General features: G+C 41.7%; 3 protein-coding genes and 1 long non-coding RNA gene across 9 annotated transcripts; 2 read left to right on the top strand and 2 right to left on the bottom strand.

The window, feature by feature from the left end:
- Positions 1–19,327: 19,327 nt before the first annotated feature.
- LOC309344075 lies at positions 19,328–19,691 on the bottom strand. Its single transcript, XR_014157606.1, has 2 exons — positions 19,622–19,691; positions 19,328–19,534 (listed from the first exon to the last, which is right to left on the bottom strand). It is a non-coding gene; the product is annotated as an uncharacterized lncRNA (long non-coding RNA).
- Positions 19,692–23,256: 3,565 nt separating this feature from the next.
- DIPK1A (divergent protein kinase domain 1A) lies at positions 23,257–46,909 on the top strand. Of its 3 annotated transcripts, none has more exons than XM_081866055.1 (5): positions 23,257–23,733; positions 39,067–39,201; positions 39,926–40,033; positions 42,108–42,284; positions 43,542–46,909. In XM_081866055.1, the coding sequence occupies exons 2-5, from the start codon at positions 39,082–39,084 to the stop codon at positions 44,352–44,354; spliced, it is 1,218 nt and encodes a 405-aa protein (XP_081722181.1). In that variant the 5' UTR covers positions 23,257–23,733; positions 39,067–39,081; the 3' UTR covers positions 44,355–46,909. The 3 variants fall into 3 exon arrangements, with proteins under 3 accessions (XP_081722181.1, XP_081722180.1, XP_081722179.1); XM_081866054.1 differs by having other exon boundaries at positions 23,257–23,740; XM_081866053.1 differs by lacking the exon at positions 23,257–23,733 and adding an exon at positions 26,363–26,565.
- Positions 46,910–49,270: 2,361 nt separating this feature from the next.
- Positions 49,271–58,340, bottom strand: RPL5 (ribosomal protein L5). The gene is made up of 8 exons (XM_081866145.1): positions 58,182–58,340; positions 56,668–56,737; positions 56,452–56,567; positions 54,177–54,311; positions 52,864–53,066; positions 52,101–52,278; positions 51,066–51,154; positions 49,271–49,429 (listed from the first exon to the last, which is right to left on the bottom strand). Exons 1-8 carry the CDS (start codon positions 58,182–58,184, stop codon positions 49,330–49,332), a joined length of 894 nt encoding a protein of 297 aa, XP_081722271.1. The 5' UTR covers positions 58,185–58,340; the 3' UTR covers positions 49,271–49,329.
- Positions 58,341–66,061: 7,721 nt separating this feature from the next.
- On the top strand, positions 66,062–134,640 carry EVI5 (ecotropic viral integration site 5). Of its 4 annotated transcripts, XM_081865847.1 has the most exons (20): positions 66,063–66,342; positions 79,473–79,690; positions 84,754–84,943; positions 85,270–85,494; positions 90,761–90,835; positions 92,037–92,162; positions 92,727–92,870; positions 93,323–93,412; positions 93,505–93,602; positions 95,729–95,789; positions 97,540–97,593; positions 101,206–101,238; positions 101,772–101,918; positions 105,219–105,353; positions 106,948–107,088; positions 107,817–107,975; positions 109,573–109,719; positions 110,853–110,948; positions 116,331–116,426; positions 133,374–134,640. In XM_081865847.1, the coding sequence occupies exons 2-20, from the start codon at positions 79,542–79,544 to the stop codon at positions 133,674–133,676; spliced, it is 2,469 nt and encodes an 822-aa protein (XP_081721973.1). In that variant the 5' UTR covers positions 66,063–66,342; positions 79,473–79,541; the 3' UTR covers positions 133,677–134,640. The 4 variants fall into 4 exon arrangements, with proteins under 4 accessions (XP_081721975.1, XP_081721973.1, XP_081721976.1 ...); XM_081865849.1 differs by lacking the exon at positions 101,772–101,918 and having other exon boundaries at positions 66,062–66,342; XM_081865848.1 differs by lacking the exons at positions 66,063–66,342; positions 79,473–79,690 and adding an exon at positions 82,267–82,295.
- Positions 134,641–135,069: the final 429 nt, after the last annotated feature.

Here is a 135,069-nt window from a genome sequence, read left to right as displayed (position 1 = left end):
TACAAATCTGGGCACAGAATCTGGCTACCAGCCAGGTCATCTTATGATCTTTGCCCAAGAGGAGAGAATTAAGTTTAGACTTGGGTCACAGTGGGTTCTTCACCCAAGGCAGGGATGGAAACCTCTAGATATTGCCACACTACAACACCAGACATTCCTGAATGCTGGCAGTGCTGACTGGGGCTGCTGGAAGCTGGAGCCCAGCAACAGCCAGAACGCCACAGGTGTGACCTGATAAAATTGTTCATTTAAAAGAAAAAAGAAAATGCTAGAAAAGGACAGAACAACACAAGAATACTCTTCTAGTCCCACTCCTGGCCTGCTAGTAAGAGCATGGCAGCACCCTTTGATAAGGCAGATGGAGTCCCTTCCATTCTCTCCTCACCCCACCCACAAGCTGTAGGATTGCAGCCTAAATAACTTTAAACTGCTCCTCGCATTTAACCTTTCCCTCTCTTACAATCCCTTATGTTTCCCTGGGCACACCACAACATCTTAGCATCCTGGTTCGGTGCTGTGACACCTGATATATGGCATGATCCGTCCCCTCCCCTTAGGACTTACTCCTTGGCTTCCCCTCTGAGCCCCTGGCTGGGTGCAGACGGTGACGTTCCCAGCAGCTCACAATGGCCTCATTCAAAAGATCACACGTTAGTTGTCTGATGCAAGGACCACATTTTGTGCCAAGTACAGGGAGTTAAGATAAGGTCTGTACGTGCTGCCCTGTGAAACGCCCTCCCATCAGATGTCAAGGAAATAATCAATTATCTGACTTTTAGAAGACATCTGAAGGCAGCCCTGTTTAGGGAATTTTTAAATGTTTGATGTTTTATCATGTTTTGAATATTCTGTTGGGAGCTGCCCAGAGTGGCTGGGGAAACCAAGCCAGATGCGGGGTATAAATAAACTACTACTACTACTACGACGACGACGACGACGACGACGACTACTATTATTATATCTTTTACAACATTCCCCACAGATAATGAAACCTTTGTTTTGGTTGACAGGTGGTTGGAGCATTTGCTGTGTAAGGTAAAGGTAAAGGGACCCCTGACCATTAGGTCCAGTCGCGGATGACTCGGGGGTTGCGGCACTCATTTTGCTTTACTAGCCGAGGGAGCCAGCGTATAACTTCCAGGTCATGTGGCCGGCATGACTAAGCCGCTTCTGGTGAACCAGAGAAGTGCACGGAAACGCCAGAAGGTACTTACACTTTGACATGCTTTCGAACTGCTAGGTTGGCAGGAGCAGGAACCAAGCAACTGGAGCTCACCCCGTTGCAGGGATTCAAACCGCCGACCTTCTGATCAGCAAGCCCTAGGCTCTGTGATTTAACCCACAGCGCCACCCGTGTCCCGCTGGATAAATCTGAGGAGGAACCTGTTCAGACATTGCGAAGGAGTGTCAATATTGCAGAAATTGTGTCCTTTGTATTTATCATTGCAACTGCAACGGATCAAGAATCCCACCCAAAGGAGTCCTTCATATTGACAACCAAGGACCCAACCACCAGTAACAGACCCTCCAAGTGTCCCTATTTTCCAGGGACAGTCCCGGATTTACAGAAGCCATCCCAGTTTCTGATTTGATCCTGGAATGTCCCACTTTTCCTTAGGACTTTTAAAATGTTGGAGGGTATGGAGTTATGCAACCCCTGAGCCAAAGAAATAAGTAACTATACCACCTTTAGAAGACAGGCCTGTACAGGGAAGTTTTGTAATGTTTAGCATTTTATTGTGTTTTTATATTTGTTGGAAGCCACTCAGAGTGGCTGGGGCAACCCAGTCAGATGGGCAGGGTATAAAGAAAATGGTTGCCGTTGTTGAATAGGATGTCCCTATGTTCACTGGAAATATGTTGGAGGGTCTGCTGTAATGGACACTCACTGCAATCATGGTATATTCCTTACTATAAGCGATGAGCTGTATGTTCTATGGAAGCCCCACCCTATAAATACAGCTCAGGAGATGCATCTTAAGGCTAGCAATGGTTGTGGAACTTCTTAAACATGAGGGCCACATTCCTATCGTGTCAACCTTCAGGTAGCAGGGGCACATGTCAGTAGTGGATGAGACCAGAGGCAATAGTAGGAGGGGTAATTAATGTAGCGGCGGAGGCAGGGGTCTGCCAAGGAGGCAGCAGATTCAGCCTCCAAGGTGCATGTTACAGCCATCACTGACCCTGTAGCAACAGCAGCAGCAGGCAATGCATTCCTTGGAGGCCAGATCTGCTGCCCCTATGGATCCTGCTGCCTGAGGCAGTCACCTCACCTTGCCTCATGGGTGGGCCAGCCCTGGTGTGGCTGTTGATTTTAAAATCACCACTTCTCCTGGGTCCATGCTGACATAAGTTCCACCTTTAGGAATAGGGATCCGTCTGCTTTTGTTTTTAAATATAGGAGGAGGGTGTGGGGAGAGGCTCATGTAGCCTGCCCTAAGCCACTGTAATAGAGGAGGCTATAATGCAGAAATAAAATACAACTGGAGAACATAGAGGCAGCTTATTAATTACTGATGAACCCAAGAAAGGCATTATAAATCATTGCCCGGATGCTGCATAAAACGCATCCTGTAAATAATCCCATTCAAATAAACTTGGTTTGTTTCTCTCAGGACTACCATTTTGCATGACATATGCTTTCAAAGGTTGTCCCTTAGCCAAAGCAATTATTTAGTAAAATGCTGAAAGCCACAGAGATGCTAGCAAATTGAAAGCCTGTGGATTCATTTCGAAAGCTTTTATGGCCCATTAATGCACAATTCTCTTCAGTATTGATCCTTCCCCTTCCCAGTAGCTATTCAGAGTGTATGGCTTGTTATTTTAAAAAATCAGGGTGATATTCAACTAAGCTCTACTCATGGTAGACCTCATACCTGCCAACATTCCTCTGATGAAAAGAAGGATCTCCTATTTCATCATCATCATCATCATCATCATCATTATTATTGAATTTATATACCACCCTATACCCACAGGTCTCAGGGCAGTTCACAGAATAAAATCAAAATATCAAACCACAAAATACATATTCAAAATAAAAACAACAACAACCCAATAACCCCCCCTCAAAAAAAATTTTTTTTTAAGGGCTTGATGTTATATGGCAGGGCTGGGGGACCTATAGACCAGAGCGCCCATTGTCTCTGACCACTGGTCATGCTGGCTGGTGCTGATGGGAGTTTTAATCTGGTCTACAGATTCCCAAACCCTAGCCTATGGAACGTTGTGCTTTTTGGTGGGTATTTTTCATTTATTCATCCATCCATCACATGTGAGTACTTAGCACTTTTGCCATAACAACACTTATCCCCTGTATACAAATAAAGAGACATCAGAACATCCAATGTAATTAAAATTGTTTATCAACTTAAGCTCACATTTTCTAAAAATCCTGCATAAACATTTAAATAATTCACTTTGTTTTCTGGCTTCTTTGAATGCTTTCTGCATCGAAACAAAGTTAATCACAGTGATTTTCTTTTAAGACATAAAGCAGTATTTAAAATTCAGATGCAACATAAGAATCCAGGAAACTAAAAACATGTTTTTTTAAAAAAAAACAAACAGGAATAAACTTCATGTGAAATTACAGGGATATTTATGAGCTTGTCTCTGTCAGAACAAATTACAATATCTCATTTAGATGCACTCTCTGCTCACAGAAGAGATGCAAATTTAAATGTATTAAGGCTGATTATCTTCATAGCATAACTGCAGCTGCAGCACCAAAAAGTAAAGCCTGCTCTCAATCATCACTCTTCATAGATGCATAAACAGAACACACTAAAATGTTAAGTTTCTAAATATAGGAAGCATGGGAAATGGAATGACACTTCACAGACAAGCTATACATTTCTAAACTCCTCCTGAATCACAATGGCTTCTCCTTAGTCAAAAAGGTAGGCTCCTTTAATGAAATATATTACATTTATTTGCCAAGGCTTCACACCTTGAATTAGAAAACAGCATACTTTAAATTTAACACGCTGAAATATGGCAGCAATTTCTGAATTCAATACATTCTGAAACTAAATAGAGCTTTCCATGCAAATGTAAACAAATGGTCCCTTAAGCTAGTAGTGGGTCTGTATTTAGACTGGTGTCAGATGGGGCCTTGCCCCCTTACAGAACCATTCTGGGGCTTGTCCACACTAGAATTTACTCTGTGGACAAGTAAACTATTTGCAGCTGATTGCATTCCCATTTAATTTACATAGTCCACATAACACTCTATCCACAAACACCAAGATCAATGCTTTCCTCCCTATAAATTTGGGTTTTCCCAATATGGGGGTAGATTTGATAAACTGGGGAGGAATCATATTCCAAACCACTCCACTTCGGGTTGCAGATTATCTGTTTCATCGTTTTGGGGGGAGAGTGGATCAGTTTTCACTTTCTGCTCCCCCCACCCTTTCCATTCCCACTACCTTTCCAGCTGTGCTCATAACTAGTTCCAGTGTGCTCATGAATAGAGGATTTCCGCCCCCCTTCTGATCCTTCAGAGTTGCACAAAACTGGAAAAACCACACAAGCAAAGCACATTAATAATTTCTCTTCTGGATATATCGGGCAACAATCTGAAACATGTATGCTGAGAATTTAGAATTCCTTTTCATTCTTCCCCAGCATGCTAGCAAGGGCGAGTTGGGAGCTTATATTCATTGGATCGCTCAGATTTGCACAAAACTAGAAAACTGCACAAGGAAGTTTACAATTCCCTGTCTGTGTGCTTTTGCACATTTCTTGGGCAGGGATTTAAAGAAGAAGAAGAAGAAGAAGAAGAAGAAGAAGAAGAAGAAGAAGAAGAAGAAGAAGAAGGAGGAGGAGGAGGAGGAGGAGGGGGGGGGGCCCTGGAGTTCAACTCCAGTTTTTCTGACCTCTCAGCATTTCTCTCTAGTGTATATTATGAGCCCAGGGGAAAAAAATCTGTAATTACTTAAGTAGATTTGCTCTCTTAGGAACATAATAAATCTGCATTTTGGTGTACATTATAAAATACAATGATAACCTATTTAGCACACAGCTTTCTTCTACAGCTATGGAGAGAGAGCGAACGCAGTACTTTAAGAAGAATTGATACAACAAATCCCTCTGGCTGGAATATTCTGTTTCCAGTGACAGAATTCTCTCTTATGCTTGCAGAAAATATTTTAAAGAGAATGTTGGCAATCTACTTCTCTCTATCACTGGATTTAATAACTCTAAGGCTGCCCTAGAGAGCAAAGAAGGAGCAAAAAAGCCTGTTAGTTACTAAGCAGATAGGTACTGTAACACCAAAAGTGTGATCTGAATAAACCAGCCTTCTTGCTGATAAAGTGTAACCTTTTGGATAAAATGCTGTTCTGCGTTCGTGTTGTCAAATGCCCAGCTTCCAAATGCGACTCTAAGTAGGGTGTCAGAAGCAGGCCATCACTAAATCACACAGTGCTGGTTGGAGTTAACTTTTTATTAGCAAAAACACGACTGGCCCGGGCTTGGTGGAGTGCCAGGCCTAATGAGCGCAGCAAATCATCTCCAGGAAGTCTTGCCCTATGAAGCAATTGCTGAGGCTGAAGGTCCCTGCCCCACCACAGCTGCCTAAGTCCCCTCATCTCCAGGGTTTTTTCCAAGCAACCAGAGTCTATTCCTGCCTGTCCATCTTTGCTCCTTCTGCCTCCTGCCTCTTTTGGGTCTGGGAGATGGGAGGGGATGAGAGCTTGTCCCTGCAGGAGGACGAGGGACCCGTGACTCTTCACAAACTTGACTCAACTCAGCCTCTCAACCTCCCTCCTCTCACCCTCCTGCCTCAGCAATATTCCGTTTCATGGGACTCAGCTGCATTCTCCACTGAAAAAAAAATGGCCGCGTTTAATAGAGAACACTAATTTGGCTCTTCTCCCATCTTGTGGACAGGCCAGATTGCCATTTGTTTCCACTTAGGTCATTGTCATGCCACAAACATCCTGTTTTGGACTTTACAAAGAATTCCTCTAATTCGGTGGAGCCAGCAGTTTCTTTTATTTGTTCTGCTGGTGATCTTTCAAACCGAACACTGTCTGCCAGGAGTAGGCAATGAAGTGTCTTCCAGATGTTTTGGACTTCATCACCCTCTACCATTAGCCATGCTGGCCGCAGCTGATGGGAGTTGCAGCCCCAAACATCTGGAAGACATCACATTAGCTTGCCTTGCTGTAAGCTATTCTTTAGGGGAGAGCAGCCTATGAATAAATAAATCTGCACGGCTTTTACAGAGGATTGCTTCTGCATATTGGCATGAGAGGAGGGATGTAGTTGCCTGTGATGCGCAGAAACCGAAGAACAGCCATCCTTTGTCTTCCCAAGCTTTTTTGTCTGCTGTGTTTCTTACAGCAAGAAGTATTCAATAGACCCTTAATAAGTATTAAATGACACTTTTATGCCATCTAATTCCTTAGTAATTTTTACATTAATACTGACTATCATAGGTAACGAAGCGGCTCTGTGCCTCATAAATTTATAATCACTCTATTAATATTTTACATTTATTTCCTCTTCAGTGCCAAATTAGCCCAGAGGTACTTTAAATTATGTGTCTGGGAATTAAGTAACTGGTGAATAAAACGAGCCAACCTCTCAGGAAGAGGGCAACATTTAGACTGTGGCAGCAGTGCATAGCCCACTTTTTAGGCAGCCTCAATCAGCTGAATATATTGTGCAAAATAACGCAGGTGTTTCATATGTACACACCGTAACCTCGTTAGGAATGAGGGGCTGAGTGCCTGTGCATTAAGCCTAGGACCAGTGCTATTTTTCTAGAAAAAGAGGTGCCAGAACTCATCATGAACGCCTCCCTTGTTCTCTTATAATAGCAGTGGCACCCACCTGAGGAGTGCCAGAACTGAGTTCTGGCAAATTCCGGCTGGGAAAATGAAATAAACTCAGAGTCGAGAGTGGATTTCATGCTCTTTATTCAGCTCATAGTGGTGAGGAGGGAAGGAAGTTCCCCCAGAATCTGCCTTATATACATTATTTACACAATGGGCCCCACATGATTGGCTAAATCCGGGATTCTCCTGTAGGCCAATCAGGTTGTGGATTCCCTTCCACCTGGAGCTGGATTGGATGGCTCCTGTGGACCAATCAGACTGCTGCATTCTGAATCCTATTGTTCTAGGACCAATCAGACTGCTGCCTTTTGGATCCTGTTCAACTCAGTACATAACAGAAAAGAAATCCCTGCCTTGGACATTATGGGTTGCTGGTTGGGTCTTAGCAGGGCAGGGATGGGGAACCTGTGGCCTTCCAGATGTTTCTGAACTACAGTTAGCAACAGATTTATCACTAAGGTTCCCACCTTCATTCTGGCAAAATACAGGGCAGGGTGGTGATGGGGGCTAATATTTTCCCCCCATCTGGTGCTGCAATGACTTCAAAGCAATCCATTACAATCTGTTGCGACCTAACAAGATGGCCCCTCTGGAATTTGTCACACACACACATACACAAACACATGAATTTGTAAATATGTCTGTACTTGGCTACCCAGAGCTTAAATACATGGCCTTCATGCTCCCTTTCAAACACATGCATTTGGAAAAGATCCCCAACTTGGCTGAGAGAGAGAAGACACGAAATAAAGGACAAAACTGTATCATTACAGGACATAGCATTTTACACTGAAATACAGGACAATCCTGTATTATACAAGACAGGTGGCAACCCTATGACTGAACAGATATCTATGCGATCGTGGAACTGACCAGAAGTAGACTGCTTCCTGCATTCCTAAACTGGTGTATGACATGACAGTTTTCCTCACAGAACACATGGCAAGCTGTGCATTGTTGTTTTTAGTGGGGGTGTCACACCAGGACTGAGGCTCCGAGAGAAAGGATTTAAAAACCTGCCACATACACCACAATCCCAGTTCTGATCAGCTCCTCCATTTCCTCTCAGCTGCTTATTTTTGTTAGGGCTCAAATTAGCTAGCACACCATACATTTAAAGCAGAAGCTTTCCAAAAATGGAGACCGGTTTTATTTAAGGGAAGTTGCTTTCCCCTGCTCACTAGGCATCCTCCTCTGAGATGCCAGGAAGTTCAGCACATTTAGCAATACTACCTGGTTTGTTTTTATGTGAATCTGTGAATTGCAGCACATTTCTTCCCTTAGGCAAGTTTGTGGAAGGAGTGGCAACAGCTTTGAGCAGCTCACAGGCGAAACAGGAGCAATTAAACAAAAGGAATGTTTATTCAGGCAAACATAAAAAGCGTCAACCCTCGGAATAAGCAAGAATCAGGATGCAAGATCCCACCATCTCTCCCACGCAAAACCATTAAATTAATTCATCAGTGGAATGTCCCACTGAAAATCATGTGAGCTGGCCCAGGATTCATTTAAAACAAAACATTAGAGCCACGGTATTTATCAGTGTTATAATGCACAAAGCGGACCTGTCTACTAGCCTGGCAGAATTCGCTACAAGAATGTTGTGTCCATTTAAATAGTCAGTGAACAGTGACCATGTATGAGACAGAAGTCTCTCATAAACAAAAGAATTCCTGTGCCGGTAATAGTGTGCCATAACAACTCCATGTGGGGGTGAAACTAGACTGTGTTAAGTACTCAGAAACAAAGGGTATCTGCCAAAGGCCTTAACTTTTCCCTAGGAAGATTTTCATTGAAGACTTTCTTGTTCAAGGATTTCAGTGTCCTATGTCATTACGAGAATTCAGGCTTAGACTTGAATGAGCCTATTGGCAGCCCAATTCCCTTCATGGAGGGAACAAACCACCCAGGAAGTATTCCATTGAAATAGTTCCCCATGGATTGGTTTCAGTAGGTTGTTGATTGGTTATTTAATTTCTATACCTTTTAATATATTTAAAAATATCTCCAAGCAGTGTACAAAAAACTGAAGCGGTGACAGACAACCGAAACAAAATATTACAAAAATACACAGCCACATATAAAATTATCACCTTAATACTAAGTAATTGCTTGGTCCCTGCTCCAGCCAACCTAGCAGTTTGAAAGCATATCAAAGTGCAAGTAGATAAATAGGTACCCCTCCGGCGGGAAGGTAAATGGCGTTTCTGTGTGCTGCTCTTATTCGCCAGAAGCGGCTTAGTCATGCTGGCCACATGACCCGGAAGCTGTATGCCAGCTCCCTCGGCCAATAAAGCGAGATGAGCGCCGCAACCCCAGAGTCGGTCACAATTGGACCTAATGGTCAGGGGTACTTTACCTTTAAAGGGGATTTACCAGGAACAAGCCAGACTGGATTGCTTAACTCAAATGGTTCTAATGAATCCATCAACTACCTTCCTGCAATGTACAAGGGAATGTGCTCTGCTACTAGCTCACTAGTGTGAGTGAGGAAGGATAATATTTAATCAATATAGCCTCTCCTACTATCCACAACATTCCCACAGATACTTCCTCAGCCTGCCCACAACTGTGACCCATTCAGCTGCACTCTCCACATCCATGTCCATGTCCTATGAAACTGTCGTGTGACGGGCCAATGGCCGTAATAAAGATCAATCCAATCCAATCCATGTCCAGCTACAGCAGGTTTGTTGGGGTCCAAAGGATGGGAAGGGGGGGCCCTCCACTCACAGCTCTTTCTTCACCTTCTTTCCTCTCCTCTTCCTCCAGCTTCTTTAAGTCCATTGGGGTTTTATGGCAAATCTTTTTTTTTTTTTTAGTTATGCATTATGCTTTACCGGCTCTCGGTTCTATTGAAATTAGTCACATTTTTATGCTGTCGAAATGGCTCGTGTTTTAATCGTATTATATAACCTGTCCTGCTATTGTATGGCAAAGGATGGACTAAAAAAACACCCTTAATTATTATTATTTAAAAAATACAATTCATCTGACCTGGGAAACGATGGCTAACAGCTTCAGAGTAAGCCAGGTTGCTAAGCCAGCTTCAAACTAGGCTGCAATTTCTTTCACCATCTAATTCCTACACCTTCCAGCTAAATGTGTAAAACAGGCCTCAAAGAGGGAGCTGATTCACAAGAAAGGGATCTGTTCCTTTTCTACACAGGTGACCAGGGAGCCAACTAGGCTCCCATCATGGATATGCCCTAAGCTGACTAAGAGCAGCTGGGATGGGGAGCTTTATCCAAATCCCCCTCCTCTAGTTACTCCCAAAACAACAGATAATAAATCTGATCATGGATCACCAACTTCTTATCTAATTTGGCACTTAGACTGGGAAAGACAAAGGTCAAAACATCATTAGCTATGAACTTTACATGATAGCCTTGGTCAAACTGACTACTGGGCAAACCAACTAAACAGAACTATTCCGCCTGGCTTTCAATTTGAACTTAGCCTGATCTTTTATTCCTCTTCCTTCCCTCCCCCTCCCCTTTTTATGAAGATTACCCACTCTGGGATCCCACAGCTAATTCTCTCCTGGTCTCCTCGCTGGCCCAAATAAGACTAACTTAGCCAGCTAGCCCTGGTGATCATCTAATGTTTATTGGATGGATTTCCCCCCTAAATTGATTTTTGATTTTATTGTTATTCACATTTTATACCATATTTTATGCTGTTGTGTTTTTTTGGAGTATCAATTAAGTGTTTTAAATTTGTTGTTAGCCGCCCTGAGCCAGGTTTTCTGAACCAGGAAGGGCGGGGTATAAATAAAAATTTATTATATTATTTATTATTATTCTAAGCCTAAACTACCTAAACTGGAATCCTGTGTCCAATTCTAGGCAGCACAATTTAAAAAGGATGTTGACATGCTGGAGCTTGTACAGAGGAGAGCAACCAAGATGATTCAAGGGTCTGGAAACCAAGCCTTATGAAGAACTGTTGAAGGAGCTTGGTATGTTTATCCTGGGAAAGAGGAGACTGAGAGGAGATATGATAGCCATCTTCAAAGATCTCAAGGGCTGTCACATGGAAGAGGAAACAAGCTTGTTTTCTAATGCTCTGGAGGTTAGGACCAATGGCTTCAAGTTACAAAAAAAAAGGAGATTCTGACTTAACATCAGGAAGCACTTTCGACAGTGGAATGGATTCACCTGGAAGGTGATGGACTCTCCTTCCTTGGAGGTTTTTAAGCAGAGGTTGGATGGCCATCTGTCATGGATGCTTTAGCTGAGAGTCCTGCATTGCAGAGGGTTGGACTAGAGGACCCTCGGGATCCCTTCCAACTCTACCATTCTATGATTCTGCTTCATGGAGTCACTGTGAAGATATAGTGTGATAACCCCAGGATTGCCGCCCCACTTCAAACACAGTAAAGGGAGAATAAAATGTGAATGTCATAAGTAAATGCCAGCAAGGAAGTACACTTGAGAGGATGTTCGTTTCATAGATTAAAGAGGTGTGCGGTATCAGATTACTTTTCCCTTTTCTTTTTTTTACTGTGAGCTATTAATGAACCACCTTTTAACCTTCTTTTGATAACCTACTTATCCAGCTCTTCTAGTGCCTCATAATATAGTGCATTTTACAGCTAATCAATATTTTCCATTGCTCTTCTTTGAAACCTTTGCAATTTTTCACCAATATCTTTCCAGGAACATGTTCAGAAGACATGGGGCAAGAATAATCACTTCCCAGTATCTTAAAAGGGCTTAGGGTAGCTATATCTTGCTAGACAACTACCCATACTTGTATCTATGCCAAATAACAATTTGTGCATCCCTTGAACTGGAATCTAGTCACTGCATGCCGCAATAAATCTGTTAGCCTTGAAGGAGCCTACAGTGGTACTTCGGGTTAAGAACTTAATTCGTTCTGGAGACTTCCGGAGGCGGCGCGAAGGGTAATGGCTGCCCTTTCCTAACCGGGAAGGGAGCTCCGCGCGAGAAAGGGTCGTCCGCTACGGCGAAAGCGGAGACCCACAACGGAAACCCGCAGGCGGCAGAAGCCTGCGGTCCTGGGACCCGGCGGGCGCCAGCAGCGGCCCCCAAAACGTTGAAGGAACCCCGTAAGGGGCTCCGGATCGTGGAGGAGGCTGCGGCGCTGAGGGTCGTTCCGCAATCGGCGGAGTGAAGCCGCATAGCTGTTGCCAGTGAGCGCTGACCTTTCTTCCTGAAATTTTTGCTTTGAAAACAACAACCCGTGAGTAAATAATTGACTGTATGCAATTTGGAACTTTAAAACATTAAATTTGGCTGAAAGCGGAGTGACGAAAAACAGGAAGTCCGTCTTCCGCTCCCGTTGAACTTGAACGCAAAGAGCTGGAGGAGTGGAGGCAAAGAGAGACCTTTTAAACTATTTGATCTGAGCACCCATTGAACTTTATCTCAAGTGGAATAACAATTTTATGTACTGGACTTTATGAATTTTAGCTGCATGGGGATATCTTTCCTCTCTTGGAGCTACATTTTAACTAAAAACCCCAGGTGCTGGAGCTGCCTGAGAAACTGAGCTGTCAGTTTGCAGTTTGCAGTTTGGATACTTTGAATCTGAACTTTGAAATAATCTGAGAGAGTCTGAACTTGCTACTTTGAGGCATTTGGATTACCAGTTTGCACCATCAGAAACACTGTTGCTGTATTAAACCCTAACTCTGCTGAAAAATTTTTTATTGAAGGTTCTTGGACTTTAGAAATTTGACTTTATTTTAACTGAAATTGATCTCTTCCTTGAAACATTTTAAACTCCCCCTAGAGGATTTGGGACTTATAGCAGTGACTCGTATTTTACTTTCCTTTTCCCGGCCCTCTGTTGACTGTTATCATCTGGGCCGCTGCTTTCTCATGGGAACAACTCAGCTTGACCTTGACTTTTAGATAACTTGGAATGAGTGGTGCAAGAAGGAGAGGAAGAACTAAACAAACAACTTTGACAACTTTAAAGATTGGCTACTTCTCGAAGACACTGACGTACTGGACCTGGAAGGTTTTAACAATGCTTTTGGTTGGCATGCATACTTATGGTATGACAAAGTTAAGATCAATAAGGCCTTTAAGAACCATATTGTCAGGAAAGCAGTGTTTAATGTCTGGACAAAATATAAAGACTTATTGGAAAATAAAACTCCAAGGTGGCTTTCACCTCTGGAGGCCAAGGCCCGAAAAAGACCCAATATGGAGGCCAAATGGCCAAAATATTGGGAAATATTAGAAAAAGATGGAGACAATTGGAAATTGCAGAGTTTGGAGAAAATGAAGGATAAGGTGCGAGACTGGTTACATTATGCTCAGATTAAAGAAGTTTTTAAAAATGACAAAAAGTTAGGGTTCCAGGTGGAGAAATCGAAGTTAGAAACAGAATTGTTAGAACCAAAGACCAAGGTACTATCTAGAATGTATAACTTGCTGCTAAAATGGAATACACAAGACGAAATGGTTAAATCGGCTATGATAAAATGGGCACAGGACATTGGGCATAACATTATGTTTGAGGACTGGGAAAGGTTGTGGACCACTGGGCTGAACTTCACCGCATGTAATGCTCTGAAGGAAAATGTAATGAAAATGATATATAGATGGTACATGACCCCAGTTAAACTTGCCAAAATATACCATTCGTCTGATAATAAATGTTGGAAATGCAGAGAAAATGAAGGAACATTCTTTCACCTCTGGTGGACATGCCCTAAGGTGAAGGCCTTCTGGGAAATGATATATAATGAGCTGAAAAAGGTATTTAAGTATACCTTCACAAAGAAACCAGAGGCCTTCCTTCTGGGTATTGTCGGCCAGAAGGTGTTAAAGAAGGATCGAACATTTTTTATGTATGCAACAACGGCAGCAAGGATTCTTATTGCAAAAAACTGGAAAACTCAAGATCTACCCACACTGGAAGAGTGGCAGATGCAGCTGATGGACTATATGCAACTGGCCGAGATGACCGGCAGAATCCGTGATCTGGGAGAAGAGAAGATGGAGGAAGACTGGGAGAAATTTAAGATGTATCTACAAAAACACTGTAATTTGGTTGAATGTTAAGAAGGATGCTAGATTATAAAAAATTGGCCACCACTAAACTAGATTTAAATCTGATGATAAGTGAGACTAAAGAAAATATAAAAATTTTTTGGAAGAAGTGCTAGATTATATTTGAATGAGTGGACATGAGATTGTAAACAAGTTGATAATTTGTTTGGAAAAAATTTTTAACGATGTAAATGGGAGCGGGAGACGTGAGGGAGTCCAAAGAAGTGTTGAAATTGTTGTAAAAGAAGTAAGATTGTTTATTATGTGTGTATTTATATTTAAAAACCTTAATAAATATTTATAAAAAAAAAAGAACTTAATTCGTTCTGGAGGTCCGTTCTTAACCTGAAACTGTTCTTAACCTGAAGCACCACTTTAGCTGATGGGGCCTCCTGCTGCTGCTGCCGTGCTGCTGCTGCGTGATTTCTGTTCTCATCCTGAAGCAAAGTTCTTAACCCGAGGTACTATTTCTGGATTAGTGGAGTCTGTAACCTGAAGCATCTGTAACCCGAGGTACCACTGCACAGCATTCTTCCTTGTTTACATTAGTTATCAGTCATTTACAATTTGATAACTTTTAGCATCCCATTCATCTATGCCAGGGGTGGCAAACCACCTTCATGGGGGGAACCCACAAAGGGATCTATGCATAGACACCTCTTCATCTTCCATTTAGGCAAGCAAGAGGCATTATCACACTTCCATGAGGAATAGGCTGGTGGCTTCCCTATCCCAGCCCCTCCAAGTGCCCCTATTTTCCAGGGACGTTCCTGATTTCGATAAGCCGTCCAGTTTCTGATTTGATCGCGGAATGTCCCACTTTTCCTTGGGATGTTCCTATTTTCATTGGAGAAATGTTGAAGGGTGTGGAGCTATCTGACCCCCCAAGCTGTCTGAAGGCAATCCTGTATCGGGAAGGGGTATTTTTTAATGTTTAATGTTGAAATATGTTATTATATATGTCGGAAGCTGCCTAGAGTGGCTGGGGCAACCAAGTAAGATGTGTGGGGTATAAATAGTTAAATTATCATTATAGAATGTGACGTCCCTATTTTCATTGGAGAAATATTGGAGGGTATTCTATCCCTTCCCCTTTGTGCTTATGCGCTGGCCTGGCGCCAATGCTAAAATTGGCTGCTCAGCACCACTACAGGGAAGTGGGGTTGCAATTCACTGATAAGTGCAGAACGGGGAGCATCTACGAGAGCTTGCCCAGGCCTTGCCCCCAAATCTGGATGGGAAATCCAAGGTGGACAAAATAACTGTAATAGAGAAACTTTGGGTAATAGATAAGGATATAACACAGTGGAGGACGTTTGAGCAAAAACACTGCAGAAGTGAGGATGGGAAGTCAATTTATGAAACAATGTAACCATTTGATATGAAGATTATTGTGAAAATGTTTGGGGGGAAATATATTACCCCCCCCAAAAAAAACCCAACACCCCAGAAATCCAGGTTGAGAGTCTGTGTAAGACTTGCCCAATCAAAACCACACACACCAACACAAACAGGAGTAGTTCCAATGACATATTAGTGGAGGCAACGGCAAATATGAACTCTTGGTTTGAGGAAATTCCTCGTTTTCCCGCTCTGTGTCAGGTAGCCAAGAATCCAACGCCACGGTAGGTTGCCAGGAATGGATAAGACAAGGAAGTTCTTACCAATTGCTTTTTATTCAATGTTCACAGAGAGAGGCTTAGAAATTCAGCTCTCGGAATAAGGATGTTGCTCCAAGTGAGTCTCCACCCCCTTCCTCTCTCCCATTATGCATCATCACTAGGGTGCTGAGCAGTGCCCTTTGCCTCTGAGCTCTCTGCTCTCCTACTTTCAATGCCTGCCAGGTTCTGGGAGGGGGGGGTCTGGAATGCTTTCTAAAGACACTGTGTCCGTCAGCTGTCCTTCCCCCCCCCCTCTGGTGCTTCTTCCTCCTCCTCTCCCATTATTTCCCAGCTTCCCCCCTCATCTACCTCTGAGCTGTCCCTCAAACCCCTGTCGTAATTCTGAACTGTCTTCTTCTTCTCTGGAAGGGTCAGGCTGGGGAGGTGGTCTCCACCATTCCTCCTCTGCTCAGTCCCTGGCACTCTGTTGCCACAGGACTTTGATTTACATTTATATCTCTGCTTTCAGAGATATACTGTTTTTACCTGTTCCAAATCAGCCACAGGTGTTTCCCCTCCCCCTACAAAGTGCCAGAGAAAAGCAGTTCTTGGGATATGTGCTTTGGGGTTAGTTTGTTTTTCTCCAAGTGCAAATGATTGAGTTAAGCATCTCCTCACCATACTCCCCTCAAAGCCACAGCTTCCTGAATCTGCATAGAACATCTAGTTATACTCACTGGTATTTTGAGCAATTCCTTTGTAGTTGTATTGTTGGTATATATACGTCTCCTTTAAAAAACAACAACAACAACAACAGAGGAACTGCTGCTGCATTGCATTGCCCTTAAGACGCACCAGACCACAAGACGCACCTAGTTTTTGGAGGAGGAAAACAAGAAAAAAAATATTCTGAATCTCAGAAGCCAGAACAGCGAAAGCAGCAATCCCTCTTGCTGTTCTGGCTTCTGGGATAGCTGCGCAGCCTGCATTCGCTCCATAAGACTCACACACATTTCCCCTTACTTTTTAGGAGGGAAATAGTGAGTCTTATAGAGCAAAAAATACGGTATGTTTCAACCCAGCTCAGCAGCCTTGGAGAAAATAAAATAAAACAAACAGAACTTGGGGGTGAGAAGATGCATGCTTCTGCGCAAACAGCTCATGCTTGCACTCAGAACACCCTTCTTGACCTTTGCTGCCTAACCTTGCCCTTTCCCATTTGCAGTGGTCGAAGGACACGTGCTGATCATCTTAATTGCGCTCCGGAATTCACTGTAGCTGACATAACAGGGTCCTGTGGCACATTAAAGACTAGCAAATCTATCACAGCGTGAGCTTCCATTGGCAAGAGCCAACTGCATCTGTGAATGTACTACCGATGCTCTGTCCCTGCTCCTGCCAACCTAGAAGTTCAAAAGCATACCAGCGCGAGTAGATAAACAGGCACCACTGCGGCAGGAAGGTAAACGGCATTTCCGTGTGCTCTGGCACTCGTCACGGTGTCCCGTTGCGCCAGAAGCGGTTTAGTCATGCTGGCCACATGACCTGGAAAGCTGTCTGCGGACAAACGCCAGCTCCCTTGGCCAGATAGCGAAAATGAGCCCCACACAGCATAGTCAAGTTTGACTAGACTTAACCATCCAGGGGTCCTTTACCTTTATCCCAAGGGCAAATTGGGCTACACTAAATGCACTGCTGCTATTGGAAAGAGCAGTCATGTGTCTGGCTCTCTGCTCTCCCTCCTAGTATTGGCTGACAAGGAAACATGGAGCATCATGACACAGGGAAGTTGGAAACAGTGATATGGCTACATTTGGTTCCTTCAAAAACTGTGGTTTCATAATCACTGCATCATGATGACAGACCTGATGGCGAGGCAGAGTATCAACTTGGGATTTCACTTTTTATGCCCAATTTAAGTTTTAGCAGGAACATACTCTTTTCTTTCATGTAATGAGAACCTTGCAATCAAAAGTTGTCTTGGTGCCTCCACTAGTTCTCAGACACATTTATTTCAAAATGTGCATAGTGCAATTCAGCAACTTGTGAAAAATGAACTCGGCTTCAGATCAGCACAATGAAGGCAAGCTTTGAGCTTTGCCAACAGATAAAACAAAGACAGATGGCCCGGCTGGCTGGCTGCCTGGCTGACGGATGGACGGACTGTGTTTCCAGCATGGTTTAAATTCTCCAAAGTAAGAACTCTGCCATACTCCCAGCAGTCTCAGACAACACTTCAAGAAGGGGAATCAAACATCGCATACACCTGCCTTTATGTAAAGGTCAGAGATGGAAGGAGTTCAACTACTTGCAAAATCAAGGTGTGGGCAAGGTGTGGGCAAGGAGGAAGCCAGCTCATGTTACCTCAAGCAACCACTGCACACCTCCATAAAAGGGTTTGCAAACACTAGACTTCGTTAAGACATTGTTTAGGCCCTGCCTGTTGTATAAACTTGCCTTATACACCACTCAGGGCAGCTGACAACGATTAAAACCAACAATAAATAAAATTCCAAAGGAATGCATTATAATAAAAAGCAGATACAAGACCAGCAGAAAATAAAATTGAAGCCTCAAGCAAACACTTATAAAATAAACACCTGCCTAAACAGGAATGTTTTTACTATAGGGTGAAATACCACAAGAGAGGCAAGGCAACTGAACCTTTCAAGGTACAGAATTCTACAAAATGGCTTTGATTAATTCTGGCCCTCACTTCTGGCTTGCCAATGACTGTCCATTGGATAAGGCAGCTGAACCATCTGTGGTCCTTCCCTCCAGCCTTGGGAGTGCAGCTGTATATGTGTGTTTGCTATCACCTGGTTTGACTTTAAGTTTACTTAATTTGCCAAACCTTTAGTAGGCATTATACATATAGGCCATCATAAAACTTCCATATATAAAAATTTAAAATATATACAAATAGACAGCCATGTAAAGTATATAATGATGAGGATTTTCACTGTAAGAGATGTTATTAGCTTTAAGCTTATGAGGACTCTGTGTCCTATCCTTTGTGTTGGTGAAAGAAAGAATAGAAGGAAGGAAGGAAGGCTGTATAATATGAAACACAGCATAGGAAAAAGACCACATGTTAGGTAAGTTAAAAAGTGGTTTACTTACAAACTCTTCATAAGTCAGTTTCCTGGGCTTCAGAAAAACTGTGTAGGTGGTAAAACGTGGCTTAGTTACAAAGAGCTAAGAGTTCCTAGAATGCAAGAGTGGCTTGTGAGAGCCATGTGGTTGATCCGGAGCAACTGGCTCAAACCTCTTTGCACACTGAGCTTCTCAGGTAGACTGAAGGAGAGGAAAGGCCTGATTACCACATCCTCCCAAGGTGACGGGAAGTGGATATAGCTAAGCCTGGCAGGACAGCTTACTCTATGGTATTAACCCCTTCATGCATTAATTTGACTTAAGCATGTTGGTTATATAAGGCTGTTGATCGCACACTTTGGATCTGAGTTCCGCTATTATGGAACTGTTATCATTCACTATCTTTGAATCACCTTTCTGACCTCAGAAACTATACCTCTTCCTTCCCCTTTCTGTCTCTTCACCCCCAGTTCCTTCACACATTTCATTATTGGCCCAATTTTGGTAATATGCCCCATAAATAGTGTTTAAAATAAATAATAAAATGAATCTGCATGCTTCCTTTCTCTTTTTCAGTACAGTAAAATCAGCATGGCACTCGGCATTGTTCGGCGATTCTAAGAAACCAAAAACTCAATGCAGTTTTGAAAGGTTCAGTTTGTCACCTGGATTCAAAATATCATCCAAGACAAAAAGTGTTTTACCCGCCCATTGGGTCATCCATTCTGTTTAACTGAGATTTAACTGCTGGGAGTATATGGCATTTTTATTCTCGCTTCTTTTTTGCATGTGCTTTTTAGAGAGATGGTCATGCATGTGGTTCTGAACCGCTGTAATCTATTGCAATGTTCATTGCAGGGTACAAAAGGAAATGACACAAACAAACATTTTGAACCGTTTTCTTTCTGCTGTGCTGCGCAACATCCCACTCTGTGCTCAGACTTCTGCGAATATGCTAGAAGAGGAACAAAAAAAGAAGCCCATCTGGACTTGCTGATATGGGAAAAGAACATCCTCAACGGCAACACTTTTTTGCTCTTACCAAAGCAGAATATTTTTACTACATTGCTAGTCGTTTTGCATAATTTACAGTGGCTTTGCTCCTGAGGAATTCTAGCGCTCAGTGTTCCTAATCAATGCAGGACACTGTACACTCAGCAGAATCTTTGGCATTCTGACTTCACAGTGCTACTCAAATTCTAGAATTTGTTTAAGAGAGCATTTTCCCACAAGGACAATAGCTATATACTGTAGAAGTCAGCTTTTATCCAAGTAACAACATATCTTAATGAAAATCAGTCACACCGGCTGTTTAATTTTTTTATTTTTTTAAATACTTTATGCAATGAAACACCACCACAATCCTGGCATTTTGATCCTATACACATTTACTCAGAATAAAGCCCCTCTATGTTCGATCATGGCCACTGGTCCCATCACCTCCTGGCAAATAGAAGGGGAAGAAATGGAGGCAGTGAGAGATTTTACTTTCTTGGGCTCCATGATCACTGCAGATGGTGACAGCAGCCATGAAATTAAAAGACGCCTGCTTCTTGGGAGAAAAGCAATGACAAACCTAGACAGCATCTTAAAAAGCAGAGACATCACCTTGCCAACAAAGGTCCGTACAGTTAAAGCTATGGTTTTCCCAGTAGTGATGTATGGAAGTGAGAGCTGGATCATAAAGAAGGCTGATCGCCGAAGAATTGATGCTTTTGAATTATGGTGCTGGAGGAGACTCTTGAGAGTCCCATGGACTGCAAGAAGATCAAACCTCTCCATTCTAAGGAAATCAGCCCTGAGTGCTCACTGGAAGGACAGATCCTGAAGCTGAGGCTCCAATACTTTGGCCACCTCATGAGAAGAGAAGACTCCCTGATGTTGGGAAAGACTGAGGGCACAAGGAAAAGGGGACAACAGAGGACGAGATGGTTGGTATAACCTGCTCTTGCAACCTTCCTCCAACCACCTTGCTTATGGGTTCTCTTGCCTCCTTCCTTCCTTCCTTCCTTCCTTCCTTCCTTCCTTCCTTCCTGTCTTCACTCATTTTCACAAACCTATTCTTATTTCTAGAGTTCGTGTGAGGTTTCTGCCCCAGCCAAACTGACAATTCTCCATTCACAGTGAACTTTCTGACTGTATAGTCCCTGTGTAGCTGAAATGTTGATGAATGTTCCATGCCATCACATCAGCTCAACCACTTGGCATGATAGACTGAAGCGGCAGTACTAAAAACCACTAATCAGTTCTGCAGGTGGAAGTGTTATTCCACTGGTGTAGCTTCATCTCTGCCAACAAAGCTGCACTTCTGCTGCTTCCTAAGGTTGCTCAGTGAATCTCCACTACGGAATTGCATCCTTAATCCCAGATAAGTGTGCATAGGACCGCTGCCTTAAATTTACCAGAGCGCACCATTCTCCTTTGACATAGAAGTAACATTTTACAAATGAGGTGTGAAACCACTGCTAATTCACTTGCGGTTACATAAAGCCTGTCATGAACTGCCTGCTCAATTGTATTTACTGGTGATGTAAGAGGCTTGTGCTGTGACACATATGAGGATAGAAGTGTAATTTTATTCACCCATCAGTAAACCTCTTGTTGTTTTTCTATGTCGTGCATTGTGACTAATCATACTAATGTCTATTATTAACGGAGAATTGCTGGAGTGAAAGCAAAGCCCACATCTGCTTTGAAAAGAATGCAGCTATTTAGGATTTGCATCAGAGTCACTTTGAAAGCATGGATGACAGATGCCCAGCAGTGTCGCCCAGTGAATTCAAATAAAGGCAAATCAGAGACCAACATAGAACCACAGAAGCCACTTAATAGTGGAGTATTAGGGTTTTACTAGTTTGTTTCATTGTATTTATTCTAAAAATATATATTCTGCGTTTCAGGACAAGTATCCCCAACAAACTGGCATACAAAGCCAGTCGTAAAGACTTTAAAAGCAACAATTTTAAATCAACAGTAAGATCATGCCCCTTTATAAGAAGCAGTAAAAACATCAGTAACATGCAGCTAAGGGATCCCCATGTTTTTTGGTGTACACTGTTAACTGAGAAGGTACCAGTTGATGCTGTGTGCCTTGCAACCTTTTTTTGGTAAAACCTGGGCTGGAACTGCTCCAGACTTTGGTGAAATGGAACACTGGTTGAATTATCTTAACACTACAGTGATGATTATAGAATCATCAAGTCAGATGGGACCCCCAAAGGTCATTGGTCCAACCCCCCACAATGCAAGAATATAAACTTGCTATCTGCTGGTGCTAGAGCCACTTGCTTCTGGATTTTTCCCCTTGGCATTTTGGTAAAAGAATTAGCAGTGATTTTGTGTATTCTGTGGCTGACCGGCAATGACTACTCCTACTCGGAGCAACCCCCATGGAAATAAATGACCTAAGTTTGTCATGTCCATTAATTTCAGTGGAGCTACTCTGAGTAGAACTAGCATTGGCAACAAACCAATGAGTTTATATTTCAGACTGAAGTTACTGCTGCAGAATCATTTTATTAAATAAGAACAGAGCATACTTGCTGGGAGGCAAAAATACTCATTGCATGGTCATAAGTTATTTCTATGGCTCATAGTTCTGAATCCCATCACCCCTGCTCAATTTAAACCCCTTAGGCTGTTATCATGCTTTGATTGGATAGAATATTACCTGACATTTTATTTCTAAGTCAATTGGCAGGAGTCTTGTATTGTGTTTTTTAAACTATTGAAACAAAACAGCCCACCAGAAGATCTGCAGACCTAATTTAAAACTCCTACTCTCTTCCACAGGCTCATTGCATGGTATTACCTGAAAGTATAATATGAAACACAATTATACATTAGGAAGTGAAAAGCAGAAAAAGAATACAGAAAGATAAGAGCATGAAGAAGAACAGATACATTCATTGTGTTTTTGAAAACTTGCTCTTCAGGGTCATGATGCATCAGAGGCAATGGAAGAATCGAGCTGTAGCAGCAGCAGGTATTGAAGATGTAAAAACAAGTGAAACACTGGACCTCAACTTCCCACAAAAGATGAGACAGATTCAGTCACTTTTGAAGGTAAAGATGGTGTGGAAAATGCAACTAAGTGATGAAAAATGCACTCCAGTCAAAACAGAAGACAGCATATATTTTAGAGAGGTTCCTTACATTAGTGACATCGCTTTGTAGCCTAATTCTCTTTCATCAGATATGAATGCAACTGATAAAAGATCATTCAACACCCTTAAAAGAGTCAAAAATTACTTACATTCTGCTATATCTCAAGAGCATCTAATGAGTTTAGCAATTTTAGCAATTGAAAGTTCTGCATAGCAAGATGTAAAATATGACAAGTTAATTGACAATTTTGTGCAAAGGAAGTGTAGAAGAAAACATGTATAAATTTTATATCTATAAATATTTTATGTAAATCATTGAATTTTCATCCATATTGTTCCTTTAAATAAAGTTCATTTTCAAGTGAATAGAAGTGTTTTCTTTTCTCTCTATATCCATATATCATTAATTAGAAACAAAAAATACCATTTAATAGCAACATGTTATTAACTCCATCATATTTTCAACTCCCTAAAAGGGCTGTGCACAGGACCCGATGGATCATAAACCCACCACTGCTGCTTAAGGCCTTTTTCCATTATAATTTAATATTAAATCTAAATACACATGAGCGTCCAGTCTTCAACACACACTGCTTGCTTGCTCTGCATGCCTAGAAATGATCAGACTCATGTACCTGGCTGTGGCCTGTTGGGAAAGTATGAGCAATAAGAACAGGAGAATAAGAGCATGGATCAGAACCAAAGGCCCATTCAGTCCAGCATGCAGCTCCACAGTGGTCAACCAGAGACCTGTGAGAAACCCACAAACCAAACATGAGGGCAATAACCCTCTCTTCCTCCTGTTTCCCAGCAACTGCTTCCCAGCATATTCCCTCTGATCCTCGATGCCATAAATGGCCATTGTGACTAGTAGTCCTCTGTAGCCTTATCCTCAAGGAATTTCTCTAATCCCCTTCTAAAACCATCCAAGCTGGCAGCCTTTGTGACATCTTGCGGTGGCAAATCCCATACTTTAACTATGTGCTGAGAAGAAGGGCTTCCTTTTAAGAAGGAAGTTAACAGAGAACTATGGAACTCTCTCCCTCCCGTAAGAGGCAAGCGGTGGCCACCGACTTGGATGGCTTTAAAAGGGGCTTGGGCGAATTTATGGAGGATACAGCTAACCATGGCTACTTACTGGCTGTGATGGCTTTGCTCTGCCTCCACAGAGATAGCATGCTTCTGTATACCAGTGGCTGGGGGGGGGGACAGCAGGAGGAAAGAGTGCTCTTAGGCTCAGGTCCTGCTCACAGGGGGTATCTGGTTGGTCATGGGGAGAATGACCAGCTGGGCTAGATGGACCATTGGCCTGACTCTTCTGATGTCCCTTATTATGATAAAAGTTCTCCCTATATGCATAGCTGTGTGTGTGTGTGCTTGCGCAGCTGGGGGGAAATGAAGAGAACTCTAAACATGCCCAGGGGCAACCTTCTCTAATAATTTATAATTTATAAATTTATAATTTATACCCCACCTATCTGGCTGGGTTTCCCCAGCCACTCTGGGTGGGTAGTGTGCCAGTGTGGTGTAGTGGTTAAGAGCGGTAGTCTTGTAATCTGGGGAACCGGGTTCGCGTCTCCGCTGCTCCACATGCAGCTGCTGGGTGACCTTGGGCCAGTCACACTTCTTTGAAGTCTCTCAGCCCCACTCACCTCACAGAGTGTTTGTTGTGGGGGAGGAAGGGAAAGGAGAATGTTAGCTGCTTTGAGACTCCTTAAAGGGAGTGAAAGGTGGGATATCAAATCCAAACTCTTCTTCCAAACTCTCCCAACATAATTAATAGAACATCAAACATTAAAAACTTCCCTAAACAGGGCTGCTTTCAGATGTCTTCTGAAAGTCAGATAGTTTATTTCCTTGACATCTGGTGGGAGGGCGTTCCACAGGGCGGGTGCTACTACTGAGAAGGCACTCTGCCTGGTTCCCTGTAGTTTCACTTCTCGCCGCCGTGAGGGAACTGCCAGACAGGGGCGCCGACTTATAAAAAATATTGGGGGGGTGGGGGCCCATACCGACTTATAAGAAATATTGGGGGGGCCCAAGACCTCCAAACCGCTGCTGCTGGGGGAACGAAAGGGGCAAGCCCCGGGCTGCCCCGACCTTAAGTGAACCTGTGAGGGCCCGCCCTTTGTGGCAGCCGATTGGCTGCCGCCGTGGGCGGTGAATATTAATGAGCTAGGGGGAATCCCCGCTTCTCTAGATCGGGAGTGGCTTTGTTTTAACTCATTACTGAATGTATTTTAAAAGGTAACTATCGTCAAACAAGGAAAATAAAAAATACCAACATAATTTTGTGATTTTACAAAGCATAATATAACTAATAATTTTCTTAAATTATTGGGGGGGGCGGAGCCCCCCAAACGATTTTTTGAGGGAGCTCGGGCCCCCTCAGGCCCCATGGAGTCGGCGCCTATGCTGCCAGAAGGCCCTCAGTGCTGGACCACAGTATCCGGGCTGAATGGTGGGGGTGGAGACGCTCCTTCAGGTATACTGGGCTGAAGCTGTTTAGGGCTTTAAAGGTCCGCACCAACACTTTGAATTGTGCTCGGAAACGTCCTGGGAGCCAATGTAGGTCTTTCAGGGCCAGTGTTATATGGTCTGGGTGGCCACTCCCGGTCACCAGTCTAGCTGCTGCATTCTGGATTAGTTGGTGTTTCAGGGTCACCTGCAAAGGTAGACCCACGTAGATCGTAGTCCAACCCAGGAAACACCGCTTCACCACCAGCAATGTTGTTGTTTAGTCGTGTCTGACTCTTTGTGACCCCATGGACCAGAGCACTCCAGGCACTCCTGTCTTCCACTTCTACTGCCTCCCGCAGTTTGGTCAAACTCATGCTGGTCGCTTTGAGAACACTGTCCAACCATCTCGTCCTCTGTCGTCCCCTTCTCCTTGTGCCCTCCATCTTTCCCAACATCAGGGTCTTTTCCAGGGAGTCTTCTCTTCTCATGAGGTGGCCAAAGTATTGGAGCCTCAGCTTCAGAATCTGTCCTTCCAGTGAGCACTCAGGGCTGATTTCCTTAAGAGTGGATAGGTTTGATCCTCTTGTAGTCCGTGGGACTCTCAAGAGTCTCCTCCAGCACCATAATTCAAAAGCATCAATTCCAGCTAGGTGGGGAATGGGCAAGGGTTCCTAAACTTAAGACACACATAGGGGTGCCAACTGGAACAAAATATTGGGGGGGGGGCAGGTAAGTCCCATCGCTCAAATGCACACTATTATTTGAATGGCAATGCTCATCAACTGCGGGGTGGAGGGGAAATCAAATATTTTATTGGCGCTCTGGGTGCTGAAAGGACCTGATCCCCCAGGACTTGGCTCCTATCACCCTCCCACCGACCCAGGGCCACTTCCGCACTGGAGGGCGATGCGGCTGCGGGCAGGGGAGTTTCGGGGCTGCGCGCCACGTCGCCGCCCTCCGCAACCGGAAGCCTCCCCGCCCCCGCTCCGACGCTGAGGGGGAGAGAAAAGAGGAGGCGCCACCGGGCGGGTGTCGGCGGCGGCCGAAGCGGCGCCTCCTAGTGTCGTCCCTCAGGTCCCTCGAAGGCTGAGGAGAAAAAGCCGCCCTCTTGCCTCGCGCCGCCCGCCTTCTGACAGTTGCCAAGCGGGGCGGGGTCAGGAGAGCCGTTGCCGCCTCCCCTCTCCCCCGCCCCCCGGACTCGGGCACGTTTCGCTGCCTGGTCGGCGGTGACAGAAGCAGGCCGGCGGCCCCCTCGGCCCCCTCAGCGCCGCCGGGCGGACGCAGGGGAGAGCGGGCGCCTCTCTCGCCGCCGCCCTCCTCCGGGGACTCCGCCGCGGCCCGCTGCGGGGATGTGCCATCCTTTACCATGGCGAGGAGGCTCTTCGCGGGGGCCTGGCTCAGGAAGCCCTATTACAGCCAGGTGAGTCCGGGGTGGGCCGGAGAGCGGGGTCAGGAGAAGGGGCTGCGGTGGGCGGAGGAGGAGGAGGGGGGGGAGGAAGGCGGCGCCGGAGGGGAGGGAGCGGGGCCGGCAGGTGCGCGAGGCGGGGGCGGCGCACCTGGGCGGGAGGAGAGGGAGGCGCGCGGGGCGCCGTTCCCACGGGAAGCAGGGGAACGCGTGTCAGATCTGTCGCCGCTCAACAGACCCACCACCCTTTCCTTTCCCACCCCGCTCCATTGGAGTTTGCCCCTTAACAAGCCTACCTAGGCGGGTGCCAACTTGAATAAAATAATGGATTTTTTGGATGGGGGTGGGGCAGTTAAGCCCTGTCCCGCATAATCGATCCCATGGCACGAGCGCACGCACACTGTTGGCATGGCAATGCCCCAAAACTTGGGGGGCGAGGGTGGGGCTGGCGCCCTCATAGATATATAGATATATTGGGGGGAGCGAAGACCCCCCCCGGAGTTGGCTCCTATGCCAGCCTACCAGGCGTTGTAATGGAGGTAGTAACATAGGAGCCAACTCCTAGGGGCCGGAGGACCCTTTGTGCACACCCCCCCCCAATAAAATATTTGAGCGGGCCACCAACCCAAAAGTTGATGGGCATTGCCATTCAAATAGGGTATGTGTGCCAAGTCTTGCGATTGTGTGAAGAAGGGATTTACTTCTCCCCCCGCCCCCAATATTTTATTAATGTTAGCGCCCCTGGTTGGCCATTTGTGGCTCTTGCTTGCCCAAGCTTTCTCCACTCTTCCACTTCTCCTCCCTCCCACTCACTCCTTCCCAGTCCCTGCTGTTTTTGGAGCGTTTTTTGCTTAATCTGCTGGTTCCGGGGCTCCTCAGTGGTTCTGGGGTCCTCCCTATGTAACTTGAATTTTTTGAGTTTGCGCAATGAATTGTGTACTGTTTTTCCAGATTTCAGATGTACCCGGCTGGTTTCTCACCTCCACAGTTCAACAGTTTGAATCTATATTATATATATAAATTCAACAACAATTTATATGCCACTTAATTTTAGGAAAGCCTCTATGCAGTTTACAGAAAGATATTGCACTGAAAGGCTGCAGCTTCATGTCAGCTGCAAGATAGGACACAATGTTAAAAGGCAGAAAATGTGCTTTAGAAAGTGTTAATCTTGTTAGAGAGGCTAATACAGAAACAGCCAGATGTACTAGTTTTACACATGTTCATCTGCCTTTGGTTATGTGATAGTTCTTTGAGAGCACAAGTGAGAAGAATACTGTTGCAGTCATGTCCTGCCTATGGACTTCCTGTATAAATTTTGTTGGTTATTGTGAGAACGGGATACTGGCCTGATCCAGCAGGACTCTTTGACAGTCATATGTATGTATGTGTGTTATGTATAAATCTGTATCAGAATAACTGTGGAGGAAATACTGTGCTTTTTATCACACATCCATGTACTTCGCTTATCTAACCTAGCCCCTAACCTCCCTGGGGGAGAGCATTTCACAGGCAGGGAACCACCACAGAGAAGGCCTGTTCTTGGGTTGCCAACCTCCAGCCTCTCATGGAGGAGGAACATGAAGAAGGGCCTCAGATGATAGTCACAAGGTCTGGGGTGGTTCATATGGGGAGAGGCGATCCCTGAGGTATTGTGGTCCTGAGTCATTTAAGGCTTTATAGGTCAAAACCAGCACTTTGAATTGGGCCTGGAAACTAATTGGCAGCTAGTGTATTCAGGCCAGGATTGGTGTTATATGCTCAAACCATTTTGGCCAAGTGAGCAACCTGGCCGGTGAAGTTTCTGAACCATCTTCAGAGGCAGCCCTTGTATAACATGCTGCAGTAATCTAACCTAGATGTTACCAGAGCAGAGACAACAGAAGTTAGGCTATCCCTGTCCAGATGGGGGCACAGCTAGGCTACCAGCTGAAACTGATGGAAGACGCTCTGTGTCACTGAGGGCACCTGAGCCTCAAGTCATAGCAATGGACCCCGAATTACCCCCAAGCTACATACTCACTGATTCAGAGGGAGTGTAACCTCATCAAGAACAAGCAAACTCCCATTCATCCAGTCTAGGGAACCACCCACAAACGGTGCCTCAGTCTTATCAGGATTGAACTTCATTTTGTTGGCTCTCTTCCAGTCCATTACCAAGGCAACACAACAGTCCACTGCCACACCAGCAGATGTAAAGGAGAAGTGTGTCATCAGCATATTGCTGACAACTTACTCCAAAACTTCAGATGACCCCACTCAGCAATTTCATGTAGTTGTTATAAAGGATAAAATTGAACCTTAAGGGACCCCACATTGAAGGCTCCATGAGGTTGAAGAGCACGCCCCAAGCATCACCCTCTAGATATGACCATCCAATTAGGACCTGAATCATTGCAAAGTGGTGCCACCCACCCCTAACTTGGACATCCACTCCAGAAGGATACCATAGTTGATGCTGTTGAAAGCTGCTGAGAGGTCAAGGAGAATTAACAAGGATACATAGGTCAGCATACAGGAAGATCGAAGCAGTTTCTGTGCCAAAACCAGGCCTAAACTCCAATTGAAATGTATCTAGAAAATCAGTTTTCTCCAAGAGGAAGAGCCCAAGAAAAAGAGATTGGCAACTGGCCAGTAATTACTTAGATTTTCCAAATCTAGAGAGGGTTTCTCAAGGAGTGGTTTTACTACTGCCTCCTTCAAGCAGGCAGGGACCACCCGCTCTCACAAGGAGGCATTAATCACCTCCCTGGCCCAGCCAGCTGTCCCATCCCTACCAATTTTTAACAGCCAAGAGGGGAAGGGTCCAGAGCGCAAGTGACCACCTTAACTGAGCCAAGCACTTTGTCCACATCCTCAAGCCTTGCTAACGGAATCTCATCCAATATAACAATACTAGACAGTGCTCTGGTTTTATCTGCTATAACACTGGAGTCAAGAGCCTGGTGGATGCAAGCGGTTTTATCCTCAAAATGCTTTGCAAACAGGTAACAGTGAGCTGTCACCAGTTCAGTCACCTCCTTTAGACCAGACTGTAAATGAGGATGCAATGGAGGCAGCAAAGTATCCTACAAAGAATAATAACTTCCTCCAAGGAAATTAAAGTTCTTAACCATATTCTCTTGAATGAAGAATACCAGTCATTCCCGGAAGTTGTGTGCTTGATTTAATTCATCCAATGTGCTGTTTATTATTATTTTTTAAAAATGTTTCCTACACGTTATGCACAATTCTCTACTTAGGCACTGCAGACAGTTACCCCAGTGTTTTAAGTGAAATGTTTGTTTTATCGGTATTTTTGTAACATGGTCAGTGTGGTGTCTGCTTCCACTTAGAATTTTTTTAAATTAGTATTTATATTGATTAAAACCTATATGTCACAAATGAAATACTGTTCCTTTGCCAACCTGTTGGTCCCTGGGTGTTTTGGACTATGATTCTCATCAACCCCAGGCATCATGGTGCTGGCTACATTGATAGGAGATATATTCTAAAATATCTAGAGGGCACCAGGTTCATGATGGTGTCTTGAAGGAAGCAACTGAAGGCTGCTATAGCTGGTATAAACTGAGAAGAGACTGGTTCATTCCTTTGGCTGGTGAAGTGAGGATAGGACTTCAGGTATCTTGTTGGTTCATGTGCAATTTTTAAAATATATTTTTTAAATGTATTTTAATTCTCTGTGTTGTAAAGCAGAGAATTATGTACATTTAGGGGCATGTCTTTTAAAAGAAGCACAAGAAGTTGGAAGAATTGCTTCCTGGAAAGACTGGTGCTTTTCATTGTCCAAGCTGGAAACTTGAACAACTTCATTGATTATAAAAGGATTGATATAATTCATTGATATAAAAGGATGTCACATAGAGGAGGGAGAAAGGTTGTTTTCTGCTGCTCCAGAGAAGCGGACACGGAGCAATGGTTCCAAACTACAAGAAAGAAGATTCCACCTAAACATTAGGAAGAACTTCCTGACAGTAAGAGCTGTTCGACAGTGGAATTTGCTGCCAAGGAGTGTGGTGGAGTCTCCTTCTTTGGAGGTCTTTAAGCAGAGGCTTGACAACCATATGTCAGGAGTGCTCTGATGGTGTTTCCTGCTTGGCAGGGGGTTGGACTCGATGGCCCTTGTGGTCTCTTCCAACTCTATGATTCTATGATTAGGAACGTATCCCAAGCAGTCAGAAGTTACTCATTTGAAGGCACTTCAGTGATACTTTATTGAACCGGGTGTTTTACTGGTGATCTGCATCTGTTAGTATTTTTTTGCTATTTTGCATTTTTGTACATGGTCGAAAACTTATATTAGTACAATAGAGTTACTTTGGATAAAATTGGGGCTCTTTCTTTGTTGTGCAGACGCTTAGGGAGGCAAAAGCAAGGAACAGCAGCATAGTTTTTGTCCTCAGTTTGCCTTGTGTTTTCAAATGACTATCTAGTAGCAACATGGAACACAGAAGGGGTTAATGATTTGGCGGACAATTAGGAAGCCTGTTAACTGTATTCTGTTTTATTTTTATTTAAAGAGTATACTCTGCCCTTCAGTAAAAAAAAAAAAATCAAGGTAGCTTACAAAGAAATCAAGATTATGATAACAAAGGCAACATCATTAAACATTTCAGCCAGTATTTAAACTAATTTTGGTTAGGGTACATTGGGAGAGAGCTGAGCAAACATTCTGCTAAACAGGGTGATGTGGCTGCTTGCAAGGTCAGACAAATGTAACTCTCTGTCTAAGGTCAAGATACTTCAATATTTTATCTTTGTGTATGTGTGTAAGTCTGTCCTAAAAATAAACACTATTAACAGGGATCTATATTTTCCTCTGGGCAAGAACTATATCTTGTTTCTGTATCAGATGCTTCTCACTCAGTGTGTGTTCATGTATATTTGCATATGGTGTAGGCAGCATAGAATATAATTTTATCACTGAGCACTTGCATTTTCCCATTTGTAAAGCAGAGGAAATTGCCTTGTTTCTTATTTTGGTGAAACATAACACCTGCAAAGTATAGGTATATTACAGTTGTGCCTTTGTCCTACATTTCTGCTTCATAGGTTGCTCTTCTTCGAACATAAATTGTAAGCCTTTCCCCAACACAATCCAGCACAATTGCATCTCCATCATGCCCCTTTCTTCTAGCTTGTCCTCAAATCTTTGTGTCCTTGGAACAGTTTCAAGCCCCATCGTTTTCCTCCTCCACAAGTAATTCTAGAAGCTATCTGATTCAGTGAAGCACATTGCAGCATCATTGTTCAGTTCCAGTACTTGAATATGCTTCCATATTCAAACACTTGTTAGAGATTTATAATTGACAAATGCATTTGGTGCCATATTTGTAAGCTGCTTTCTATAATACATACATTTCTGATGTATCCAGTTAGCATCTTAATCTTATTCTAACTTAGTACATATTCTAACTTAGTTCTGCAACTTTAGTGAACCCCCCTAAAAGGAACATAGTATAAAATAAAGTAAGGAGTCTTTGTTTTTTTTGTTTGTTTTTTTGAGAAAGGGAAAGCAATTTTTAAACTACACAGAGCTGCTCTTAGGAATGTTGTTTTCGAAAGACATCATGATACAGTTGCCTTGTGTTTGCTTTGTGTGGATGTTAAAAACATGGTTAATAGAAATAACGACTTTGACATCTTTTTATGACAACAAAATTATATGGAGAACACTAATGTTTTCTGATTTGTTTACCTGCGGTTGAAGATCTGACATCTTCACTTCTAGAACTTTGTTTATAGTAGATGAAGTTTGCTGCCATACCCTTGTATTGCCTTGACAAAGAGAGGAAGGAAGGGAGTTGTTGTGGGGTTTTTTAAAAAAAGACTTACATGCTTTAAGTGTTATAGGGGTCTCCACTCTCATGGGTTAGTAAGCCTTGTAGGAGGGCTGATGGCTCCCTCTTAAAAATGTTTAAGAGCTTAGGAGGTAGCCTCTAGAATGGGTACTTGCTGTACTGGCTTCTCTCTTGGCATTTAATTTCTGTCTTCTGCCTTCAATGTAATTAGGGGATGTGCTGGCACTGAGTTTAACTGTGGCTGCATGTGGTTAAGATTCCCATTTAATCTGGATTTTAAATCTCATGGGCTTCTGTAAAAACACTGAAGCTAGAAATCCACAGGAAGCCACATATTTCAATTACTTGATTTGGTTATTTGGCCAAACTATAATATTAATTACCGGAAATTTGATAGAACTGTTAGTTTAGAATTACTGTTCATGTTCTGTGCAAAACAAACATGATAAACAGGTGATAAAACACTTTTTTATTTTACCAGACCATGTTTTACTTAAAACTAGCCTTGTAATTACATCTTGTCTGGGGAAATAGAATTTCCCTAACCCCGTGAGTGGCAACTGAATAAGCATGTCCGTCTCCTGCCACCATCTGCTTCCTTGTGCTGCTCCTGGCAACCACAGCAGAATTTTTGTGTGTGTTCCTTAGGCATGCCGTGGGACTTGACTTGTTGGCTATCCCTTATTTCACAGAGAAAGCCAAGACTTGCTGTATTCAGAAATCTCTGCTGTGTTTTCCCTGGTTGTGGTAGTGAGAGGGGAAGGGGTGATTATGAAGCTCCCAGGCTGCACCTTTTTCTAGTTCCTGGTAGCAGAACAAATCTTGTATGCAACAGGGAAGGCAGAAGATGAAGGATCTGGGGAACTAAAGCAAGGAGATATGGAACAGCAGAAGGCTGCTTTAAACTTCTTTTGTAGCCCTTTAATATTAAAATACAATAGCTCAAAGCACTGCATCTTATTCATCATCATCTCTGACTAGGTCTGTTTCTAGTATCAATGTGCTCTGGAACCTTTCCAGACTCAACTTTTGCCAGAAATTGTGCTGTTTGAGATGCATCTCACATGGTGAATAACTAATTACCATGCAGTTCACACTGTTTAACAGAATATTGACTCTGTAAATGCCTTGCTAGGTGTCGTCATTTGCGTTTTTTCTTTCTGTGGTTTTTGGTTCATTTCCAAGAGGATTAGTGGGAATGAGAAAGGCAATAGGGGAAAGAAAATCATTTGCTAGCTCTGAAACAATTTTATTCTGATGTCACAGTCCCCCCCCCAAAAAAATGCTTGTTATTTTACTTTGACTTACCATGACTAGTTAAAGCTTTGTGGGGAACTGATGCAGAGTTGGCTTGTATATCTGTAAATAACCTCTTATCACTTAACAAAGCCATTTTCTTTAGTATTCGTAGATGTGTAAGTTTTTATATTGAACATCTAATTATTTTAAGGTCACATCAGTGGAAGTGCATTTTGCCAGCTCGTTTCCATGACACCTCCTGGATATTTTAATTTGTTTTGTTTTTCATAATTTTTATTAGCAAACATAAAAGTTTCACAGTACTCTTAGTTACATTTAATTACAATGTGCATTAGATCTTTGTGTCAAGAAAGATTATATGAAAGTGAAGGAAAGGAAAGGCATTTCAACATCCTAGAGAAAATAAGAATTTGACTTAAACAATTATAAAGCTATTACTTATTATTACTTATTATAGTATTTTTAAAGTTTGCCAGTATCACAAGACTTCATTTATTTATATTCTACTTCCCAGTGTGCTTTAACATAGTTTAACATAGTATAGTCTTTGAATCATTTGAAAAGAAAACTGTTATAATCACATTAATGTAGAAATGAAAGAAAAGAAGTCATCAACCATATCACAAAACATTTTTGCGGGACAGTTTGTCTGGTTATTTAGAGTCCAGAATGCAATGGCTAGAAAGTGACTTTGGGTGGCTAGCTGTACTAGTTTCCAGTTACTTGGAGCATCTGAAGATGCTTTTTCTGTACTCTTAAAATAATGACATTGTTTGAACTCTGGTCACCTGCAGAAATATAGGAAGCTACCTTATACCATGTCGGACGGTTGGTCCATGTAGCTCAACATTGCCTACACACTGACTGGCAACAGCTCTCCAAGACTTCAGGCAGGGTTCCCTCCCAGCCTTAGCTGGACATGCTAGGGATTAAACCTGGAACCTTCTGCATACGAAGGAGATGCTCTACCTCTGAGTTATTGTAATCTACCATATGCCCTCCCCACACAAGTGTTATCAGGATTGTCTGTGAAGAGCCTTGGCTATGGGTGTCCCATCTATCACAAGGTCAGAGCTTCTTTAGCAGCAGCTTCCTGCTTAAAGAAACCCCTGCCTGCCTTTCTATATTGAGGGCATTGGTAAAAATAGACCTTTATAAGAATTTGGGTTTATTCTAAATTATGTTGGGTTTCACTGGCTGTTGATGCTATCTGCTGCTAATTAGTTGAATTTATTTCAATGGATTTTATTGGCTGGTAACTTTGACATTGTAGCTTTTAAACTGTTAGTCTTTCAAAGCACACTGGGAAGTAGAATATAAATAAATGAAGTCTTGTGATACTGGCAAACGTGAAATTCTCTGTATTAGTAATACTATTGGCTATAACTTTAATTGTGCCATAAATGTGATTTTCAGTAGGCTTTTTACACACAGTAAATGCTATGCTGAGAGTTTTCTTTAGCAGTATCTGTTTTTCTAATGTTAAGAAATAAACATTCTGTCTAATTCTTGTTGATATGCACTTAATAGGCTTGCGTTTAGTCTACAGTTTTATTGCTCATTCTTGCATGCCATAGATAGCAGTTAAGTCTTTAATCTAACTTCCTTCATAACTTTCTTTTGTGGAGAAAGGGAATACAGTCTGGTGTTTGGAGATTACTGTTCTGGTTATTATGGGTTAATTTCCTTTCGCCATAAAGCCTCTTCTGATGCTGGACCAATTCATTTTCTGGAGGAAGTACCTTCCCTGGTGTGATATCTTTGTAGGTGAAGGCAATGAAAAGTAGATAAGAAATAGTTTAAATAAATAATAAACAAGAAGGATGCAAACAAGATATTTAGCTTCTTTCCAATGGACCTGGTATCTGTTTCATTGTAATCTGTCTAATTGTTGAATTCCATGTTTTGTCAATGAGTCCTCCTTTACACATAAAAATGGCTTGATCCATCATACTTTTTTCCAGTAGTGGCCAGTTGACTATCTCCTAGACCCCATAAAAATAACCAGGGCACACTGGTGATAGCTTTTCTATGATTGCTGATTGTTCAGCCTCATTGTCTGTGGAGGTTTGGGGCCTAAGACTTATATCCAATAAATCAATTTCAGTAACTCATATTTAGTTCAAAACCAAATCCAAGACAAACAAATATAAGCCAAAATTAGACTATACAATAAGAGAAAACAAGGTCCATCAGCTTCCTGAAAATTCTTCCTTTTTAAAATGTCTGTGCATATGAATTGATAATCTCAGAGTGTCCCTATTTTCCAGGGACACCCCTGATTTAGAGAAGCCATCCCGGTTTCTGATTTGATCCCAGAATGTTCCAGTTTTCCTTAGCATGTCTTTATTTTCATTGGAGAAATGTTGGAGGGTATGGAGTTATCCGACCTCTGAGCCATCTGAAGGCAATCCTGTATAGGGAAGGGTTTTTTTTTAATGTTATTGTTTTATTATGTTATTATATATGTTGGAAGCTGCCCAGAGTGGTTGGGGCAACCCAGTAAGATGTGTGGGGTATAAATAATAAAATTATCATTATGGAATTGTACGCCCCTATTTTCACTGAAGAAATGTTGGAGGGTATGTGAATGCCATCCATGTCATGGGTTGTGAGTAGACTTCCGCTCTCCTGTTTTGTAACTTCTCTCTTCTCATTTCCCTTCTTTCACAATGCTGCATATTGTTAAATTTCAGCCAGTTGTATAAATGTAAATCTAAGACTATGCTAGATCCTTACAACAGTACTTCTGGGTTAACGAAAAAGGGCGTTTTTAATCAGGATCTGCTGTCTAGTCAAGGGATGCAGCTTCACCTGTATAGTTGTCTCCAAGGAACAGCATCGGCATTACAAACAATTGCAGGCAAATCCATTTTTTTTAAAAGGCACCTTTGGAAGGAACAGAAGGAAACAGAGAATCAGCAGGCATGGATGCTCAACTCTTTCCCTTGCCTGTTGCACATCCACTCCTAATTCACCCTTACAACCACTCTTCCTCCCCGGCCCCCATCAGACTCCATACATGCTGTGGGTGAGGAGTTTATGTGGGATGATTTGAAGTGGTAGTGGGGTGGTTTGAGCAGAGAATTGTGGGGCAGCCCTCTCCATTTTGCTTCTTTTTGAAGTTGACATGGGGAGAGAGGGTAGTTCATTATATAATTTCACATGAAATGCCTGTTTCAGCCTTAGACTTAGAAGTCTGGGAATAAAAAGCAACTCTTTCTCACAATATTTTGATGGCGTGTGGAATGGAGTAGTTTCTTTCCTTTCTTCAAAATCTACTTAAAAACGTAAGTGGTACACCTTTAAAAGGAGCAAAAAAAGAGTGACAGCATAAGTAAGCAATGTATGGATGAATCCTACAGAGAGGGAGATACCACATTCATTCTGTGGACCCAAGTCTGCCAATGTTTTTAAAAAGGGGGAGTAGTGCAGCAAGTCTCACTTTCTTGCTGGGGCGGGGGGCGGGGAGAGAAATGCATTAAAAGCCTTATGGAAGGTGAGGAATGAACACTCCAACTGGTTTGCCAGGCAAAGTCAAATTTGACTCCTGTTAACTTCAAACAAACTTTTATATATGAATAATGGTGTTTTTTGTTTGTCTCTTCATATAAAGAAAACTGAAGTCTGTTTGTTCACAGGTTGGGTACAATACAGGCAGCCAAAGAATGCGTTTTCTTTTACTGACCCATCTCTGACCTGAAACTTGATTTAAAGGGATCATGTTTTAAGGATAAAAGGCAATTAGGTTTTCTTCCACATACCTCTGATCTACACCTTCCTGAATTGGGGCTTTTGATAGTTTTGTTACTTGAGCAATAATATTGCATACCTTTTGTTTGAAAAAGTAGGCATAGCATATGCACTATATAGTAAGTGGTGAGTGAATACCTCTGAGACATATCTGGTAGCTGGCTTCCCAGGCCAATAAAGTGGGAGAGTAAAGAAATATTGGTACTGAAGCACTTTGCAGAGGGGGTTAACCTGCCACCCTTTGCATTCTTTTCAAATGTGGTATTTAATCAAAAGTGGCTTGTTACATGAATACCAGAGCTAAACCTATGTATAGACATAGATATTGGATCATCTAAAACATTGGTAGTGCCAGCTGGCTAGTTCCTGTGTCAGGCTACTTCGAATACTGTTGTGATAGTATTATTATTATTATTATTATTATTATTATTATTATTATTATTACTACTACTACTACTACTACTACTACAGTTATAGCCCACTTTTCCACCAAGGAGCTAAAGTGGTACACATGGTTCTTCCCTTCTCCAGTGTTATCCACACAGCAACCCTGTGGCCCAAGGTCACTCAGTGTGCATCATGGCTCAGTGGGGATTTGAATCTTCATTCCCCCAAGTCCTAATCCTGGTCATGATAGTACGTAAAACTTCCATAGAAAGCGTGTGTGTGTGTGTGTGTGTGTGTGTGTGTGTAAAATCCTTAAATTCTTAAGTTCAGAAACTGCCATTTCTTGCTATTGCTGGTGCTGACAAGTGAGATATAAATGATAAGATACTTTCCCTACTCAGGTGAAAATAAAAGAACTACCTCTACAATTCTGTGTTATTGGTATATATCAATCTGAATAGATATTGGATTATTCTGGACCAGTTTTAACAAGTGGTGATTAATTATTACTTTCTAATTCTCCTTCCAGTTACTCCTACCTACTTCACATGGTGGCTATATGACAGGCATAGGCAAACTCGGCCCTCCAGATGTTTTGAGACTACAATTCCCATCATCCCTGACCACTGGTTCTGTTAGCTAGGGATGGGAGTTGTAGTCCCAAAACATCTGGAGGGCCGAGTTTGCCTATGCCTATTTAAGATGTATTTACAAAAACATTGTAATTTGGTTGAATGTTAAGAAGGATGCTAGATTATAAAAAATTGGCCACCACTAAATTAGATTTTGAATTTGATGATAAGTGAGATTAAAGAAAACATAAATTTTATGGAGAATTGCTAGATTATACTTAAATGAGTGGATATAAGATCGTAAACAAGTTGATAATTTGCTTGGAAAAACCTTTTAACGATGTAAATGGGAGCAGGAGACGCGAGGGAGTCCAAAGAAGTGATGAAACTACGTTGTGATAGAAGATTGTTTATTATTGGTGCATTTGTATTTAAAAACTCTAATAAATATTTATTAAAAAAAAGAGTTTGCCTATGCCTATTATATGAGGGCAAAACTTGAACTCCCAGTGGTTCACACAGAGGTTTCTGGAGAGAACTGAAAATAAATGTAATTGAGTTTGCTTTCAATGCTGTGAAATAAAATTCTCTACTTTATTTGGATTGAAGCTAATGCCAATTTGCATTTTATTTACTACCAAAGCTATTACTTAGCACAGTGAAATTAGGTTATGCAAGATGTCATAAAATATTACTGAAATCTTTCCCTCCCATCCCCTCTTGTTTGTCTCTCTACCCTAAAGGTTCGCTTCTCTTACATGCGGATGAAGTATCTCTTCTTCTCCTGGCTAGGGGTATTTATTGGCAGCTGGATTATTTATGTTCAGTATTCATCTTACACAGAACTTTGTAGAGGGCATGATTGCAAGAAAATAATAGTAAGTATGTTTTTAAAATATTTTAATTCTATATATAATTATTATAATATATATAAAATAAACCAATGTTATCTTTTGCTGTTGCGTATAGTAAATAGCACAGTTTTCAGCAATTTGTAGTTATGCACTACTGTGTATCAAAATGAGGTATAGGCTCAAACAATAATTTTTCTTCTGTGCACTCGATATTTCTTCAGATAATTAACCCAGTTTAATATAAGAACATAGGAAGAGCCCTGCTGAATTAGGCCAAAGATTCATCTGCTTCAGTGACCTCTTGTCACAGTGGCCACCAGATGCCCATGGGAAGCTTTTCAATTTGACAATAGTTTCCTTACTTCTGGCACCCTACAACTGGAATTCAGAATCATGTTGCCTCTAACAAGGGAGGCAGAACATAACCATCATAGCCAACAATAGCCTTGCTTCCCATGAATTTGCCTAATCTTCCTATCACTGCATCTTCTAGAAGAGCATTCAGTAACGGAGTGAAAATGTTCTTTCTTTTGTTTTGTTGGAAAAGAAGAAAATGGTTAAGGCAGTGGGAGCAGATGGTGAACAAAGGGAGACTAGACAATGAAAATAGAAATAAAATGTCTGGAATCTTGAGACCAAAGGAACCTTCAAAGTGAATCAGGGTGGTTGGGTCCCCGGGATACCCGATCATTGGAGGTAGAAAATGTATTGATACTCATATAGTGGTCTTCTCTGCCATTTTTTCCAGTGTGATAAGTACAAGACTGGAGTTATTGATGGATCAGCATGTAGTAGCCTATGTACAAGACAAACTCTGTATTTTGGAAAATGTTTGTCAACCAAGCCCAGCAATCAGGTATGTCTGCTTTATATTTTTGTCAAGTTCATAAAAACATTAAGCAGTGATAAATCTGGTAATTGGACAACTTTGGTATATTACTGTCAAAAGGACTTCTGAATCAAATACAGAAGAAATGCACTCAAAAATATTCATGTTATATATACTGCCTCATGATTTAAAAACGCTGGATACTGGCAGCATCATTTCTTCTAATACTGAACCTGGGTGGTAAATTTGGCAGGAAAATAATGTCACCTGAAAAATAGCAGTTTCTGCATATTTACACTACGTCAGTGTATTGAAGTTAATTCATTTGTAAATTTCAAAGAAAATTAAACTTTTTAAAACAACAACAACCACCCTGTGTGTGTTCAGTGACTTGCAGGATTTATGGGATGTCGAAGGTGTCATTTGAAGAGTAGGGAGACTGGCCATTTTGAGCACCTTATGGTATTCTGGCTAGAGGACTAGGATTTTGGGAAGTCCTCTTGTTAGCTTACACTAGTTCTATATTACACTAGAATGCTTCAGGAAAGACATATTTGCTTAGTATACTGAACTCCCCCAAGCCCCTCACTGTATAACAAGAGGGTACTCAGGTTTGGCAATAGTAGCCTTAACCCTTTAACATTTTATAGCACTAGAGAGAGTGGTGACTGGGAAGTTATGTCTCCTGACAAACAGGAAAAGGGCACACACTCACCTTCCAGAAACCCCTTAGTGTGACATGCTTAAGGGTGGCTGGACCACAGAACAAGAGCACCTGTTAGGATTTGGGTGCCACAGCATTTTGTTTGCCTTTGGTTACCGTCTAAAAGGAGTCTAGCTAGAATGGTTTGTAATGTCATGCAGTTCTATTGCAAAAAAAAAGAAAAAAAGAATCACCAGCCAGTGGAGAACATTATGACCCCAACCCAGCTACTTGTGATTATCATTTAAACAGTGGGTGGTATTCAGCTAAGATTTACTTGGATTAGACCCATTAAAATTAATGAACACGACTAAGTTAGGTCCATTAATTTCTGTAAGTCTACAGTTGAATACCACCCAATGAAATGAGTTCTGTTGCTTAGTCACAGTTAAACTTTAGCTAGGTCTAGATCTTTTTATGGAATAATCTATTTTTAATATACTTTAGTAATATGTTGTAAGGCTAATGCTTCAAACTAAGGTTTGGCATTTGGATTTGCTTTACATTCAATAAGTGTCTGAGTTTGTCATCACTCATAATTAATGGAAAGAAAATGAATATGGCAGAATTTTAAAACAGGGATTTAAATTCAATGCTGGATTAAAAGAATGCATATTTAAACTTCTGTAGATGGATTTATTTGATACAGACTACAAAACACCCCTCTTTTCATTATTTTCTATGTAGGAACTTCAGCCCTTAAAAAAAAAATCTCCCCATAAGAGTGGTAGAATATAGTGCTCACTTTAAAAAGTGAGCATATCACTAAATATGCTTGTTTAGTATATCACTAAATAACCATCTGGGTGTTATAGATAGTATTTGCATTCCAGTGCAGTACATTTTGAATACCTATCACGATCAGTGCAAAATGAAGTACATAGTTGAGAAACTGAGATCCTTATACATGACATGAGTTTACTGCTAGACTACTAAAAGCTTTGGATAGCTTTTAAATATCTTGTACAGTCCCATCCCTGATACACAGGCAGTTACCCTGAATCTGCCAAAGTATTATACTGAGCAGGACTGTTACTAAGTTAAAGAAATCTTAGACAATAGTTTATCTGAGTCTTATGTGACTATTCATAGGCATATTTCTATTGTTTTAAAATCACTAGTCCTGAAGAAGAAAATGAGTGTACTTTTTATGATTCATGCACCCATCTCAGTAGGCACTACCTTATCAATGGCAGTCTCTTCTGTGCCCAAAAAGAACAGGGACATTTCTAAGAAAGCACTTGCTGCCTGCACTACTTTTGTTAGTACTTGTATATAAACATTAAATCTTTCCAATTAACAGAGGCACCATGCTAATGAAAGTTGTTTCATCAATGAAAGTTGTTTTCATCAAAATTTAGTCAATTCCAGAATCTCAATCTCTCCTGTGTTGTGTAGATGTATTTAGGAGCCTGGGGCAATCTACAAGGTGTAATAAAATGCCAAATGGAAGAAATTGCTCACATTGATCTCAGAACTGAACTAGAACCGAGAAAGAAAACTATTCTGTTTGATAAACCAACTAGAGGAACTACAGTTCAGAAATTCAAGGAGATGGTCTATGGACTCTTTAAAGTGAGTATTTACTCTCACCACCTACCTCTAGTGGTGGCTAGTGAGCTCAAAGTACTGGTGATGTCCCTAATCCCCTACACACCACCCAATTTTTACATAGGCCAGGGATGGGGAACCTTTTTGGCCCAGCAGTCCAGTTCCTGGTGATGTAACGTGTTGACCTGTGGAGGTGGGCTGAGGGGTTTGCTTTGCCAGGACGTTCCCTGCATAGAATCCATTGGCAAAGTGCACCAAGCAAGGCTGAACCCTCTGCTTGCCAACTAATAAGTAGAAGGTTTGATTTGATTTGATTTGATTTATTATATTTCTATGCCTCTTTTCATCCAAATGAATCTCAAGGCTTAGAAACAATAAATAGCAATAACATGATAGAACGTAATGGAACATCACACAAATACAGCATAATCATATGGAATAAATAACAAATCATCAGTAACACAATTACAGTCTTTGGAACATTGTTAACAAAGCAACAAGCAACAAAATAAGCTGAACACACAACAAATCTATACAGCATATATAATCAATAGAACAACATTAGCAACATAAAAAATAGCAACCAAAAGACAAACTAAGCACTGTTAAGTTCATACACACATTTTCCATGCCCCCATGACGCATAAGTTTCAATCCAGCTGGCTGCTGAGGTCTGCTTTGCCATCATGTTTCCTATGAAGCAGTGCTCGGCAGAAGTGACACCCCCCTGCCTACCAGTTAATGTCACTAACTGGTGGACAGGTAAGTGGGGTTTGGGAGAAATAGCCTCACTGGCCAAGATTGGCTCATGGGCCTGAGGTTCACCACCCCTAATATAGGTATTGCTTCAGGACTAGACTGCATGATGGATTATTTGAAAACCTAGAGGCCACCACATATTATAAAGTAAGTGGTAAAACTTCCATTTGGTGGGTCGTTGTAAAGAGGTTTTGGAGTTCTCTTTTAAATGGATAACTGGACAAAATTCTGAAAATAAGAGCTGAGATTTTCAGATTCTTTTGCGACTGTAAAAATACCACCTCAGTTATTACAGAACAATACAATTATGCTAAAATGGCTGCACTACTTAGCACAGAGCACTGTGCAGCTCGGTAATAAACTTTGTTCCTAAATGCCTTTGAACCAGAATAGCCTCCCTAACGTTACTAGAAACAGGAACTGAGAATGAGAAATACGCACCAGCATTTATAGCATTATGTTGGTTGTTACTTTAAAAAAATATATACATAATTTTATCATAGATCTTTTGTTTCTTTTTAGGCAAAACTAGGAGAGCAGGGGAATCTTCCAGAGCTGGTTAATCTCATCTTGTCTGTTGCTGATGGGAACAAAGATGGTCGAGTTTCCTTGCCAGAAGCAAAGTCAGCATGGGCGCTTCTCCAGCTGAATGAATTTCTGCTCATGGTAATTCTCCAGGATAAAGAACATACTCCCAAACTGTTAGGTTTTTGTGGAGATCTATATGTGATGGAAAAAGTTGAATATACCTCTCTTTTTGGAATAAGCCTTCCGTGGATCATAGAACTTTTCATTCCCTCTGGATTCAGAAGAAGCATAGATCAGTGGTTTACTCCATCGTGGCCTAGAAAGGCAAAAATAGCCATAGGGCTTCTAGAATTTGTGGAAGACATTTTCCATGGACCTTATGGGAATTTTCTTATGTGCGACACGAGTGCCAAAAACCTGGGTTACAATGATAAATATGACTTAAAAATGGTGGACATGAGAAAAATAGTTCCAGAAATGAACCTGAAAGAACTAATTAAAGATCGTCACTGTGAGTCTGACCTGGATTGTGTGTACGGATCGGACTGCAGAACTGTATGTGACCAAAGTAAAATGAAATGTACCACAGAAATAATTCAGCCAAATTTGGCAAAGGTGTGCCAGCTGCTCAAAGATTACCTGCTTCGTGGGGCTCCTCTGGAAATACATGAAGAGTTAGAGAAACAGCTGTACTCATGCATTGCCCTGAAAGTTTCAGCAAACCAGATGGAGATGGAGCATTCCTTGATACTCAACAACCTGAAAACGCTACTGTGGAAGAAAATATCTCATACAAATGATTCTTAGTTTCTTTTTCTCGGAAGAACATTGTTGCTGCTGTAGGAGCTGACTACTTTTTCTCAAACACAGCTTCAGCGTTGAAAAAAATCTTTATTTAGCCTCCTCTCTCATCAATGCTCCTTCAAACACAGCCACCACAGTGATTTTTTTTCCAGTTGGAAAATGTATGTTCTCTAAATATCTGCCTGGCAGAGACTACTGAAGCCATATGGCTATAACACTCCCATTAGGGAAAGAATACAGGTTACACATTCTCCTCTTGCCCTTATTCACATTTAAGATAATTTTAGAAGAGCAGAATCAAGATACTTTTCTCTTTTTTTTAGCAAAACTTGCTTGTTGAGGAAAAAATTCACATGGTACAATTCTAGATGGCCTGTCCTACTTCTGAATACAAATCACGTTCAAGTACTTAGGCACTTCAGATACTCCCTGCATGTGAAAATGTGGCTTGTCAAAGAAAGGGTTGTAAAGTAACCTTCAACCTGAGATGCTACCTGTTTGCATCCTGAGAGGTTTTTGAAGCAGAGTACTGAAGAATCCCCCAAGCCCAAAGAAGGCTGCAGCCCTTAAACAGTGTTGTAAGTTACTCTTTTTCTTGCTGCTCCCTACCCCTTCTTCTCTTGTCACTCCCCCAAATTACAAAATGGGTTGTAGTGCTTTTAATTTTTCCTTTGAGGGCTTTTTGAAAAGTGAAAGTAACTTTACAAACATTGGCCACAAGACCCACCACTACTAGAAATTAACATGGTAGAATCCAAGCTACTGTTTATAAATGAAAATAATATTTTTGAGATTGTTTACTAATTTTAGCATGGCAGAATTTGCACATTAGTGATTTTTAAGAAAGAAACTCAGTGTGACAATTGAACATGTTTTAACTGGAGGTTTTTGAAACCGGAACTTTTTGTTACATTTATACATTTGTATACACATTTACCTCATGCGTACATTGAATGTTACTAAGTTGTTGAAACTTCCTAGTTAAAGTAGGTGTTTTCCCATGCTAGCAGTTGATTTTAAGCACCCACACATCTTGTAGTAGCAATATTTAATGACACTAAACTGATAAATTGCAATCATATGGGTCTTAATGTAAGCAGATGTGTAACAAAAGGTATTACACAGTCTGAAGGCAAAGAGTTGTGGGACACTAAAACTGAATTTTATACATGAGTTGGCAAACTCATAACTTTAGTGCAATTAATAACCCAGCTGTGGTTTGTCTGATGGTAAAATGTTAAAAATCAATCTGGCCAAAGGTAAGCATCCAACAGCCAAATTCTTTCACATGTTTATTCTGAAGTAATTCCATTACAGCTCAGCAACTCCCAAGTGTGTCGAAATATAAGCCAAGTCCTGTCAATTTCTATGGTTAAGCATTGATATTGAAGAAACAAATATGCTTAATATTGATCTCACCTAGCTGTGTTCCTGAACCAAGTAAGCCAAAATTCTTGAATGCAAACCCATTCATCCAAACATTGTATAAGTTAATTGCTCTGGCTTTGTGGGTCAAACTTACCATGTTACTTTGAAAATCTGGATATTTTGAAGTAGACTCTGGAACACATTATGCAGTATCGAAGCTTTTTCTAGAACTTGTGGCAAACTGGAAGGAAATTGCATTTAATGGTCCTGAGTTGTAACGTTGCTCACATCACAAAATAGCAAAGGGAAGCAAGACAATGGTAGGGTGTGTGTTTAGACCACCCTCCACAGTTCTGTTTTCAGAACTGTGTGGTACTTTTCAATTTCTATTTTACATGCTCTTCTAGGGCTAGGGGCACAGTCCCCAGTTCTGAACAAATATGGCAAATTTGAACACATAGCTCTTATTTTACTTTAATTTCTCGTTGTTGACATGTTGCATCAAACAATCATCCACTTCTACCTATTCAAATGACATCTGTCATTGTTTTGACAGAGCTCTTCAGCGTATTCAACTTGACACTAGTTCACTCTCTTCACCCTTCACTTGATTCATTGGTATTTCTGTTATAAGAGGGAGAAAATGATGAAGTCTCTTACGTTAATGTATCTCTTCATCTGGGTTTCTTGTATTTAACATGCTCTTTTGTCAACACAACTTAAAAGATTCCCCCCCCCCCACATAATGAACATGCACTTAACAAAGCAAACCCATCTTTGTTCCCTGTACAATGTGTAAAGTGTTAATAATTTGCTCTAGAATCTTGCGCATTTTTGCCTTGTGTAAATATTTTTACTAACAATGTTCTTGCACAATGTCCACTTTGTTTTTAAATTAACAGATGTTATTTAAGAGGCAGCATTTAATATTTGCAACCACTAAACAAATCTTTTATCTTACTAGGCATATCCATGCTGGATAAACCTGAATGTCAATATTGTTAAAGTCATTGCTCAGTGGGAAAAAATATTGAGCCAAATATTTCTAGATATTTGAAATTTTCGAATAATGGAACTTGTCAGCAATGCAGTTTGTACTGTATTTCATTTTGATTGCTGTTAAATCACCATCTCCAGAGGACTTCATTTTGAATATGAATTGTTTACAATAAACTGGAATTATTTCCCCATTCTGGCAGTGGCGTGGAACAATAACTTCTAATAGAGGGGAAAGACCTCAATTTTCTGGTGAAAGTGAAGTATTCATGTTCTTTATAAGATAATGGAAATGACAAAAGGTTAACTGGTTCTTGGGCATGAAAGCTAAGCACTCATGGATCCATGTGTTCTAGTTGGTCCCTCCAAATACAGGAAACCAAATGGGGAAGATAGAATGGACAAAACTGGTCCATTTGTACCATCAGGTTTCCATTTTATACCTGCTTAATAACATCTGCTTATTCCTTTTCACAAGGCCTGATACACTATATAATTGCATTACCCGATCTGGTAGTGAAATAATTAACAGATCAAAGTCTAAACTGCTTCACAGTAGACCTTGCCAGTTCATCAATGGGAAACCTGAACTGCCATGAAATCCATTGAGTCAATATGCTACTTTGCCTCACTTCTTCAAAGGATAAACTTAAATTCTTGACATGACTAGTTTGTACTGCCCCCTAGTGGCCCAACCATTACTGTATCTGGACAGGGGTACCTTTGACTGGGTAGCATCAGTATTGGATTATTGCAATGCACTTTACATGCGGCTGCCTATTGAGTTTTGAGGTGAACGGATTAAAGACGACCAATTGCAACTATACTGGCTGCCTATATGCTTCCAAGACGCATTTAAAGTGCTGGTTTTAACAGATGACGTTATGACTCAGGATCTCACTCTTTTCTGGAATGTCTCTCCAGCATTAACCTACCTGGACCCTTAGATCCTCAGGCCCTCCACAGGTCTCACCTCTGGGGGACGCTGGGTGTGGCAATAAGGAGAGGGACTTTAGTTGTGGCTCTCATCGATGAAATGATCTCCCCAGCAAGGTCTGCTTGGCCCCTTTGATGACATTTCAGTGCCAACTGGACTTACCTTTTATATTAGTACGTAGTCAGGCTGCTGCATGGAGTTATCCTCCCAACTGAGGCTCTGAGATAACAACTTGCTCCAGGAACAAAGAGATACCTAGGCAAAGTAGGGACTACACCCAAAGTCTCATGTAACATCATCTATTGTGTCACACTGCTCACCTTCAGCAGCAGGGATGAGGGGGATAAGGCAGGTCTTGCTACAAATATAGAGGGAATCTGATTCTGGGCAAGTTTCTCAAATTTGTCTGTGTTCTTCCCAAAATAAATTTGATAAATCTGCTAGATGGTTCGGCATTATGTCTGGTCCTGGCACAGCTAGCCCTTAAATCTTCTATCAGATTATCCTTCCTGCGTCTTAGCAAATGCTTCGACATTGGAATTTCTTCAAGGTCTAACAGCACGTCATTCTTTTGTGGAACGTGTGAGGAAGTAGGCAGGTTTTTCTAACACTTTTGCTTTTACAAGAATTTACAGCACAACTTTCCTTTTGTCAGGCCTGGATTGGATTCATACATACTTAGACCCACTGAGTGCTGCCATCTGACTCTTCCCACTCTCCACTCATATTTTAAAGAGGGCTGCTTGGTTTAGAGAAAGGTGCTGCCATCTCTCTCCATGGCTCGTACCTCAAATGTTATAACTGTGCCTGCTACCCTACAGAAGGGAAGGTGTTTGTTTTAAAAAGAGAGCCAACATTCTTCTCCAAAGTGCCTGTTCTGCCACTTTGACTGAATTAGACAAGCAACACGGAAGATGCTTCGTGCACACATACGGCAAGCATAATTGCATGCCAGTTCCATTCTCTAAAGCCCACCCCATTTTCCTCCTCCCCTACTGGCACCATGTCATTTAAGGCTTGGGAGTGATGCAAAAACAACTACTGTTCTAGAGCTGAACCCAGTTGAGGGATTGGGGTTGGTTTGCATTTCCAAGACATGAATGGATTAAGAAAGTGAACTTCGAATATCTAAAGAGGTCCTCAGCTGAGCACCAACAGACTCCATGATGGAGCAAGGACCGCTCTGAACTGCATCCCTCTCAAGGTTCGATTTTGAGAAAGCCCTAATTTAGGCTATGGAAGTTGGACAGAACAGGGTAGTGTCCTTTGAAGCTTTTGTCCTGATTGGCTCAGAAATCATTCTCCATAATTAATCTGTACTTGATAAGCAGGAGCCCAACACATGCAAAAGAAACAAAATCCAATCTTCTCACATAGTCTGAAGGCCACATGAGACCACCAATTTCCTGAAGCTAAGCACTTAGATGGGTTAACTGCTCAGAAACCACACTTATAGCACCTTGGACTCCCTGGCAGAAGAAAAGAGGGATATAAATGCAAAGGGGTGGAATCTGTATTTTAAATAAAAGAATAAAGCAGGTAAAAAGAAGAAGCCAGCAGGTGTTCAGTTATCAAACAGCAGCTATGATGTAGCATCAGTAAGTCAATGCTTACAACATTGGTTCAATAAGTTTATTCTCTTTTCTGACATCTCCATAGAAAATTATGGAAGGCCTCTTAGCTATCAGCCACACGCTCCTGGGCCCTTAGGAAGCTAGCCTTCTTTTGGGCCACACGATCTTTCTTCTGGGCAAGGGACAACTTGGGACGGTTCCACCTGCAAATAAGAGATTGTGTTAGTGTTGCTGGTGCATTAAGCATAAGGCATGAGCCTTATGAACAATCTTTTTTAAAAAGGGAAAAACTTGACATCAACCTACTATTTAAAGTGCCACTCTACAGGCTACCATTGATTTTGTTTACCTTTTTAATCCATCACTGTGCCACTCAGGGCTATCTTATTTACCATGTAACATAGTCAGGTATTGAGAGGCAGTGACGTTCTTCCCAGGAACGTCAGATCATTCTAAACATGCCTGTATGCTATAACTCCAACAGCAAGTATATGACATCAATAGAGTCCATCCTCAGAAGGCAGGATTATTATAACTCTGCATCATATGCTTACAGCAGAGGACCTACCATGTCACTGCCCCCCCCCAAAAAAAATTCTGGGGTTATCAGTTCTGCAGTGGCTTAATTTTCCAACTATATTTAAATCTACCTGATGTGAGTCTTAACATGGAAGGGAAGGGCAAAGTTTTCTTATGTGGCTGCATAAAATAATTCAAATCACTTAACTGTAGCCAAGGATATAGTGCAGAGATGGGGAGCCCTTGTTTGCTGTGCTGAGAACCAAAGATCACCTAACTGGGACTTTTGAAATTTAGCCAAATACTACATGCGGCCCTAAAGCCACAGGTTGTTCACATGTATGACTGCCTCCCTCAAATACCCTTCAAGACCCTCAGGGAAAGATGGCCCCATTCCATCACTCAAGTGTTCACTGCTAGATTTGCTAATTTATTCCAAATACAGACAGGTCCACCAGGAATACATCCAAGCTCTGTGAGATTTACACTCACCACTAACTAAACTAGGTAGGCAAATGAACATGGCTGGGACACGTGAAAGCTTTACAAATGCCTGTGGGAGACTCCTAGAAAAGTAGGATATGAGGTGATTTAAAAGTTAAGATGACATTCCCAGAGCAAAAGGTGTTCTATTAACTTGAAAACTAAGCAACCACTATCCTATGAGACAATAACTTTCAACGTAGAATGGAAAACTCTGTTTGTCATACCAAAGAACACTAATAACCAATGCAGCCAAAACACCTCTGGCCTATGAAGCAGGCCAGAATGATCATACGAACTAAGTGGAACTGCTGCTTTTCTCCTGCAACCAAATTAAGAGCAGCCCATGAAATACATGTTAAGTGATAACGAACTGAATGAATTGTTATCAGTTCTGTTCTATAACTGCTCATATTCAAACTGCCAGTACTGCAATTTGTAAGATCCTTTTTTTTGTTTTGATCTACATTAAGCAGAGATCTTAAGGTCCATAAGCAGCACCCAGCTTGCAAAGGCAGAACTTCCTGCCGGGACCAAGCTCATGAAGGAGGCTGCAACACAGGAAGAGCCTTAGCAGCTTGGATGCAACCCTCAAGCCTAACACGATCTAGCCCAAGCTGTTAAAGCACATAGGGCTTTAACACGAAGCTTCCAAACAAGCCAAAATGTTTCTGAAAATGCAAATTCCTGCCACAAAACTAAGAAATCTTCCCATCCTAGTATTTGCCAATTTTCAGTGTTAATGCATTTCAAAAAGTTTCAGTGGCACAGCACTTTCAGTAACAAACATTTCTTTATAGCATATCATCTTGCAGGCGGAGAAAATGACAATCTCACCTCTTCTTTTTGACTTCCCTCTTGGGTTTCTTTTCGTGGACTGGATTTTCACGTATTCCAGCGTGGGCTTTTTTATACAGTTCTTCCATCTGAAATAAGGATTTTAGAAATAAGTTTGACATTTTGTACATGTTGACCAAAATTTACTTGCCCCCCCCCCTGCAATGTATTATAGGAAGTAATGTTCTAAAAATAACTCATATACAATGTCGTCATAACTACACATCCCAGAACTATTCTAGATAAGGAAACAGAAGGAACACACAAATCAATATGGAGTTCATGCGTATGACGTTTCTTCCAACATTTAAGTACATATAAAAGAGACCCACAATTAGAGGAACTTGGGACAAATTCACATTTGGGAGAAGTGGGAGGTGGGAAACACCTGTGTATGAACATCCATCATATGCACAGCACTAGTTAGTTTTTACAATTTTCAGTACTCAAGCAGGCTGGGACTGTTTGAACTAGCCTTGCATATCAACAATTTTATCTGTGAATCACAGCAAGAGTGCTGGTGCTTGATGAGTGACAACCAGCAAGGCTGGATTTAAGACCATTTCCTCATATCCAATTAGCAGTGCAAGAAAGAAGGAATTCATGCACCTCTGACTGTTCATGTCCAACTGAATTCCCAGCGCTTTCTGCCCCCTGCTTCCCAATCCAAGGCTACTACTATCAAAATGCTCTCTCATCAAACAGGAACTCCAAAGGTCTGAGCAAGCTTTGAGCCTTTTAAACAGCAGAAAGGAAGACAATTTAGGAGTTAACCAGGGAATTTACAAGCAGTCAGGAAACTGGACACGTATTTGCGGTGGATTTACAAATGGAATGATAGGTCATTATTTAATAAGATGTTTTCAGGGATGTGCAAAGCTCATAACACAGAGATACCAGGCCTGAGATCTGAAGGATCCCAGATACTTGCTGGTATTTTCCCATAAAAGTGTCTGTTGCCAGCAATATCAGTTCGACACAAGACACACTCTTAGTACTTGCTTTTTCAATCACTGTGAACAGCAAGCTTCTTACCATATCAGGCGTCACGTTGTTCTTTATATACTGGGAGAACTGTTTCTTGTAAGCATCTTCGTCTTCCTCCATCAAGTAACGCATGTAATCGGCAACATTCTGGCCCATGATGTGCTTGCGGTGGACCTCTGCATTGAATTCTTTGCTCTCCGAGTCATAACCAGGGAAACGTTTGGTACTGTGAGACATGAATTGAGGAACCCTCGTTAACATTTGGGAGAAAGCATTTCTTAAGCAAAAATCAGTCAAGACCAGCCAGAAATTTCAGCCGCCATCAGTCCCGTCTTGAAACACTGAGCTCTCTCATACACATGCCAAGGACCAACTACAACATGTTCAAGTCAGTGGGACATCATCACATAGCAGCCAGATTGAAGACAAGAAGGAAAAAAGGTGAATTATTAAGGAGGACTGTAATAAAGGGTTTTTTTGGTGGGGCAGCAGAAACGACAACCTGTTTTACTCTTCTGGGTATTGCTTGTACAATCTACTGCTGCTGTCAAAGTGATGAATGGTGGTAATTATCCTATGAGCCATATCTCTGAGCGTCTGGTATGTGGAAGACTGTGGTAGAGAGGAGGCGGCAAGTGAAGTCCGCAATGGGAATATCATACCCAGGGCCAAGTGACAAGATGCAGCAAGTAGCATTAAGCACCACCAATGGTGAAAGTTAAATACACTGAATTTAAATTTCAAAACAAAGACATCTCCATTTCTAAAGGAGTGTCTGAACTATCAGTCCCGGGGGGTGGGGGTGGGTTACCTGTGTGGAATAGAAAGACCACCATCCACAGCTCCTTTCAGAGCACCGAAAACTTTGTTCCCAGTGGTAGTGCGAGCAAGGCCTGCGTCCAAATAGCACGTAAAGGCACCAGGTTGCCCATCCACGCTTTCTACATTATACTCATCACCCGTCACTTCAACTTGACCTTCGTAGATCTTATCAAGGCCAAATTTGTTCAGAAGCTGCAACAAACAAGGCAGAGAGGTCTAAGTTCTTCTTCATAGATCTACTGCACTGGAGACCAAAACAGGCTTTTGGCGAAACATGCCACATATCATGAGACAGAAAGACAGGCAGTTTGCAACCCACTCCAAGGGTCAGTTGTGACCAGAATGGTAAGCTATTACCGTATTTTTTGCTCTATAAGACTCACTTTTTCCCTCCTAAAAAGTAAGGGGAAATGTGTGTGCGTCTTATGGAGCGAATGCAGGCTGCTCAGCTATCCCAGAAGCCAGAACAGCAAGAGGGATTGCTGCTTTCGCTGCGCAGCGATTCCTCTTGCTATTCTGGCTTCTGAGATTCAGAATATTTTTGTTCTTGTTTTCCTCCTCCAAAAACTAGGTGTGTCTTATAGAGCGAAAAATACGGTAATTTTAAAGACATTAACTCATGCACCAACAATCTTTTAGGAGTCAATCGTGCGCACAAGTGATTCTACAGAAGCAACTTTTTGAGACCACAGTCAGCAAAATGTTTTCCAGCCCATTTTCAGCATGGGATTTGCCATTTGGATAACACCCTAATGTGAGAATTCTAAGTTACTAAATTTAAGTTGAGCTTGCCATACCTCTACCACATACAATGCAAGGAAATCTTTAAAGCCATGGCTGAAAGGTGGGAGAACATAACAAGAACTACAGAGGAAGGGAAATAGAACCCTGCATTAAAGAAATTGCACTGATATAAGAATTCTGCGAAAGTAACTTTACTTTCATCAAGTACTAAGGAATAACTGGTGGCCGATATGCTGAAATGACAGAAGCACAGACGCCCCCCCCCCCCAAAACCCAACGTTCTGCCATCTTCTCTAACCCAGTATTTATTTCTTGCCCAGTTCATTTTACAAGGTGCCATCCTAATACATACAAAATCCCAGGTTTGTATTTGAGGACTAAAACAGAAATAGACTGGGTAAGTGCTGATGTGCATATCCCACCTCTTACAGACATACACTTTAAGCCAGTCCAGTACTATAAAACCCTAAATTTCTATTATTTGTAAACTGTGTGTCCAAATTTCTGTCAAATAAGCTGGTGCAGATGTTATTCTGATTTTTCAGTATAGATACATACCCTGCGGGCCAGCAGCAAGCCTGTGCAATAGGCAGCAGCGTAGTTGGTCAAGCCTACTTTCACTCCGTACTTTGGCAGCTCGTGAGCGTATGCAGCACAGACAATCATGTCGCCTTCAATTCTGGCATATGCGATCTGACAACAAAAGCAAGGTTAGTGGGCGACCTCCAACCAAACAGCTGCAATATTAATTCACTACAGTCTTCCCTCTGTTTGAGAGGAGTGCCATCAAAGTCAGCAGTCCTGTAGTGCCAACCTTCCCCCATGGTTTTTTCCCCAAACCAGAGTGTACCCACAATGTCTGTAAACACTGTATATCTACCTAAGAAGCATGAGTGAGTAAAGCACGTATCAGCAACAGCTAGATCTTTATCGGAATAATAAAACCTTATTAAAGACACTGACCAAATCATTCTCTCCCTTCATCATCTGCTCAGTTCCCACCTTGCCCCCTACCGTTGATCTATTGATCCTGCTCCTCCTTTCCCATGCCCTCAGAGGGACATGTTGAGACTCTCTTGACTGTGAAGTACTGGTACTTTAAGCCATAGACAAAGGGAGAATACACATACACAGTAGCTACAATAGTCCTGCATTTTAGTTATCCAACTACAAAGAATGGTGGCAGCAGCAATAAGGGCAGTTAGGCAAGTGCTGCTATAAGACCAGGACAGTTTGCCACTCAGCTTCTCATCCAGGACAGCTGGTTCCTCAGGACTGTATGGCACATGCTTAACCTTTTCCAGGTTTTCCAAGGCATTCCAATATGAAACTATAACAGGAGAAAGACTGCCAGTGATGATATACATATTTAGTCCATTTTTTTTTGCACCCCAAATTGCAAAGACTTTTGAACACTGTTGTCAAAAAGTAAGAGATGTATAGACTAAAGAAACCTGTTTCATTCATAGCTTTGGAAACCACTAGTACTTCTGAAGATTTACTTAGCACATGGCAATTTCCGCATGAAAGGGTCTACAACAGCAAGCCATCAAATGCAACTTTGCCAAGTAGAATAGAAGCATTACCACCGGACCTGTCTCCACTGATCATTTCCCCCCTCCACCTCTCCCCCCCTTCTCCCTAATGTAAGACATCTGTAGAAAATGTAACCTGAAAAAGAGACATCGCACATACTTTTGTAAACCAAGAAATCTTTAATAATTTTTTTTAAATGCAACTTTGCCAATGATATTGTAGTGAGTTTAAAAAAAAAAAAAAAAAAGCTGTCCAGCAGTCCTGTCTTCCAAATTCAGGTAAATTAAGCATAAAATATCTCACACTCACACGATGGAAGATCTACAGCTTTGAAAACCACTGACATACACTTATCAAAGATCAGAAGTTACACTCAAAATGGAATTCTGACAATTTCTGTGTCAGTCCTTACCAAATTCAGAAATGCAACACATGCAGTGTAAGTTTAAAACTGATTTTACACTAGTTTGTTATGGCTTCCTCAAAAGAACCATGGAAATTCTAGTTTGGGAAAGGCACTGAGAGTTATACTAGTGATTACTAGCCCTTTTGCAAAACTACAATTCTCAATGCTCACTTGTTGGTCGCCAAGCCAGTTAAATAGCCTGAGAAATGTCTAAGCAATTTGTTCCCTGCTTCTTTTCTACACGATTCTCATAAACAGGAAGGGGAACAGGGGAAGATTTTTAGAAGAACTAATAAAACAGTTAAAAGAAAATGCCACACGAAGATTTGTGAAAGAATAATTTCAACTTCACTCTCAGCATTTTCTACAGCCTGGTAGCTCTTTTGTTCCTAATGAAAGCATGCTGAACATTTTGAGATGCAACATGCATCTTTGTACAGAGAAGAACATCAGAAATTAAGTAGCAGAAAGCAGAGCTTGGAGTCAACTGAACCTGCTTTGTTCAATAAGCTCCTTTGAGAAACAGCCAAAAAGGAAACGTGGATATGCAATAATGCATATACCTGGCAAAGAATTCCAGGGGATGAAAAAATAAAGGGCCTATTTTGCTTATTTTAAAGATTTCTTCTTAGAAAAAACATTCAAGACACCTCCTCAAATTTATCCATTACCAAGTCTTGCTTTCCTACAAAAGGAAGTATTGTCACAGGATATGGCCTATTCTAGAGTTTAGAATAGTTTCTGCCTAAGAACTACCTTAGAAAAATACTAGGTTCTTCTCTTCCTTTATAAAGGCTTATGTACATGTCACATAGGCATTTCTATGAAGGAAATTTGTGAAGTGCAAAGCAGCTCTCTGCAGTACAGTCAAGGACAGAAAGGAGACCTTACCTGGCAAATGATATCTCTGTTGGTGACACGTACAATCATCCTATATTTAGGGGTGTTGTACTTGTTTTTATCTTGAATCACCAAACGTTTACGAGCATAGTAATCAGTCTTTCCCTCTGAAACAGAAAGGTGACAGATTGGAATGTATTTAGAAACTGCAGGTTCAAGGCCACATCCATCTAATTTATTGAAAGCTTGCCAAGAAATAAAACATACCTCTCCTTCTTCGGAATTTGACTTGATACCTCTTGAAGTAGGCCTTATTCTTGACAACTTTCACGAACCCCTTGAATAAATGCGACACAGAAACATTAATGTCAAAAATGTTTGCATAACAATCTTGCAAGTGAAGATAGCAGGAACTTAAGTCAACAAGGAGAAAAATGGAAATGTGTTTGAAAAGTGCACACACAGCCTAAAAAACACATATTATAAACTTAAGGCTTCTTTATGGCTGTGATGCAGAGGAAAGCAAAGTCTTCAAACCTGCTCAGTAGCAAAGTGCTTAGCACCCATTAATGACACCTTCATCTTCAATTATAAAATGCTTACTGTTTTAATATAACATGCCATTGAAAGTTTCAAAGCTTTCCAGAATCCAGTAACTACAATTGGACTACATAAAGCATTTATGGTAATGATGGGGAAAATATAGTAAATACTAAGTTTGAAAGTAGCAAGTAGCAAGGTGTCTGGATGGCAATGTGGAAATCAAGACTTCCCAAAACTGAAGGATTTATGCTGACCATCCACTAGAGGGGAGAAGACGTTAATAAAACCATCCCACCAACGCCTTGCCTTGCTTCAAAAAGTCATCACACCTTGGCATCATTACATTTTCCTATAGGCAACAACGAGACAGGTCCACAGGCCCTTCCCACAGGCCCTGGGTTGGGATGGCAGCTAAAGCTCTAGAACCTGCCTTTCGGCAAGTTACACACATGCCGGCAAATCCAGCTTTGCCAGTGACACGTATTTGACAAAGTCGGGATGAAACTGATGTACTGTAGATGTTTACACGCGGTGAGACATGTGGCTCTTCCAAGACAGTCTTTAAACGGGACCAAAGGGGGCATCGCTCTAAGCATCGCTGACCGCCCCCCCCCCCCGACACAACACAGCGCAAAGCTTCCAGAAACGACCTGCGCTTCGAGAATCTCCCTCCAATTCCCCGCAACGCCTTCAGACGACCTGCGTCTTGACCTGCAAGTTATCCATCACGCTTCCTCCCCACCCCCGCTGCCCGATCGTGAAGACAGGCCCGGAATCATGTGTGCACGCCTTGGGGGGGGGGGCGAATTCAGACACGCAAGGCCCGAACTCTTCGGCACTGCTTGCGCTCAAGGGCCGGAAGATTTTGAGAGGCAGCAGAAGAAAATGCAACCAAGTCGGAGCGCGGGAGGAAAAGGCGCTGTGCGGGCGGACCGAAGACGGGGAATGCAAACGGAACCAAAACGGGGGAACCCGAGGCGGGGGGGACCCAAAGAAACCGACCCGGGGAGGCGTGTTTGGGGGGAGCACCAGCCGCGGCCCTTCTATTGGCAGCGGCTTAAAGGTGGCTGCTTGCAGCCATTAGGCCACGCTGGAACTCGCTTCCGCAGCCGGGCCTGCCAGCTGCGCAATCCGAATCCATCCGGCCGGCAGCGGGCGAGGAAGCGGGCAGCCGGGGTTCGAGAAAGCGGAGCCGACTCTCCCCTTCCCATCCTGGCCCATTTGGTGCCGGTACTGACCATGGTTCTCGGTTCTGTCCGCTTTCGCTTAGGCCGGGGGCCGCGCAGCGAAACGTCCGCAAGCCGTAGCGCTGGGGGAAAAGGCCGAGCTCAGCGCGCAGGCGTTACACGTCACTTGGCCGACAAGGCAGAGAGAGGTTCCCCTACCCGCCTGCAAAGGGAGGGAGCGCTGCCCCCTGGAGGCTTGGAGGGGAAGTGCCCTCATCCTCTCCCCCCGCCCCGCCCCGCCCGCCGCTCGCTCTTGCGTCCCTCTTCCTGCGCCGCCAGCGATGACGCCAATCCATGTCGTCGGAGCTCCTGGTGTCCTCCGCCGCTCTGAGTGTGACGGCAACGCGCTCAGCAGAAAGGCGGCGGGTACGCCACCTAGTGGCGCCGCGGTGCTAAGCAGCTTTGGCTCATACATTTCAACGTGGATTCTTCATACCCAGGACGGGCATCATGTGGCCCTCCAGACGCTGCTGGACTCCAACTCCATTCAGCCCCAGCCAATGCTCAGGGGTGGTTGGGAGTTGTAGTTCAGAAGCATTCAGAGACATGAAGGTTCCCTCAGCTGTATGCTATTTGCATTTTTTTAAAAAAAAAATTGGCATTTGAGAACCACATCGTCTCTCATTAATGCTCACTCTCTCGATGGGAGCATTGCTGGGAGTGGGAATTATATTCAGGATAATGTGTTTGTAAAGTTCAGCCCATTTCACAGAGAGGATGATTGGTTGACCTTTAGGGACTTTCCTCCAAACGAACATAATGAAAGAGCTGCCCCCTTTTTAATGGGGTCCCTTGATCAAAACTGGGAATATGTGTCCCATTGTGCTGCTGGAAGAAGCGGAGAATAACTTCCAGCAGCAAGAATGTGTCCTACTCTTTTGCTGCAGAAAACGTCTAAAAGGACTTTCTTAAAAAGGGAGGAAAAATACACCAGTATCTTACTCTTCGATTAAAGAAAGCCATATGTGGTTAGCCATATGTGGTTGTCCCATTTTATAGTCATATCAACCCTGTGAGGTTGGTTGGGGTAGTTTTTGACCCAAGGAAGGCTGCTTCCTCTCAATGAGTTTATGTCTGAGGATGAATGGATCTTCTCTGGCCAATACTGCACTATTCCATAACAGAACCACTCTCCCAGCAATGCTCCCCACCTGTCAAATGTTAGTTTGTATGCTTTTAGAGACAGTGATCTATTGAGGGAGGAGGGTTTTTTAAAAATATTATTTCAATTATGTTGATAATAAAGTAAATATACAACACACAAAAATATACTACAATATAAAATAAATATACAATATGCAAACAGTATGAAATAGTAGAAAAACAGAAATCGAATCCTGTGGTCTCCTGACAAATTTTTAAAAGTATGTTTTATACATTTGATTCATTTGCACTGGAATTATGAAGCCTGAGCCCATAATTTCAGAAAGTTCACTGCTGATGCAGTGCTGCTTAATCCAGTTTGAGCTGGGCAGGACTCCTATGCTCAGCACCAATCCAACTCACTAGTAAATTTCAGGAAAGTGAAATGAGGAAACAGCTAGAGTCTCTCCCCTATAGACAACAGTAATTGTGACGTGCCCATGAATCACAATGTCCCTCACAATAGTACAATATATCCACCACTCATAACACTGTAAGATTTATACTACATCCAGTTGTGAAGCTATTTCAGTGCTGTACATCCACCAGACATGATACTCTGCCCGTGCCCCATTCAGGATGTTGAATCTATACTGTAGTTTGTCACACTGCCACATCCATGTTACATTTATAAGCTGAATAAGGTAAAGGTAAAGGACTCCTGGATGGTTAAGTCCAGTCAAAAGCAACTATGGAGTGCGGCACTCATCTCACTTTTCAGACCAAGGGAGCCAGCGTTTGTCCACAGACAGCTTTCCAGGGTCATGTGGCCATCATGACTAAACCATGTCTGGTGCAACGGGACACTGTGACGGAAGCCAGAGCGCACGGAAACGTTTACCTTCCCGCTGCAGCAGTACCTATTTATCTACTCATGCTGGTATGCTTTCAAACTGCTAGGTTGGCAGAAGCTGGGACAGAGCAGCGGGAGCTCACCCCTTTGCACAGATTCGAACCACTGACTTTCCGATCGGCAAGCTGAAAAGGAAATAGCTGCCCTGCTTAGTGTAGTCCTCTCTTGTTTAGAAATACTTCAGGAGTTGGCTAAAGAAGGACCGAACATTTTTTATGTATGCAACAACGGCAGCAAGGATACTCATCGCAAAAAACTGGAAAACTCAAGATCTACCCACACTGGAAGAGTGGCAGATGCAGCTGATGGACTATATGCAACTGGCCGAGATGACTGGCAGAATCCGAGACCTGGGAGAAGAGAGGATTGAGGAAGACTGGAAGAAATTTAAGATGTATTTACAAAAACATTGTAATTTGGTTGAATGTTAAGAAGGATGCTAGATTATAAAAAATTGGCCACCACTAAATTAGATTTTGAATTTGATGATAAGTGAGATTAAAGAAAACATAAATTTTATGGAGAATTGCTAGATTATACTTAAATGAGTGGATATAAGATCGTAAACAAGTTGATAATTTGCTTGGAAAAACCTTTTAACGATGTAAATGGGAGCGGGAGACGCGAGGGAGTCCAAAGAAGTGATGAAACTATGTTTGTGACAGAAGTAAGATTGTTTATTATTTGTGCATTTATATTTAAAAACTTTAATAAATATTTATTTAAAAAAATATGAAAAGGAAATAGCTGCCCTGCTTAGTGTAGTCCTCTCTTGTTTAGAAATACTTCAGGAGTTGGCACGTATATGTCAACCTCCTGCCCAAGCAGGTATCCTGTTCAAAAGTCTAAGTCAAAATTTATAAGCGTGTTCAGTAGAAAGAGCAATTTTGCAAAGGAAAGAAATAGGGTTACAGGATTAACAAAGCAGGATTGACAGGGGTAGCCTACTAACAAGGATGCCGCAAAAGGAATCTAAGTACTGTATTCCTCCTCTCATCTCTCTCCTTTGCAGAACGTTCCACCACACCAACTGTTACATGGACTATTATTAAGATGGTCTGAGCAGAAAGACCGAGACCACAGCAGAGTCCCAATTCTTCTGCGGAGAAACTTATCACATAAACATTCTACATGTAAGCCTACCAGCCAGAAAGAGGTTTCTACAGATCCTGTTTGACCTTCCTGTAAACCCACTTTATAAAAGGGCAAGCAAAAATGATCAGGCAGCTGGAGCAAAGCCTCTGTGAGGAAAAGTTACTACGTTTTGGGCTTCTTCCTTTTTGTTGTTGTTGTTCAGAAAAACAGGGAGACATAATAGAGGTGTACAAGATAACTGTATATATGGAGTGGAGAAAGCAGATAAGGGAGAAAACCCCTCTCAAAATGCTAAACCCCAGGGACCCTTAAGTGAAGCTGAATGTTCGGAGATTCAGGGCAGACAAAATACACTACTTCTTTATACAGCACCTAGAATTTGCTCCCACAAAAGGCAGTAATGGCCACCAACATGGACAGTTTTGAAAGAGGACAGGACAGATTCAATTATCAATGGCTACAAGAGCCTAGGAGACTCACCGCTCTGGTATTGCCTACTATAATAGTTTAAAACAGTGCTGTTTTGCTCTCCTGTGCAAGCAAAGCAAGAGAGGTTATCACATAACAATGGTATTACGTTGATTACCTCAAGGGAGATGAAGTTGTAAATCATTATCACAGGAAAAATGTAATACAATCAAGACAGCATTCCAGTAGGCATGTCCTCTGGAGATAGGCCCATTCAATCAAGAGTCTAAATTTAATTATAGTCTTTCAAAGACTGTACCATGGCTCTCCATAAAAGAAATGGCTGGGGGCAGGCAGAGGGCTGCCTTTTCCTGCTGAGTAAGTGCCATGGCTATGTTAGTCTTTAGGGAAAACATGGCTGCATAGGGAAGGAGGCTTCTTCCATAGTAATCTAGGAAGCGGCCTTTTACTGAGTCAGACCATTGGTCCATCTAATCTAGTCTTGTCTACACTGAATGGCAGTTCTCCTGGGTTCCAGGTGGGTTCAATTTAGCACCTCCAGCATGCAGGCAAATGCTCTACCCATGAACATCTACCTATTCAGTGCCGAAATATGGTTTGAAGCTTTTGGGTAGAAAGCCACATAAACACTGGGCTTCAGGGACCTTGGTTCTGCCGCTCCAATTCTATGCTGATTACAGTTCTGTTGTACGATGCTGAAGTTGTCCTTTGCCCCAAAAATCACTTTTCTACCTGAACATCTGAACTCTCAACGCAGAACCCAGAGCCTGACTCTGTTTCCCCTCCTGCTTTTCTTTCCCTGCCTCTGCCTTCCTGCCTCTCTGGACCCCCACTTGCTGAAGCAGTGGTCCTTACTCCAGCTGCTCAAAAGTTTTTCTCGGCGCTCCCTCTTGACCTCTTTCTCTCACTGTTCCTTTCTCACCCAATAATTTCAAAACTCTGATCCTAAACCTCCAATGCTTTGTGGGATATCTTCGGGAGAAGAAAAGGCTAAGAGGTATGCTCTATGTGTGTCTAAAGGTAAAGGGACCCCTGACCATTAGGTCCAGTCGTGGCTGACTCTGGGGTTGCGGCGCTCATCTCGCTTTACTGGCCGAGGGAGCTGGTGTACAGCTTCCGGGTCATGTGGCCAGCATGACTAAGCGGCTTCTGGCAAACCAGAGCAGCGCACGGAAACGCCGTTTACCTTCCCGCCGGAGCGGTACCTATTTATCTACTTGCACTTTGACGTGCTTTCGAACTGCTAGGTTGGCAGGAGCAGGGACCAAACAACGGGAGCTCACCCTGTCGCAGGGATTCAAACCGCCAACCTTCTGATCGGCGAGTCCTAGGCTCTGTGGTTTAACCCACAGCACCACCCGTGTCCTTATGTGTGTCTACTCATAAGTAAATTTCACTGAATTCCCACTCTCAAGTAAATATCAATCCTATTATCTTTAAACACCTATTATCCTGTAATCTATTAGAACTCCCCAACCAATGCTATGCTGAACAGAACAGGAGACAGGATTATTCCATACAGGAGGAATCCAGCCAAGTCACTAGCTCCGCCTCTTCTGAGGGTGGGAGTGAGTTATCTATATAAGCCCTAAAGCCCCTTTTCCAGGGTGTGTCATTTAACATTGAGAAATGCTTGTTTCTTCTTCTGTGGATACTATCTCCAGGCGCAGGGGTTTCAAGGCGGTAGTAAGCACAAAAGTATTTTTTTATAAGCTTTATGCATTAAAGTCCTTAAAATGAAATTGAGGGGGGTTTTTTTGTACCCTAATGTGATAGTTGGTAGTAGTCAACCAAGTTCTACTCAAAGCCAATGAACTTAAATTAATTATGTTTGCTAATTTCAATGGTTTTATTCCGAGTATGACTAATGTTGGATACAACCCAGTTAGCTAGTAGTTGTTGTACTCATATTTTTTTTAAAAAAAATTGTATACAAGTCCAGTATTAAAGGTTCACAGAACAGGGCAACAAATAACCTACTTAAAGTGATTTCGTCCCTCCTCCTTAACTTTCAGAATCACTTCCTAGTGAAAGTTTAGAACCAAACTGCTTTGAGGGTTTGTTTGTTTGTTAACAATCAAACAGTATATAAATTTTATGAAATAAGTAGTTACACACTTACATGGTTGGGTTTTATTCACTTTTGTAAATATGGTTCTGTAGAATAAGGTTTTATTGGTTATCAAAAAGTTTGATACTGTTATTGCTAGGAGTGATGCTTTGGGTAGTAGTATAAATGACATATTCAAATAAGTTGTACACAGCGTAGGCTCATTGAAATCAATGAACATCGCTAAGTTAGGTCCATTAATTTCAGCAGGTCTACGCTGGGTAAAACTTAGTTGAATACTTAGTAGAATTCAACTTAGTTGAATACCACGTTTCGTTTTGCTACTGGTACTGAAGCTAGGTCGACTAATTTATATAGCCCAATTTCTCTGATGAATTGAGCATCACTAAGTCCCTTCTTAAATAAAAAGGCTGACTTGTGCTTTGGCCTTTTAAAACTGTATCGGAACGGTTATTGTTTTGGCTTGTTATTATGCTATGTATTTTTGTATTTTTATATTGTACACTGCCCCGTGATCTTCGGATGAAGAGTGGTATAGAAATTTAATAATAATAATAGAGGCTAGTTTATATTGCTGACTTATACCTCGTGCAACGAGGTAATGGCTCCAGGTTGTTTCATAGTAACTTGAGTGGAGGTACCGTATTAAAAGATTTCCTTGACATGAAGCTATATTCTGTAGCAAAAAAGGTATATATGAATTTGTGTTGTTGGGGCTGTCACTACACTCAAGAAGTTTAGCCATTTAACCCAAATACTAATTAAACAATTAGAACATTCTAATTAAACAATTAGAACATTCAGTTTAACCAATCAAAGCTACTTCCCATGTTGGAAGGAAAGGCTACCTTTAATGTTTTCATTTTCTTATGGTAACATACCAAAAGCAAAATAGTTAAAAAACTTAAATATGCATTCCTTTAATTAGAGCTGCCACGTTTTATCAACCCCTCTGCTCCTGAGTCTTTAAATGCATTTAACATTAGCAGGTGAGGCTAACTCCCTTGTCTGTTCAGGATTCCTGCCTTGTTTATGTGGCTGGAACTTTAGTTCCTACATTTTTTGGACTAGGGGGAGGCTGAGCTGTTGTTTATTTGTTAATTAGTGGGTCTGAGTATTGCTTTATTATTTGAGTATATATTTTTTTAAAGAAATGGATGTTATGTGATATGAAATATTAATGGATTATATGATTTCTCCCCCTTTCCCCGTATGGTAATGCATATTGTAATATATAAGACTGTAAGTCGCTTGTAGACTTTTGGGTGACAAGTGACTAATTAAAGTCTAATAAATTGGAAAATAATAATAAATAAATTGTGAGTGTTGCTACCTGGTTTGGTAGTAGGTTGGGCCCAACAAAACTGGGATCTCCTGACTTGGGACAGGGGTGAAACTAGGCTTCATTTCACCTGGATCAAAGACCAAGTTTCGCCTTCCAAACGCATTTGTGTACACACACACAAACAGGCTGGGAGTCTTAATGGTGCCCCTCTAGAGGCTAGGGAAGAGGGGAGGGATTTGGGAAATCTGTCAAAGAGGACCATTGAACTGCTTGCATGTGGCGTCTGTGAAAAGGGCGAGTGAAAGTATGGTTTTATATTATGATTCTAATTAGGGTTGATTTTGGCAATTTCTCATTAAAAAGCTCAAAAACTATTTTGTTGTTGAGATTTTCCAAAGGAAGCGGAAGTGTCCTTGTTTTCCAGGGGCAGTCCTAGATTTACAGAAGCAAATCTGGTTTCTGGTTTGATCCCGGAATGTCCCGCTTTTCCTTGGGATGCCCCTGTTTTCACTGGAGAAATGTTGGAGGGCATGGAGTTATCTGACCCCCGAACCGTCTGAAGGCAATCCTGTATAGGGAAGTCTTTTTAATGTTTAATATTTTATTATGGGGGCGGTATACAAATTTGAAGAAGGAGGAGGAAGGAAGGAAGGAAGGAGTGGAGGAAGAAGAAGTATGGTTAGGAAGAACCCATGTGTTATGACAGCACAGTTCCCACCATAGATCTTGTTTTCTCCTAAGGAGATAGTGCCCTTTCCCCCACTGGGAGAAAGCAGAGAATCAAGTTAGCATTCAAGACAGCCAAACCACGCGCGAGAAAAGCTGCCCGGCTGCTGGATGCCGCGCAACCCGCATTATTTCCTCGGTAGGGAAGGCAGCCCCGCCGAGAGGCCGGCCTTCCTCGCCAGCCAACCCGCGGGGCGTTGCAGCCCGGCCGCCCGGCGGCGTCCCTTTCCCCGCCGTTCGCCCTCTCGTCCAGCCTCGAGTCGCCTGCCCCGACGGCGGAGGGGGGCGCGTGCGCCTGCGCGCGGGTCTCTCCCAGGGACGTGGCCCGCTTTCTCGAGGCTGGAGCTGCTGGAGAAAGGGTGGAGAGAGAAGGAGGGAGGGAGGGAAGGAAGGAAGGAAGGAAGGGGGAAAGAGAGGACGAAGAAAGGCGGGACGCCGTCCGGGCGGGGAAGCTCCGAGGCAGCAGCAGCAGCAGCAGCAACAAGCAGCGGCGGCGGCGGCGGCTCCGGGCCGGGCTGGCTGCCCAGGAAACTGATGTTCTCGCCTCCTCTCCCCGGCAAAGGCTTCCAAGGTGAGCGAGCGGCCCCCACCGCTCCTTTGCACCCCGGGGAGAAGGAGGAGACCCCATGGGAAGATCCCACCCACCCACCACCCCGGGGGAAAGGGTGCCGGGGTTGGGGAGCCCGGTGGCCTTGGAGAGGGCCAGGGCGCACGGAGCCCCCTCGCCGCGCTGCGCCCTGGAGACGCGAATGACAGGAAGGTGTGGATGCCTGCCCCCCCCCCTCTCTCTCTCTCTCTCTCTGTCTCCTCGGGCCTGTTGTGGCCTTGCAAAGAGGGCTGCTCTCCCTTCCCCGCGTCTTGCAGGCGTCTTGCAAAAGGAGTCGCAACAGAGCAACATCGGAGAGCGCGCTGCTTGCGCTGGTGCGGGATTTCGTCTGGGTTTCCTCCTCCTCCTCCTTTCCACCCACCGGATTTCCTCTCTGCGGCGGGGGAACGACCCCTGTGTTGTGTGTGTGTCTGTGGTTAGTCTTTGTGGCAACGTCCCTTCTTGGCTCTCCCAGGCTGAGCACCAACTCCAAGTGATCCGGCACAATCCCTCAGAGATGCGACCGGGTTTTCCTTACAGATGCTCAGCCATCAGCAAGAGTGCCCCTGAGTAAGGGCAGAGCGCTTTCTGCTTCACCACAGAAATGTCTCACTTGCAGATGGTGTGACACAAAACGTCAGCCTTCTAGCTCACTTGTTGAGGATTGATTTCAACCCATGGGATGCATGTAGGGGAAGGGGGATATATAGTGGATTAAACTTCCCCCTGACATAAGAACTGAGTGGCTCCCGTCAATCCACACTAGGTCCACGAGGGGCCTCCACAATCCCATCCCAACCACATATGGCAAAGAATATTTTTTCTTATCCTGCGTGTAATTCTCGGTCAGAGGTGGAGGTGTCTAAAATCAGATGTGCCCCTTTTGGAGATCCTTTTATGGCAGCGGCAAGCTACATACATGCACACACGATGGCATGCATTTTAAGATCTCTGCATTCTCTCCTGCAAAACAGTTGGTTGAGATGGGGAGGAGGGAAGATCCCCAAAGGAGCTCAGGCGTGGAGTTAGTTCCTTAGAGAAGCTTAAGTATGTCTGAGACACTGTTTTGGAAAAATAAGCTCTAGGCCTCTGGCCCCTTTGACTTGGCTTGGTTGCACCACCCATTACGGAGACTGGTATGTTTTCCCTGTTTAAGGCTTGAAACCATTTTTCCTGAGCTGCTTTTTCCCTTCCCTTCGCCCAGCTATGGTATCCCATAAGACGCTCTGGGATAGCATCAAGGTTTTATTACTGATACTGCTCATTCTCATAAGAAGATTCCATTACCCTTGCAGTGGAAGAAGAGAGATTCTGTTGATATGTGTGGATCTTGCCTGGGGGAGTGAATTACCCAAGACATCTAGTTTGAGCCCAGTGGCCTTTACGAGGGGTAACATGTTGATTTCAGCAGGCTTGCAAGCACCTAACAGAATCAAACTGAAATACAAGTTTCTACATGAACCATGTTGACTGATGCCTATCTCTTGCTTAAATGACAGTAGAATGAATTGAGGTGGTCCTTAAGAAGGTGCTAGATATTTATTTAAAAGTGACTGATTCTCTTGCATCCCTGAGGCATTGGAAATATTGATCCATCTGTTTAAACTTTCATGAGTCTATGCTTGCTAGTTCAAAACAAGATTTTGTCCATTATAAATACTCATGTACCAAACATTCTTCTGCCGAGTTGCAATTTGGACAGACATTAACTTCAGATTGACTAATTCTAAACCAGAAGGCTTGCATAAGAGTGATGAGCTTGCATAAGGATATTGTCATTTTTCCACAGAATCATAACCCACTTCCTGTAAAAAAAAGTGTTTTTAAAAAATCCCTGTTAAGTCAGCTGTTTGTATACTCGGCATGCTGAGGTTCAGTCCAGGATAGCTTTCCGGGAAGTTCAGTTTGCTTTTGGAAAGAGTTTATGTTTCCTCGAAAATTTACCCCAGAAGATAGTGTGATGAAACTTTTTAGAGAATAAATGACGTTTAAAGCAGAGGTGCATGCTCAGATCGGTGAGGGTTGCTCAGACCTCCAATGATGGAGGCTTGGGTGAAAATTCAGCGTAGCCGAAAACTATGCACTTCTGAATCTAGGGATAGCGTGTATTCCCCTCCCTATTCCCACTCTTGATTTGCCTGTGGGGCTTAGCCGATCCGCAAAGATGTGGGAAAAGCTGCAGACAATGGGTGTTTGGAATTCCCCCATAGAGTAGCGAGTGGAGTGGGAGGAGGCCGAAATCTTATTTTGTGTAGGCGTCTTTGTAAGGAGGAGAAAGCTGACCTTGAGGGAAAAACAAAAGCTTGCTACAGTTGGAACAACGATGTTTGTTTCCTGAGTTAAAAAGAGAGAGAGAGGGCTATCCCCTTAGGATATCCAACTTAAAAACTCTGGGAGATAGGCTGAAGGCCAAGCCACACATTACAGTTGGTTTATTATATCACTGGTCTCATTTTGTCTGTACTAAATACTGTATAGTTGGGGTGGGGGTGGGGGGTGGCACTGATTTGATTCCTCAAGTGGTGCCAGGGTGGAGATGTTTAACACTTTCCCTTGCACTATTTTCCCATTCTAAATTGCTTCTCTCACGCTGCTACTTGCTCCACAGGGAAGTATATAAGTGCCTGTATCATGGCTGCATTCCCTCCCCCTCCCTCCCCTTGCAAATCAGCAGACAGTATTTTTGGGGAAGGGTTATTTAAATTGAGGGAGGTAACCCTCCTCCTCCCGCTGAATTTTTTCAATGCTGCTTTACTGATCAAATCAGCACCTTCTTTCCCTGCATGCAGATGTATTTAGTTAAAAACAAACAAACTCAAAACACCAGGAGATCAATCAAAGATTTCCCAGCATAGCATGCAATTTGTCCCTAAAGCAACTCAGCACTTGTTAGCTTCCTGAAGCAGGCTACTATAGCCTAGTTTGAGATTAAGAGTTACTTACATTTTGACACTATTTTTTCGTTTTTCTGATGGTCGCTGGGATTTTGAGCAAGGCCAGAGAAGCTCACATCAATATTTGGGGGAGTGGCTGTCAGGTGCATATTGAAAAGTCATGGGGTATTGTGCTTTTTCCCCTTGACCCCATTTCCTCACCTTCTCCACATTGTTTGATGCTGAGGCCTGGTGTTTCGTGGTTAGAGGGAAATTACATGGTTTTTCCAGCAGATGGCTGATAAGAAGGTTGATAATACAAGGCAGGGCTTGTATTCAGGAGTTTCATGAAGACTAGAGGAAGACTAAGAATAGGCAATTGGTGCATGGTTTTCTAGGATTTTGTGTTTTTAATGTGGACAGTTGACTTTACCCCAGCATAATTCCCTTTTCTTTATTTTACAAATAGGTGACACACTTAAGATTCTCATTTGCCCTTCAGTTTTTCAAGCTCCTGCATACTGCTAACTGCATTTAAACAAAATCTCTTCAGGAAATAAAATCTGTAAGGCCTGTAAGGACCAGGTGCTAGGGCTAGGGTTAAGCTGACACTAGTAGGTTATGGGAAGAAATAACAGGAGTAGAATCTCACTCTTTTAACAACTGAAAGGAAAGGAGGGAGACCTGCCACTAGCAGTAAGGTATCGAGATAGCTTGAAAGTAAATGCAATTAAACCCAATTGGACCTCTTTTCAAATAAATGTGGTGAGGGCTGTGTGTATCTCTTAGGTCTGTCTCCTAAGGCTGCTTTCCACATTTTTTTCTTTTTTGTGTTGTTGTTTAATCGTTTACTCGCGTCCGACTCTTTGTGACCCCATGGACCAGAGCACGCCAGGCACTCCTGTCTTCCACTGCCTCCCGCAGTTTGGTCAAACTCATGCTGGTAGCTTCGAGAACACTGTCCAACCATTTTGTCCTCTGTCATCCTTCTTTTTTGTACCAGCGTACAAAACATTTAATATATACACCCATAAACTGTAGCATGCATGAGGTAAATGTGTATATATCCCATTGGGGCATTACTGAGGAAACCCAAAAAGCAGTTGCTCCTTGTTGCTTGTTTAGCTGGGGGAAACTGCAATCTGCTGATATATAATGGGCAGAGCGGCCCAAATTTTTACTGGCTGATCCCCATGTGAAACAACCTTGAAGCACACTTCTGTGGGTTTGGAGATTTGTAGAAGGTGATGAAAGATAAAATCTACTTTAATGTAAGATGAGCATAGGGTTAGCATAAGATTAGCATCTGTTACTCCTCTAAATTGTTTTTCCATTCTTGTGTCCTGATCCTAAACTTGCTATGTAAATAGAATGGATGTTTCACTGGTATCGATAGAATTTTCATGGAAATATGATTAGCATGCTATCACACAAGCTGGGTTATACACGATCAAAAACAAGCTTGCTCCATCTTCTAGGTGACAGCCCTGTAGATGTTTGAAGATGGCTATCCTATCTTCTCTCAGTCTTCTCTTTTCCAGGCTAAACATCCCAACTCCCTCAACTGTTCCACTTACGGCTTGGTTTCCAGACCCTTGATCATCTTGAGTGCTCTCCTCTGCATATGTTCCAGCTTGTCAATATCTTTCTTAAATTGTGGCGCCCAGAACTGGACAGGGTATTCTAGGTGTGGTCCGACCGAGGCAGGCTAGAACATTACTATGATTTCCATTGATCTGGGCAGTAGACTTCCTTTGATATAGCCTAGAATAGCATTAGCTTTTCCCCCCTGCATCCTCACACTGTTGATTTGTGTTAAGCTTGTGGTCCACTCAGTGGCGTAGCGTGGGTTGTCAGCACCCGGGGCAAGGCAAGTAATTTGCACCCCCTGCAGTGAGAGAGAATGAGTGAGCCAGGTAGGGGCAGAGAGCTGCAAGTGCAAGCGCGCCCCCCCCAGATGTTGCGCCCGGTGCGGCCGGCCCCTCCTGCACCCCCCACGCTACGCCACTGGGTCCACTAAGACCCCTAGATCCTTTTCTCATGTGCTGCTGGCAAGCCAGCTGTCTCCCATCTTATATTTGTGCAGCTGGTTATTCCTGCCTAGGTGTGTAGAACCTTAACATTTGTCCCGATTGAAATTATTTGGTTAGTTTGGGTCCAGTTCTCCTATCTCTTAAGGTCATATTGAATTCTGATTCTGTCTTCTGTGGCATTAGCTACCCCTCCCAGTTTGGTGTGATCTGCAAATTTGATGAGCATCCCCTCAGTTCCTTCGCCCAAGTCATTTATAAAGACGTTGAACAATAACGGGCCCAGGGCAGAACCACCCCACTTCTCACTTTGTTCCAGGATGATAAGAAACCATTAGCGAGCACTCTTTTGGTTCGGTCAATCAACCAGCTACAAACCCACCTAACAGTTACCTTGTCCAGCCAACGTTTTACCAGCTTTTTCACAAGAATAACAAGGGAGACTTTGTTAGAAGCCTTACTGAAATCCAGATCCACAACATTCCCCTGATCCACCAAGCTTGTAACTTATCAAAAAAGAGATTTGTCTGGCCTGATGTAATAGTTCATTCAGCAGGTGCACGTCAAAGATAGGATTCCGCTGTAAATCTTATTTCAGTTCTTGTTGAGTATAAATTGTTTTCTGCTTGGCTGCTTTCCCATCTAACAAGAGCTATCTGATGGTTATAGTTGTTATAACCTCTTTTGCTCTGCCTGTTTGTTTTTATTGGTTGGATATTATCTTGCTTAGCCTGATAGTGCAAGAAAAGGAAAGTTAAGTACATCTGTAGGTCATTGCAAATATAAGACTATGCCAATTCTTATCTAAAACAGTAATTTTGTGCCAATTCATGTTATTTTTAACAGAAGTTTTTTCTTAAGCGTTGGGTTTAATAGCTCCATTCACCACAATCCACTTACTGAATAAATAATGTTCAAAGAGAATAAAGTAAAAATATATTAATATATGATAATGCTTGGTCATATTGAAGAGCTGAATGTGAGAAGGAGTAACTTATATCTTCCATCTCGTTTTTTTAAACAGGATATCCAAGACCTTGCATTCCTGTAACTTTTTAATAGCATTGCTAGCCAGCATTTTTATTGCAATTTGAATATACTTATTCTTAATACATATTAGTATTCCCTGTCTTAGATTATCTCTTTAATCTTTCTGAAGGCCGGGATTAACAAAATTTCTGAATGATTTCTGTTTTATGGGAAAATGCTATAAAATTGTGAAGTCTTAAAAACATCATTTGGGGTTTTAGTCTTCTACTTCCTCTATAATTACTTCCCACAAAATAATACACATTACCGTTTTGCAAACACCTCATTTAGACATTGGCCCCCTGTTAGAATGACAACATAACTTACTGTAGCATAATATTTAAGGTACCGGCTATCATTAAACAGCAGTAAAGTAATCATTAGTGTGTTTTATGGTACATGAAGGCATTAAGTAAGTGTAGATTAGTAATGCCCATAGCTTAGAACTTGGCAAATCCATTTTCCATTCTGCAGTGGACCATCAACTTTACAGATGGTTTATGATTTGGCTACTCTACTTCCATTTAGGAATAAAAAATATTGCCACTGACCCACAGGAGAAGCATCATTAGCACTTAATGGGGGAAAGAAATAAGGTGCACAGGTATAGCCTTATAAGAAGTATTTGCTCAGATAATAAATTCCTTGTTGTGTGGCCTGAGGGCCATATTGCCTCCAGGGGATATTACTGTAATTTCTAAGACTGCCATTTGATGGGGTGACTGGTACATAACAGATATGGTGTGATACCATTTGGAACTGCACTGCTCAATAAGGGGTGCGTGTTGTTGGCAAGTATCAGGGTCTATCTTTCATCCCTGTTGTGTATTCTTTTTTTTTTTTTTTTTTAAATATTTATTTATACAACAAGAAAAAACAAGAAAACACACACACAAAAAACCCCCCCACAAGTATCAAATTACACACAAATTACAAAAATAACCATAGACGCGTAATTTTCTTGACAAACAATAAAACATCTATTGGTCTTAACACTAAAGACCCAACTTCCCGTCTATTCCATATTTCAAGTTCAAATTACTTATTGCCAATACACATTTTTTTTCATAATTAAACTTATTCTCAATAAATCTAATTTCTTCTCTCTACCTAGCAACTATTACTGAAGTTCCTCGAATGCTGCAACAGAATTTAAACTACTATATTTGTTTTTCAGATATTCTTTGAAAACCTCCCATTTAGAAACAAATTCCTGTTTGGATTTATTCTTTATTTTTTCTGATAAACCATCTAATTCGGCATATTCTGTCAGCTTTTGGATCCAATCTTGTATAGAGGGGATTTCATTACTCTTCCATTTTGCTGCGATCAAAACTCTTGCTGCCGCCGTCGCATATAAAAAGATACCCTTCCTCTTTTGTGGAATATCCAAATCTGTTATTCCCAGGAGGTAGGCCTCTGGTTTTTTATTGAATGAGATCTTTAGAATTTTTTGCAGTTCTGCGTGTATACTCTCCCAGAATACCTGTATTTTCCTACATGTCCACCACATATGGTAGAATGTTCCTGAGTCTCCGCATCTCCAACAATTGCTTGACACATTTTTATACATTTTTGAGAGTTTCCATGGTGTTAGATACCATCGATGTTGCATTTTTTGAAAGTTCTCTCTAATCGTGTAACAATTTGTGAATTTCCAGTTGATCTTCCATAAATTTTCCCATTGGGCCATGGTTATTGAATGGCCAAAATCCTGAGACCACCTCACCATTGCCACTGTAATTTCTAAGACTGCCATTTGATGGGGTGACTGGTACATAACAGATATGGTGTGATACCATTTGGAACTGCACTGCTCAATAAGGGGTGCGTGTTGTTGGCAAGTATCAGGGTCTATCTTTCATCCCTGTTGTGTATTCTTATTTTCCATAGATTACCAGCAAATATATGGGAATTTCCTGGGTGTTTTGAGATGAATTGGAGGGCATAATATTAATTTATTATTATTATTTTACCATTGCTTGGTTTACAGGCTGGGAAATCTAGGTGATATTCCCCCCCCCCCCCCAGGTGTGCTTTTCTTCCTTCGCATCTCATCAATTCAGCTGTCCTCACTTAGGTTTGAATGCATTCACACTTGAGTTTAGATATAAAAGCAATGAATTTTGAGGTGTGGATTCCATTAACCTCATTAAGTCATGAAAAATCTGACACGCTTCGTATAAGTCAAGAAAACGGTATTGGAGAGCTAGTGATTTCCGGTACAGGTTAGTGAAAAGCAAGAACCGTTGGCATCTGTCTGTCTCGAGAGACAATGGAGTGTGCCTCCAGGGTGAATTTGAACCATTGCACCAAAGATCTCTTCTGCGGGACACAAGCCTGGGCAGTGGGTATGGAGGTCCTGGGTTGCCCAGAAGATAAGGCCTGCCCCACCTTGTCCTCGCTGATGTGGTCCAAAGAAAAGCAGAGCGATGTATTTGGCACCAGTTTGGTTGTAGCAGTTGCAGGAAGGATGTGTAGAAGATGCCAGTCAACCATCTTAGGGACTTTGCTCCGGAATTGTGAGGGATTTTCTCCTCAGCCTTTTCTTTTCCCAAAGATGCCCTCCAAGGCAGTGGAGGTTTAGGACCAGAGTTTTCCTTCTCTGAGATCGGCTGCTTTCCCAGGTTGATGAGCCCAATATGCCCCTCACTTCCCTCTACAGCATATACAGAAACCACTTTCTGGGCCACTGGACTCGCTACTTGTCTCGTCTGCTCAACCTGCTGCAGCCTGCCTCCACCTGCAGGGGAAGTCCCTAACTCACCAAGGGTTTGAGACCTGTTGGCTATCCCCACCTGGTTTAGCCAGCTAGTCAGAGTCATTCCAGCTGTTTAGGGCTAACTACCCCAGAAGGAGCACAGTGTGTACTTACACGCTTACTACTACCCTGAGTGAGACGTGGGTGGCGCTGTGGGTTAAACCACAGAGCCTAGGATTTGCTGATCAGAAGGTCGGCGGTTTGAATCCCTGCGACGGGGTGAGCTCCCATTGCTCAGTCCCTACTCCTGCCAACCTAGCAGTTCGAAAGCACGTCCAAGTGCAAGCAGATAAATAGGTACCACTCCAGCGGGAAGGTAAACAGCATTTCTGTGCGCTGCTCTGGTTTGCCAGAAGCGGCTTAGTCATGCTGGCCACATGACCCGGAAGCTGTGCGCTGGCTCCCTTGGCCAATAAAGCAAGATGAGCACCGCAACCCCAGAGTCGGCCATGACTGGTCCTAATGGTCAGGGTTCCCTTTACCTTTACCTTTTTATTGATATTTATAAAAGTAAGTATATTTACTAATATTTCACACACTTGGTATCATTTCTTGTGAGAAGAGTAACTGCTCCTGCCAACCTAGCAGTTCGAAAGCACGTCAAAGTGCAAGTAGATAAATAGGTACCACTCCGGCGGGAAGGTAAACGGCATTTCTGCGCGCTGCTCTGGTTTGCCAGAAGCGGCTTAGTCATGCCGGCCACATGACCCGGAAGCTGTACACCGGCTCCCTCGGCCAATAAAGCGAGATGAGCGCCGCAACCCCAGAGTCGGCCATGCCTGGACCTAATGGTCAGGGTTCCCTTTACCTTTACTACCCTGAGTAGACCTGTTGAATCAATAGACTCTAGTTCATTATTAATTCATTGAGTTCATAGACTTGTAGAGATGGAAGGGGTCCCAATCAAGTCCAACCCCCTGCAATGCAGGAATCTGAACATTTTTTACCCAAATGCATAATGTACATCAATTTCCTTTAAAGCTATCCTTTAAACATTGTATTCTGTAACATGTACTAACAGGAGTAAAAAAGCAAGTTTACATATACGTACTAACACAGAGAGACAGTATTCGGTACTGTACATGTATTAAGTAGATTAAATTTTACAATAATAGGGGTATGTCAGTGAGGAAAACTAAATATCTGTCACCAAGGGTAACCTCTTTTCAGCTGACTCCAAAACTTGGAGTGAGCAAATCTGGGCAGAAAAATGCTTGAGGCAACAGAAGGGGAAAGCAAAGCTTTCCTTCTCCATGTGCCCTTTTAGTTGTAAAAAAAGAAAAAGAAAACCCCCCTGTTTAATGTGGGTTCAGAGAAGACATGTGAATAAACAACAAGGCTGCCTCAACTTGTCTGATTTGGCCCTTAAATGAGTCTGTACGTGAAATCTCCGAAGAGCATTTTCAGTAGGTTGCTGTGTGAAACCTGGATATATTTGTGCTCAGCACTTGTATGAGACAAACTGGAAAGGTCAAGCCTACCTTGACATGTCCCTTTCTTGCTTTTGCTAAACATGGTGATTGTGTTACCTGAGAAACAAAAATGCTAACCTGTGCTGGCATTTACAGGTACATAGTTCTGCAGAAGTATTTCAAATTAAAGCGTCAACAAGTCATGCAAATTAGAAAACCCCTGGGCTCAGACCAAACAACATTTTCAAGTTCTCTGGAAACTTGCTTTGTGGGGGAATAAATACCTGTCATTGCTTTAAAAGAAGAGGGAACGTTTGCTGTTCTTTGAGGCTTTGTGGTTTTTTTAGCACGTTAAAATTATGCATATTTACTTCTGCAGTTTTTACTTCTCCTTTCAAGTTCAGTCAGTGGCTATTTAAAAACAAACAAACTGGTGTTTTTGGGTTCCACTAATGTAGAAGCACTTTCTCGGAGTGAAAGTTTTTCTCTTTTCTTGGCACAGAGCAATTTCTGCCTTGCTCTTGGTTGCTTCCATTGTGCCAAAGAAAACAAATGTCTTGGCTTGTGAAGTATCGCCAACAAGAAGAAACCTCTTGCATGTAAATACGGCTGGCAAATGAGATAGTCGGTTCCGGGTTGGCATTGTTCTCTGTATTCAAATTTATGGAGGTGAATCAGAGACAAACATTGGCACCAGAGGCCTGCAGGAGCAAACAGGGGAGCAGAATGAGTACAGCTTACCCTGTAGCAAAGCAAAACAAAAAAATCCAGCATCCTTGATAAGGGGAACCCTGTTGACTCGGGTCAAAGGTCTATATAGTCTAGCATCCTATTCTCACAGTGACCAACCATATGCCTACAACAGTGGTTCCTAACTGGTGGTCCGCAGACCCCAGGGGGTCCACGTGACTCACTCAGGGGTTCTGTGGCACATGCCCTTCAACTGTCTTGGCCACCCCATTGGAGTGGGCATGTAATATTATTAATAATAATAATAATAATAATAATAATAATAATAATAATAATAAATTAATAATAATACTTTATTATTTATACCCCGCCCATCTGGCTGGGCTTCCTCAGCCACTGTGAGCGGCTTCCAACAAAATATTAAAATACAGCAATGCATTAAACATTAAGAACTTCCCTAAACAGGGCTGCCTTCAGATGTCTTCTAAAAATCTGGTAGTTGTTGTTCTCTTTGACATCTGGTGGGAGGGTGTTCCACAGGGCAGGTGCCACTACCGAGAAGGCCCTCTGCCTGGTTCCCTGTAACTTGGCTTCTCGCAATGAGGGAACCGCCAGAAGGCCCTTGGCGCTGGACCTCAGTGTCCAGGTAGAACGATGGGGGTGGAGACACTCCTTCAGATATACTGGACCGAGGCCATTTAGGGCTTTAAAGATCAGCACCAACACTTTGAATTGTGCTTGGAAACGTTCTCGTGTGAGAGCTTGGCGCCCAAAAACGTGTGAGATCACAGCAAAAACGGAGGTCACGAAACTTGCATGAGAGTGCGGCTTGGTTTTGTGCTGGGACAAGTCGGAGGGTATGGTGACACCGTTCACGTAACAAAAACTACCTCAGAGAGATCAATATTTTCAGAAGTAGACTGAATTGGTACTGAGGCAGCACCGGTTGTTTAAATTTTGCGCCCCTAATGATTTTCAACCCGGGGCAACCGGGTAGTATGGAACACAGTATTCCAAGTGTGGTCATATCATAGATTTGTATAATGGCATTGTGACATTGGCAGGTTTTTTCCAGTCCCTTTCCTAATGATCCCTAACATGGAATTTGCTTTTTCATAGCTGCCACACACTGGATCAACAACTCCATTGATCTTTCCACTGTATCTAAGGATCTAAGGTCTTGATTCTGTTCAGTCACTGAAGTACAGACCCCACTAGTTTATATGTGAAGCTGGCCCCCCCAAAAAGACCCAGTGTGAATCACTTTACATTGAATTGTGCTTGCCATTTTAGTGACCATTTTAGTGATTTAGCTTTTCTGGAGCTCCCTGAAATCCAATTTTGTTTTAACCAAGAATGATTTCATGGTTAATCCTGAAGCAAACCTGGCTTTCTCACTGCTCGTCATCTCGGCAATGCTGAGAAAAAATTATCATCCATCTGCTACTGTAAAAGGTATTTAACATACATTTAAATCTCTTAATTATCACCGGCTGTAATTTTTTGCCTTGCATTTCCCACCTTGATTCTTTTTTCTTCATATACCTGCCAGCTAAGATTTCACTTCATGCATCTAAAGAAGTAGGTTTGAGTCCGCAGAAGCTCATGCCGTTAAAAAATGTTAGTCTTTCAGGTGCCACAAAACTCCTTTGTTTTTACTGTATATGTGAAATAGCACTGGTCATGGGTGTAGCCAAGGGAGGGCTGGGGGGGGGGGCGCAGCTGTTCCTCTTAGATTCACAAATATTATTGAAAAGCATTGAAAGTAATCACTTATCTGAGGTTCTGCCCCACCCCCAGCAGAAGCCTGCCCTCTACAATGTCCTATTTATGAGGTATTTTTACCCATGATTTCCCAAGAAAAGCTCAACAACTTTGATTTCCTAAAAAAACCCAAAAAACTCAAAAATCCTTCGCACTGGTTTTCTTCTTTGTTAATACGCAGATGACTGGCAAGATATCTGTGAGCAGGCCAGCTAGTAAAATTTGGCTGTGGGACTAGACATTTTTGCGGAAGTCTTATTAGCAAGGCCGACGTACCTGCCAGCTTTAGATGTTGCTTTTTCAGAACTTGCAAATGCTCGCTTTTCTATCAGTTCTTTCTTCTCATAAAATAAATGCAGCAGTGATCATTAATAGATATCTGAGATGATTCTATGTGACTGAACAAATTACAGTTGCATGGAAAGGGAAGGAGAAAAAGCAAAGATGGGGTGTGTGTGGAACCACTGGAGGGATCCAGCTAAACACCTATGGCTATGTGCTTGCCATTCCTGACCAGGGAGCTGTTAAATGCCTCCTTGTATGCTTTCCTCCTCAGGTGGCGACAGACAAGGTTACAGGGAAGCTGAGTTCTACTCTCTCATGGGTGAAGAACACTGTCAGTCAAATGGCCAGCCAGGTGGCAAGTCCATCTGCTTCATTACACACGGCATCCTCCTCTACCACGCTCTCGACTCCAGCGTTGTCTCCTTTGTCCCCCGTGGAATTGAGTCCCGATGACTTAGAGCTGTTGGCCAAATTAGAAGAGCAAAACAGGTGAGTGGCAGCTTAGCTTTCCTGGCGGTGTTCAGGTTCGGAAATCGGTTCCAGTGGCGGGGCATGTTTTCCAGCTTTATTTGTCTGGCCGTTGGTCGCGAGCCGTATAATTACTTGGCAAGGTGATAAGCTCAGCTTGGAAGGTATCCAGTAGCCTGCGGCGTAGCCATTCTGTCGTATGCGTCTGCTGCCAGGTGAGTGAGTCGGGGCAACCTGTGGCATGTCGAATTGTGCAGGTGGGTGGCTTGGTTTTAAAACAACAACAACAACAGCATGTTCCTGTTCATTCTTGGAAAGCTAAGCTAGTGTGTTCAAAGATGTGGAACATATAATTGCCTTTAAATCTCCCAAGTTTCCATCTGGTTTTTCGGAAGAACGCTGGGAATTCTTTCTTAATCAAGACTTACATACCTTGCATTCCGGTTCAGTTTCATATTCCTCCCTGACCAGACGGACCATAGCTTTTGTCACAATAAAGGGTTGTGACACTACAGCCTCACCCAAACATTGTACATAAGACTGCAATACAATTGTGTTGTTGTTGTTGTTGTTGTTGTTGTTGTTGTTGTTGTTGTTTTGTTTTTAATGCCTTCTCGATAGGCTTGAATGCAAAAAAGACCACATTATGGTCCTTAAAGTACAATAGTTATAAATACAATTGACTTGAGCAATGTCTCTTCATCAAGGTCCCTGTGCTTTGGCATTTTGTGTTCTTACTTGGCCTTGTCCACATGGCAAGCCAAACCATGGCTTAATTTGTGACTGTGACTCCCCCCACCCCCAACCCAGGTGCTACGTGCAGCACAAATAGTTCCCCCTCTCTTTTGAACCCAGATCATAGTTCACTTGCTTGTTGCAAACCAACTGTGAGTGCTAAACAAAACAAAAAAAGCCAAGAACAAACCTTGACTTGTCTTTCTAGTTTTCCACGTGTAGTTTGTTTGAAACAGATAAAGCATACCATGATCTGGGGCCGTGCAACAAGACAAGCTAGACTATGGTTGGTTTGTGACGTGTGTGTCACCCACAGGGGCTGACAGGAGGAGCATTCACAATTCCAAGCAAGCTACAGTATGTAGTTGTGGTTGATTGCTATAAACAGTGCAACTACAGGAGTGTTACAGCTACCCATTGTATATCAGCTGTCCCTTTTCACCACTGTCAAAACTATCCCTTCTATGTCATTGCCCAAGTATGTTAAATTTTAAATTATTATTTTTCTTGATGGAATATGGTCCTGCTGTGCTAAGGCTGTATGTTGGTATCCTCTAGTTTGGTGATTTTTTGTTTTGTTTTGTTTAAGAAGTTGGTGTTTTATGTTTCGTGTATTGATTTGTTACCTTTTGATGGCCGCTTTTAACAATTTTTGTTTGTTTCTTAATTTGATTGTGAGTCTCCGAGAGACTGTGTTAGCCAAATAAGATGAATATAAAGGTAAAGGTACCCCTGCCCATACGGGCCAGCCGTGTCCGACTCTAGGGTTGTGCGCCCATCTCACTTAAGAGGCCGGGGGCCACCGCTGTCCGGAGACACTTCCGGGTCACGTGGCCAGCATGACGAAGCTGCTCTGGCGAACCAGCACTAGTGCAGCACACGGAAACACCGTTTACCTTCCCGCTATAAAGCGGTACCTATTTATCTACTTGCAGTTAGGGGTGCTTTCGAACTGCTAGGTGGGCAGGAGCTGGGACCTAAAGACGGGAGCTCACCCCGCCGCGGGGATTCGAACCGCCGACCATACGATCGGCAAGTCCTAGGCACTGAGGTTTTACCCACAGCGCCACCCGCGTCCCCTAAGATGAATATATTTTCTTGTAAATCCTCTCTCCCTGTAGCACTCAGATAGAACAGTAGTTATCTGTACTCCTAAAAACAAGTCATGAATGCCAGCAAGGATACATCTATGTGCCCATCTTTATAATTTTATACACTTCAGTAGATTTTGTTGTTGTTGTGTCCTCTTTTTCTTTTAGAGTGCCTTTTGTGTCATTTCATTTTATCACAGATCTCTCCTAGTCCATCCATTCTCTGTTTCACTTTTGCTCTCTTTCTCTGTTTGGGTAACACTTATATTCTTCGGAAAACGGAAGTAACTATTTTCAGGTGCTGGTCTGTGTGTGTTCTTAAAATGGGAAATTCCTTTAGATTTACTGTAATCCTAAGAGATCAAAGCGGAATACCAGTGTTTAGAAAGCCTTATTGAAAACTTGCTTAGAAACCTGAGGAATTGCCTGCTTTCACTCACTAAATGTATGAACCTAACAGTTCTTCAGAGCTCTGCAGGATTCAGATTACACATTCCGTCACTGTGGAAAACAAACTTTGACCTGAGCATGTGCAAAAGATTTGACAAAAACCGGAAGTGTGAAAAAAAGGAAGTAGGGGACCTTTCTCTGGACAAGTACTCGGTTTCTTTCTTTTTTAAAGTCACACGGGGTTAAGTTCCCCTCCAATATAAATTGGAATGGCTCATTCTTAACCAATCAGGAATCTGTTTGAGGAACGTAAATCATTGATGGAAATGAAGTGGTTTCTTTTCTACTGACTGCTTACGTTATCATAAACTGCAGATTCTGAATTAAAAAGGAACCATGGACTTATCAAGGTAAGGATTACAACAGAGAATTAGGATAAATACTTCAAAATACAAACGTTTGCCCCAGTCCGGTTTGCAAAATTATGACTTGCTATGGTGAAGTATTTGTTTCATTCTTCAAGAGTTAGACAACCACACTTTCTATGCTTATCTGGAGTTTGGACTTGTTTACTGCACTGCTTGTAAGGGAAAGGTTTTCTTTGTGTTTTGCAAATGTAAGGAATGTAGCAGTTGTGCCTTGTAGACCAAGTCGGGTAAGAAATTATTAAATTTCATGAGCCATGTCTTAACATTCGAAAAGTAGTCCATTACTTGCGCACTGATGGTAAGAGTTCCAGTTCCAAATCTTGTATTTGGGCCTTGTGCTTCCTTTTCACCCTGCTTTCCCCTTCTGCTTTCCCGTCCTGTGCCCTACCCTAATTTTTAGTTACAGATAATAATCCTCATATCTTGCCTGTTCAGGTAAATAATTGCTGTTTTAACTGAGTGAAAGGTTGATTTAAACATAAACAGTGACAGAAAAGCTACTGTTTACAGCTGATTCATAAGCTTACAATAATCTTAAATGCTAAAAAAGCTAAGGAAGTAGAAATGGAGCGGATTCTGCTGTAAGTCCCCCTTCCCGCCTCTAGAACATTAATTCTATATTCCCTGGATTAATGTTAAGCCATAAAGTGGTCTAGTTCTATCATAGGTGGCTCATTCCATCGACAATTTATGGGAATTTGTCGTTCTCTTTGTTAACTGTCAATTTTCATTAAGCTAACAACTGGAAATATAGAAGCATTTGGGTATTAGCTTTTCAGCATAACAAGCGTTGCACATGCTTGTTTAAAGTACCGTATTTTTCGCTCTATAAGATGGACCAGACCACAAGACGCACCTAGTTTTTGGAGGAGGAAAACAAGAAAAAAAATATTCTGAATCCCAGAAGCCAGAACAGCAAGAGGAATCGCTGCGCAGCGAAAGCAGCAATCCCTCTTGCTGTTCTGGCTTCTGGGATAGCTGCATAGCCTGCATTCGCTCCATAAGATGCACACACATTTCCCCTTACTTTTTAGGAGGGGAAAAGTGAGTCTTATAGAGCGAAAAATACGGTATTTCTATAAAGTTGATGAACAAACAACTATTCCTTTAAGGCAGCCTTTGCCAACATGGTGTTCTTCAGATGTTTTTGGACTACAACTCCCATTAGCTCTAGGTAGCATGATTGGCTGGGGGTGATGGGAATTGTAGTCCAAAACATCTGGAGAGCACCAGCTTGGCAAAGGCTGCCTGAAAGGAAAAGTGCAGGGTAAGTTTAGTAATCTCAACTCATTTGCCCAATATATTTAGAAAGGAGGTTGTGAATGGAGCAGCAAAATTCGGTGCCGGGACAAGGGGGGGGGGGGGGGGAAGGTTACAATACTAACTTGGGCATTTTGGCAGAGCAAACCGCAAATGAGAAAATAGTTTGGGATTTGTTTCTGTCATTGATCAATTAAATGTCCCAAAAATAGAACCATAACACATCCAAGTGAACAGCAAAATTGTAAGCAATATATAACTGCTGATAGGGCTTCTGACCATAAGAACGTTCCCCCAGTTATTGTTATAGTGAACTTTCCCCCAGTTATTGGCAGATGATAATGATGACGATAGTATCAGTTCAGTCCAATCAACGGGACTTACTCATTTGTTAAATGAGGCTTAGTCACTACTTAGTATGTTCATGGTTTCAGCCTCACTTATTTTACTAATACTGTAAGTTGGGCTTAATACCGAGTTACAACTTGTTCACACATCTAGAATGGAATTGCCAGCAAACACATTTTCCCTAAATGTGTGTATGCTATTACAGTGTTACCTCGGGTTACATACGCTTCAGGTTACATACTTTCAGGTTACACACTCCGCTAACCCAGAAATAGTGCTTCAGGTTAAGAACTTTGCTTCAGGATAAGAACAGAAATCGGGCTTCGGTGGAGGCTCCATTAGCTAAAGTGGTGCTTCAGGTTAAGAACAGTTTCAGGTTAAGAACGGACCTCCGGAACGAATTAAGTACTTAACCTGTACTGCAAATATAGGATGGGGAGACATGGTCAGATCAGGAGCAGGGGACATACTTGACCTTTTCAATACCTGCTGATTCTTCCTGGAAAGTGCCCCCTTTCCATTTTTGGAGTCTGGCTGTGACACCCATCCACACCCACCTGTGTGTTCCATTTCTCCCCTTAATAATTTTACCTTTTGACTCGTGAGCTTCATTAAATACTCTCTTACAAGGGAAAAATACCATTTCGAAGAACAAGGTTCTGATTCCAGTGCTAAAATATTTTAACTTGGTTTGTTTGTTACTTTGCTTAGTCTCAAAGGATAATGAAGGAGGTCGTGCAAACAAGTGTGCTTAAGTTTAGTTCATGGCAGAGCTGTCAATTTCAAATGCAAAATCTGGCCTGTTCTTCAAAGTGTTTTGTGTTTACCGCAGATTGTTGGAGACCGACAGTAAATCGCTGCGCTCCGTCGATGGGTCAAGAAGAAACAGCGGATCCTCACTTGTTTCTAGTTCATCAGCTTCTAGCAACCTCAGCCACCTCGAGGAAGATTCCTGGATCCTTTGGGGAAGAATTGTGAATGATTGGGAAGATGTGCGGAAAAAGAAAGAGAAGCAAATTAAGGTTTGTTGATTGGCAGTGTTCAAAATCGGTAGTCGTTGGCAGTGTCCGCATTTAGAAATATCACTCTCTAAAATCTGGCGGTTCAGAATGTAATGCCTGGCATCGTAGACTGTGATAGACAGTAAAACGTAATTGTGTTCAATTACGTGTTCAATATTATCCTTTTTTGCTATTTTTTGGTCTTTCTGCTATCACATCCTTCTTAAAAAATGAGAATATGTGCGCATGAATATGAGGATTTTGGTAAACTGCCCGCTTTGAGATTATTGCAAGTAGAGCAGTTAATAAATAAACTCTCATCGATTTATTTATTTTTTACGCTCTAGGAACTTGTTCGAAAAGGGATACCGCATCATTTCCGAGCAATAGTTTGGCAGCTTTTATGCACAGCTCAAAATATGCCAATTAAGGATCAATATTCAGAACTCTTGAAAATGACTTCACCTTCTGAAAAGCTTATAAGAAGAGACATTGCTAGGACATACCCCGAGCACGACTTTTTTAAAGAAAAAGACAGCCTTGGGCAGGAGGTTTTATTTAATGTAATGAAGGTAAGTCAGCAGCTCATATCGGAAAAGTAATTGTTTTAAGCAAATATTTGCTTTGAAACTGCGATTTTATTTATATTTTGATTTAAAACTGCCGTTTTATTTATGTTTTGATAAAGTGTAAGTCCATTGTGTTTTATCATATTTTAATGGTTTTTTAAACGTAAATCATAAATCTTAGACTCTTTCATGGATTAAGCAGTATATAAATATGAAATGTTCACTCTGACACTAAACTTAAGCCGTGACACCCAACCTATGTCTCTATATACTGAGCATATTGTTGCACGGCACCCCAGTCTCCAAGCAGTGCATGATTCCAGGGGTTCCAAGCCTTGGATTCAAACAGAAATCAAACATTGCCCTGTTTTTCTCTCCCCCAGCATCAGTGTTTTTCTAACTACAGTGGTTGTTGTTGTTTAGCTGTTTAGTCGTGTCCGACTCTTCGTGCCCCATGGACCAGAGCACGCCAGGCATTTCTGTCTTCCACTGCCTCCCACAGTTTGGTCAAACTCATGCTGTCCAACCATCTTGTCCTCTGTCATCCCTTTCTCCTTGTGCCCTCCATCTTTCCCAACATCAGGGTCTTTTCCAGGGAGTCTTCTCTTCTCATGAGGTGGCCAAAGTATTGGAGCCTCAGCTTCACAATCTGTCCTTCCAGTGAGCACTCAGGGCTGATTTCCTTCAGAATGGATACGTTTGATCTTCTTGCAGTCCATGGGACTCTGAAGAGTCTCCTCCAGCACCATAATTCAAAAGCATCAATTCTTCAGCGATCAGCCTTCTTTATGGAACTACAGTTCTTAACCTGAAGCACCACTTTAGCTAATGGGGCCTCCCGCTGCCGCCGCACAATTTCTGTTCTCACCCTGAAGCAAAGTTCTTAACCCGAGGTACTATTTCTGGGTTAGCGGAGTCTGTAACCTGAAGTGTATGTAACCTGAGGTACCACTGTACCACCTAGCCATTTGCCATCTCACACAGATCCACTTCCTTCATTCCCCTGAACAGCCCATCACCCAGACAGATCACTAAAACAATCTTTTACTTAATAACAATTTAAACAATTTATTTAACTAAAACAATAACATTATAGCATATGTATCCATGTTTGGAACTGATGTGGTTAAACTTTTTTAAAAAAAACAAAACCCAAAAACCTTAGACTGAGTTTTAGCACACATGAAAAACTCAAATCCTTATTTCCTGATGAATAGCCTTTGAACTATAATGTGGCTTAAATAGAAAACTATCTTTAGATTTTTCCTCCAAAAGCAATTTAAATCCGATTTTTAAATTTGTTTTTTTAAAAAAACCATTAATTTTTAGCCACCCTGGTCCCTTGGTATAACCTAGCATAAGACTCACTTTTTTTACGCTTGTGTACATACATGCACATGAATTTATATTTATGAGTATTCATCGGCTGTATGTGTACCCCAAATTAGAAGGCAAAATGGGGTATTTGGCAGAAGGTTTTTGCATTTCTGAGTCAGATCCCATCATTAACAAGGTGTCTCATGACAGATGGGCGAATACCCAGGCTGCTACTGGGTATCTCTGTGGTTTGGCTCTACGAAAAAATGCGCCACCCTAATCAATGAAAACATGTTGACTGGTAAAAGTGCCAGATATTTGAAGGGAGAAAGGGAGAACTTTTTGATGGATAAGACTAGCTTTCACTTACAGCGAATTATTTTCCTATGGTGTACCAATCATAGTGATTTAAAAGTAAAGGATAAAGGGACCCCTGACCATTAGGTCCAGTCGTGGCCGACTCTGGGGTTGCGGCGCTTATCTCGCTTTATTGGCTGACGGAGCCGGCGTACAGCTTCCGGGTCATGTGGCCAGCATGACTAAGCCGCTTCTGGCGAACCAGAGCAGCTCACGGAAACGCTGTTTACCTTCCCGCTGGAATGGTACCTATTTATGTACTTGCACTGCATGCTTTCAAACTGCTAGGTTGGCAGGAGCAGGGACCGAGCAACGGGAGCTCACTCCGTTGCAGGGATTCGAACTGCCAACCTTCTGATCGGCAAACCCTAGGCTCTGTGGTTTAACCCACAGCGCCACCCACGTTCCTCATAGTAATTTAGGGGAGGGCTTAAAAGTTTTTTGTTTTAAAACAAAGGAAATGTCCAGAACTTTTTGGTTCTCAAGCAGCGTAGCATACAAGCCAGTATATCGTAGATCTCGGCTGTCCCATTTTCTTCCATCTGTATTTTTCATCTTTCAAAGACATTAACTGCTGCTACATTGGGACCTGCATATCAGATGGCTCATGTGAGTAAGACTTCCATGAGAGAAATACTGGAATGTAGCACGTGGACTGACCTTTGGGAAATTACTTGGGCTCATCAATTGCAATTAGACTTTCTGACAGCGAAGGGAAGAATTGCCCTGTTGTTGCAAGTCAGGCACATCTGTTGTAGACATTAAGCCAGCCAAGAGAATGAGCTCATGTTGAACTGTCAATTGACTTTTTCATACGAATGCACTCGAAACATTTCCTGCTGATTGCAGTTTCCTTTTGATTGGAAGTGTGTTGCAGCTCGTTATTGTGCATTGCGCAGCACATCAGAGGTGGTATACGTAATCAACACGCTTTCCTTTTTTAAAATGCCGTGGGATATAAAACATGCAAATATACAGCTGGAAGGGTGGGGATAACCAGGAGACCGACACTCATATCTCTCAAATCAGAAACCTTAGAAAGGAAGATCTCAGCTCTGTTTTGGACGTGTATTTAACAGCTATAGTGGGAGTTCTTGTACAGCATGGAGGGAAGCCTTCATGTTTTCAAGGATAAGTTCAGCCTTCTGCCCCACTTTCAACCAATAGCACACATGCAAATGTTGACCGCCTACCAGTTATTCTTGCTGGTTTTTCACTTAGCATGTTTGCGGGTAGCAGAGGGGAAAAATTGCCAACATGTCTTGCCTCTACACTCCTTCCCACAATCTGCACACAGCCTCTTCTGTGCTTGTGTCCTCATACTAGTACAGAGGTTGAGAAAAGATTATATTTGAATGAGTGGACATGAGATTGTAAACAAGTTGATAATTTGTTTGGAAAAAACTTTTAACGATGTAAATGGGAGCGGGAGACGCGAGGGAGTCCAAAGAAGTGATGAAATTATGTTTGTGACAGAAGTAAGATTGTTTATTGTTTGTGCATTTATATTTAAAAACTTTAATAAATATTTATTAAAAAAAAGAGAGAAAAGAGCCCATTAGGCAAATTTCCAGGTACATCTGTTGCTCACCGTTCTTTTTTTCCCTTTTCCATTCCTCGTATTCCATTCCTGTTGCTGCCTCCAGTCTTCCTTCCTGAAGCCCTCTGCTTCCTTCACTTCCCCACACTTTCTATGAGTGGTCATTTGACCTTTGGGTACTGTACTTTTCCTCCGACACACAGATCTGCTTCCACTATAGCACCGCCACGTAATTGATTGCCTCTTCCTCTTGCCATGCGTTTGTGGCAACTTAGCATCTCAGCTTGTAGCCAAGATCCTCTCAAGTTAGCATGCACACAACCTCTGGGTTTCAGTAGAATGTAAACTTAATCCGATACAGTGGTACCTCGGGTTACATATGCTTCAGGTTACATACGCATCAGGTTACAGACTCCGCTAACCCAGAAATAGTACCTCGGGTTAAGAACTTTGCTTCAGGATGAGAACAGAAATTGCGCAGCAGCGGTACGGCGGCAGCAGGAGGCCCCATTAGCTAAAGTGGTGCTTCAGGTTAAGAACGGACCTCCGGAACGAATTAAGTACTTAACCCAAGGTACCACTGTATTAGCAGAATCTCTGTGCACTTTGTGTTTCTTATGTTAAATAATAATAAGGATAATATTGACGGTGATGACGGCGATGTGCCCAGGAAACCTGAAGTCTGCAACCTGTATGAATTAAAGGGTGCCAAAATGACTTCTACTCTTTCCCGGAATTGGCTCTGGATGGTTTCTCAACCCTTTGGAGCTGATTTTAAGAGGCACATGGCGGGCTGCAGGGGGAAGAGATGAAGGGGAAGTTCCTTTGCATGTTTGGGCAGCCATTCTTGTGCATGAACACTATTGCATACAACCCTGTGCACACTGATCAAATTCGAACCATTTGTTTTGGCTACTTCTGCATTTACTGGTCAAGACAGGGGCAATGATGCAGGGGCAGAAATGGAAAACCTTATCCAGCGACTTCTCTGAGTTTTGAAATGTTAGCAGGCAAGTCCCCATACGCTTCTGCAACAATAAGAGCTAAAAACATGCTTGAAAGTTAATAGGTAGCATCCTCAAGAAGCAGAATTTTGTGACCACCACCATATTCTGTGCCCCTTTGGGTATTGGAAGTGGTTTGCCTTGTAGTGTAAACCAGAGTGGTGTAATATTTGTAGAGTGTGGCACCAGGACCTGGGAGGGCAGGGTTTGAATCCCCCACTCAGCCATGAAGCTCACTGGGTGAGCTTGGAGTCAGTCACCAACTCTCAGTCTAACCTACCTCACAGGTTTGTTGTGAGGATGAAATGGGGGAGCAGGAGAACCATGTATGTACCCCGCTATTCTTCTTTGTGGCTTAGGGCCCTCGTATTTACGGCACCGCCTCTCCTGGTATTCCCCGCAGAGGACCTTAAGGTCCATGAATAATCATAGTTTAGAGGTCCCGGGCCCTAAGGAAGTCAGATTATCCTCCACCAGGGCCAGGGCCTTTTCAGTGATGGCTCCGACCTGGTGGAATACTCTGTCCCATGAGTCCAGGGCCCTGCAGGATTTAACTTCCTTCTGCAGGGCCTGTAAGACAGAGTTATTCCGCCTGGCTTTGAATTTGAACCTAGCCTGATCTTTTTTCCCCCTTCCTTCCCTCTCCCTCCCCTTTTTATGAAGATTACCCACTCTGGGATCCCACAGCTAATTCTCCCCTGGTCGCCTCGCTGGCCCAAACAGGACTAATTTAGCCAGCTAGCCCTGGTGATCATCTAATGTTTGTTGGATGGATTTTCCTCCTAAATTGATTTTTGAATTCTGAATTTATTGTTATTCACGTTTTATACTGTATTTTATGCTGTTTTTGTTGCAACAATTAAGTGTTTTAAATTTGTTGTTAGCCACCCTGAGCCCGATTTTCTGAACCGGGAAGGGCGGGGTAGAAATACAAATTTAATTATTATTTATATTTGGAAGAAAAGGTGGTATATAAATGTGATGGGTTTTGCAAGCAAATGTGCAGTGAGTCTGCTTGGAGTCTTACCAGTTTTTTAAAAACCTTTTCTAGGCTTATTCATTAGTGGACCGTGAGGTTGGTTACTGCCAAGGAAGTGCTTTTATTGTTGGATTGCTTCTCATGCAGGTAAGTAAACCACGCTGCTTCACGAAACTATATATTACTTTGGAAAGCAGAACGGGATGATGATAAAGCGTAACACAGGATCCACGAACTGGGGCTCTTCTTGTGGGGTATCTTAACTGGTCTTTACCACAGACTTTGAACGCACATTGTTTTACTGTAACAGTTCAGTAAATTCTAAGCCCGGGCTTAATGTGAGTCAGGTTGGAGCCTTGCTTCTCGTTGATCTTCTGGCGGCTAGCCCCTAGAATGTAAATGTGTATTTGTTCCCTGCTTCCCAGGCACAATGACGTTCATTCTGCAGAGATGTTATAGAATATAGTAATAGAAAACCTGTTCTACAGGATAAAAATTCCTGGGCAAGCTTGAGATTCCCCAGCATGGTTTTCATAACCCACTAACTCTCCTGGCTATTATTTTTATTATTATTTAATTTAAAAAAAACCCTACTGCAATGTTTAACATTGGCCAGAGGTTGCAAGTGTTTGAAGGCAATGACAACATTCAGACAAGCAAATCTCCGTTTAATAAGCCAAGTTATGCCTGATCTTCTTTCGTGCAAATGCTTCATTCTTCCCTTCACACAAGACTCAGGACAAGCCAGGAAGCTTAACTATGGCTTGCCTTTACATCTGAACTAGCAGCTAATGATTTCCACATCGTAGCTTGTTTGGAAGCCAACTTTAAGCCCCTCTGGCATCCTGTTCTGCCTGTTTGGAAGCCATCGGCCATAGTTTCCTGGTTTAAATGCAACGATGAACTATGGTTAGCTTGCAGCTTCCTGACTTGTTCCCTCCCATGGAGAAGCAGGTAAAGCAGCTGTGTGCAGGAGCCAAAATCTTGTGCATGCTCATGAATCCGAAAATGGATAATCCCAATATGGCCAGTGCTTCCAAACCTGGGTGTGAGCTCGTAATGTAGGGAGTATCTGCAGTGCTTTTTCCACAGCCGCCACAATGAGACTACCAAGCCACTAGGGCTTGAGAAACAGCAGTTCTCTTTTCACTTGTTCAGATACTGCAATAAAAAGCAGCTACAGATGAAAATTGCTTGTGAAGGGCTAGGAAACATCATTTCTCCCCCCACCCCAGATGCATACCTGTATGGTTCCTGTAGCCACGTGGTATTGGAAACTTTTGGGGCTTTTTTAGGGTGACTATGACAATGAGTAATGAGCTCCTGACTTGGTTCTCCTTTGAAACAGATGCCTGAGGAGGAAGCGTTTTGCGTGTTCGTTAAATTAATGCAAGATTACCGACTTCGAGAACTCTTCAAGCCAAGTATGGCTGAGCTTGGCCTTTGTATGTATCAGTTTGAATGGATGATACAGGTATATATAGATATATATGAGATCATTTACCAGTTGCATACTTTGTAGTTCATTTCTTTTTGTTTTTAAAGTTGCAGATATTTCCCATTTTCTCAGCAGTGGGTTAGGAGAACTGGGTGGCAGAGAGGTGGAAGGCCATAAATTAAAAGCACTTCCGAAAGGAATGGTGTGTAGAGAATTGGCCAGAGTTCAGGAAGTGGAGAGCAGCGCTTCAGTCTATAAACCCTGCTGAACTAAGAAAGTTGAACAGCTTTGTCTCCAGTATTTTGTTCACACTCCCTTGTTACCCCTATTTTAATACTCTCAGTAAGAGAGAGTATCAGTGCTTCATAACCATTAGATGGGTATTGATGCTTTCACACAGCAAAATGCAGAGCGATTCAGTCTGAGGTAAATTACATGGGAACTGTCTAATCAGTGTGTGGCCTTCAGATGATATAAATCATATTATTGAAAGAGGGAGACCACCATTTCAAAGTGTAGTCCTTTATAAATAGATACTTATTTTATGATTTATGAAAGTCTTAACTAAAAAAAACCCAACAATTGTAAATTTTCTTTCAGGAGCAACTGCCAGAGCTGTATGTACATTTCCAGGCTCAGAGTTTTCATACCTCTATGTATGCCTCGTCATGGTTCTTAACTATTTTTCTTACATCTTTCCCATTACCAATTGCAACAAGAATATTTGATATCTTTATGTCTGAGGTAAGCTATTGTCTAATGCCTGTTGTCACAATCAAAACACTGTATCCCCCAAGGCAACTCTTTCTGATGTAGACTGTGGTTGTTAGTTGGGTTCAGGGGTGCCAACTTGAATAAAATATTATAGGGGTCCAGGTAAGGGCCGCCCCCACATAATTGATCACATGACACAACACATGCACACCATTTGAATGACAATGCCCATCAATTTGGGGAGGGCAGTCCCCTTAAATATTTTACTGGGGGTGGAAAGGACCTCGGTCCCTAGCAGTTGGCTCCTATACTTGGGTTGAACTTGACATTCTGTGTCAATCTAAGTGGAGCCTCATTTGTTTTAAGTGTGGTGTTGAAATCTGTCAATATTAATTTTGTCAGTATTCAGCTAAATGGGAAAAAATATTTATATTAGATATCCGAAATTATTACCTGAAGTAAAACACATACCTTATTCCTAGGGTTTGGAGATAGTGTTTCGGGTCGGCTTAGCACTACTCCAAATGAATCAAGCAGAATTGATGCAGCTCGACATGGAAGGGATGTTACAAGTAAGCTAAATGTGACGTCGACATATCAAATTGCTGGAATGTTTGCGTATAATGTTGGTATTAATTACCGTGACGGTGTGCTTTCTTTTTAGCACTTTCAGAAGGTCGTTCCGCGTCAGTTTGATGGTGGGCCAGATAAATTAATCCAAGCAGCTTACCAGGTCAAATACAATGCAAAAAAGATGAAAAAGTAGGTAGTACGTTTTGCATAAAATAGCATCTGTGCTCTAAAAGATTTCCTGGGTTTTGAATTGCTTTAAAATCTTCTTAACGTGCTTCTGTTTAAGAGTCTCAGCAGTTTCTTTGCCAATGATACTAACTAGAGTACTGTGTATCATACTCGGGAGGCGGAGAATACACCAGCCACCTTGGCCTATGTTATCATACCTCATCTTACGGACACTTCAGGTTTCGTGTTTTCGGGTTGCGGACTGCGGACTGCGGGAAACCCGGAAGTACCGGAACAGGTTACTTCTAGGTTTCACCGCTCGCGCATGCGTAGAAGCGCCAAATCGCGCCTGCACAGACGCAGCGCTTCAGGATGTGAACACTGCGGGTTGCGGACGTGCCTCCGTCATGGATTATGTCTGCACCCCGAGGTTCCACTGTACGCAAAAGCATTGTTAGCAAAGTAACTTTATCCACATCAACTGAAAGTCACAAAATGGCAAACTAGTTATTGAGCTTCAGAAACTCTTCAGGCAAAACAGACAAGCGTGCCACTAAAAAAGAGCTTGATGGAGATTTGTGTATCAAAAGCTACTGTTTAGGACCTGATGGGCAATAAATAAATAAAATTAAAATCTGTTTTTGGATAGTATCTATTCCTGTTGTTGCATTCATGGAAACCTTTGAGCCAAGTGGAAGCTTCTGTTTTTGCCTGTGCCCTTCTTCCCCTCTCAGCTCTTTAATTCATATAAGTCTCCACTGAATCAAAGAATCTCCAGGGAACTAAAGGGGTCCCATTGGATATAAAGTCTTAACTTCCTTTAAGAAAAGCAATATTAGCAGATCTACTGCTAAGGTCCTTTTTTGTTTTGTTTAGAAAGCTGTCTTAACACACTGCACTTTAGCTATGGGCTTTTGAAATGGGCTTCACAATTCCCATTTATAATTGCTTATTGAAAGCAGTACAACTTGGTGTGTGTTTTCTGTTGAGTTCTAAATGAGGCCTCAGTTGCTGAAGCATGGGCACTTAATTCATATATCGACAATTTCACACTACAATGAGAATGTGGTGCTCATAATGCCAGGGTTGCAGGTTCGATCCCCGTATGGGACAGCTGCATATTCCTGCATTAGAAGGTTGGTGGTTCGAGTCCCCACAATGGGGTGAGCTCCCATTGCTCGGTCCCAGCTCCTGCCAACCTAGCAGTTCGAAAGCACGTCAAAGTGCAAGTAGATAAATAGGTACCCCTCTGGCGGGAAGGTAAGTGGTGTTTCTGTGCGCTGCTCCGGTTTCGCCAGAAGCGGCTTAGTCATTCTGGCCACATGACCTGGAAAAACTGTCTGTGGACAAATGCCAGCTTCCTTGGCCAGTAAAGCGAGATGAGCTCCGCAACCCCAGAGTCGTCTGCGACTGGACTTAACTGTCAGGGGTTCTTTACCTTTACCTTTTTAAGGATATACACAGGAAGAAGAGGTTTACCTTGTTGGGTGAAGATTTCACAAGTTTTCATTTTGCCAGGCACATGCTGACAGTTATTGCTTTCCAACAAGTAAACTTAACAGCAAAATAGGCACTTGGGCGAACTACTCCATGGTGATGTTTCGTGTGGTTTTCTTTTTCTACTTCACTATGTGTGTTAAGACAAAACCTCATGTACAATGCTGCCTTAAGACCATAGACATGGTGAAAAGAATTACAAAGAATTGTGCCTTTTTCATGGACGTATACTTTCAGTGTGAAGGAGAGGAAAATCAGGTTTAGTGAATGAAAAACAAAAGCTTTGGTGGGAGTCCAGCAGAGGAATATTGAGAGTCCATCTGCATGTTACTTATTCTGTTCAGCACATGCACACAATACAGTCATACCTTGGGTTGAATGTGCTTCAGGTTGAGCGTTTTCAAGTTACGCTCCACGGCAACCCGGAAGCAACGGAGCGCGTTACTTCTGGGTTTCGCTGCTCGCGCATGCGCAGACACTCAAAATGACGTCACATGCATGCGCAGAAGCGACAAAACACGACCTGAGCACGCGCAGACGCACAGTCGCCTTACGTTCTATTCAGGCTGCGAACGGGGCTCCAGAACGGATCCCGTTCGCATCCCGAGGTACCACTGTACTAAAAAAAAGTCTTACATTTTTTTATTCAGGTTAGAAAAAGAATATACCACTATAAAAACAAAAGAGATGGAAGAGCAAGTTGAAATTAAAGTAAGTGGAATTTTGTGAGAGAGTGTTGTAACTAATGTAGATATTTTCAATACTTACCTGGGCAGCAGGGACTATTTGTATGCTGTCCTGAGGTTCTTGGAAGAAAGGCAGGATACGAAGGTAATGAATAAATAACAAGTCTTTTGTGGAAGCAAGTGCCATATTAACTTTCCATAGTGCATCCTCATTTATTATGGAAAGCTAATATAGTACCTGTAACTTTCCACTTTTCAAAGGTACATTTAAAACAAAGCTGCAGTGAAAGATGTGTGGGCTGGGATATGATCGTTTTGTGGAGGAATATGTAAGAAAATAAAACCCTGATGTGGCAGGCTCCCTCAGTAAAGATGCGAACGAGGGAATGTGGCTGGGTTGAGGGTGCTTTAAAACTTAGACACTCCCTGGGAGTAACGCTTGAGAGGTGTGAGATTCTATGTACATGGCAGGGTTTGCTAATATTGATGATGTGAAAAGAAAACCCGTGGCCATTTATCCCTCAAAGCAAGGATCAGTCCCAACGGAAGCAAAACTGGAATTTTACTTAAACACACTCAATGAGGGTTAAAGCCTAATGGTGACCCTGATAAGGCCCAGAGCTTTTGTTCCAGGCAGAAATGCTTTACAGAAATAACTGAGAACTTTACTTAAAACTTCCACTTTAGAACTGTTTCTAATTAAACAGATTCCTCCTTGAATGGCTGTTTGTCCTGCCTGTAAGAACTCTTCCAGCCCACTTCTAGGATCTTTTCCTTCCCCTCAGGGAAATACTCGTGAGTTGTCCTGCCTAGCAAACCCCTATCCACCCATCCCAAGTCCTTCCCAAGCACTATCTCACAGTTTTAACTGTCAGCTTCTCTCCTTTAACTCTCTGCTCTCTCCTGACTGGTTGACACTCCACCCTGCTGTTTGCAGCAGTGTCACCCAAAGTGACCATCAGACCTTAAATTTACCGTATTTTTTGCTCTATAAGACTCACTTTTTCCCTCCTAAAAAGCAAGGGGAAATGTGTGTGCGTCTTATGGAGCGAATGCAGGCTGCGCAGCTATCCCAGAAGCCAGAACAGGAAGAGGAATTGCTGCTTTCACTGCGCAGCGATCCCTCTTGCTGTTCTGGCTTCTGAGATTCAGAATATTCTTTTTCTTGTTTTCCTCCTCCAAAAACTAGGTGCCTCTTGTGGTCTGGTGCGTCTTATAGAGCGAAAAATACGGTATTTTTCTCAAAGGTTCCACGTTGCATTCCAGCAAGGTTTCTTTTCTTTCTTTCTTTTTTTAAAAGAAGCTATCTGCATTGTGATAGCAAGCAATTTAGTAACACTGATAATTTCAGAAGGCCTTCTACTGATCTGAATTAACAGGCTGCATCCACAGTCTTGCTTTCAAGGGAACGTGGTCAGGATTTAGCTCTTTGTGATGCTGGGCATTAGGTTGTATAATTTATAATTGATCATATGACATTCCAATATAACAACATTCATAGAAGCATGACTTTGCCACAAGTGTGTGGAATCAGCACCCTAAAGTAGAAGCACCATGCATATAAAGTGATCATTGGGACTTCTCAGTTAATTTAAATTGCCCATCTGCTTTGAAACTCTTATAAGGGAATAATTAGGGGAGAAATCTAGGATGTTTCCATGTAATGTTTACCAGGTGATATGGTATCTTGTAACTTCAGTGGGCCTTGAAGGTTACTGGATTCTTCCTGTCTCCTCACTGCATTTAGGGCTCAGTTAATTTTCCTTGCTTTTCAGAGATTACAGACAGAAAATAGACTTTTAAAACAGCGCATTGAAACACTAGAAAAAGTAAGTATTCTAGTCACCATTATCCTGTATTTGATGACAAATTTTAAAATACCAGTGCAGTTCTGAATAGCTGTACTAATATGAATAGCATGGCAAGAACAACACTGCTAATGTCTGCTTTATAGCAGTGTCATGGTGCTTCTTCATAATTAGACAATTTAGGGTTCTAAATTATGAGCACTTGCTTTCCGTACAACCGTAACTAAAGAAGTGAATTCAACAAAGCGTTCTGTGGCCCCTTAATAATTAACGGTTTTATTGAAGAACAAGGCATTGGGTTTATGAAAAGTCAGACAATGAAACTGAAAGATGTATGTAATGAATTTTGGATGGAAGATCAGTGTCCTTGGACAATCTCCTTGTTGGAAGGAAGCTGGGACAAAGTTTTGCGCCAACGTTGTTTTGGTTCTTTGCATCACCAAACGCACTGAAACATTAAGCCAGGTGTCTGAAATGATTTCGCACTTTGCATAACCACTGTATAGAATATATTCAGAAACCGAAAACAAGTTTCTATTTAGTTGTTTTTGTTCAGCACACCATAGAAACCACAACATATATACAGCTTTGACACAAAGTGTGGTAGATAAGGGAAGGCTCTTAGTTTGGATTATGATTTTTGTTGCCAAGCAGGTTGAGAGCAGAACACCCATCCTTCTTACTTTTTTCACCAAAGAGCTGTGGAAAATAAGGGCTTCTCACTGTTTCTATTCTGCCTCATCTCAATCTCTTGGCCCGCTTTGGCTTCATGAAGAACCCTAACTGTACCTGGAAACATTTTCTTCCTTCTGGCGGTTCCCTCTCTACGAGAAGCCAAGTTACAGGGAACCAGGCAGAGGGCCTTCTCGGTAGTGGCACCCGCCCTGTGGAACGCCCTCCCACCAGATGTCAAAGAGAAAAATAACTACCAAACTTTTAGAAGACATCTGAAGGCAGCCCTGTTTAGGGAAGCCTTTAATGTTTAATAGGTTATTGTATTTTAGTGTTTTGTTGGAAGCCGCCCAGAGTGGCTGGGGAAACCCAGCCAGATGGGTGGGGTATAAATAATAAATTATTATTATTATTATTATTATTATTATTATTATTATTATTCTCCTTCTTAAATCCATTAGAGCTTCCTTCTTCTTATTCCAAGCATGTGGACACTACTGATCATTTGATGGCTAGGGGGAAACAGGACTGCAGGGTTCCAGAACCAGACAAACTAGTGATAGACGAAACAGTCATCCCTTGGGTTGTTGAATGGTGGTGCTCAAACAGGAGAGTTGAGCATTTTATATTGTAATTTTTTTCTGAATAACTGACACAGGCGTAAAAATATGAACAGTTTATAAAGCGCTGAGGAATGTATGCTTTTATTATTATTATTTTTAAAATCCCAAGTGTTCCATTTAGTATAGGCAGTCTGTTAATTTGAGTAGTTTCAGAGGCAGCGTTTGAAGCAAAAAAACTGAACTGTGTGTGTACCTAGTTGTGTTGTGGGTGGGTGTTTTGGACGCCTTGGAAGAACTTCAGCTCCATTCTTTCAGCCACTTGAAAATTTTCGAGTATATTTGTGGCACTGGTGAGAAAACAGTCTTAGGAAGTCATCCTCTCCTGAGGATCTGTTTTTTACGTGTCACACTGGCCTTGACTAGACAATGGGCTAGCAAGCCTGAGGCAGCATGTTTGTCCTCTAGATGATCCTCTCATTCAATGTTGCTGCTTTTTTTAGTCCCACTATCATGGTAATACTTTTACTGCTTTTATTTCTCAGTTCTTTCAATGGGCAAGGGCAGTTGGAGGAATAGGAGAACCCATTATGAATTCTTTATTTCCTTTTTGTTTTGCCTTAGTGATAGGGACGCGGTTCTCTTAAAAAGAGGAGGTTTTTGTAACATTGTCCTGTTATAGTCTGAGCAAGGTTGTGATGTGTTTTTCTTTATTGTTCTGAATTCCAAGACAGTACAGAGTTGTTCTCAAACAAAATCCACAGTGATTACCTTCCCAGTGCCCAGGAAATGATGGCATCCAAACAGAGCAGGTGATGGAAGCGTCTAGTCCAGATCTAACCCAATCCTTCCAACGGTTCTATAGACTGTTTTCCAGTCTGCTGCAATTGCCCTTAGCACCAATGACCCTGACAGCCACCTTCTTGCCAATGTGCCAACCTTGCAAGACTTCAAGCTTGCTGTAGCACGACATATAAGCTTCTAGAGACTGATACTCGTTGGTTAACCATTGTGAGAGTGGCTGCCTATCCTTTTGGTAGAAGGCAAGCTTTCCTTGAACTCTAATACAGGTGTTTCTTCTTCAAGCATTGGGGCAACTCTGAAAGGGCAGGTTTTGTCTTTTTCTATACCCAAATCACTTTCTCATGGTTTTTCTTTGTCATATGAAAATTTCCTTCTGCCCAATAATCTTATGATATTGTGGCCTTTCCCCTTGGCTCTAGAATACTTGTTCCCATTAATCAGACTAAAGAATACGCTGTCTATCTCTAGTGGATGCTGAATAGGAATAGATTGGATTCCTTTTTCTGGTATTTTTTTCTAGGCCTTCAAGCCTTTTACAGCTATAGCTTCCTAGTTTTTGAAATTATAGTTGGCAGAAGTCTTCATTTGTGACTTAAAAGAGGAGTTCTCCCTGTGTGGGGAGTGAAGTTTGGTCTTTTCCCATAAGCGTGGAAAGTGAACTTTTTCCAATGTGCATTCCTGGTTCCAAGGGGAACAGAATGGCCGTTACTGTCATAAAACAAAAGTAGGAAAGCAAGATGGAAATTCTGTTCTTAAACAAATCTCACTTCAGAGAACAATTGCGCGTTCAGCTTGAAGATAGTTTCCACCTAATTTATGCTAATTAATACATTTCTACTTCTACTGATACAGCTTCATTTGGCTTCTTGATGCATCAATTTTTATGTGGATGTGTTAACAGTTTCTGCCCTCTCTGTGAATTTGTAAGTGCATTAAGGGAGGTGTAAACTAACTGATGTGTATGGGTTAAATTGTACCTTTCCAGGTCGAAAGCTGCCTGGATTATTAGATTGCTGTGAAGATTCTAGTTTGCTGCAAAATCTGAGCAAGGGAAGATTAAACTGTAATAGCGTTAGTGATAAGAGTTGTCCAAAATCAGATCAGATATACTTTGCATATATTCACTGTTCTTCGTGCCTGACATTTTGCATCACTAGACTCCTGCCTTTTAAATACTGCTGTTGTACAAATTGCTCTGCCCCTTCACTAGCTGAACTTTGAAATGTGCTCAAATTATACCTCCTTTCACTTCACAAAGCTTAATCAAGTGAGCTCTACATGAATTTGCATACTGTATAATGTATGCTCCATGCAATAAACTGCCAACTGAAAATTAAACAACTTACCCTCTTTAAACAAATATTATTAAATTTGAAGCTCAGTGTTATTTTTCTGAATTAAGTCTTCTGCCTGTGCTGCTGAGATTTGGCTGTTAAACCGTACCACCTTTAATGGGTGAAAAAAATGGATATTTGGGAGTTCATTGTATATGGATGGAAAGTTGGTAGAATTTGGGCATAATTTTCCACCATTGATTTTGTCACTTGGTTTTCCTTTTTTTCTCTTACTCCTATCTGAATTTTTTTCCTTTTTGTAGGAAAGTGCTTCCTTGGCAGATAGATTGATACAGGTATATACTTCTTTAGTATCTCACTCTTTCCGATTCTAAAAAAACAGCTTTCTGTTTTTAATGCATGCATTAATAACTACATGCATTTTTACAACTGAATATCTACCCTTGTAAATTTAAACAACTGTAATCTAGCAGCTCTGTGTTAGAATAATATTTAGGCATATCTCTGCACGCTCATTCTAATGGCGCCCGAAATTCTGAGTAATTGCTGGGCTCTAATTCTGTTTCAGCACTAATTCTGTAGACCAGCTACAAAACTTCTAACAGATGTGCATGCACAATGGAGTAATATATGCATGAACAGAGTTCTGCTGAATGCAAATACATAATTGACCTTGCTGGCGGATACTAAAAGCGTTTAATGCGGTGCAGTGGTAAACTGCCTTTACTTCGCTAAATTGATATACTGGCTGTAACAGTTCTGTGATGATTTGCAAGATTTTAACCATATGGCAGAATAAATATGTAAAACTCTCGGTCTTCCCTGGATCGGTCCTCCAATTGCTTTAAAAAGAAAATTATGTCCTAAGGGACAAGTGACAAGGGCCCAGGAGGCTGAGGAAAACTACCTCATAAAACGGGAGCTGGCCACCATCAAACAGCAGAGTAATGAGGTCATTACTAAACTGGAGCAAGCTGAAAATACCATCAGGGAGCTCCAGCAACAGCAACAAGGGGTAAGGTACCTGGTAGTAACCTACTCTCTGCTCTTTCTCATTCACTTCTGGTTATTTCTGTTGGACATGGCATGATCTCTGTTCTGTTCCTCTTTAAATATATTGCTTTCTGTGATATATGCATGGATAAAAATTAAGCGAAAACGAATTAGCCTGTTTTTAATAATTAGATTAAGGGGTTCCTAACCCTCCGGAGGTTGTTAGACTCCCAACTCGTATCACTAGCAACCAATATAGCCATAGAGATGATGGGAACCGAGTGTCTTGGTGATGTATAAGGAACTTGAACAAAGGACACAGTTCAGTGCAAAACAGGACTCGGCTGGGTTGGAATAACCAAACCTTAAATCTGCTTAAAGGTGGATTCCTCCTCTATCCGTAGCCTGAGCTGACAGCAGGCCTTTAGGTTGATCACCCTTAGCACAGTTTTCAAAATTTTAGGGCACCACCTAGTGGGAAAAAAAGAGATATTAAATTTGACCATTTAGGCAGTAAGGCGATTGAACTTTGTGTGACTGACAGGTGAATGTGCTTCAGATGATGCTGCACAACCAATAATTTGACATTTTTATTTTTATTTTTTAAATAGATACCTGTGGTTTCAATCTCATACTTTAAAATACTGAGATAATGTCAGTATGATTGTTTCCTTGGGTAAAACATGTGCTCTCAATTCACCTGGCTGTTGTTTAAGAAAATATTTTCTGTGTGTGTGTGAGTGAGTGACTTCATTACTGGAAGAACAATAATTAATTATGATAACATAAATGTTCCTTTCTAGCCTGCCCTGAATAATAAACTTTATGTGACAGGTCATTGATCTTGGTAGCTCTTAATTTTGTCCCATAATTTGTTGCTCACAAGTAATATTATTGGAACCCAACCAAAATGGGAAACTTCCTACTTTGTTCTTTAGCTTTCTCGTAATCAATAGATATGTATGGAATAATCCAAAAATTTATTTATGTGTTGAATATATGTCTTGTAATGAAATGTGGAATTAAAAATGATATTTTCTTAGGTATGAAAATATACATGTAAATGAATACATCTGACAGAGGACAGGGGACGGAATAGAAATATAGCTAGTCTGAATAATTGATTTGGATTACTATAGTGTTGTGTTACTATTGTGTTGGAGACTGTTGCGCAAGTGTAAAGACTGTATTCCTGGGAAAGCTAAGGGGAGATTATTATACTCACCAAACGCAAATTTCTAGGCTTTGTGTTTCCTTTCCTGTTCTTGGTGGATGATTGTTACCGTGAAATAATTTTGAATTGCTTGGTATTTGATATATTGGGGTTGGTGCTCCTTACTTATCTATGAATCAAATGGAGATGGCATTGGATAAGTCACTGTCTCAAGGTGATTGGGAGAATAAGGAGGTTAAAAAACAATTCTTACATACAGTGTGGATTGAGGTATAAAACAAAGAACAAGAAGAGGGGCCAGCATAGCTTTTTAAAAACAGCAACACAACAACACTGAGATTCTGAAAAAGCTCAGTTCTTGGAACCCTTTCCATTTTTATCGCACACTTCTCTAAAAGCAGGCTTGTTAAGCTTAGTTTCCAACGAACTGACTCTCAGACCTTCTGTCACTTGGGAGTGTATGCCACTGAAATTTCATTTAAACGGAGATTCAAGGTAAGAATTGTATCTACTTAGGTGGCACTGCAATCTCCGCCCCCACCCCTGAAGCTCTATGAAATATTTTCTCTTTTGGAATGAGTGAAATGCTTTTTGATATGAGATTTTATTCGCTCAAAATGCGTCGTAGGAGCGTTTGTTTTCAAATGTAAAGCAGTCCCCACAGCATTAGATAATGGTAAATCCTGGGTACATTGTAGAAACACAGGTCGCTCAGCTCTAATATGCATTTCTACACATGGAGAGTTTTGCTGTTTTCATGAGAAAAGCAGACAAGACTTTTTGTTTTCTTACAATTAGCTGCTTAGAAGCGTGTCTGCTGCACCTCCCCATACCTTTTGCTTGTACAAAAGAAACCTCACTTTGCAATCCTGTGCACCAGAATTGGGAAACCTCCAAATGTTGTCCTCCCATTTGGGGGGAAATGGGCCTTACTCTGAGAAGGCAGGTATAGAATTGCAGTGTCAAAGTTAGTATATTTTTGATGCTGCTGTTTATACTTACCTGGGCCTAAGTGCCACTAACCGAAAGTAGGGTCTTCTGAGCAAACATCCTTAGAATTTGTCTATAAACATAAATCAACGAAACACGATTCTATATGCTAAGTTGTGGACAGTAGTTTTTTGTTTAAGCAGAAAGTTTAAGTTTGCCAAAATAAGCTTTGCAGATTTAAACACATTCTTTCTCTCCTTCCCGCCCTACGGGGAAAACCAGGAAGAAAATAAATTACCCACATGACTTACATGCCTTCGCTTTTCATACATCTTTCCACTAACCTATAGTGTAAAAAACAATGTGCTATTGTACTGTATTAAATTGTTCTATGCATAACCCTTTGGGATTCTTTCATTAAACTCTCTGGTTTATTGGCTGCGACTTGCAGGAAATGGTGACATCTTGAATGCGGCGATAGTGATATCGCTGGTAAAAGGCCTGAGGAAGATCCACCGCAATAACCTTTTAGCTGGATCCTCAGCAACAGAAGCGCAAATGCAGATCTGTTGCCATGAAGAGTAGTTTCCCGCAAGTGCTCTGTGAAGCTCCATTGTGCTTGGAGGAGAATAGCTCTAGCGGCTTTGCCAAATAAAGATGGCCTGGAATTGCAAGGCCCAGCCTTTCATTAGTCACCACAGCAGACTGGCTGACTCAACGTGAACTGTACTTGGGAGAACACAATGACTTAATGGCTAGCTGGCAAAGTAAAAATATTTAATCCTTAAAATAGCCCCTGTTGTATCTTGAAGATTGGGTCTAGTTTGTCAACAGGGACAAACTTGCAGTGGCGCCACAAAATGCTGAAAAGTTCTGACTCACAGGATGACCAAAACTAAACCTCAGAAAACTGGAGGTGTGTTTCCACAGCTTTAAAAAAAGCAACCTGCTCCACTACTTAAACTTCAGGTTTGGGGTATTATAAAAATCACTGTAAAATAGGACTGGTTCCTAAGTTAGCAGGGTTTTTGTTTTTTAGTGTCTGCTCCCTAGTGGGAATAAACTTTGTCTGTATGTAAGTCTGAATGGAAATGCCTGAGGGGGGAAAACCTTCATAGTTCACAGCAGCAGCACCCCTCCCCATTGCATCCTCTTGCTTTCTGAGCACGCTTGCACTGCTTCCTCTCATTTAATGCTGAACTTACTCCCTCCATATAGCAAAAGTGCAGCTCCCGCTATAGTGAAGACTTCGTCCTGCAGCTGGAGAAAGAGTTGGTGCAAGCAAGGCTGAGCGAAGCAGAATCACACTGTGCCTTGAAGGAAATGCAAGACAAGGTTCTTGAGATGGAAAAGGCAAGTCCAAACCAGAATGCTTTGCAGAGTGAAACCGTTTCACGAGTCCTTGGAATTTAACATAACATTCCGTAAAACGTCGGTCCCTTTTGGCACAACTAGATTTAGCATGGGGAGGGCGTGTGTCCTACTCAGAAGCACAGTTGTTTGGGGCACACGACCAGGCTTTTTCTATTGAAGCTCCCACTTTTAGGAACTCTCCCTAGAGAGGTTCTCTCTTTAAACTTCAGGCAAGCTGCTTTTAGCGTGGGCTATCATTCTGCCTGCCTGTTTTATCCATATTGAATTCTTGCGTGCTGCTACCAGGCCAAGTTTAAGGTGGTGGTGGTGTTCATTGAATTTATATACCGTCCTATACTCTGGGGGGTCTCAGGGCAGTTCACAGAATAAAATCAAGATATAAAACCACCAAATACCTAATAAAAATAAAAACAACAACCCAAGAGCCCCCCCCAAAAAAAACATTTTAAAAGGGCATAGGATGTAAATCAGATCAACCAAAGGCCTGCTATTAGTATCTAAAGCCCTTAAAAACAAGATCGCTTTATCCCACATGGGCCCACTTGGCTGCTTCAATCGGCAGAATTGGCACATAAAACTGTTCTGCTTTTGTAAGAACGTGGCAGCACCTGCCCTTCGGAACTCCCTGCCTATTGAGATCAAGCAGGCGAGTTCGCTTTACTCTTTTCAAGGCATGCAAAAAATGTTATTGTTTAGACAAACCTAACTAGATGGTAGATGGGACGTGGGTGGCGCTTTGGGTTAAACCACAGAGCCTAGGACTTGCCGATCAGAAGGTCGGCGGTTCAAATCCCCATGACGGGGTGAACTACCGTTGCTCGGTCCCTGGTCCTGCCAACCTAGCAGTTTGAAAGCACGTCAAAGTGCAAGTAGATAAAATAGGTACCACTCTGGGGGGAAGGTAAACGGCGTTTCCGTGCACTGCTCTGGTTCGCCAGAAGCGGCTTAGTCATGCTGGCCACATGACCCGGAAGCTGTATGCCGGCTCCCTTGGCCAATAAAGCGAGATGAGCGCTGCAGCCCCAGAGTCGGCCACGACTGGACCGAATGGTCAGGGGTCCCTTTACCCTTTACCTTACCTAGATGCTTAGAAAGTTGAGATAACTTTAACTTGTTTTAATGTTTTAAATTTTGTATGTCTTAGAGCAGGTTTGTATTTCCCACCCCCCTTGATTTTTATTGTTTTATCTTTTTGTAAACTGCTTTGAGGTTTTACTTTTATTTTTTTTACAATCAAGCAGTGTATAAATTTTATGAACTAACTAATAGGCTAGCAGGTCCCCTTCTATAATGATCCTGCTTAAGATAGAGAGTTTTGTTTCACTGAAACTTTAAGCCCATTGATCCATTGCATTTTCATTTGTGAAGATTTTAATGTCTTTCAGGTTTTTTTGGGGGGCGAGGGTTCTTTCTGTGCTTTGTATTCCTGAAATGCCACCTCAAAAAGTATTACGCAGTTGCAAGAGGTTTGAGCTAGATGGCCCTTGCGTTTCTTTCACTTACGTCACGTATCGTTTAATGCAAAAAGCCTGCCTTATACTCTCGGTTTCTTAAGAGCTTGCTTTGTTTGCAGAGGAACAGCTCCTTCCCTGATGAGAACAATATTGCTAGACTTCAAGAAGAATTGATTGCAGTGAAACTAAGAGAAGCAGAAGCTCTGATGGGTCTAAAAGAACTTAGACAACAAGTTAAAGATTTGGAGGAACACTGGCAGGTAAGGCTATAGACCTAGCCCTAAGACCTAGGGCTAAAGTTGATTCAACAATGCATTGTGTAAACTGGACTTACAGAGAGCTAGTGTACAAGAGGGATGTTTAAAGAGGCTGGGGATCATGAGAAGAGACCGCAAATGAATGAGTCCTAGTTGCAGAGAGCCCCTGCCATTCATTTTGATCCCCTGTTTAGCAAATGCAGGTTTTTACATTTGCCTCTGCAGCTGAGAATAGCTATAAACTTTCTGCGAAATAGGCGGTTTTCTGTGTAAGCAGAATGTCTTGAAGCTTATTTACTCAGAAGTAACTTCTACTGAGTAGTTCAATGAGAGTAACACCCAAGCAGCTATACATTATAATCTTAGAGTGGCTTTTAGTCATCAATTGCCAAGGACTTCAAATAATGCTGTCTTAAGCAGTTTAAACCTTATTCTGGAGTGAGAAAATATGGAGAGACAGTAGATATTTCAATGCCTGGGCATTTTTTTAAATCACTAGCAAAAACATTCAAGATATTGACGTGCCTTTTTGTCCTTATGAGTATATGTACAGTTTAGTGCTCGGCTGCTGAAAATTTGCTGCTTTTAATCTCCGTGTTCCATATTTTTCCTGCTTTTGGTTACTCAAGTTGAATGAATTCTCCTGCATCCTTATGCCAGTTGAAGATTTATTACTGTTTTTTATTTTAATTCAAGTTGGGGATTTTGTTAAAACATAGCAATGTTTTCAGCGCCATCTAGTTCGCACTACTGGGAGGTGGAAAGACCCCCCTAAAAAGAACGCTGTAAATGAATTGCAAGATGAACTTATGACCGTCAGGCTCCGAGAAGCAGAAACACAAGCTGAGCTGAAAGAAGTAAAGCAAAGGATGATGGAAATGGAAACACAGGTAAGGGCATCTTCACCCAGAGGAAACTGAATGTCAGGTATTGCATAACTCCCTAAGTATGAAAACCACTTGAATATCTAAACGTAGTATGTTGGGTTTGGAACTGGGAAGTATAGAGCTCTGTCCATTGAGAGCAGACCCAGTGAAATTAATGGACATGACTAACTTGGGTCTATTAATTTCAATAGGTTTACTTTGAGTAGATCTTAGTCAGATCCAATGTATAAATTCGAAGTGCTACTAATGTCTGAAGGATGCTGGCAATGACCAGTAGAGAAGAGAATTCTTTAATGATACTATTGTACTTTCTAACCTGTAATAAATAGTGTGGGGAGTTTGTCCAATCTTGAAAATGTGGTGCCACTTTTAAAGTCACTTAGAATATAGTGAGGTCAGACTGACACTTATATCATACCTAAACTGGTCTAAAAAATTGATTAGTGGGTGGAAGTATGTGGATTCTTAGGCAATATGTTTTGTTGGCGTGAAACTGTGTTTTGATCCAGCTTCTCCTGCCAATATATGCTCTCTGGCAACAAAAGCGCTAAGACATTCATATCTTGCATATAAAAGGTAGCGAATAACCGTAAGGCAAAACATAAAAACTTAATTAAAATAGCAGAGAACAACGAGAAGCAGCTGTTAAAACGATTGAGCAGCCTCCATCAGTAAAAATAACTGTAGCATTTTAATAAACAGATCAGTACCGAAACTAAAAACCCATCCGTGATTGCACCAATCTATTTAATATTATTTTATCTGTTATGCAGCAAAAAGTCGCTGGTTTCCACAGTACTTTCAGCCTGTAGGGGGTGCAATTGTTCTATCTAATCACATGTGCAATATGTGTCATAAGAGAGAGGTGTGTAAGCCCTTAATGTTGAGTACAAATATCTTCTTTTGAATAAGCAGCACATTCATATAAGCGGCACACACACAAAACAAGTACATCAAAAATACTGCTAAGTGTAACTTTTCATTCTTGAGTGGGTACTAGTACACCACCGAGTAGGGATTGTTATCCTCCACTCGCCTGAAAGCAGGGAAAAAACACCAACGCTTAGAGAAACTTCTAAGTGGCTCCTCCCTTAAGAGTAACAGTTGGGTTTTTTCTCTGCCTTCCTTGAAGTAGACCTTTCTTTCCACTGGTGCTCTTCTGACTGTTTCTGGTTTATTTGTGTGATTGTTGTTTCTATTTTGTAGTGAATCCTGTTTTTGTTGGGGTTTTTTAGGTTTTTCCTCTGTGCGAGTGAGTCTGTTTTTCCCACTTGGTGTCTGTCTTTTGTTGTTGTTGTTGTTGTTGTTGGAATTAACTTTCCATCAATTCTGACCCTTTTCCTCAATTAATTCACTGTTACTGATTAATTATAGTCCCCCCCCCCCAAAAAAAAAAGTTTTTTCACAGTTAATAGATTGGGACTGACCAAACCGTTGCAGAAGCAAGTAAATGATCATTGTCTTGCTTTGCTAGTGGAAGTTACAACCCTTAGGTTTGCACTAGCTTTCACATATTTACTACTGCAAATGTATAAGAAGACTGAGGTCAAGGCTAACGTAATCCCTCTTTCTCCCCCTTGCTATCGCTCCTAAACATCAGAACCAGATAAATAGCAACCATTTGCGGAGGGCAGAACAAGAGATTTCCAGTTTGCAAGGGAAGGTCCAGTATCTGTCTGCTCAAAACAAAGGACTTCTGGCTCAGCTGACCGAATCAAAGCGAAAGCAGGCAGAGATTGAATGCAAGGTAACCCAAAACAGAAATGCAGAGAACACTATCTGTGCACTTTAAAACCAAGATATCTTGGAGAACTAGCAAATTGTACCTGCAAGCTTTCCCAAGATGGATATTTGATTTATATTACAGAATTGTATTAAACAAGCTGACATCACGTTTGATTTTTAAAACCCTTTCACTATATGATTAAGAGAGTTGTGTATTTCTGTACTCAGGGTGTTTTCCTTATATTTGTAAAATGCAAGTTGTTCAGTTCAATTTCAGTGTTTTGATGAATTACAGAATCCATTGTAAGCAGAGATGCCATAGGCAAAAATCTAAGGACATTTGGTGATTTCTGGCACCATTTATCATCCTAAAACTAGTCATCGCCTTACATTTTAATCGTGCACTGTTTGTAAGGGGACTTTCCGGGAGTGTGTATATTCATTTGCGACAACTGGGTGTAATGTACAGTTTTATAATATACCTTGAGGGCTAAGCAAATGCTAATTGGATGCCTGTTTATGTCGAGGATGTGCCTCTGAAGACAGGATGAGATTCTGCATTGTACAGTTCGTTTCCTGTTTTTAATTATTTGTCCCTTTTTATTGTGCTTCTTGTGCACGTACCCTCACACACATGGGAAAAGCAGAAATGTAACACGTAGGGGACAGACCGTCTTTTACTACTTCAGACTGCAGAAGTGCAGAGCAGGGTGTATCTTCAGCATGCATTAAATTTTTTGTATGTTTTTTGTATGTTTTGAATGCTGGAAAGAGAACTGCAATGGCAAATGTAACTTTAGAGGCTGCCTTCAGTTGCACATTCTCCTTGGCGATAGAGCAGCATCATTCAAAAATGTTTTATATATCCTTGTATTCACAGACTGCCTATCCTTGCTTACTAAAACCTCACAGGTCAAATTGTTTTAAAGGGGGGGGGATCTTGGGGGAGGAGAGTCCGCAACACCAATAAATCATTAATATTGTTGTATTTATTTTGATAGCATGGTCAGTCGGTCTCTTGAAGTAGCTTGTTGAATGAATTTAGAGCAAAAGGATACTTCTGGCTCAAATCAGTTTTTCCTTAAATGTGCATCAGCTTGCTACCCGTAACTTACTTGGAATCACTGTTTTTTCTGAACTTTTTCTATTCCCTAGAATAAAGAAGAAGTCATGGCTGTAAGGCTCCGAGAGGCAGATAGCATAGCAGCTGTGGCAGAACTCCAGCAACATATTGCAGAACTAGAAATCCAAGTAAGAGTGTAAACCATTCCCTTTGTTCCCTTTGTTTTTCACTTCCTAACGCTTTGTGTTTTCACTCTTTTCCCCTTCAGTTTGACACACGTTGGGTAACTTTTTAACATTTCCTCTCAGTGTAGACATAATTCTGCCTGCCCTTTACACCCATTTACGAAATTGGCGACAGGGTTCCATTACCCTTATGTGTGAGCTCCCCTTTAGATATTGAGGGATGCGGGTGGCGCTGTGGGTTAAACCACAGAGCCTAGGGCTTGCCGATCAGAAGGTTGGTGATTCGAATCCCCGCAACAGGGTGAGCTCCCATTGCTTGGTTCCTGCTCCTTCCCACCTAGCAGTTCAAAAGCACATCAAAGTGCAAGTAGATAAATAGGTACCGCTCCAGCAGGAAGATAAACGGCGTTTCCATGTGCTGCTCTGGTTCGCCAGAAGCGGCTTAGTCATGTTGGCCACATGACCCGGAAGCTGTATGCTTCTCCCTTGGCCATTAAAGCAAGATAAGCGCCGCAACCCCAGAGTTGTCCGCGACTGGTCCTAATGGTCAGGTGTCCCTTTACCTTTTTTATGCTGATATTATTTATTTATTATTAAATTGATACCCTGCCCAAAGGAGCCTTGTAATCATTGTTCACTCCTACCCTACAACTTAAATTCTGCTTTTTTATTATGTTTTTATTATGTGTTTGAAAAATGAATAAAAATTATTTTTTAAAAAAATCTGCTTTTTTAAAAATAAAAAGTATAATATATTTTATTTTTATTTACTTCGTTTCTTCCAAAATGCACACGGTTTTCCTTCTCCTGGTAACCACCCTGCCAGGTACATTAAGCTGAGAGAAGAGGGTGACTCTCCCAAAGTCACCTAGCCAGCTTATGTGGAGATGTGAACCTCAGCGTCCCAGGTCCTAGTCTTATGTTCTAACCATGCTACGCCACACTGATTCACTGACCACTTGGAATACTACCGCAGAGAAGTGCTTTTCAGTGGTCTCTGTTAAGACACTTGACTGATGGCTCAGTAGTCAAAAGTAGGCAGAAGTGAGTGGACTTGCATATAGGTATATTCAAGTCTTCGGAGTGTGTTAAACATAGCATTGGGACTGTACATACACAACAGTTCTGATGTACAGTGGTACCTCGGGTTACAGACGCTTCAGGTTACAGACTATGCTAACCCGGAAATATTACCTTGGGTTAAGAACTTTGCTTCAGGATGAGAACAGAAATCACGTGGCGGCAGCGAGAGGCCCCATTAGCTAAAGTGGTGCCTCAGGTTAAGAACAGTTTCAGGTTAAGAATGGACCTTGGGAACAAATTAAGTTCTTAACCCAAGGTATCACTGTAGTTCTTTAGCTGCTGGGGTGGGAAGACTTGCTAAGCATGACAATGTACACGAAGTGGGCAGTGCCTATTGAGACATACACTTGGGACATGGGTGGCGCTATAGTCTAAACCACTGAGCCTCTTGGGCTTGCCGATCAGAAGGTCAGCGGTTTGAATCCCCGCGTCGGACTGAGCTCCCATTGCTCTGTCCCAGCTTCTGCCAACCTAGCAGTTCAAAAGCATGCCAGTGCAAGAAGAGAAATAGGTACCGCTGTGGCGGGAAGGTAAACGGCGTTTCCGTGCACTCTGGCTTCCGTCACGGGCTTCCATTGTGCCAGAAGCGGTTTAGTCATGCTGGCCACATGACCCAGAAAGCTGTCTGTGGATAAACGTCAGCTCCCTCAGCCTGAAAATGAGATGAGCGCCGCAACCCCATAGTCACCTTTGACTCGACTTAGCCGTCCAGGGGTCCTTTATTGCACTTGCTGACTGAGAAGACATTGCTAAACCGTGTCTTAAAACACAGCACTTAATTTGATTATTAACAATAATTATAACGTTGCGAGTATAGCATTGACTTGCCTCAAAACAATTTCTCTGAGGAAGCCACAGAGCTTTCCTTTTAAGTCAAACTTCTATGAAGATTCTGAAACCAAAATCCTGGCGGCCACTTCCTACCCTGCCAAAATCTAATTGCTGCTTCTACCTAAGCATAAGGAACTCAAATCCCTTCAGTGATACACTACTTCAAGTCTTATAAAATTGCAGCAAAGTACAGTGGTACCTCAGGTTAAGTACTTAATTCGTTCTGGAGGTCTGTTCTTAACCTGAAACTGTTCTTAACCTGAAGCACCACTTTAGCTTATGGGGCCTCCTGTTGCTGCTGCGCCACTGGAGCACAATTTCTGTTCTCATCCTAAAGCAAAGTTCTTAACCTGAAGCACTATTTCTGCGTTAGCAAAGTTCTGTAACCTGAAGCGTATGTAACCTGAGGTACCACTGTATTTTATGTGCAGTGTGCCTGCTGCTCAGAAGCCTATAGTTCATAGCTCTTTCTTAAAACTGTTCCAGATTTATTCACTTGTTTATAATAATAAAAAAATACTTATATACTACATTTTTTTTAAAGGCAAAGCTGTGTACAACAAACATATATGCGCACATGATAAAAAGATTGCAATTGAAAACACAAACTGCTAGCTAACTTCTTGGTCGGGAGGCATACGAAAGATGCAATGGGAAAATAATTGTATTAGATGCATTTCTTCTTCAAAGTAGTTTTACACATTTGAGAATCTAGGAGTTCCACTTTCAGGGTCAGAGCTGGGTCATAGCAATTACCTTAAAGCATACAGCTTTCTGTGAAGAGTTTAGGTGTAAGTGTAAGACATGTTGGCATTAAACATCTAAAGTGCCCCTAGTATCGCTACACCCACATTACTACGGAAATTACGATCAAGTCCCTAATTTAAATCACAGTTTGGAGAGCTTGTCGGGGGGATTAGCTAAAAGTGTTGGGTTCTCCCCCCCCCAAAAAAAAAGAAATCCCAAGCAAAACAGAGGTGAGGGTTTAATTTATGCTTTATGTGGATACAACTAACATGTCCATCTCTGGCAGTATTTTCCGAACTTGGGTCTCCAGCTGTTTTTGGACTACAATTCCCATCATCCCTGACTGCTGGTCCTGCTAGCTAGGGATGATGGGAGTTGTGGTCTAACAACAACTGGAGACCCAAGTTTGGGAAACGCTGATCTACGGTAATTTGAATACTTTCATATTTTAAAATACTACCATATTTTTCCATGTATAAGACACCCCCAAGTATAAGACAAGACCCTATTTTTTTGAACCCCAAATTAAGAGGATTTAATTGAGAGCATTTACACTGATACCAGGATCTCAATCTTCTTCTTCTTTTACATATATAAATTAGTCAAAAGAGTGTGTGTGTGTGTGTGTGTGTGTGTGTAATCTGTTAATAGGTTTTTTCATGCTTTTTAAAGTACAAAAAGTTAAACTTCACACAAGAAATCTGCTGTTGCTTCTGTTTGTCAGTGTTCAGGTTTAGCATGTTCTGCAGAACAAATTTATCTGTGGCCTCCACCATTCACTTTTAAGGAAAAACTAAAGCCACCTTCCCAACAGTAAACTCTTACCTTTCATGGGAAGAAGCCTGTCTTTATATCTTATAACACCTTTCTTTAATATCCAGGACTTGCAGAGTTCTAAAGAGAGAATTTCTATTTTTGCAATTACAGGAAACTCTTGTTGTACTCTTCAGCAGTGTGATGCGTTTTCTGAAAACCTAAAATGAATCATCCCAGTCACCCAAAGGCCATGCATCCCCCACAACTGCCCTAATGAATAAACTTAATTTATGTGTTCAGTGTAAAATGTCATCACCATGTAATAGCAAAAGTTCATAAAGCAGACCAAACTGAGAAAAGGCTGCAAGATAGCTTAACTTCCACAACCCATTTTCCCCAACTTAACTATGGATAATCCGATTAGTTAGCTATGAAATAAGAGCATGTCTGTTTTCCCCAAAGGTGAGCATGATTCATGTGCCACCAAGCTTTCAGAAGAAGTCAGAATTCCCCATCTCTCATGGCCAAGCCTTTGGCAAGCAGGGTTTCCACCCCCCCACCCCGCCGCTAAACCTGTATAGAATCTCTCCTTTCTGTGGCTTCTGTGGCTACCAAAAACAGAAGCATACAATTAAGTATTTGTGCACTTTCTAAAAATCACATTTTGATTAACACACCAGACTTTTCCTGAGGGATCAGCGTGCTTGGTTTCGAAACCTATTGCATATCGGAGTTGTGGCCATTGATTTCAATGGATCTACTCTTGAGTGAAAGGTAGTTGATATTCCACTCTATTCTGCAGTGGCCAGACTACACCTGGAATACTGTGTCCAGTTCTGGGCACCACAATTTAAGAAGGATGTTGACAAGCTGGAACGTGTGCAGAGGAGGGCAACCAAGATGATCAAGGGTCTGGAAACTAAGCCTTATGGGGAGTGCTTGAAGGAGCTGGGTATGTTTAGGCTTCAAGCTGAAAGAAAGGAGATTCCGACTGAACATTCGGAAAAACTTTCTGACAGTAAGAGCTGTTCAGCAGTGGAACAGACTCTAACAAGAGGTGGTGGACTCTCCTTCCTCGGAGGTTTTTAAGCAGAGGTTGGGTGGCCATCTGTCATGGATGCTTTAGCTGAGATTCCTGCATGGCAGGGGTTTGGACTAGATGACCCTTGGGGTCCCATTCAACTCTGATTGTATAAACAATAATAATGTAACCTAGCTATATTTCAGGAAAGTATAAATTACTTCCAAAATATGAAAACAAGTCGGAAAAGTTTTAAGGTTTATATGGCATTAAATAAAGAATGTTGGTTATATGAGGCTGATCCCACAGATTTGGGGCTAATTAAAATACATTGTGTTTTTTTGCTGTGTTGAAGTCAGGTTTGATAAGCATAATTGATTACTATTCTATTGTTAAAAGGTTTTGAAATAGATTCTTTCTCCCAACTGCTACCTTTTTACTTTAATTTTACTTTCTACTCCTTTTAAATGTGTTTATGGGAGGTGGCTGGGGATATTAGTTGGTTTGTTTTTTTGTTCCTGTTTTTATCATGTATTTTATCATGTATTTTTTATCATGTATTTTGTGCTTTTATATAGTTTTTTGTGAACTGCCCTGAGTTCTGCGGGTGAAGGGTAGTATTATTATTTCTGAAATGGAATGCATGTTCGTATTCTGTTTAAATTCTGTTTTTTAAATGTAGTTATATGCATGGGGTTTTTTTTAATAATAAAGAAAACAAAGGTAATACAGTACATTATATAAACCTAGAAAGCTCTGGGTGGTATCCAGTAAGTCATACTTGGAGCAGATCTGTGGAAATCTATAACTTAATTCATTGATTTCAGTGGTGTATTCTAAGTATGATGTTATCTTCTGAATCCACCTTTCTGAAATAGTATAAAAGGGAATATAGTATTACCTGATCAACCCTTTTTTTTTTTTTTTTTACATCTTTTCTGGAACAGAAAGAAGAAGGGAAATTTCAAGGACAGCTTAATAATTCCGACTCAAGTCAGTACATCCGAGAACTGAAAGATCAGATAGCAGAGCTCAATCATGAGGTAAGCCAAAGATTATAATTTTTGCTCACTTTTGTTTCTTTTAGTTATCTTGAACCACTTGGTTTATGTGGGGCTTTTTTGCTGATTGTAGGTAATTACTGTTTCAAACATTCTTCATTTAATGATTCCTCATGACTTAATAACATCCATAATCTGACAACGTTTTGGAACAACTAACCCAACTGAATTAAGAATTATGAATTGTAAGAATTATGTGCGTTAGAGGTAACATTTGATTTATTTAGATTTTTCATCTTAAGAGGCAGTTGCCTGTATGTGAAATAAATTTCCATAAGTTCTTGCATTGAAAATAAAGCAGCTTTTAGTTTTTAAATGACTTTACTATTTCAGTCCTAATTTTTTATGCATTTCCACTCTTAACGTGAATGTTCATCTATCTGTATTCTTTCCTTTCTGCCATCAAGAAACGTGATATACTTGTACAAATGATATATTTTGTGCGAAAATATCACTGTTCTAAAATGTAGCAGCAGTACACGTTGTTGAAAACATGAACATAGTAGATTTCAACAGAAGCAGCTGGGAGATGCAGCTTTGTCGCTGATGTGTATGAATAATCGTACAAATCAGCAATCATTCAGAGGTGTCTGGGACTTCTGTACGGCCCATCTCACTTGAGATTATAGCAGAATTCCTGCTTTGCCTTTTTATCAACAGCACCTTTAACAATCGTTAAACTCACTTGAGAAATCAATATCCAACCATCTTGCATTAAACATTTATACTCCAATCCAGCTAAGGACATCTGTGTATACAAACAGCCTATAGGTGCATATCACTTGCTGGTGGAATCGGAACTGTGGACATACAGTAAAGATTCAGATATGCATCTGAAATGAATTTGCATCCATGTAAGGATGCAGTCTCTAACTGCCCTGCCCTGCTGTGAATGGGATCCATATCCCAGACGCCCATTCTAATACTGGGAGTTGCAGGTTAAGAGCTTATTTTATGTGCAAGTTCAAGCAAGTGTTTGCAGTCCAGTACCTGCTTGGAAAGCAATTTGTAAAATTTTGTGAAACAAAAGACGGTGAATTTTTTCATGTGGTGGACATGTGAAAAAAGGAAAAAATATTGGGACATGATATATAACGAAATGAAAAAACTATTTAAATACACTTTCCCAAAGAAACCAGAAGCAGTTTTGCTAGGGATAAGAGGGGATGAATTGAAAAAGGGAAAGATTTGGAACCAAAAAGAAGCAAAGTTCAAAAAGGATTGGAGTAAATTTGTTGAATATATACGGAGTAATTGTAAGAATTTAAAAACTGTAGCAGGATTAATGTAAATCTTGTGATGTGGATGCAGTGTAAATAAGAAACTGTAAGCAAAGATTTGAGACATGAAAACCGTTGAAGGGATGGAAGGAAGTCCGGGCGCAATAAGGCGCAGGGTAAATAAGAAGACATACAAATTTTTGAATGTAAGAGTATTTGTTTTATTTGTTGTTGTTACAAAAAAGCAATAAAAAGTATTTGGGGAAAAAAAGGAAAGCGATTTGGGCTGTGGGGGAGTGGTATTTCCAAATGTATACAGTGGTATATCGGGTTACAAACTTAATTCGTTCTGGAGGTCCATTCTTAACCTGAAACCATTCTTAACCTGAGGTGCTCTTTCGCCAATGGGGCCTCCCACTGTCACTGCGCCACAGCCGCGCGATTTCCATTCTCATCCTGGGGCAAAGTTTGTAACCCGAGGTACTATTTCCTGGTTAGCGGAGTCTGTAACCCAAAGCATTTGTAACCCGAGGTACCACTGCATAAGAATTGCAGCCTACATCCTCAAAACAAAACAAATTCCTTCCAGTAGCACTTTAAGACCAACTAAGTCGGTTCTTGGTATGAGCTTTCGTGTGCATGCACACTTCTTCAGATACACTGAAACAGAAGTTTCCAGACCCTTCTATATAGTGAGAAATATTCTATATTCTCACTATATAGAAGGGTCTGGAAACTTCTGTTTCAGTGTATCTGAAGAAGTGTGCATGCACACGAAAGCTCATACCAAGAACTGACTTAGTTGGTCTTTAAGGTGCTACTGGAAGGAATTTGTTTTGTTTTGACTATGGCAGACCAACACGGCTACCTATCTGTAACTGAGCCTACATCCTATAATTCTATTCTTTTGCATATTTAATTTTTTTAAAAACCTCCTAATAATTGAAGAGTAGTTTGAGAATAAGGAAGAATAGTGGCCGTGTCCCATTGTACAGTGTAGTTTATTCCCAGATAAACAAGCCTAAGAACGCAGCTTTTTCGTCAAATTAATACTCTGCTTCTGTGATACTCTGTGGAAAATTAGGACCTGCTAATGTTTACACTTCACTTTTATTTTCTCTTTTGGAGTTGTTCAGGATGACAACACACATTTTTCTGCGTTACATAAACACCTTATATTGAATCTTAATGCAATTTTGGGATTCCAAGAATTTCAGACCTGACATTTGTAAACAGGTATAAAATTTATAGATCGTCTTTTGAAGTCTCGAAACCCAGAGGGAGAGCTAGAGAAGACATCCTAGGCAGATGGATGAGGGCAGTTATGAGTTTTACTCAGCATTCCATCCCAAACATGGCATTGTTCCCCTGAGACAACGAAATGTCACAACTTCAAAGGGATGTAATTTAATTTAATATATTTTTAAAAAATATTGAAGCAGGAATTTCCTCAGAATCGCACTCTGACTTGTAGTGTGTATCTTACACAACTCTATACTCAATAAATGCAAATAATAAAAAAAAATGCCCTCCAAACGATTAATGGTCCCTCTCACTTTGCTTCTCTAAACATTCATAGGCATTCTATGGTTGACCTTGTAAGCTAATCTTCCTTTTAAAGTTGTGGCATACACAATGCGACCACAACCTTTTGGCCAACTGAATGAGGGAGACATTCACAGATGACTCAGCAAAACATGGGAAAGAAATAGAAGTTACTTTAGTGTGCATGCCTGCAATTTTCAAGTTTGAAAGACAAATCAATGTATGGTACTCCTGATCTTGAAAAAAACAACAACCAAAAAAATCTGGTCCTGTTTATATTTTAAGCTGCTATAAATAGGATACATCAAAGTTTTACCTGTTGAAGATCTGCCCTAATGTGTATTTATATTATTATGAGGTGCCCCACTTAACAAGTCACATTAACACACGCACACCCCGAGCTCCCCCCCCCACTCCATACAACTACTAACCTAACTTTTCACCTTCCCAACCCTATTTTTGAAGCCACTTCTCTCTTCTGTTCTTCATCCCTTCACTTTTGTACAGGCCTTCACAAAAATCTTCACTATAAGCAAAAATTGTTTGGGTGGGGGTTCATTTAAAACATTTTATCCAGCCTTCCATTAAAATTTTCCCAAGGCACCTAACAATTTAAAAAAAAAAAAAAACCCAAAAGAAGAAATTGAAATGTTTGTATACAAGAGTTACAATGTTTAAAAACCAGGAGTATACAGCAGGTAGAGCATTTATTTATTTATAAACTGCTGGCCCAAAAAGTCCTAAGTGGTCAATAAATAAAGTTATAAAGCACGGCTAAAATCCACAAAACAATAATATATATATATATATATATATATATATATATATATATATATATAAAAGCATCATCATTAAAAGCAAAGGATACAATACATAAACCTTTAAAAGTAATTATAGATGACTAAATCATGTGTCTGGATGGAGTTGACCTAAATGGAAGTTCTTAGGAAGACCAAGTGAATTATCAATTTTGCACCTAAAAGTTAGCAAAATAAGGCACCACGTGAATGCCCCAGATCATGAAATAGTCTCTGCTAAATAATTGGTAGCGAAACTATACCAGTGGTGCCAGTAGAGTAGGTGGTGTCTGTAGGTGGTGTCTGTGAAAAATTGGGAAGGTCTTTGGGCTTAATAAGGCCTGCCCTTTTGCTTGTCTTTCCAAAATTATATTCAGTAGATGCAAAATAATAAGATGACTGTGTGTGAGGGCTTTCTGTCCTGTGTAGTGCAGACTAGAGTGCCATTATCTCATGTTTTGGACTAAACATGTGGCACGTTTGCCCAAAAGATTGACTAATGATTTCCATCTACTCTTAAGATAGGGTTACACATCCAGAATTTGGCCTTCAGAAACAGCGTACGGACAAAAATATCTGAAATGTCCTGGAAAATCCAGACGTAACCCATGTCGGAAGTGTGGATTTTTGGCGAATTTCATTTAAAAAGTAGCTCAGAAACTTCATTTTTTAAAGATTTTGCAGAACAAAAAAACACCCCAACAGCTCAACAACTTTTGTGTCTGGATTTTCACTTTTTGAAATATGGCAACCCTACTTAAGATGGCTTTCCACTCGATGCACAACTGTTCTTGGCCACTGTTATGTTCTACGAAGGCAAGGCCACAACTGCTTTGAAATGGTTTTTGTTTATGAGAAAGCTGAAGAAGGGAGGGATACACAAAAGGAGCACCTGCTTTTTGTGCTTCCTGCTTGACATATAGATCAGGCATATTGGCTTCATTGCCACTATTGTTCCATACGTAGAAAGGAAGGTGCATTGGAACCATCATCGGTTCAAACTGGGTCTTGAAGGGGTCAGCGGAACAAATATCTAGACAGCCTCATCCAGTCTGGACTAAAATAAACTGTTGACTGTGTTAGAGTATATTCTCTCACTTGCATTAGTTCCCATTTCATACTGATTGATTTATAAACTGCCTAAACTGCCCGGCGGGGTGGGGAGTGGGGAGTTCCTGTTGCTTCTTTATATGCTCTGTATTCCTAAACAGTTGTCTTGGCTTCCTGTTGGATGTTGCAAGGAACAAATGTGCAGTGTAGATTACAAGAGTGGTGCGTAAGATTAGAACTGATAGCCTTTCTCACACAAACTTAACAGACCACAAAATACTTTGGGAGCCAGAAGCAAGGAATAGTGGCTTCTAGTTGTAGAGTTGAAGAAGAACTTTGGAACTGTGTAAAAAAAATACGTTTGTGTTGTACAGTTTTCTGTGTCTGCTGTAGTTCCACGATATGCAGATTCTGACCCTTTCCGTCTTCTGATAGTATTTTCCTGTACAACAACAGTAGCTAGTTTCTGCATTGTAAATCTCATGGCAGTAATACTTGATTTATAATGCTGAGCGACTCTTCGAAGGGAGAGCCAAAAGCAAATGTTTGCTATTGTGCGTTTTTGCAGAATTAATTGAACCTGCAGTTTCAGATGGTGAAGTAGTTGAGGCTCCATCCGATACCTTGTTCTGAAAACTTTTCTATTCTGAAACAGCCCCTCCTATATTTTTCCAGTTCAAAAATTGTTGGATTCTGTGATGTCCTCAATTAGGATTGAGTATTGCATGGACTGCGTGCAGTATTTGTTCCTGAAATTAAATGGATACATTATGTAATATTATTTACATATCGGTATTGAAATTTATGGGACGTGGGGCGCTGTGGGTTAAACCACAGAGCCTAGGTCTTGCCGATCAGAAGGTCGGCGGTTTGAAGCCCCGTGACAGGGTGAGCTCCCGTTGCTCAGTCCCTGCTCCTGCCAACCTAGCAGTTTGAAAGCATGCCAAAGTGCAAGTAGATAAATAGATACCGCTCCAGCAGGAAGGTAAACGGCGTTTCCGTGCGCTGCTCTGGTTTGCCAGAAGCGGCTTAGTCATGCTGGCCAGCTGTATGCCGGCTTCCTTGACCAATAAAGTGAAGTGAGCTCCGCAACTCCAGAGTCGGCAATGACTGGACCTAATGGTCAGGGGTCCCTTTACCTTTACCTTTTTATTGATATTTATAAAAGTATATTTACTAATATTTGACACACTTAGTATCATTTCTTGTGAGAAGAGTAACTGCATGCAATAGATCTTGTCTAGTCTTCCTCCTTTAGCCTGTGCAAGCAATAATAGTGATTTAAAAGTAGTTCCCGGCTGTAGCCCGGGGAAAAATATTCTTGCTGGTGGTTCATATGCACATACCCCTATATGCACAGCACAATTTCATATAATCAGCCCCAAAGAAACCCCTATTTATGGCCCCTTGTTGCTTTGCCTTCTTTTGCTCTCAGGCAGCTGTCACATAAGGGGAGATGAGATAAGCTGGGGCCCAAAACTGTTCAGGTAGGGTCTGTGATAAAAAGGGAATGCTTTTTAGCTAAATAACATGTAAACAATCGTCGTTGTGTGTCATTGACTTTCAACCACACCAAAAACACTTGCTTGGCTTATTCAGATAGGAAGTTTTTCGCAAGAAAGAAAGATAGATTGCACTTTCTTCTTCTCCAGCATCAGAGCTTGAGGCTCATTCTTGCTATCTTCATGCACCTTATGCTCTAACCCATCTGATATTTCTGTCCTAACAACCTAATGCAAACGGTAACAGATTCTGATAGAGGCGCTATCTCGCCTTCAAATCGCACTTCTCTTGAACTAACTCAAGATGGACTTAATGAAGATTGACATTCAGCTGCAGATCAAATGCCCTGCTTTTAAACGATTCCGCTTGTAAAAATGAAATTGTAAACACTAAGTAATTACTCGTGGATAAATAATTCAGACCATATATGCAAAGGGCCACCTTGGGACGAGGCTGAATAGTGGGAGCATATGTAGGGACCTGCTTTCCTGATCTGGTCATGGTGACATGCGCCTTAGTTACATCACACTTGGGTTTGTGTAGTATACAGTATACATAGGGCCGCTTATGAAAAGAGCACCAAACTATAAACAGTCCAGACTGTGGCAGCTGTTAACAGGGAGCATATAACTCCATTATTGAAGTAGCTGCACTGGCTCCCAGTTTTGTTCCTGATGAAGTGCTGATGAAGAGTCTTAAAAGCTGTCCATGGTTTGGGGCCAGGGTTTCCAGAGGACCTTCCACTCCCATACCAGCCTACCCATGTATTTAGATCTTCATCAGATGCTGGAGCAGCCAGCCTGGAGAGGTGGGTCCACAACTATGGCTTCCTGGCAGCGGAATCACTGCCGCTTAACAGTGTCAAGCTCTGGTCTGCCAGGTTGGCTCCACTGGGGCACTCATGTACAGTGGTACCTCTGGTTAAGTACTTAATTCGTTCCGGGGGTCCGTTCTTAACCTGAAACTGTACTTAAGCTGAAGTACCACTTTAGCTAATGGGGCCTCCTGCTGCCGCTGCACCATCAGAGCACAATTTCTGTTCTCATCCTGATGCAAAGTTCTTAACCTGAAGCACTATTTCTGGGTTAGCGGAGTCTGTAACCTGAAGCGTATGTAACCCGAGGTATCACTGTATTTCCAACATGGTTGTTTTTCTCATTCTTCCCTCCAGTAGTGATACTACTACTGGAAAGCTGTCGATGGCAGCTCTGCCTCGCTGGGCAAGCTTGTTATGACCAGAGATTTTCTTGTGTTTCCCCAGAAGTGTGCTTAGTTGGGAGCAGGAAAGGACCTTGATTTTCAGTCACTGCACCCAGGCTCTGCAATTTCTCTCAAGGGAGGATCATCTTCTTGCCCATCATAAATTGCCTTCTACTGGTTGGCTAAACATTTCTGTTTAGAAGGCTTTTGGGGACATGTGGCTTTTAAATTCCTGTAGTGATCTCTCAGTAATAATAATAATAATAATAATAATAATAATAATAATAATAATCATGTACTGCTGAAAGATGCCCAGGTACATTAATATCTGCTTTGCAATTTTTTTGTTCCGCCTTTAGTAACTTGATCATTTTGTTCTACTGAGTTTGATTTAAGAGTGCCAACTTCCTAGAAAAAAGGGCATAAATGTGCTAAATAAAACTTAGACTTCAGGAAATAGTATTCTAGAGAACTAACCAGACTTACCCAGGAAACTGAATTAAAGGAATCTCAGTCAGAAAAGTTACTAGCAGAATAAACCTTAAATAAGTGGGAAATCCCATCTAGAGTGAGGTTCCTATTTTTATTTTCCACAGAATGACTCGCTAAGTCAAAGTTAAATTACTTGAGACCTCGCAGAATATACATTGGATAAAACACTTGAATTCTGGCAGGTTTTTTCCTCTTTAACCAGAGAACAAGCTGATCCAAAACAGAAAATATTGGGGCAACATGGCTCCCTGTAGGGTAATGATGTTCTTGGAACATTGAGAAGTAAGATAACTAACACCACCATGGTTAGGCTATACATTATTGTATTTGGAAGAGAATGGGTTGGCATTCGTTTCCGGTCACCTGATAGGTGTTTGCTGTTCCCCGGGTAGCTTATTCAAACTGCCACTGTACTTTAGGAATTCTCTTTCTTTAAAACATGTAAGCCTATTGGAAGAGATCATGTGCTGGCTAAATTGAACGATGGTCAACATAAGGATTGCTGCATGGTGTCCAATCCCTAGAGTTGGGGCTGAAAAATGCTAGGTCAATTGTGCTTTGTGAACGAAGCCATATACATCGTTGTCTAAAGGGGCGACCCCATAAGATCTTTTGAGTCGAGAATCTAAAATTACGTAGCCGCACCACTGCCTGCCACGTTCTGCCCATTGTTAAAAGCAACAATGGCCTGTTGTCAGCACAAGAAAATTAACTTAAGCAATATATAGCAAGAGCAAAGGGTAGTATCCAGCAAAGTGGTCTCTGGCTGCGCAACAGAACTTCCTTTGCCCGCATGCCCCCTGAATCTATTCTGGGGGTTCCTTTTACCCTCCATATCAGATTTGGCGGGATGTGGGGGTGCACAAGGAGAAGAAGGATAAGCTCCACTGCATAAATGGAAATCCTCATATACCGGTATATCACCTTTCTATAAACCAAGCAAGCAGAGCTGCCAAACCTTTCGAGTGAGAAAATTCTATAAAGCCATGTTAATTGAAGAAAATACCCTTTCTTTTGTGCAGTACAGTCTAAGACTATGCTGGCATCTGTATCGGGGGCCCATCTGACGACCTAAGTGCATATGAAAGGAACCATTCTCTCCAATATTTTTTTGAGCTGTTTTATTGGTCAGAGTAAACATGTTGAATTAGGTCCAGAAGCTGATTGGGAACTGATTGGTATATGTTGCCGCTACCCAACTCCTACCTACATGCAGGCTGCCAGAAAAATACATTCCTGGCTACAATCCTTAGCTGAGCTTCCAGAAGCACCGTGAAACTATGCAGGAAGGGTGCAGCCCCATTCAAAACAGGGTTATTTGAACTACCGGCCAATGACATGTTGGTTTGGTCTATGTTAGTTTCAGTTCATTTGCTGATCTCTAGCCTACCTACACCTCCAGAGCTTCTCCAACTTAACTTGGTTCAGATAAAAAAAGAGGAATGGGAGATAAATGCCATCTGCGTACTGATGGCACCGCTTTGCAAACCTTTTCGATAATCTCTCCCAGCCTCTTCATGTGGATATTAGAGTAAAGGAAGATGTAACAGTGTTGCATCACAGTTTCCATGAAGTGGAACAGCCATTCCATCCAGCAGACCATCTTAGGAGACCTTTCAGACTGGTTAAGAGTGAGCTACTACTTAGCAGTAGCCATCCCACAAGCTTGCCACTGTTGATGGCATTCATAGCTTCTGATTGCTGGGCTACAACTCCTCATCAGCCCTGACCCTTGACCAGGCTGGCTGAGGTCGGTGGGAGTTGGTGTCCAACCAACTTCTAGAAAGCCACAGGTTCCCACCCCTTTGGTAATCATGGTCTGTAATGGAATTCCATCAGCTTTGTGGGTCTACCATAGCATTTTGCTGTTGTCTTCATCTGCCTGCCCTTGGGCTCATCAGCACACGCTGCCAGAGTGATGCTTGTCAGGCTTTCAGGAGCAAAGCTTTTTCAATACACTGAAGTGCAGCCATTGTGATAATCTTAAGATAAGCATTTAAAAGCTTTGCCTCAACTCGGAAGATTAAGGGTGAGATTTCCCCCCTCTAAATAAATAATACGACATTTACTCTAGGTAGAATTTTTTTAAAAAAACCCACAGTGCAGCATTGTAGCCCAAATCAAGTATGGGAGAGAACGCAAACCTTCCCCCCCCCTTTTTTTTGCCCCATAACCCCCTGACATGAAAAGGAAACATGTTAGCTCTCAGATTTAAAATGTGAGTTTTTCAACTTGTGGTTGAAGCTTACCGAGCAATAAATCATGTGCTTTCCTTACATGGTATCTTGCAAGTGCAGTTAAGACAAGACCACCAGATTTGCCCTCCCGTAAGTCAGCGCAGCTATTGGACAGCTAGAAAGTTGCTGTTTTTGCTAGTACGTGTCAGATACTGAACCTCTATGCTGGCGGAGTCAGATTTCAATAGTTGTGGTCAGTCTGAGGAAACTGTGATGTGATAAGATAGCGCTTGTGAGGTCATGTGGTTAACAAACACCCAATCTAAAATAGCAGCTTAGTGGACCTTAAGTAAAAATAAGTATAGCTCCTCAGCTGTGTGTGCTGTGTTTTATGTGTTCTTAGACCCAGAGCTGCTGTTCATGCTGAATAACTTAAAACTGAGGATTCAGTAGCATTTTTCATAATAGGGTCTCGCTCCATACTTTGATTTCAACCTCATTCTTTTATCTTAGTGGTGAACATAGGCATGTGGGAACAGCATAATGTTGGTGAAACACTACAGAATTCTAGAAAATCAGGTTGTTCATGTTCGTTAATGATTGTAGCATCCCCCCCCCAAAAAAAGGAGTACTTCACTTTCAGAGCTGATGGTTTCCTTCTCAATAATGTTTATTGCCATGATCTAGTGGAAGAGATGTCTCTTTTGCTGAACCTCTAAAGCACATACAAATGATTTGGGGTTGTTGTTTTTTTTCATGAAGTCAAGAGACATCCTTAAGAGGAGAGATGGAGAAAGAGAGGAAACTACTAAAAAATATATCAAATCAATACAGTGGTACCTCGCAAGACGAATGCCTCGAAAGACGAAAAACTCGCAAAATGAAAGAGTTTTTCGTTTTTTGAGTTGCTTCGCAAGACAGATTTCCCTATGGGCTTGCTTCGCAAGACGAAAACGTCTTGCAAGTTTGTTTCCTTTGTCTTGCAAGTTTGTTTCCTTTTTCTTAAAACCGTGCATTCACTTCGAGGAGCAACTCATAGCACGCGGTGTGGTAGCCTTTTTTGAGGTTTTTGAAGACTTTGGTGATTTTTGAAGCTTTTCCAAAGTCCGTGCTTCGCAAGACGAAAAAATCGCAAGACGAAAAAACTCGCGGAATGAATTAATTTCGTCTTGCGAGGCACCACTGTATATGCATTTAATAGAAAGTTTTGATAGGCAAATAACATTGAGAGAAGGGCAGAGAGAAGGGAGTTGGTTATAATCATTCCACTTCAGAGAAATTGATGGAAATGGGCCTGTATTTTGCAGATTTCTAACTTCAGCATTGAGGTGTTGGAATGAGATACTGAATGAAATCTGGACATAATTTTAGCTATCGTTAGATAGGGCTGAGTGGATTTTTCAGTAGATTACTAGATGATGCTGACACAGGTAAACAAAACTTTCATTTTCTTTTCCTGGCCCAGTTATAGACACGAAGGCCATAATCTGTCACCTTAAGCAACCTTTCCTTTCCCAACTGTTTACCAGAAAAAACATAGATTGAGATCTATAAATAGCCTCAGAGCTATTGATTTAAAATAAACCATGGCACTTGAATAGCTGCCAAGGATTATAATCCTACATTTAATTTTTGATGCTGATTTCTATATGTCACCCTAAAAAGAAGAGGGTTTTGTTGTTGTTTTAAGTAACTTCTCTCTCTTTTGAAACGTGTTGCTTGAAAATGGCGCCCAAGGGCCAAATTCAGCCAAAAGTCATTTATACGTCTTTACAACATAAGAGAGAAGTAAAATTTGACGATGCAATTACATAGTACGACATGGAAGCCTGTTCTTCTGACTACTTGCTATCTTTTCAATCACGTACTTTCTATTAAGATTTCAGAACTTTTGATTATATGGTAATGCTCTGATCAAAAAGTCATGACCTAGCCTGATCAAGTTGTTGCTTTCCTGTTCTGACATGAAAGCTTCTGGTCTCAGTGTGTCGCTAGTTTTGATCTTTGTCATGTAAGCAGTACAGCTGCCCTGCCTTAGCCTCTTGTTTCCTTTCGGCAGTTTTGCTCTTGATAACTGCTAAAAGCTGAAAACCCCAACTGCTACCACCTTGATATTTTTTAAAACAGAACAAAGGAAATTTAGAAATTCAATATTAAGTCTTTTGCATAACTTTAAATATATAGCCTTCATGCTTCTGTATTCTTGCCAATTGCATAACCTAGGGAGGTTTGCTGTGACAAAGCTGCTTCATTACAGTGGATTGTTGCGTACATCACGGTAAACTATGGTCCTGAAAGACCTACATTGGCTCACAATACGTTTCCGAGCACAATTCAGAGTGTTGGTGCTGACCTTGAAAGCCCTAAACGGCCTCGGCCCAGTACACCTGAAGGAGCGTCTTCACCCCCATCGCTCAGCCCAGACACTGAAGTCCATTTCTGAGGGTCTTCTGGCGGTTCCCTCACTGCGAGAGGTGAGATCACAAGGAACCAGGCAGAGGGCCTTCTCGGTAGTGGCGCCTGCCCTGTGGAATGCCCTCCCATCAGATGTCAAGGAAATAAACAACTACCTGACTTGTAGAAGACATATGAAGGCAGCCCTGTTTAGGGAAGTTTTTAATGTTTGATATTTTATTCCGTTTTAATATTCTGTTGGGAGCCCCCCAGAGTGGCAAGGGAAACCCAGCCAGACCACTTATTATTATTATTATTATTATTATTATTATTATTATTATTTGTAAGACAAATGTGAACAGGGAGGAACCACTCTGATCCTCAGGCTCACACGCTCACTCCATCCCTTTCCTCTCCTCATGTGGTCAAGAGAAGGACTTCAACAACATTAAGTTTCACTTCCCCTTAGTTGCCTTGTCCTGTTATCTACATCATAGAATCAAAGAACTGTAGAATTGGCAAGGTCCACGAGGGTCATCTAGTCCAACCCTCTGCAGTGCAAGAATCTTTTTGCCCAATGTGGGGCTCGAACCACAACACTGAGAATCTCGTGCTCTACCGACTGAGATATTTTGAGATCTGGGTTAAAGGTTTTAAACAAACTCCAGTTGAAAAAAGGCAGCTTCAAAAGCACATTTTTGAAGTTGGCTGGTTTTGAAAGTTACCGGAATTTGTTACAAATTGTTCACATGACACAAAAGGAGACAGGGAAACTGAGGCTTGTGGTTGTCTGCATCTCATGAAACCTTGGTTTAGTGTGACATGTGAACTGTGTTGATATGTTATATACATCAGGGGAACTTGTGCCCACGCCCTCCCCGTAAGTTGCTGGTTTCCACTTCCTACCATCCCTGCATATGGTGGAAAACACCAATGTGCAGCTAAGAGCAGCTTGAGGGAGAGTAGTTTAGATCAGGGAAACACAGGAGAAAGAATTAAATGCTAACTGTTCAAAAAAACAGAGATCTCTAATAATTCTCAGAACCATCACAAAGCTGCAGTTCTGCAAGATTCTTTGAAGGAAGTAATAACTGATAAGATGTTAACCTTTTATATTTGTGGTAATGGAAGTACCGTAATTCTAAAGATCTTACTTTCAAAAAGTGCATGTTTGATATCAAGGCAATACAGCTGGCTTCTTCACGAACTTTGACTTAACAACTGAATTTTGCACTAAATGTTTACAGTTCTACACACACACACACACACACACACACACACGTCTTAACAAGGAAATGACTATAGAAATTAATACTCTATTTCCCCCCAGAAAAATCAATCTGCTCTTGAAATTAAGTTGAGTTGATTCAAGCAAATATTCTTATTTTAAAATGCTACCTTAGTTTGCGCGTTTTTAATCTGAATTATTTAGGAATGTTTTAAACCTCTAAATTTTTCTCTGCTGTCTTTTTCTTTTTGCTTATGCTTGGGCTGACAGTCAGCAACAGGTAAGAGCATGTTATGAGAAAGTTCAAGTGGAATGAATTTGACTACCTTTCTAAGCATGGCTGCTTTGTGTTCTCAAATATAATAATACACAGCCTGGTAAACAACAAGTACATAAAGTATAAGTACAGGGAGAGTCTTTTAAAAAAGGCCCTGTGGAACATGTGTACTCTATCCACTGGGCCTCTAGAATCAATCATAGAATCATAGAATCATAGAGTTGGAAGAGACCACAAGGGCCATCGAGTCCAACCCCCTGCCAAGCAGGAAACACCATCAGAGCACTCCTGACATATGGTTGTCAAGCCTCTGCTTAAAGACCTCCAAAGAAGGAGACTCTACCACACTCCTTGGCACTCCTAAATCAGGTACTTTGAGCCACTAGTCAATTCTGCCATTTTCAACCATCACCGGAGACCATTAATGATGGGCATGAAATTTTTGACAACTCCATAAAAGCCATTGAATAGTTGGGACAGTAGCCAGCATGCTATGGTGTCTTATATTTAAATTTGGCAGGATCTCTTGAGAATTTCCATTCCTTAATACCATGTGCTGTGGATCAGCCCCATGTTCTGATACCATTCTTCTTCCATTAAACCAAATTAAAGGGGGCTTGAGTCCACATATCTATTTAGAATTAATAATTCAGATTTATATCGGTAACACAAGAGATTTTCTGCCGCTTTTTAGTATTAACAAGAACGTTCTTCTGTGATCAGCATCCCTAGTTCTGTTCCGTCAAAAGAGATAGAAACAGAATGACTTGTTCCAGTTCTGGTTTTGAAAATAGACCCCTCTCCTGCAGTTGAAGCTAAGACCTGGAATGTTCTTCCTTAGTTATAAGCTGGGGTTTGAAATGTTGCATCATTGCACGTTTCAGGCAAATTTCAAACCCCTAGTACTACAATAGCAGCATAAGGAGAATTATAGAACTGTTGAATTGGAAGGAACCACGAGGGTCATCTAGTCTAACCCCCTGCAGTGCAGAAATCTTTTGCCCAAAGTAGGGCTCGAACCCACAACCTTAAGAGTCTCATGCTCTGCTGACTGAGCTATCCACAGGGATTTTTCTGTTCGTTTGTTCCTTTCGGTTATATTACTGTGCTGTTTTTAAATATTGCAAGGTATTCAGAAGGTGTGTGGGTCACTTTAAGGATCATTTGGGTGTGAATATGTCTATTTTGAAACTTAAGAAAGCTTCAAAATAAGATGTTGAAATTCATCCTAAGGTGGCTGGTTTATTCATGCTTAAAGTTGAGAAATGTCCCAAGCGGTGTCTTTCTGTCTCTCTCCCTCTTTTTGTCATAATACAGAACCAGAAGGAGGAATTCTACAGCTCTTCTTGTGAATATTTACACAAGATCAGGTTTAGAGAGGGCTCCTAGTTCTGTCAGACACCATTGCCAGCTGTAATGGACTGTCCCACAAAGTGTCGCTTGCGAAATATTTGTGAAATAAAACTCATAGCTCAATACGTGGCTTCAGCTTGAGTCAGCCACCACGCATAAACTTCATGCAAAGCAGCCATGGCAATTTCAGTTTGTATAAGGGCTTAACTCAGGACCGGGGGAACTTGTGGCCTGGGGGCTACACGTGAACCACAGCTTAATTTCAAAGTGGGAAGAGAAGGGGAAAGTGGGAAAAGGGAAATACCGTATTTTTTGCTCTATAAGACTCACTTTTTCCCTCCTAAAAAGTAAGGGGAAATGTGTGTGCGTCTTATGGAGCGAATGCAGGCTGCGCAGCTACCCCAGAAGCCAGAACAGCAAGAGGGATTGCTGCTTTCGCTGCACAGCGATCCCTCTTACTGTTCTGGCTTCTGAGATTCAGAATTTATTTTTTTTCTTGTTTTCCTCCTCCAAAAACTAGGTGTGTCTTGTGGTCTGGTGCATCTTATAGAGCGAAAAATACGGTACATTGCCAAACATCTGCCTTTTGCCTTGCCCACCTCCAGCATGCCCCCCAACAAAGTACCCCCACAAAACACACCCCTCAGCAGAAAAAAGGTTCCTCGCCCCTGTATAAACATATTGATTTCAATTCAGCAGTCCCTCTGTTTACAGTGTAGCATCTTACTTAAGGTGTTCTGCATGTGGGAACTGAGCATGTCACCCTTTGGCTTGAAATCTAGGTTGTTCCATTTGCAGTTATTGAAATGTATAGATCACTGCACTAACAAAGCGCTTCTTCAACAAGCTGGCGAAATTGCTTTCGAAATCTCTGGAATTCATCTTTTCCTCAGTCAATGTCTCCCCCCCCCCATTTTTTTTAAATAGCAAGAGTATTTGCTCTCTGTTTCTAACCATTACACTGTAAATTCTAAGAATGGGCACCAGGAGTAGAATTTAATTGTCCGGTCAATGTGAACAGAAGATGGTGCATTTAACATGAATTTTAAGTAAATTTGGCTGTGTTTATGTACTCTGCTGATTATCGAATGCTATAGTGAACTAAAGATGTATTGAAGGTGACGGTGGAGTAAAAGTGTGACTTCACTAGTGAAAGCTTGCTGTGCTTGTGTTCTGTTTTTTTTATTTTCTCTAAGGGGAAAGTACTTCTTTACTATAACACATTTTTTTCCTGAACTTTGGCCTTTGCACCATGTCAAATCCCAGATTTCCCACTCCTAGTCTCATGCCATGTAATGCTGTCTAGGAAGCATCCCCTCTGCCACCAAAAACTCTCCAGAGGATTGGGGTACTTTCCTGAACAGTGGGGGGAAGTATTGCTGGGGGTCACAGGGGGGAAGGAGGAATTGGCAAAAATCACCTCCTATCTTCAGTCAGCAGGAACCTCTGAATGCAGCTCATGAAAGGACAGACAACTTGGGTCATTAGATATGTATACACACATTTGTTTTTATTTCTGGTGAGGGTGAGCAGTGATTTTGTGTACACTCAAATGCTACTCCTGTCCTTATAACTTGCGGATGTACTTTAAGATATAAATGTTTAGTTGAATATGGGCATATTCTCCTTTCTTGAGCTGAAATGATAGGCCTGTTGGCTAATGTTTGTATGTGTCTGTCCTTTCTTTTTACAGATCAGATGCCTAAAAGGCAAGAAACCCTTCCCAGGCCCACACACCTTTGATGGGATTCATATTGTGAACCATTTGATAGGAGATGATGAGTCCTTGCATTCGTCCGACGAAGACTTTATATCAAACCACGTTCAGGAGTCGGGGGTCCATTTTCACTTGCACAGGAGGACTGGTCCGATGGACTTGACTCCAGCCGCGGCAAACAGTAGTGACAGTGATACTGAAAACACTGAAACATCAGACACCATCGTTCAGAAGGAAAATAACCAAAAAAGAGTGGAGTCTTACTCTACTACTGTGTAAACACTGTGAATGGTATTGGCCTTCATTCTCTAGGAGCTTATTCCACGGTCAAGAGGACTGTCTTAAAAGTTCTTGGACTTGACTGGCTCTTACATCTTATCTGACGCGTGATGTGTTGCACCTTACTATTGGCCTCTGTATTTGCCAAATCTTTTATCTCCAACTTGTTGTTGCCATAGAGTAGGACTGGGAAGAGGTTGGATGGATGACAACTCTAACAGTATTAATATTTCCTGTATGCTTCTCATGCTAGAAAATGCACACTCACAACTTCTTCCCACTCAAGGACCATACTACAGTTTGTAAACATGGGAAGTCCTTAGTCTTCAAAGGAAAAGTGTACTTGTGCAATATTTAATACTCTGTGAACAAATGTGTTCTTTTTACATAAACTGTTTGTGATCACAATGGATGTATCAGATACAACATTTATCTGGTTGAGTGTCTTATTTTTAATTAACATAACCTCTATTATTGGAAACCACCAAAGTTTCCAATCTAAAGCCTTTACTTGTGCTATTTTATATAATAATTAATGGTCACACTTCGTTCTAAAGGATTAAAGAAAACCTTTTATTAACCGTTCTGTGCATCTGCTTTTGATGTGTTGCTAATGGACCTGATCAGAGTATGTTAACTACAAATAATGTCTATTTTGTATATATTTATATATCCTTGGCCCTGCATAAAAATGTACATTGAATTTTGTATGGGAAGTGTAAATGTTAACATATGACTGGTCTCAGCATTTTAAAAGGAAATGAAATTCTGTTTAAACCAAGTAAAATTGGAAAATGTTTATGAGGAAAATGGCAAAAACACTAATTTTAGTTTTAAGACCTCTGCTTACCAAATGACCCACAGATTCATGCCCTACTGAAATGTGTTCCAAATGACACTATTGACTGAAATTTTAACTTTGTGTATATGTAACTATATAATAAAATTTTTTTTCATGATTTAATAGATGCTAAACAGTTACTTGTTCAAGTGTTTCTCAAAATACAGTATCGGTTACTATATTTTATTAAAACAGCTCAACATTATTACCCTTTACTACATATCAATAAAATCAAGGAAAAAAGTACAACAATAGTACAAAACATACAAAAATGTTTACTAACTGGAAAATACACTTAGGAGATATATGACAATTATGAATAAGAGAAGGAAAGGATTGTTTTTGTTTATATGCTGCTTTCAGTTTCTCTGTCTTAAGCTAAGTAATCAGGAGAATGAATTTTATGCCACAGATGCTCTGCAGAGTGAGTACAAGGAAGAGAGAAACCTAGGACTGTTTCTTAACAAAGTTCTTAACCTTAGGTACTATTTCTGGGTTAGCGGAGTCTTTAACCTGAAGTGTCTGTAACCGGAGGTACCACTGTACCCTGAT

Source organism: Podarcis erhardii, assembly GCF_964252035.2.
Source record: "Podarcis erhardii genome assembly, chromosome: 6".
Lineage (NCBI taxonomy): Eukaryota > Metazoa > Chordata > Lepidosauria > Squamata > Lacertidae > Podarcis > Podarcis erhardii.
Note: the sequence above shows the minus strand (reverse complement) of the source record. Positions and strands in the feature narration are given on the sequence as shown.

What these genes read in the sequence shown, in the direction of transcription:
- DIPK1A (XM_081866053.1), top strand. Translation starts at nt 26,512, where the DNA reads ATGGCGAGGAGGCTCTTCGCGGGGGCCTGGCTCAGGAAGCCCTATTAC. An exon ending in GGAAGCCCTATTACAGCCAG is followed by an intron (nt 26,566 to 39,066) that starts GTGAGTCCGGGG and finishes TCTACCCTAAAG; the next exon opens with GTTCGCTTCTCTTACATGCG. An exon ending in TGGTCTATGGACTCTTTAAA is followed by an intron (nt 42,285 to 43,541) that starts GTGAGTATTTAC and finishes GTTTCTTTTTAG; the next exon opens with GCAAAACTAGGAGAGCAGGG.
- RPL5 (XM_081866145.1), bottom strand. An exon ending in CAAATTCCGAAGAAGGAGAG is followed by an intron (nt 56,568 to 56,667) that starts GTATGTTTTATT and finishes TTTCTGTTTCAG; the next exon opens with AGGGAAAGACTGATTACTAT. An exon ending in ACAACGTGACGCCTGATATG is followed by an intron (nt 51,155 to 52,100) that starts GTAAGAAGCTTG and finishes TCCTTATTTCAG; the next exon opens with ATGGAAGAACTGTATAAAAA.
- EVI5 (XM_081865847.1), top strand. Translation starts at nt 79,542, where the DNA reads ATGGCCAGCCAGGTGGCAAGTCCATCTGCTTCATTACACACGGCATCC. An exon ending in TCCAGCAACAGCAACAAGGG is followed by an intron (nt 101,919 to 105,218) that starts GTAAGGTACCTG and finishes CCCTCCATATAG; the next exon opens with CAAAAGTGCAGCTCCCGCTA. An exon ending in AGGTTCTTGAGATGGAAAAG is followed by an intron (nt 105,354 to 106,947) that starts GCAAGTCCAAAC and finishes CTTTGTTTGCAG; the next exon opens with AGGAACAGCTCCTTCCCTGA.